This window comes from Mauremys mutica, chromosome 1 (genome assembly GCF_020497125.1).
Source record: "Mauremys mutica isolate MM-2020 ecotype Southern chromosome 1, ASM2049712v1, whole genome shotgun sequence".
Lineage (NCBI taxonomy): Eukaryota > Metazoa > Chordata > Testudines > Geoemydidae > Mauremys > Mauremys mutica.
In genome coordinates, this window is record NC_059072.1 from 230,211,248 (window position 1) to 230,355,426 (window position 144,179).

Below are 144,179 nucleotides of genomic sequence, written 5' to 3' on the forward strand. Positions count from 1 at the left end.
CCAGTCGTGGGATACTAACATTAACGTAATGGTTTATCCAGTTTTTGAAATCAACAGTTGCACAGGTGCATTCGAAAGGGTTTCCTTTTAAGTCCAAAAGCTCTAAATAAATTAAGTTATCATACTGACGAATTGACTGGTTTATGGAACGCAGCTCATTGTAACTTAAATCAAGATGTAGGAGGCTGCGGGCTTTGTTAAAAAATCCATCAGCAAGCTGAGAAATCTTGTTTTGTCGAAGCACTAGTCTCTGAAGGGAAGCTGTGCAGTTGGCAAGGTTATCAGTTACAAAAGACAGTTCGTTTGAGCTCAGATCCAATAATGTAAGGTTCTGAAATTGTTGCAGGGCCGGCCAATCAAAGTCCTTTAATTCATTGTTGGTTATGTGTAGCTCAATTAGACTTTGTGGCAGGCCACGAAATGCCTTGGTAGGAATTTTATTAAGTCTGTTGTGGGATATGTCAAGATGAGTCAGATTGAAGAGGTTTTTAAAAATATTTATGTATCTATTATCTCCATTTTTCCATAAAATATCAAGGCGGTTTCCTCTGAACACTAATTCTTTCAGGGAGCTGCTAGTTAGATTAGGCTCTGTGAGTGTAAAAATTGCATTGTAACTTAAGTTTAAAACTTTTAGATATGGAAGATTTTCAGTAAATCCCAATCTGTGTGTTATCCCTGACACAATAAAATAGTGTATGTTGTAGCTGAGGTCCAATACCTCTAGCTTAGGCAGTTCATAAAATGCATAGTGATAAGCCAAATCAAGTTTATTAAAAGACAGATCTAAATATTTGAGATTAGGTAGAAAGATAAATTCAGTGCCATTCAAAGCTTGTCCAATGCCATTTGAAGACAAATTCAAACAGGCTATAGCATGGAAACCTTTAAATTGCTGTTGGTCAATGAAGAAAATACTGTTTAAGCTTAGATCTAAGGATTTACCATACATGCTGCATTGAGGTTTGATTAAAGGAAAAGTGGGATTATACACACTGCTACTGGATTGGCCTTCTGCCGGTAGCATACTATTTACTGATGGCTCAAGATCAGTATCTGTTGAACGACTTCGAATTACATGATTTTGGACCGATTCTCCTCTAATAACACTGTTATTGCTGCCCTCTAATATGGGTGATATCCTGTTGTCAGACAAAGAAATTGTAGTCAGATTAGCAAAGAGCTGAAACACACTGAGATCAATTTGCTTGATAAAGTTGACTCCTAAATTGAGGGTGTATAGTTTAGTAAGATTCATGAGAGGCCGAAGGTGTTTGCTCTTAAGTTCCTTGAACACGTAACCTCTTAAGTGCAGTTGCTGGAGAGAGACCAGGTTGGAGAATTTATCTGAAATATTTATATACCTTGGGTATGATTTTCTTGCATAGTTAAAAGATAAATCAAGCACCTCCAAATAAGGCAGCTGGAGTAAGAACTCTCCAGAGGCTATTTCCTTTATTAAGTAGTTAAATTCAAGATGCAGCACCTTTAACTGAGTTGTGTTATAAAACCAGCTGGCAGGTAAGCTAATGAGAGAGGTGCTGGAGAGGTTTAAATTCTGCAAATTTTTCAGATGCTGGAAAGCAAGAGGATGTATTTGGATGGCGGAGTCCCCACTGCAAGGTTCACATGGGTAGGGGGCATTGTAGCACCTTGGACAGTTTCCACTTAAGTCAAGGACTTCTACATTAGGCAGTTCATTAAAATCATCTTGGTTGATGGTTTTGATCTTGTTGCTGTTGAGGTAAAGTTTCCTTAGAGACGAAGGCAGTTTGCTTGGAACTCGGGTCAGGTTGTTGAAGGCGAGTGACAGGATTGTCAAAATAGTGAGGTCTGAGAAAGCCCCATTGTCTGCGAGGAAAGCTTTTTCACAAGGATTGCCATAATAACAATTTCCATCCATATAGAGTTCTTTCAGTTGTGTGAGTTCTGAAAAATGTTGCCGACGGACAGAAAGCATGTTGTTATATCTCAAACTCAGTGAGGTTAAGGACAATGGCATCCCAACTGGTATTTTACATAGGTGGTTTTCATCAGCTAGTAGTTCCCTTAGCTTTGTTAAGTTAGCAAAAGCTCCGTTTTCAATTACCATTCCTTTTTTACACAAATCATGAGCCTCTTCCTCTGCCTTAGAGTACTGATTCCTGTTTAGATCTATTTTCATAAGATTATTCAGGCCCTGAAAAGCTTCTTTCAACACCTTCTTTATAAGGTTGTCTGAGAGCTTTAATTCTGTTACATTACCATGCATTTCAGCAGGTACACTTCTCAGTTGGCGGGCACTGCAGTCAAATATGACGGAGGAGTTATTCACGCTGACATCACATGGCAGGGTTCTAGGATACTTGGTCTCAGCAAGAATTTCTGAAGTACCATAAGCCAGAAGAAGTAGCCATATCAGATTTGAGATTGTGGGATTCATGTTTCCCTTAAAAAAGAGAGTGTGCTTTTAATAATAATAAATAGGTGGCATTGGTATAGCAGTTTTGAAAATAGCATCATCTGTTCATCAATTCATGGACCAAGATTTGCAAAACTGTATGCCTGAATTTCTGGTGCTTAATGTAAAACAAATTTAAAGGGCCTGATTTTTAAGGGATGGTGCTGAGCAGTTTCTGAAAAGCAGATCTTGTCAAGGTTATCTCAGCTTGAATACCCAAAAACACAGGCACCCAAAATCACTAGTCTCTTTTTGTACATTGTAGCTATGTTTTTTAAGACATTTTAGTTCTTCTTTATCCCTCCCATTACAAGTGCAACCAAAAAGTTTTTAGTTACAAGGTTGATAGGAAATTATATATAGTATAGAAATTAATTATAATGGCATTTTAGCATCATCCAGCCTGTGCACAGCATGAGGCAGGTGCCTTGTAGATAAAATAGCATGTGCTCATGTGATTAAAGATTGTATCATAATGCATATGCACAAGGGAACTCAATTAAGGTTGCACAGGCAAACTTAATTCTGGCATTTCCTAATCTTCGGTGATTGCCTTTGGAACCTTCATGTTCTTTTTAATGTAAGTTTTTTTCTGTCACTTTCTAACAAACAAACTGAAAAAACCCCAAACTCTTGCAGCTCATAGAATCATATTGACACCCACAAGGGTTGTCAGAAGGGTGAGACCTTTAGATCCACCACACAGTCCTCTACTGCTTGAGCTAGTGGAGTAACTAGCAGCATTAGTAGGCTGTTCTCCTTTGTGCTGCACCAACCACTACAGGCAGATGAGATATATTTTGTCAGTGCATTTCTCAGCTATTTGCTAGACAACAGAAGAATATTGGTATGCAGGAATCTAGACTCCAGTTGCTGGTTCTGGAGGGGAGTATTCTCCAGTGGTTACAGACCGTTTTTGCTTCTTTCCCTACCATCAGGCCCACCCCCTGCCCCACGCATACTTTTGCCTCTGTACCCTAGCATGTATCCCCAGCCTGTCCTCTCTCCTTCTGTCCTATCCAGGTTGCACCTCTTTCTCTCTGTTCCTCTACTCCCCACACAACCTGCTCCTAACGCTGCCCCTCCAACTCTGCCCTCACCCCTCTTCATTCATGTCAGGATGCTTCTCCCTTCTCTTCCATGCTGCCTGGGTATCATGGGGAGTGGAGATGGGGGAGCACTGATTGCACAGTAGAGGCAATCTCCTGCTCTCAGTTCCTGTGCCCGGTACCAAAATGGCTCTCACAATTACAGGGAAAGCCTTGCTCCAGCCCTGGAGCTGGACCCCATTCAGAAATGAACAGCCCCAGTCTTTTCGGTCTCTCCTCAGGTTGAAGTCTTTCTGGGCCATCTTTTTGCCAGTTAGATTTCTTTTTAGTGATTTAAAAAACATGGACAGCTAAACATCCTGATGCCATTTTTAAAAAGCTCTACCTAAAAACTGCATAACGGAATAAAGAGGGCAAGTATTTGTCAAAACAAAAGTAATATGGGAGAGAAAGTGGCGGGAAGAGCCTGGGAGGAGTACAAATAGGAAGGCACTGGCAACCAGTTCGAAAATGCTCACCCTGCCTCAGCCAGGCTACCAGTTAGGCATAGGGATCGGATTCAAACCAGTGCTCAGAGGCACAGGGTTCCTTATCATTGTACCAGTTCCCTTGAACTCTCCAATTCCTTCTCCCGTTTTCTAGTTTTAAAATACTGCATTGTAAAGTATTTGGGGCCACGCTCGTACATGGTGGAGATGAATACAACTTCCTTGGTTTCAGTGGAGTTGCACCAAGTTATGCCAAAGCTGCAGTAGAGCCCATGAGTGTCCATGTTTTGCCAAGAACCTAGTGTTGATTAGTGCTAATTTCATGTATAAAAAGCTAGGTGGGAGGCATGTGATTTCTCTATGTAATGAACTAGCTGGCTAAGCTCACATGCAGTTTATGTTAGCAGGACCCTGAAATGAAGACAGTAATCCTACACAATAGACACATCCATGTTTAGAAGCAATAATGTAGGGATATTAAAGAAGGTTTATATTAGACATGGTTTATATGAAAAATGACTTATTGTTAATTGATGCCTCATAACTAAAGGTTTATGTTAAAAGTAAATTTGTGATTCTAACCTGCAAGCCACCAGCTGTGTCTGTGTGAAGCCTGCTCAAAGAAATACTTTGTATAAAACTTGTTAAACATTAATTAACTCTAAGTAAGCCAAAACAGTGAAATAGATGTGATTAAGATAGAGAATGTATGTGACTGAATGGTTAGGGAGTTACCAGTCTGAAGAATTCAGTGTTGGCTGAAGAAGGTGTCAAGTGGGATCAACCAGATGACCCACCACACCTCAAAGGAAGGAAAAACAAGCATCTGACAGAATGGAGCCAGCCATCTGCTGATTGATTTAGCAACAGCAGAATGAGGCAACTCCTATGAACTAACATAGGGAAAAATCCCTATAAAACTGTACTCTAAAGATTGAGGACTTTGAGTCTATGGTTCTGATACCAACCTCCAGGAGCATCAGATGCATCTGACACAGACTCGGCTCCATCCTCATGACCAAGGTACCTGGCCAGTAACTTGGCATGAGCAACATCTAGGCTGGTAACTATAACATCTATACAGAACCTGAATGAATGATTGTGTGAATGAATATGTGTATGTGTGTGTGTGTGTGTGTGTATGTGTCTGTGTCTGTGTCTGTGTGTGTATAAGGAATAAGTAGTAATGGAAATAAGTAGGAAAACATTGTCTTTTGTTTTGTTATGGTATTTACAATAAATGTGGCATCTTTGCCTTATCCCTCTTAATAAGATCCTGCTGGTTTTTATTATATTGGTACAACATTTTGGTGGAGAATAGCGAAAGGGGGATTATGGTATTTTTGCCTCACTTATTGTAAACCAATCTGTGTGCACACAACCGGCTCTACAGAGCACGGTTCTATTCTTGGTTAACCAAAACTGCTGGCCCCCGTGTGGGTAGCAGGAAAATAAAGAGCTCATAAGATTGTTAACAAAAACTGCTGGCCCCCGGGTGGGTAGTAGGAAAATTGTTAACTAAATCTGTTGGCCTCCGTGAAGGTAGCAGAAAAAGAAATATATATATATATATATCAGGAGCAACAAGAGGGTCCCAGGGACCAGACAGTGCTGCTCGCTAAACAAAATTTAAAATGTTTAAAAAAAGGCAAGGGAAAACAGTCCCAGAGGAAGAAATGAAGTCAAAAGTAGCTTCTACCTCACCTTTTATTAAAGAGAGAACGTCTTTTCAACAAATCCTTCAAAGATATGGGCACAGTCCTTGGACTGAACAAGCCCTTGCAAATATCTGCACCATTTTGGACCTAGAGGATAGATTGGCCCAATATATCCTCATATGCAAACCCCCAAATGCAGTAAAAAGAGATGCTGCAGGGATCTGGCTGCTGTGGAAGGCTTGTAATGACAGCTACCTCCACCTAGCAGCCTGTAAAGAGGAGAAAATATCTCTAAAAGAAAAACTATCCCAATTGGAAAAAGGGGTAGAAAATTGGAAAGTAATGGCACATTGGGAAAAAGAGGCTTGGGACCCCCAAAAAACATGGGAAGAAAATATGTGAAACAACCATTGTAAGCTGCTCTTTTAGGAATTAAGGGTTATAGTGCTTAATATTTATCAGTTTGGTTTTTTTTGTTGTGGTTGGTTGTTGTTCACAACTGTTGGGAAAATGTAAAAACAAAAAACTGCATCAAGATTTAAAGCCTCTGCTGCAAAAGCAGAGAAATAAAAATGTATGTAGTACCCAAACCCAGTTAAATGCCCTTAAGGTTGGGTACAGAGAGTTAAAACAGCACTCTCACATCTTACAACAGCAGTAACATCAGAAGAAAAAACATTTGAGACCCCAGAAGGGGCAGGTTTTTGGGACCCCTCTGGAGAGTGGGAAGGGGGATATTTGGGTAGATTCCTCCTCCCAGGGCCAGAATGCCATGGCAAAGTGGCTGGGAATTCCTGCATCTGCCTCAGACCTCCAGGCCATGGCAAAGTGGCTGGGGATTTTAAAATAAAATATATTTTTTGCACCACTTAATTAGCATTTGTGCAGCCCCAAGTACCAAACACACTGTGGCAGAGACTAAGCAGGGTCTGCCATGTGGAAGCACTGTGCTAATTTATTTTTAAGCTTTTATCTTTCAGGCTCTAAAACCAAAACATCAGGAGAGCTGGTACCAGCTGAAGAGTTATAAAATACCATGGTTATAGTGTCGCGACAAAGTCTGTGTTCAGTGTTCTGTGTTGCATGTTCTCTGTTGCATGTTCTGTGTCTGTCTCTAGTGGTGTCCTGTGCTAGCATTGGGTCCAGAAAAAAATATACTACACTAGACAGAGCAAATGTCTCTCTACTTCCCCCATGTCCATCCAACTTATCAATCACCACTTGTGTCCAAAAGACTTTGGTCCCCAGTGCATCAGGTTTATTTTTTGTTAGGTTTTCCACACTTTTCTCTATACACTCTGGTTCTACTTCCCCAAGTCCTAAAGGGTAGTTCTTGGGTCCCCATAACCTGTAAGACCTTGGCCCATAATTGCAGGGCCCCATCTTTCAGGTCCCCAAAAACCTCTTAAGTACAACTGTTAAAAATAGGGAATTCTGCAACATTTTAGCAAATAAATGTTAAAGTCCAAATCAGCTTAACCCTGCATAACAACTGTGGTCCTCCTACAAAATCTTATTTCTTGTGTGTGCTTAAGAACCTCAGAAACTTTTATTGTTTGATGGCTATTGCAGCATCAAACTTAGACCTCATCTTATGTGTCAATGTACCCAATTATTGTAATGGTTATGGTTTTATTGTATTCCCAATTATTATAACTATAATTGTTTGGATTTGTGTTTAGGTTATATCTGGTCTTTAGTCAATTGTAATGGTTTTAGTTATATTCACCTGGTTATAATTGTTTGGTTCACCTGTGCCCTACCATGACAACAACTACTGTAATGATCATAGATCAAGGGGCACAGTGTTAGCAGCCCCCAGTACATAAATGTAAATGCAATGTCAGTACTGTTTTTACTAAACAAATAACTTATTACTGGTATAATATATTCTTTGGATGGTCCCCAACCACTACTGGCATCCTATCAGTAATGCTACATCCCTTGATAGTTGTCTTAGTATTAAATTGTATTTGTATTATTGAAATGTTTAGCATGTGCTTTTGGATAAAAACAATGTACAATAGATTGAAATCACAAACCCATGTTGCCTCACAGTACCTTCTTTTAAACAGGTTACATAGAAAGTGACACTAACGAGTATATGTATATCGTAGTGTCAAAAGGGGGATTATGTAGGGATATTAAAGAAGGTTTATATTAGACATGGTTTATATGAAAAATGACTTATTGTTAATTGATGCCTCATAACTAAAGGTTTATGTTAAAAGTAAATTTGTGATTCTAACCTGCAAGCCACCAGCTGTGTCTGTGTGAAGCCTGCTCAAAGAAATACTTTGTATAAAACTTGTTAAACATTAATTAACTCTAAGTAAGCCAAAACAGTGAAATAGATGTGATTAAGATAGAGAATGTATGTGACTGAATGGTTAGGGAGTTACCAGTCTGAAGAATTCAGTGTTGGCTGAAGAAGGTGTCAAGTGGGATCAACCAGATGACCCACCACACCTCAAAGGAAGGAAAAACAAGCATCTGACAGAATGGAGCCAGCCATCTGCTGATTGATTTAGCAACAGCAGAATGAGGCAACTCCTATGAACTAACATAGGGAAAAATCCCTATAAAACTGTACTCTAAAGATTGAGGACTTTGAGTCTATGGTTCTGATACCAACCTCCAGGAGCATCAGATGCATCTGACACAGACTCGGCTCCATCCTCATGACCAAGGTACCTGGCCAGTAACTTGGCATGAGCAACATCTAGGCTGGTAACTATAACATCTATACAGAACCTGAATGAAAGATTGTGTGAATGAATATGTGTATGTGTGTGTGTGTGTGTGTGTGTGTATGTGTCTGTGTCTGTGTCTGTGTGTGTATAAGGAATAAGTAGTAATGGAAATAAGTAGGAAAACATTGTCTTTTGTTTTGTTATGGTATTTACAATAAATGTGGCATCTTTGCCTTATCCCTCTTAATAAGATCCTGCTGGTTTTTATTATATTGGTACAACAATAATTCCATGCCACCTTTCCAACAGCATGTTACGTGCATTTATTATTTGTTGCCTGATTCTTTTCTAGGGCCTAATTACAGATGCTGAAATAAACGTATTAAAACAATTACTACAATGGCATCATTTGTTAGAAAAAACGTGATTATACACAAGTCATGCAATTCCGTTTGAATTCAGTGGAGGTTTTGCCTGAGCAATGAGTGCAGGACTTAACTGGGCTTTTACTGCTACTCTGCAGAAATCACGTGCCTCCCTGAATACATATAAACAACACCAGCAATTCCGGTTGTGAAATAGGAAATATGATTTTTCGCTAGCGGAACACACACAATTTGGAATAGCTTCTTTGACTTAGAAAAAGCTGATCAGAATTATTTACCAGGCAGCATTTTCCTTGGAATTCACTCTCCTACTTTTCCACTGCTTTACTTACCTTTCTCAGGATTATTGGATAAAAATTAGGGAATGTTCCAAAGCCCACTGAAGTCAATAGAAAGACGCCGATTGACTTCACTGGGCTTTGGATCAGGCCACGAAGGATTTTACGTGACTGTTATTGTCACAAAAAGACTCCTGCGTTATTTACTCTGCATTAACTGTCTCAATAGCAATGTTGGTTTGAAATCACTCCATGATAGCTGCTGGTGTCATGTTTAGAAATACCTGAAATTCTGAGGATCAGTTTGACCCCCTGCTCCTGCTCCCAATGAGGTCAGTGGTAACATTTCTATTGACTGAATTGGAAGCAGGAGCAGGCTCCTTGTCAGCAACTGTGGTTTACAAATGAGATGCCAGCAAAAACCTCAAAAGCCAAAAATATTTGAACCCTGTTTTGGAAACAGAGAATTGAACTTTAGGCAACAAGTCAATATAGGTTCTCATTACAATCTTAAGGGATGTCTACACCGCAATCTAAGGTGTGATTGCAGCTCAGCTAGACAAAGCTGCACTAGCCTGGCAAAAAATAGCAGTTTAGATGCAACAGTGTGAGCTGTACAAGTCTTCCTGGAACCCTGCATACCAACATGTGTTGCTACAGCCCACGCATCTACACTGTTATCTTTAGCCATATTAGCGCAGGCATGTAAAGCTGCTGTGCGCACATCAGTCTGAGCCATTTGTAATGTTGTTGTAGCCAGGCTGGTCCCAGGATATTAGAGAGACAAGGTGGGTGAGGTCATATCTTTAACTGGGCCAACTTTTGAAGTCAGACCTCAGATTGGAGTGTACATTTGGTTCTGATCCTGCAAACACATAGGCAAATGAGTAACAGTTGTACACATGAATAGTCTTATTGAGCTCAGTGGGAATACTCACAACCACGAATTTATTCACTTGTGTGTCTGTGGGATCAGAGACATAGTTTTATCCTTCAGATGTCTAATTTTTTAGATTAATGCTAAAGAGAGGAAAATGGATAGGAAGGAAACTCCTAACATGCTGAAGGCAAGATTCATAATGTAACAGATAAACATATAAACAGGAAGAATGAAGGAGTGAAAGAAGTGGAAAGAAGAAAGGCAAAGAAGCCAAGGAGACCATAGTCATACTTTTTAAAATTATTATTTTGTAAAAATTGTGTTCAAGTTATATATCAGATAAAACTAGGCACTGTATGATCAAAACACTTTACACTTTAACAAAATTACATTTAATTTAGAAAATGATGAATAAAAGCATCCAAGTTTTAGACTGATCTGCAAGAGATGGCAAATCTATATAACTTGATTGGTAAGCCACAGAAAAGTAAGACGATATTTAAACAAAATATAAAATTGTCTAATTAAACATTTTTTAAAAAAGATTGAAATGTTTCTATTCCTTTCGACATGATAGTTACCAGTGCCACTTCCTAACATAGAGCTTCAGCTTGCAGAATACTTAAAAGCACAAATTTCTTCCAAACTTCCTACTAGTTAGAGATTTTCTAACTAGATGCTGTGGTGCTGATTCTGATCTCATTTACTCTGACATAAATCAGGGAAAAAAATCAAAGTTTCCTTAAAATTCATGGCTGCATGTATGCACTTTTGTAAAATAAAAATACTTACTTTCTTTATTTTTCTGCTATAAAAGATGTCAGTCCAGTGAAGAGTTTTTAAAACAGACCAAAAGGGGTAGGCACCAGAAGCTGATCGCACAGATGGTAACTGAAGTACACTGATCAACTTCCCCAAATTGGCCACTACAGTGACAACAGAAGCTGGCTTGTGGTTTGCTATAGTCCAAGTGGGAAGAACAGAAGCCACACCTATTTTGGTAGTGTAATTTATTGACTCATTTGGCACAAGAATATGCTAATAAACTGAAATGACAAAACGTGGCCAGTTGAAGCATGGTTGAACAATAACTTTGTAAGCCAGGGAAAATCCATATCAGAGAACAGAAAGCTGGCAAACTATTCAAAAGATAAAACATAAATCAGAGACAAAAAATCACAAAGGCTGAGATTTTCTCTTGCATCATAACATTAGGATTATTCTTTGTTATGTCTTTTGCCCTTTACACAATGATAATTGTGAGAAGAAAGAAACCACATGGGCACAGTGGGATCCAGTTTACCATGTTTACTAATGATAAGCAACATACAAGGCCTAATTAACCTATACAGATTGCTGCTTTGGCTGGTTTGTAAAATGTAGAATACAGTGAGGCCACTAGATGGCTCCCCAACTACTTAAAAGCAGGGATGGGCAAACTTTTTGGTCCGAGGGCCACATCCGGGTTGTGCAATTGTATGGAGGGCTGGGTAGGGAAGGCTATGCCTCCCCAAACAGCCTGGCCCCGACCTCCTATCCGCCCCTCCCATTTCCCACCCCCTGACTGCCCTCCTCAGAACCCTCAACCCATCTAACCCGCCCCCCTGCTCCTTGTCCCCTGACCACCCCCTCCCGGGACTCTCCACCCCATATCCACATCCCCGCCCCCTGACAGCCCCCCTGGGACTCCCCCCCATCCAACTGCCCTCTGCTCCTTGTCACCTGACCACCCCCTCCCGGGACTCCCTACCCCTAACTGCCCCCCAGGATCCCACCCCCTTATCCAATCCCCCCACTCCCTGTCCCCTGACTGCCCTCCTGACCCCTATCCACATCCCCGCCCCCTGACAGGCCCCCCCGGGACTCCCACTCCCAACCCTCCCTGTTCTCCATCCCCTGACCGCCCCCGCCAGAACCTCTGCCCCATCCAACCACCCCCTCCTCCCTGACTGCTCCCCAGAACCCCCTGCTCCCTTACCCAACCCCCCCTCTCCCGGCCCCCTTACCAGCAGCCAGAGCTCGCAGACACGACACCCAGCCAGAGCCAGCTGTGCTCCCCACACTGCCCAGCGGGAGCGGTGGGCCAGAGCATGGCTGTGGGGGAGGAGGGACTGCGGGGAAGGGGCCGGGGACTAGGCTTCCTGGCCAGGAGCTCGGGGGCCAGGCAGGATGGTCCCGCAGGCCGGATGTGGCCCACAGGCTGTAGTTTGCCCACGTCTGACCTAAAGGGATATTATCCTCTTCAGGGGCAGCTTTGAAAATTTTACAGTGAAATACATGCTCAGCTGAAAAGCATAGCTTTCAAATAGTAAGGTGGCATACAGGGGTGAGCTGGAGCCGGTTCGCACCGGTTCGCGCGAACCCGTTGTTAAATTTAGAAGCGGTTTTAGAACCGCTTGTTAACTAGCTTCCCTGCCAGGGAAGCTTTGATGGGCTCTGCCTGGGAAGCCTGTAATTCCTCCTCCCGGCCGCCGGGGGGCGCTGCGCTGTGCTGCGAGAGGCATGTGGGCTGCCTCCTGGCCCTGTTGCTGCTCCTGCTCTTTGGACCTCTGGCCCTGGGGCTCCGGCTGCTGCTGCCTGGTGAGTCCCCGGCTGCCTCCTGCTGCTCCCCCCCCCGCGTGAGTGTCTGCGCCCCTCCCCCGCCTTCCCTGCCCCCAGCCACCCCCAGCCCCCACCCCCTGCCCGCAGCCGCCCCCTGCCCCACCCCCTGCCCCCAGCCGCCCCCTGCCCCCAGCCCCACCCCCTGCCCACAGCCAGCCCCCTGCCCCACCCCCTGCCCACAGCCCCTGCCCCCAGCCCCACCCCCTGCCCACAGCCCCTGCCCCCCCCTGCCCCAGCCAGCCCCTGCCACCCCCAGCCACCCCCTGCCCGCCCCAGCCACCCCCTGCCCCCAGCCGCCCCCAGCTGCCCCCAGCCACCCCCAGCCGCCCCCAGCCAGCCCCTGCCCCCAGCCACCCGCAGCCCCACCCTCTGCCACAGCCACCCCCTGCCCCACCCCCTGCCCACAGCCACCCGCAGCCAGCCCCTGCCCCCAGCCAGCCCCTGCTCCCAGCCTCCCCCAGCCAGCCCCTGCCCACAGGCGCCCCCTGCCCCACCCCCTGCCCACAGCCACCCGCAGCCAGTCCCTGCCCACAGCCGCCCTCTGCCCCCAGCCAGCCCCTGCCCCCAGCCGCCCGCAGCCCGCCCGTCTGCATCACCTGCCCACAGCCAGCCCGTGTCACTCCCTGCCTCCAGCTAGCCCTGCCCCACGCCCCTATCTGCAGCCAGCCCCACATCCACTGGTGCCCTGCAGTTCCCAGGGCAGTAACCCTGCACACCTGCTTTAATGAGGGGGGGGGGGCAGGGAGCAGCTGGGACCCACACATGTGCACACCCTAGAGTGACCAGACAGCAAGTGTGAAAAATCGGGACGGGGGTAAGGGGTAATAGGAGCCTATATAAGAAAAAGACCCAAAAATTGAGACTGTCCCTGATCACCACCCACACATGTGAAACGGAGCTCATTTCTAGTTCAGCCCCATCTTTTTAAAAAAGAACTTTAGGTAGGGTTAAAATACATCTGTATTTTCCTGGACATGTCAGGCTTTTCGGTTCTTAATCACCTCCTGGGAAAATATGGACGTATGGCAACCCTATTGGTACAAAAAATACATGCTGTCGCACATCCCTTAAATCAGAACTTTTTATAGGGAACCCGTTGTTAAGATTTTGGCAGCTCATCACTGGTGGCATGTGAGTGTTAAGTAAGATAGCTTTGCAAGGTATCATTTATCAGAGGGGTAGCCGTGTTAGTCTGGATCTGTAAAAGCAGCAAAGAGTCCTGTGGCACCGCATAGACTAACAGACGTATTGGAGCATGAGCTTTGCAACATAGTTGTAACATGCATACAACAATGTACACATATTCATATGTTACTGTCTTCATGGCTGGAAGTAATATGATTTGTGTTCCCACCAACTTCACATGATTGAGGACCCCAGCAGGTCCTTCTCTTCCCTCTCCCATACTGCCCCCTCCCCCCGCAATTTATCAAGGGAAGGAAGAGAGCTCAGAGACTTCAAAGTGACTAGGTTTTTTGGCTGAGCACCTGTGAGATCAGGATCATGTAATAAGCAAGGGACTGCCTGGTTTCAGTCTCAGCTCCTAGTCGGAGGCACACGGTGCATGTTATCTTGGGGATTGGACTGGATTTTGGAGAGGTGAAGATATGTTTTTCATGATCATGTCATCTCCTTCCCCATGCTGAAGTCAGGACCTATCATGGTGAAAGACCAGTTTTAATTATTAGTTGGGATGCCGATTCTGAGACATTATACTGCTCAGACACACTGTTACAGGCACAGTGGAATTATAAGGCTATGTGACATTGACAGACTGACACATAGATCCGCGCACCCCCCTCCCACTCTGTCACATCAATTTGCCAGGTCTCCAGGGTTCACAGATTACTTGTCACTGGTGAAGGGTTGTGGAAACAGGCTTGAGACCTAATGCTCCAAACCAGACCAACTGCAGCCCACAGAACTTTAACGTTCCCATGCTGTGGTTGTGGAAGCAGCAATACCTCCATTTATGGCCATTGGCACAGCTTCAGCAAAAGCTTGACCAGCTGAGTTCTTTAATATTGCTTACGCTTCCTTCCTGCCCCTGTTGAGGCAGCTTAAGCACCTTCTCTGCAGCTCAGTGCGCCAACTTGCCTCCTTAAATTCAGCTCCACCTTGTGCTGGATCCACTTTATTGTATGAAACATACCACTGCAAGTCGATCTCCCTCTGACTGAAGTTAATGGGAGTTTTGCTCATCAACCGGAGCATGACTGGGCCCTGCATTAACTAGAGAAGGAGATGATATGATAAATACAAAGTAGAGATCAGATCTTGCAGACATTTTGTGCATTGCTACTCATTGCCCTAACCCTCAGGTGCATCCAAGCTGCACTTTGGGCAGGACCAGAAGGAGTGAGAGGGCAAAGGCTCTGGGTGAGATGACATAGCACTATGCCACTTGGGGAGTCTCATAGGCCAAGGTGGGCCAAGTACCCAGCTTTACTGGGGCTGCGGCTTTGGCCCACTGATTAGTATGGGAGTCTCACATGTGGAGCAGCTGCAGGATAAGGCTAGAGGTGAACTTCAGTAACTAGTTATGAAATGAATACACTATAACGGCCTATCAGAGGAACAAACCTGGTCAAATCCTCACAATAATCACATGCATCCATGTGACAGATGTGACTCACCATTGTGGCACCTTCTGCTGGCTGTCCTGTGCATTAGCTCTTTTCACCAGTGTGCCTTTTTCTGGTGATGTCTTGCCACCATCACTTCTGCTCCTGGACCCAAGAAACTCCCAGGACTACAGCATCCTCTTCATGATATAGCCCTCTGGCTGTGCAACACTCTGTGCTTCCCCCCCCCCCTCGGGGCAACAGCAGTCCTCTGTCCAGCCACTTCCTTAGTGGTAGTGGGGGCAGGGGGTCCCCAGGCCTGCCCACTACTCTAGGTCCCAGCCCAGGGACCCTGTAGAGGGCAGCCACATGCTGCGTCCCCTCCAACCTCTCAGTCTACTTCCCTGGGCCACTTCCCCACAGCCCCAGGACCTTCTCTGCCCTTGTCTCAGGGCCTCAGCACGCTCGTCTTAGCAGTCAGCCAGGAGCTCGCGCTCACTCCCCTGACCCTGCCCAGCAGTGTTCTGTCCAAGGTGCTAGTTCTCTTCCTCCTGTAGGGCAGCCAGTCATAGAATATCAGGGTTGGAAGGGACCTCAGGAGGTTATCTAGTCCAACCCCCTGCTCAAAGCAGGACCAAACCCAACTAAATCATCCCAGCCAGGGCTTTGTCAAGCCTGACCTTAAAAACCTCTAAGGAAGGAGATTCCACCACCTCCCTAGGTAACCCATTCCAGTGCTTCACCACCCTACTAGTGAAAATGTTTTTCCTAATATCCAACCTAGACCTCCCCCACTGCAACTTGAGACCATTACTCCTTGTTCTGTCATTTGCTACCACTGAGAACAGTCTAGCTCCATCCTTTTTGGAACCCCCTTTCAGGTAGTTGAAAGCAGCTATCAAATCTCCCCTCATTCTTCTCTTCTGCAGACTAAACAATCCCAGTTCCCTCAGCCTCTCCTCATAAGTCATGTGCTCCAGCCCCCTAATCATTTTTGTTGACCTCCGCTGGACTCTTTCCAATTTCTCCACATCCTTCTTGTAGTATGGGGCCCAAAACTGGACACAGTACTCCAAATGAGGCCTCACCAGTGCTGAATAGAGGGGAATGATCACGTCCCTCGATCTGCTGGCAATACCCCTACTTATACAGCCCAAAATGCCGTTAGCCTTCTTGGCAACAAGGGCACACAGTTGACTCGTATTCAGCTTCTCATCCTAGGTCTTTTTCTGCAGAACTGCTTCCTAGCCATTTGGTCCCTAGTCTGTAACAGTGAATGGGATTCTTCCGTCTTAAGTGCAGGACTCTGCACTTGTCCTTGTTGAACCTCATCACGTTTCTTTTGGCCCAATCCTTTAATTTGTCTAGGTCCCTCTGTATCCTATCCCTACCCTCCAGCGTATCTACCACTCCTCCCAGTTTAGTGTAATCTGCAAACTTGCTGAGAGTGCGGTCCATGCCATCCTCCAGATCATTAATGAAGATATTGAACAAAACCAGCCCCAGGACCAACCCTTGGGGCACTCTGCTTGAAACCAGCTGCCAACTAGACATGGAGCCATTGATCACTACCCGTTAAGCCCGATGATCTAGCCAGCCTTCTATCCACTTTATAGTCCATTCATCCAGCCCATACTTCTTTAACTTGCCAGCAAGAATACTATGGGAGACCATATCAAAAGCTTTGCTAAAGTCAAGGAATAACACATCCACTGCTTTCTCCTCATCCACAAACCCAGTTATCTCCTCATAGAAGGCAATCAGGTTAGTCAGGCATGACTTGCCCTTGGTGAATCCATGCTGACTGTTCCTGATCACTTTCCTCTCCTCTAAGTGCTTCAGAATTGATTCCTTGAGGACCTGCTCCATGATTTTTCCAGGGACTGAGATGAGGCTGTCTGGTCTGTAGTTCCCTGGATCCTCCTTCTTCCCTTTTTTAAAGATGGGCACTACATTAGCCTTTTTCCAGTCATCCGGGACCTCCCCTGATCGCCATGATTTTTCAAAGAAAATGGCCAATGGCTCTGCAATCACATCCACCAACTCCTTTAGCACCCTTGGATGCATTGCATCCGACCCCATGGACTTGTGCTCATCCAGTTTTTCTAAATAGTCCCGAACCACTTCTTTCTCCACAGAGGGCTGGTCACCTCCTCCCCATACTGTGCTGCCCAGTGCAGTAGTCTGGGAGCTGACCTTGTTCGTGAAGACAGAGTCAAAAAAAGCATTGAGTACATTAGCTTTTTCCACATCCTCTGTCACTAGGTTGCCTCCCTCATTCAGTAAGGGGCCCACACTTTCCTTGACTTTCTTCTTGTTGCTAACATACCTGAAGAAACTCTTCTTGTTACTCTTAACATCTCTTGCTACCTTCTTGTCGCTCTTAACAAAGCCCTGGCTGGGATGATTTAGTTGGGTTTGGTCCTGCTTTGAGCAGGGGGTTGGACTAGATGACCTCCTGAGGTCCCTTCCAACCCTGAGATTCTATGATTTAACATGTCTTGAGCTCCAGGGAGCAACTGAAGCTGTTCTGCTCTGCAGCCCTTCTTATATGGGCAAGCCCGGCCCTGATTGGCTACCCCTTGCAGCCCCTCTCTAATTGACTGTCTCCTGCGCAGCCTCCCTAGGGCTCTATTAACCCCTAATGGGCCAGTGTGGGGCAGACACCCTATCACAATCTAGTACAGAAAGAGAGGAATCATTTGGACTGATTATCAACATTACCTTATTAATAACAATAATACCATGAATAAACACAGGGCCCAATCTTGAGCCTAATAAAATCTATGGCAAAACTCCCATTAGCAAGATCAGAGTCCTAGTGCCTTTGATAAGGGGACCTGTAACAGGGTGATGGCTCACCGCTGCGGCGCCTCCTGATGGTCATCCAGGGAATTAGCTCTTTCCACTCAGGAGTGTCCTCTGCAGGCTGGTGTCCCGCTTTCTGCTGGTCCCGGGGTCCCTGCAGTGCCCCTGCAGTGTCGCTGTGTCTCCCCTCCCCAGGGAACCCCCAACCTCCTATCCCCACCTCACCTCAGCCTTTGACTACTGCCGGTCACCATCTATCCCCCACTCACTGGGGCAGACTGCAGTATAATTGCCACTCATGACTGGCAAGGAGGGTTTGGACCTGCTCCCTTTGCCTACCCTTGAGCTGCACCTCTGCAACCCCATTACCTTTCTTGGCCTTTAACAAGGCCTGCAGCCTGAGGGTTTTCCAGGCCAGAGCTCCCCAGCACCTCTGGCCTTTCCCCAGCCCTGCTCCAGTCTCGGTGCCCTGCTCAGCTCCCAGCAACCAGGCCCATCCCTCTCAGCATCTAGAGAGAAACTCTCTCAGCGCCAGCTTAGCCGCCCCTTTATAGGGCCAGCTGTGGCCTGATTGGGGTGTGGCCTAGCTGTGGCTGCTTCCCCAATCAGCCCAGGCTAATGGTTCCCCACCACAGCCCTCTCCCAGGGCTGTTTTAAGCCCTTCAGGGCAGGAGCGGGGTTACTCCCCCGCTACAGGACCGCATAGCACTTTACAAACATGAATTTAGAAGTGAGTCTTACGGAAGTGTAAAGGGAGGTATGCAGAGGTAAAGTTAGTTGCCCAGGATCACACAATATTAAAGAATAAACTTCCTATACATGAACAGTAAATATTATTAAAAGCTGAAAATTCTGTGAGCATTAAGGTTATGCATTTCACAGAATAGTTTCATATTACGTGTTTTTAGCTAGAGGGCTTTAAAATATGCAAGGCAGAATCTTTGGGACATAAAGCTTTGTCACAGTTACATTAGATGAAAGGTGCTTCCCATAAAACATCCCCATTCAATCGGCAAGGAAAATGATGGGCTAACCCCTTTCTGTATACTGTACACCCCATCATCTCACATGCTGTTATCAGTTAGCACTTCACTTTTTAGTCTTTGCCAGAAAAGGCCTTCAGCATGTGGATTCTTAGGCCAGTCAAGAACAGAGCTCTTGCAGATCCTCCTTCTCAGCCTCAGGTACTGGGAATGCTGTAGCACCGGCTCCAGTAGAATAAACACAATCACGTCTGCATTCTCATCCATTAGCCTCTGCAGAGCGATATAAAAAGCAGTTTTAAAGTTCCCGTTTTTCACATATCTTTCGGTTAGAACAAATATTGTCTTTCTGCTGTGATGGATGCTCTGTGCAAGGTTGTCAATGACAGCCTTTCCCGGCTCCCAGTCCCTTTCCTCCAAACAAAGCAGAATGTGTTTATCTCCATTTTCCTCTAGACGAAATCGTAGCTCATTTATTACCCAGTCGGTTACTGTCGCATCCTGAGTATCACAGGCTATGTAAGCATCATAGAGAGCTTTGTCTGTGGCTGTAGATTTGTATCCTTTTAATTTTGCTACACAAATTTAGTAAGTATACCAGACATCCCAGTAAAAAAATGTTTTGTAACAGCTATCAACATAGTAACAGCGAAGAATGAAACATAAAATAATGTTGCAGCAACTTCCTCCAAAGTACAAGTATGCAGATTGCACAGTTGACTTTTGTTGCTAGCCGTGGTATATAAATATTAGTTGTCTGTATCCATTTTATGAAGTCACTATTTTGGCAAGTGTAATCAAAAAGGTTGCCCTTTAACTTTAAATATTTTACACCTTGTATATGAACCAGTGTTGACTGGTTCATATATTTTAGCTTGTTGTGACTCAAATCAAGGAACAGAAGGCTGCTATTTGTATTTGAAAAGTCCACAGCAATCTCTGAAATCCTGTTACCCCTCAACAGCAGAGACTGTTTGAATGAAATATGAACAGTTCTGAAATTATTTTGACTCAGGTCAAGCAGCTTCAAATATTTCAGTCTGGTGAGGTTTGCAAAGATAAACACTTGCAATCTGTTGTTGCTTAGGAATAGCTGTGTTAGGTTTGGTGGTAGGCTCAGGAATACTCTAGTAGGGATTTTTAAAGGTCTATTGTGGGACATATCAATGTATGTTAGACTACCAAGATTCTTAAAAAAATATATCTTTCATGTTTGTCGCCCCATAAAATATCAAGGCAGTTTCCTTTAAACACTAATTCTTCAGGGGATTTGCTGCTTAACTGTCTGTCTGTCAGTGTGGAAATAACATTCCAACTTAAGTTTAAAATCTTTAGCTGAGGAAGCTTTTCAATAAATGCTAGTCTAAGTGTGACTCCTGCCAGGCAAAAATAATGCTTGTTATGGGTCAGGTCTAACACTTCGAGAAGTTTCATATCATTAAATGCAAAACCATAAGCAAAATCCAATTTATTATTTGATGGGTCTAAATATTTGAGTTTGGTTAGGTTGAATTCAGTGCCATTGAAAGCTTGGCTAATACCATTTGAAGACAAGTTCAAGCAGGCTATATCCTTAAAACTTTTAAACTGATTTGGGTTAATGAAGATGAGGCTGTTTGAGCTCATACCAATGCTTTTCCATCTGAAGAACACTGGGGCCTAAGAATGTAATACAAGAAATGGTCTATTTTTTTATACTTTTGCATAACTGAAGGGCTCGGCTGGCCTTCTCGTTCCAGAGTTAGATGGCAATATTTTGGGAATGCCTTTTTTCCAACCTGTTCTAAAAGACAATTATTGTCCCCTACAAAAGGTGATATTCTCTTATCTGTTAAGTAGATTTCTGTCAGGTTACTAAAATTCTGGAATACAGCGAGATCAATTTGTTTAATAAAATGTATCCCAAGGTCAAGGATATTTAGCTTTTTTAGAGCTATTAGAGGTTTTAAGTGCTTTTCACACAGGTCTTGGAAAACATAACCTTTAAGATATAATCGTTTTAAAGAGACTAGAGAAGAAAAATGTTGTGAGAGGTTTAGATACAATAAGTATACTTCTTCCTCAAAGTTGAAAGATAAGTTAAGTTCCTCTAAAGAAGTCAACTCCCATAAGAACTCACCAGAAGCTATTTCATTTTGTAAATAGTTAAATGCCAGGTGCAGCGCCTTTAGCTGTGTCATGTTCTGCAACCAGATGGCTGGTACACTAGTAAGTGAGGTGCTGGTGAGAACCAAAATCTTTAATTTCTTAAGATTTTGGAAAGCAAATTGGTGTATTTGAATGGAAGAGTTTATAATGCACATGGAAAGGGGGCATTATAACAGCTTGGACAGTTCCTGTTTAGGTCAAGAAGGTGCAAATTAACCAATTCATTAAAATCACCCTGGCTGATTCTTGTTATCTTATTAAAGCCAAGATAAAGTTCCCTTAGAGATGAGGGCAAATTGAGGGGCTCTCGGGTCAGGTTGTTATAGGAAAGTGACAGCACAATCAAATTGGTGAGGGCCACAAAAGCCTCATCCTCTTTTTCAAAAGTTTTACCGCAGGGATTGCTATAGTAACAGTTCCGATCCATGTAGAGTTCCTTCAGATTTTTGAGTTCTGAGAAGGTGTTGTTCTTAATAGAAACTATTTTGTTGGCATTGTGGAAGCCAGTAAATAATTAACAAGGTTTTGAAGAGATCTTAATGAATGTTAGTTAGCAAGAGTCAGGCCATACTGTGACCCTTATGACGTGAGATTTGTAGAAGCAAGATAATGTAAGACAGAGTGAACTGTGTGAAAGTATTACGACCTTGCAATGTGCAGTCTTGCTTTTTCTAGTAAGATAGCAGAAAAGCTTATGTATAAACAAAATGTATTTGTTGCTTTTTACTGTCTCCATGATTGTCTAAGCTTGTCTGTAACAAAGATATAAAGGCTTGATGTAATTGTTTACCAGTTGAGAGACCTGTCCAGGACCCTGTGTCCTATGGCACTCTCTCCCTCCATGGTAATTACTGGAGAAATAATAAAGTATTTAATTTTGCTGCACCCAAACAAAAAGCGAGCACTAAGTTTTTCCTCGTCCGGGATGGCAACGCCCACGGACCCACAGACGGCTACTACGGATCATTCCCCTTCGAACCCCATGGCGCCACATGAGAGGTATGAGACCTTTTGAAATCTCTATTGGGGTATCGGAGGAGGACTGTCCCTGAGGACGTCTGTCTCTCTGTTGGGCTCACGCCATCTGAACTTATTGACTGTGCAGCAGGATCAGATGCAAAGTGGTATTGGGGAGAGGCCCCAATAAGGTTAGTTTATAGCAGTACTGGGAACTGCTGAGTTGGCCAAGGTAAATGCATAAGGTAATGCATAAGGTAATGCATAGGTAAATGCATTAGAATGCACCGGTGCTGAGGGGTTTTTACCGCCTCAAGAGGGGTTGTCATACCACCTCATAGTAATGGTCTGGACCAGGTAAAGATGCATCGTGGTTAAAAAAAATAAACAAAAAATTTTTTAAAAAGGTTAAAAATAAAAATAAGGGTACCCCAGCATATTACATGTACGTACATTATGGTCCTAAAACCTGCAGGTATTTAAATGATTGAAATCTGTACACGCGTGAAAATTCATTTAAACAATGCCCATTAGAAGGCACCTTCAATCTAGATAAGATCATATATCTAAGAGGAGCTTTTAATCACCAAAGAAAAGCCTCTGACACGGTGTGAGCAATTTGTCTAGGAACGGGTTAATTTGAAATTCGGCTTCACCCAGAGATAGGAGAAGTTGTTTTGTGTTCAAGGTCATGTATCAGTGCGGACTATGCTAAGTGCAAAGAAAACTGCTTTCAGCCCCAGCTACTTGTGGAAAATTGAAACTGAGGCAAACCAAACGCAGTACAAGTTACAGAATTGGAATTATATTTGCAAAGCTTAACTTCCCAGTGAGACATGTGTGAGTATTAAAGTGGTTTAAGGCTTGGGGCATTCATGTTTTTCCTGTGTGAGGTTGATGCCTGCAGTCAAAGATTATGGAGGAACTACTGTTTTCTACATGCACTTTACAAGGCACTTTCTTAGAAACCCAGGGATAATAGAAGATTCCAGACTCCACATGAATCGTGAAGAGTAAGCAAAGCAGTTTGTATGAGATGGCAGCCATTTTATCCTAAAAAAAAAAAAGGAAGAGGCAAAAAGGCATCCTTCAAAAAGTGGAAGTTAAATCCTATAGAGTAAAATAGAAAGGAGCATAAACTTTGGCAAATTAAATGTAAAAATATGATTAGGAAGGCCGAAAAGAATTTAAGAACAGCTAGCCAAAGATTCAGAAAATAATAAGAATATTTTAAAGTACATCAGAAGCAGGAAGCCTGCTAAACAACCAGTGAGGCCACTCTATGATTGAGATGATAAAGGAGCACTCAAGGATGATTCGGCCATTTCAGAGAAACTAAATGAATTCTTTGCATCGGTCTTCACATCTGAGGATGTGAGGGAGATTCCCAAACCTGAACAATTCTTTTTAGGTAACAAATCTGAGGAACTGTCCCAGATTGAGGTGTCATTAAAGGAGATTTTGGAACAAATTGATAAAGATACAATAATAAATCACCAGGATGAGATGGTATTCACCCAAGAGTTCTGAAGGAATTCAGATGTGAAATTGCAGAACTGCTAACTGTGGTATGTAACCTATCATTTAAATCAGCTTCTGTACCAGATGACTGAAGGATAGCTAATGTGATGCCAATTTTTTAAAAAGATTCCAGAGGCGATCACGGCAATTATAGGCCGGTAAGCTTAACTTCAGTACTGGGCAAACTGGTTGAAACTATAGTAAAGAGCAAAATTGTCAGACATATAGATGAACATGATTTGTTGTGGAAGAGTCAACATGTTTTTTTGTAAAGGGAAATCATGCCTCACCAATCTACTAGAATTCTTTGAGGGGGTCAACAAGCATGTGGACAAGGGGGATCCAGTGGATATAGTGTACCTAGATTTTCAGAAATCCTTTGACAAGGTCTCTCACCAAAGGCTCTTAATCAAAGTAAGCTGTCATGGGATAAGAGGGAAGGTCCTCTCATGGATCGGTGACTGGTTAAAAGATAAGAAACAAAGGGTAGGAATAAATGGTCAGTTTTCAGAATGGAGAGAAGTAAATAGTGGTGTCCCCCAGGCAGGGCCGTCCCTAGACATTGTGGTGCCCTACACAGCCCCACTCCACCACAGGGGGAAGGGGAGGCTGGCCCCAAGCCTCCGTGGGGGGGGGGCAGGAGCAGGCTTGGGGGCCAGGGTGGAAACCACCCCCCAGCATGAACCAGCAGAGCAGAGCAGGTTGGGGACGGGTTGCTTCACTTCCTACCACCCAGTGATTGGAGGGCAGGACCTACCCCGCACTCATGGGGCAGTGGGAAGTGAAGCGACCTGGCCCCAGCCTGCTGCGCTCTGCTCCCCTGGCTCCCAGCAGTTCCTGGGGAGGAGGGGAACTGTCCCCCAGCAGTCACTGGCTGCACAGCTGGGAGCCGACGGAGTGGAGCGGGCTGGGGCTGGGTTGCTCCACTTTCAGCCACCCAATGAGTGCAGGGCGCACCCAACCCCTGCTGCAGTTCCCCAGGATGTAGCTCAGGGGAAGAAGTACAGTGGGGGGGCAGGGCTGGGGAGGAGCAGGAGTGGGGGCTTTGGGGAAGGGGTGGAGTGAGGGCGGGGCTGCGGCAGAGCAGGCGTGGGAAGAGGCGGAGCAGGGCCGGGGGCAGCTTTCCTGGCCAGCTCAGCCAGCCAGGGGATCGGGCTGGCTGCTGGAACAGCAAGCAGCTGTGTAGGGCACCAGGAAATTTGGGGCAATTTGGTGTCCCAAATTTCCTGGTGCTCTATGGAGCTGCGTAGTTTTGCATATGGGTAAGGACGGCCCTGCCCCCAAGGGTCTGTACTAGGACCAGTCCTATTTAACATATTCATAAATGATCTGGAAAAAGGGGTAAACAGTGAAGTGACAAAATTTGCAGATGATACAAAACTATTCAAGATAGTTAAATCCAAAGCTGACTGCGAAGAGTTACAAAGGGATCTCACAAACCTGGCTGACTGGGCAACAAAATGGCAGATGAAATTCAGTGTTGGTAAATGCAAAGTAATGCCACTGAAAAATGTAATCCCAACTATACATATGAAATGATGGGGTCTAAATTATCTGTTACCACTCAAGAAAAAGATCTTGGAGTCATTGTGGATAGATCTCTGAAAACATCCACTCAATGTGCAGCAGCAGTCAATAATGCTAACAGAATGTTGCGAATCATTAAGAGAGGGATAGGTAATAAGACAGAAAATATCATATTGCCTCTTTATAAACCCATGGTATGCCCACATCTTGAATACTGTGTGCAGATGTGGTCGCCCCACCTCAGAACAGATATATTGGAATTGGAAAAGGTTCAGAAAATAGCAACAAAAATGATTAGGGGTATGGAACAGCTTCCGTATGAAGAGAGATTAATAAGACTGGGACTTTTCATCTTGGAAAAGAGACAACTAAGGGGGGATATGATAGAGGTCTATAAAATCATGACTGGTGTGGAGAAAGTAAACAAGGAAGTGTTATTTACTCTTTCTCATACACAAGAACTAGGGATCATCAAATTAAATTAATAGGCAGCAAGTTTAAAACAAACAAAAGGAAGTATTTCTTCACACAGCGCAAGTCAACCTGTGGAACTCCTTACCAGAGGATGTGGTGAAGGCCTAGACTATAGCAGGGTTTAAAAAAGAACTAGATAAATTCATGGAGGATAGGTCCATCAATGACTATTAGCCAGAATGGGCAGAGATGGTGTCCTTAGCCTCTGTTTGCCAGAAGTTGGGAATGGGCAACAGGGGATGGATCACTTGATGATGACCTGTTCTGTTCATTCCCTCTGGGGCACCTGGCATTGGCCAATGTCAGAAGACAGGATACTCGGCAAGATGGACCTTTGGTCTGTCCCAGTATGGCCGTTCTTATGTTCTTAGATGAATGACTCATTAATAACAGTAGTGGCATCTGATGAAGCATTTATGCTTCATTTTACCGTATGCTAATTAGTGCACAAACCTACATTAATAACATAATTAAAACATAACCAAGTATTTCATAAATATCATGACCTGAACATCATGGATTGAAGTTGTTTGTTACTTTATCAACTTTTGCCACCCACAGTTAAAAAGTGTCCAGAGGGTGATGAATGTTGTTTTGGATGATTTTGGTGTGGAATGATAAATATTGTCTATATCAAGTATCCTATATTAATATGAAAGCATCTCAGGTATTATTTCATACTTCAAAAGCAATCATAAGGTTACATCAGAAGCAGAACCAACTACTGTTATACATATTACAATGACTGGAAATTAAATGACCACAGTCCTCAGCTACACCCAGTATCCACTGGCTACAGCTGAGGGAAGTGGATGTATTTGCAGCTCCCCGATCCTGGAAGTGGCTAGGGATCAGTTTGCTTTCAATACAGTTTACAGCAGCCCCGCTCTAAACCAAAGTTTCCCAACCCATGAGTCTCTACCCAACATTGGGACACCAGAATGTGTCAAAGGGTTGTGTGGGAGTCCTGGAGCGGCGTTGAAAGGCAGCTCTTTGTGGCTTTGGTCCTGTGGGGCTGGCTGGGTTCAGCTCCTCTCTCCAGGTGGGTTGTGACCTGGTGCACAGGGCTGCAGTGCTGCTCAGGTTTGACCTGGACTCCCGTCCATCGTGATCACAGGGGGCAGGACAAACCTGAGCAGCACTGCAACCCTGCAGGTCACAATGACTAGAGTGGGGAGCTGAACCCAGACAGTCCCACAGGTCTGGAGCCACCACTCTGGTACGTTTGGTGTCTTTATTTAGTACTCATTACATGGGAGTTCAGGCCTAACTTGGAGGATCTGGGGCCTAGTTATGTCAGTGAACTTCAGGCCTGGTCCAATGTGCATGTGCAGCACATGATCCTGTATATGTACAACTATCTTAGCCTTTGCAAACATTGTCAGTTGTAGCTGGGTGTTTATTAAAGTTGTGAGTGAGTTGAGGCCCTAGGGATCATTGCATTAATAGCTCTGGCATGGGCCATGTATAGTGCAGATACTGGGGAAATTTCTCCATTCAGCTCAGCCACTGTTCACTCAAACTTCTGCTATACTGCCCCTACCTCTCTTGAGCAAAGACTGTTAGTCATAGCAAGTAGACTGAATTATATGGTGGCTATGCCTTGTTCAGAAATAGGAGCTAGATTAAGATCAGTAAATGTAGGGCTTGATCGCACATCCAGTAAAGTTAACCGAGTCTTTCTATTGAATCAGTGAGCATGGGATCAGGCCCACACACTAAAGTTGCTATATTAGCCGACTTTACCACTAAGCTCTTTTATTTGAGTATTGCTGACTAACACCCCCAAATTACACCTTTGGTTATAAACATTCAGAAACTTCACATTCACCTCCAATAGATACCAAAAAGCAATGCGCAGCGCAACGTTATCTAATTAGCACTCTAGTACAAAGTCTTCATACTGCTTGGGTGCCCCTGTGTCAACAGATCAACTCATCTCAGTCACGCATTCAGAAAATTATTCTGCTTTAACAATACTGAGGTCACTGTTAATGTTTTGAGTGTGAGTTTGATAAGTTGGTGTATGCACTGCTTTTCGGTATCTATCTGCTGGAGGTGGATGTGAAAGCCTTATGGAGAGTGGTAGTGTGTTACCAACCTTGCTTTGGGCAATACAAAAGTGCCCAGCAATGTAGGAGACTTTTCCCCTAACATGTTTCCATACTTTTCACATTTTCATTTGGTTGGGAGTATCCTGATGCAACTTTAGCTATCATTATGTGAAGTTTTTGTGTGTTTCTTTCCTACCTTTTATATATTTGTAAAATGAGAAGGCAACTCATACCAGATTGCCTGGTAGTCTTGATGAATAATAAGGCTGGTGAGGTACATGGGAATATAAACTACAGTCAGTAGAGATGAAATTTGAACTCATTGTCTCTTTCCTAATTCAGGGAGCATTCAACTAGACTACAGGAATATTGGGGCGTGGCAGGCTTGCATATGTGTGTGTGTGTCAGTCCCTGGCATCACTGAATTAATCACACAGCAAGCACAGATTAGCACATTTCTTTTTGGTTATATAGGAAATTACAAATCATGACACAGATAAAACTCCCTTATGTATAACTGCTTGTGTATTAATCACTAAATCAGGAGCAAAAGAAGAAGGAAACACAGATCCCAGAGTGTTTTTGTTTTCTTTCAAAGAGTATCCAGAAAAAAGATGAAACAATAAGATGAAAAACTTCAAAAAAAGAGGGATCATTTTGGAGCTTTTATTATTCTTTCTGTATCACACCAGTTTCAATCAAATCACCAGGAAAAATACGAATAGTTCAGAAAGTTTATGTTCTATGTTTTGCGTGGCGCTATTTTATTGAGAATTTAACCAAATTGTTTTAATGCTCCTGTTACACTGAACACTCAGTCTTAACTAAGGATTTGCAATCTACAACTCCATCATAAAATGTTTGCCCAGTAACTTTTTCCCAATCTGCCTGCAAAAGTTAAAATTTAAACAATGATGCATCTCTAACTCCTTGATCAGGCAATTCACCAACGACCAACCCAGGACTCTGATAAGAAAGAGTTAGGGCCTGATTTTTAAACGTATTTAGGCATCTAAAGATACAGATAGTTGCCTATTGTGATTTTCAAAAGCACCAAAGTGCCTAACTTCCAGTTTCCAGCCTAAGTGCTTTTGAAGATCCCATTAGGTGTCTAAGCGCTAGCTTTATAACGTAGATAGAGTCTGATTCAAAATCCATTGAAGTCAATGGAGAGGTTCCCACTGACCTCAGTGAGCTTTGGATCAGAGCAATATAGCGCTGGTCCTTTGCTTTCCTTGTGAGCTCCATTCCTGTAACCTGAAATCAGCAGCATATCTGCCCTCTCTTTGTGTTGCAGATTAAAGAAAAAAGGATAGAAATTGTAGTAAGATGGAGTAGGAAATCAAATGTTGGAGCTGACAGCCTTGAGAATGTCTGTTCAATAAAGAATGAAAGATTAGCAGCAAAAATTATTAGCAGTGATAAAATTAGAACCAAATGTTAATTTTAATACAATGGATATAGTAGAATTTTTTCTAAAATCCCCAAAAATTACTAGATATTTACTAACTTTAAAATATATATATATGAGAAAATGGAAAGTTCTCAACTTGTTCAAATAGAAATAGACAGTCTTATAACTGTACCACTTACTTACAGAAATGAAGAATTCTCACTCGTAGGAAGCAATACATCGATAATAATGTGTTCTTGCGGTAAAGAGCATGCCCATGGAAATCAGTTGCAGAAGCCTGACTTGTACATCGTTGGAGAGTAGCATAAAGTCTGCCTTCAAAAAATCCTTTTCTCCAGCATATCAAAAATCACTGCTGGCAAGAAATTAAATGTGAAATTCTCCATCTCCATCTGTGTCCGGGTGTGGAAATAAACAGTTAATTTGAGCAGATAGTGCATGCTGCGTTTTTTCTATAAATAACAGGACTGTTTCAGCATTAATAGAGACATACTTCTTACAAGTTTGCACAAAGAGCAGGAGTAGGAAGCCTTCAGAATTGGGAAGTGAAGAAGAGACAAAAGGGAAGTCTCATGTTTTCAATGGAATCAAGAACTAAGAAACAGGAATAAGATGTTTTACAGTTTTATAATAAAGGTGAAACAGAAGTGTAAAGATATTCTGTACATCAAAAGTGTGAATAATGTCACACTAATAAGTTAGCTAATAATTTTATTTAAATAGAAGTCAGTGGGACTATTCATGTGAGGAACTGTGAACCCCTTCCTCACAATGGTAAGCAAGGTGACTTTTAGATATTTCTGTATCCAGGTGGCTCACTTGATCACAATAAACACTCCTACAATGCTGTTCATTCAAGGACCTTTCAGTTATGACACTTCTTAGAGTAACATTGTACGGGCACTGAAAAAAATCAGCCTATTTTCTATATCAAACATAAATAACACCCCCCCAAAGCTAGTAGACATCCTTAATATCTTTGAGAAAAGCCTATTTGGGGCTAAAATAACCAGCTTTTCCTCCTCCTTCTGAAAATAAAAGGAAAAGAACAAAATATAAGTCTCACATTTTGTTTTTCTTGAAATGAACTAATTTGTTGGTGGATCTGGAGTTAACCCAGAGTATCCACCAGTAAAAGTTGCTTTGTTTAAATAAAAGCAAGTTGATTTCATTTTATTTTTTTCTTTATAAGTTACTGAAAATGTTGGGCCTTAGTCTCTTATTTACACCATTTTTACACCAATGTAACACCCTTGTCTTCAGTGGAATGATACCTGCATTATCCCATCCAAATACATGTTAACGATACTAGCTTGGGTGCAACTGCTCAAATTAAGCCCCTTCCTTCTAATCCTGTGTCAGACCTTTCATTTCAATAAACTTATAGCTTCTGTTATTTACAATTACAGTATCATTATCATGGAAACTTGCTAGATCCATGGAATTAATGGTCCTAGGTATCGGTATGTAGCAGGAATGGATTCCAACAGGGAGAAAATCCAGGAAAACCAAGATATTCTTGAAAACTGATAAGATCTGAAATGGCAACAAAAAGGCCGAAGGAAATCTAAGTTTAAACCTAAAGCTTAAAAAGACATGTTGTTACTCTCTATGCAGCTCTCAGCAGGTGAGTCACAGCATACACACATAGCACAGAAATCAGAATTTCAGGAGAATGATAAAATGGCATGTGATCAGACATTTTCAAAATACCCAAAGCACCACTCTTCTCACCCCCCCGGAGAAAATTCTAATGGCAACTAGTGACAGGCCGCTTTTAGCTCCCAGTGCTGACCAGCAAAATGAATTTGAATAGCTCCAACCTCTGCTGGACAGGACAGGGGCAACTCAATCCCCACACAAATTTCTGGGCCTGGTCACCCATTCACAAATATTTACCGAAAGCCTTTGACATAAACCGTGTTAAAAACTAGACCTGTTTCTATATCCCGGTGGGCCTTTTCATGAACTTTTATAGCAGTTTCATAACAGACAATACTCATTCAAAATATTAGCAACTACAAGAAAATGCTTAAATGCAAGAAAATATTCTGGCTCATGAAGGAAAGTGCTACAAATGAGATGTGGCTAAAGAAACTAAAAGAAATATGAGAGATGGAATAGATCACAGCTGGAATTGGGAGTTGTTTCAATGCTGTGTTAGTCCAAGATATAACTCAAATGTTGCCCCTAACCAGGGGCGGCTCTAGACATTTTGCTGCCCCAAGCACGGCGTCATGCCGCGGGGGGCTCTGCCGCTCGCCGGTCCCGCAGCTCCCGTGGACCTCCCGCAGGCGTTGCTACGGAGTGTCCGCTGGTCCCGCGGCTCCGGTGGACCTCCCATAGGCGTGCCTGCGGAGGGTCCGCTGAAGCCGCAGCTCCGGTGGAGCCGCGGGACCAGCGGACGCTCTGCAGGCATGCCGCCGAAGGCACCCTGCCTGCCACCCTCACGGCGACCGGCAGAGCGCCCCCCGTGGCATGCCGTCCCAAGCACACACTTGGCATGCTGGGGCCTGGAGCCGCCCCTGCCCCTAACCCAACTCTTGTCCATGCACAAAAGTCTCTAGCTCGAGTTAGGTGGTGCTTCAGACTCGAGCTAGCTGGCCACCGGGGAGTATGGGTTAAAGCCCAAGTGCTGCTGATGCTTGAGGTAGTGATGTAGTAGAAAGTAGCTGTGTCGCTGATGCTAAATCAATCATTTTGTGTGGCTTGAGCATTGTTTTGTAGTATAGCTGCTTTCACTCGAGCTAGGCTAACTCAAGAGGCGTAACAGGGTACGTCTACACTACTGGATTATTCCGAATTTACATAAACCGGTTTAGTAAAACAGATTGTATAAAATCGAGTGCACGTGGCCACACTAAGCACATTAATTCGGCCGTGTGCGTCCACGGTCCGAGGCTAGCATCAATTTCTGGAGCATTGCACTGTGGGTAGCTATTCCGTAGCTATCCCATAATTCCCGCAGTCTCCCCCGCCCCTTGGAATTCTGGGTTGAGATCCCAGTGCCTGATGGGGCAAAAATCATTGTCGCAGGTGGTTCTGGGTAAATGTCGTCAATCATTCCTTCCTCCGGGAAAGCAACGGCAGACAATCATTTTGCGCCCTTTTTCCCTGGATTGCCCTGGCAGACACCATAGCATGGCAACCATGGAGCCTGTTTTGCCTTTTGTCACTGTCACCGTATGTGTACTAGATGCCGCTGACAGAGGCGCTTCAGCAGTGCTACACAGCAGCATTCATTTGCTTTTGCATGATAGCAGAGATGGTTATCAGCCGTTCTGTACCATCTACCATGCCATTGTAAATTGGCTATGAGATGACAGTTACCAGTCCTTTTGTGCTGTACCCTGTGCTGCTGTCATAGGTGCCCCTGGCTGAGATCAGTCGGGAGCGCAAAAGACAAGCAGAGATGGTTACCAGTCATATTGCACCATCTGCTGCTATCATGGGTGTCCCTGGCTGAGATCGGCCAGGGGTGCAAAAGACAAAAATGGGAATGACTCCCCGAGTCAATTCCTCCTTTATGGTATCTAAAAATAGAATCAGTCCTGCCTAGAATATGGGGCAAGTGTACTAGAGAACCAGTGTATCAGAGAACCAGAGAGCACAGCCACTCCGTGTCAGATCCCGCAGAAATGATGAGCTGTATGCTATTCACAGGGGGTGCTCCTGCAACAACCCCACCTGTTGATTCCCTCCTCCCCCAGCCTTCCTGGGCTACCGTTGCAGTGTCCCCCCATTTGTGTGATGAAGTAATAAAGAATGCAGGAATAAGAAACAGTGACTTGTTAGTGAGATAAAATGAGGGGAAGGCAGCCTCCAGCTGCTATGATAGTCCAGACAGGACATTAAGCAGTGTGGGGGAGAGGAGCCCAGCATCCCACTGCTATGATAGTCCAGGCAGTACAGAATCTTTTCTTTACACATGAAGGGCGGGGGCTGATGGAGCTCAGCCCCCTATTGCTATGATGAAGATGGTTACCAGCCGTTCTGTACCATCTACTGGGAATGATCAGGAGTTTTTTACCCAGGTGCCCCCGGCCGACCTCACCTGAGGCCAGCCAGGAGCACTCACGGGCTGATGATGAGGACGGGTACCAGTCTTATTGTGCTGCACCATCTGCCACAAGGCTGATGATGAGGACGGTTACCAGTCATATTGCACCATCTGCCACCAGTGAGGGGGAAAGAGGATACTGCAAGTGAGTGCCGCAGCATCGTGTCTACCAGCAGCATTCAGTACACATAGGGTGACATTTAAAAGAGCCAAGAGACAATTTTTTTCCCTTTTAATTCTGGTGGTGGGTGGGTGGAAATTGATGAGCTATGCCCTGAACCACCGTGGACAATGTGTTTGACCCTACAGGCATTTGGAGCTCAGCCAAGAATGCAAATGCTTTTCGGAGACTGCAGGAACTGTGGGATAGCTTGTGTCCTCAGTCCCCCCTCCCTCCCTCTATGAGCATCCATTTGATTCTTTGGCTTTCCATTACGCTTGTCACACAGCAGTGCGCTGAGTCCCTGCTATGGCGTCTGTCTGGAGATTTTTCAAAAATGCTTTGGAATTTCGTCTTCTGTAACGGAGCGCTGATAGAACAGATTTGCCTGCCCTTACAGCGATCACATCCGTATGGTCCATGCTGGAGCTCTTTTTGGATTTTGATTTCGGACTGCATCGCCACCCGTGGTGATCGGAGCTCCACGCTGGGCAAACAGGAAATGATATTCAAAAGTTCGCGGGGCTTTTCCTGTCTACTTGGCCACTGCATCCGAGTTCAGATTGCTGTCCAGAGCGGTCAGTGGTGCACTGTGGGATACCGCCCGGAGGCCAATACCGTCGATTTGCGGCCACACTAACCCTAATCCGATATGGTAATACCGATATTAGCGCTACTCCTCTCATTAGGGAGGAGTACAGAAACCGGTTTAAAGAGCCCTTTATATCGATATAAAGGGCCTCTTAGTGTGGATGGGTGTGGCATTAAATTGGTTTAACGCTCCTAAAACCGGTTTAAACGCGTAGTGTAGACCAGGCCAGAGTGTAAATAACTTGAGCTAAGGCTGCAGTGAAGACATAACCTTAGACAGTCCCAAGAGCAGTATATACACTGTTGGGCTTTACCTCACACTCTGTGGAAACCATACATGAAACAAAAAGAAATGATGGCCCCAACTTAAAACCAGCCAATAATATGTCCGCTTATCATCCATATAATGATCCCCAAACTGAACAAACCCAGTTACCCACACATCTTCCTACCACAAGCAATTTGTAAAACAGCCGCTTGCGTACTTCTCCATGTATAACATTGCTACAACAAACACCTGTATAAATCTATGCTTTGCCAAATCCTACTTTTCTGAACCAAATGATAGTTATAACCACCCACGAAAGCTCATGCTGCAAAACGTCTGTTAGTCTATAAGGTGCCACAGGATTCTTTGCTGCTTCTACAGTTATAACGCTGTATCAATGACACATGCACATTCCTATTTATACGTTTACCTAGATATTTATTCTTACCTCTGCATATGTATATTAACCTTTATGCCCAATTTTGAATTTACTTTCAAAATCACTAGTGAACAGTTTCTAAAGAAAATACAGTTGACAATGTAGAAAAAGGAAGATTGGTTATTAGGCAGCATAGGCCAGTGGCCAGAATCAGTCTATCTGTTCCTTTACATGAGGTGGTGTAACATATACAAATTAATACTCATACATATATAAAAAGACATCTTAATACTCATACATATATAAAAAGACATCTTAATAACAGTGTAACAGAAAAAATATGAAGCAATGGTAGATGGCTGAATGACATTATGACACAAAGAAGCCATCAACTCCATAAAAATTTCTAGTGTCATTATTAATATAGCATCATAAATGTGCCACAACGGATTAAACCTGCCGTACACGCAGCAGAGCCCAGGCTCAAAGTATTTGCAGTTCTGAAGGCAATTATTATGTAATCATAAATTTTATCATAGAATTTTGTATCTACTTATAATTACAAATTTATATACATTTCAAGAAATAAAGTTGTAATAAATACATAGCCTATAAATATAAAGATACAGAAAAAAGTGAATATCTGAGCAAACTTTGCCTTGTTAGAGAATAAACTTTCTTCCACTACAGAAAAATGTAGCACAGGAATAATAAGAAAAAAATACTGTTTATATGCAGCAAGTTTGTGCATGTTATTAATTCTGTCTCTGTGATTTTATATTAGCTATTTTACTTTAATCTTGTAAAGCAGACTCTCTTCAGTACAATATAGCAGTATAATAGGTACATTAAACTGCAAGTACTTACCATAGAGTACACCCCATAAAACTTTAAGAAAACCACCCAAAGTTTTCAAAGGTGACAAGTGATGTTGGTTGTCCAGCAAGAGATAACTTGGAGCAGCCTGATTTTCAGAAAATGCTGAACAACACCCCTCCCCAAATTAGGACTCTTTTTAATGCATTTAAAATTTGGCACCCAAATACTGAGACACTGAAAATCACAAGTTACTTTTTGAGAACTAAAGCTAGCTGTTGTAATCCCTTTCTATATACTGTACACCCCATCATCTCGAATGCTGTTATCAGTTAGCACTGCACTTTTTAGTCTTTGCCAGAAAAGGCCTTCAGCGTGCGGATTCTTAGGCCAGTCAAGAATAGAGCTCTTGCAGATCCTCCTTCTCAGCCTCAGGTACTGGGAATGCTGTAGCACCGGCTCCAGTAGAATAAACACAATCACATCTGCATTCTCATCCATTAGCCTCTGCAGAGCGATATAAAAAGCGGTTTTAAAGTTCCAGTTTTTCACATATCTTTCGGTTAGAACAAATATCGTCTTTCTGCTGTAATGGATGCTCTGTGCAAGGTTGTCAATGACAGCCTTTCCCGGCTCCCAGTCCCTTTCCTCCAAACAAAGCAGAACGTGCCTGTCTCCATTTTCCTCTAGACGAAATCGTAGCTCATTTATTACCCAGTCAGTTACTGTCGCATCCTGAGTATCATAGGCTATGTAAGCATCATAGAGAGCTTTGTCTGTGGCTATATTCTTGTATCCTTTTATTTTTGCCATACAAGAACGATAAGTATACCAGATATCCCAATAAAATAAATGTTTAGTAACTGCTATTATCATAATGCTAATAATAGTGAAGAAAGAAATATAAAATAATATTGCTGCAACACTATCCAGAATGCAAGCATGCAGGTCAATCAAGAGAATGCTGTGCTGTCTTTGGTCCTCAGGGTTCATGCAAATGACATTTCTTGCTACTTGTGAGATCGGAGTTTTGGTTTTCTGAATCCACCTTATGAAGTTGTTGTTTTTGCAGGTGCAATCAAACGGGTTCCCTTTTAATTTTAAAACCTTCAAATGTTGTATAAGTCCTGATAAGAAAGTTGACTGATTTAAGACTTGCAGTTGGTTGTAACTCAAATCCAGGTACAGGAGGCTGCTGACTCTCTCAGACAACCCAACAACAATACTGGAAATCTTGTTCTCCCTCAGCAGCAGAGTCTGGAGGGACTGTGTGTAGTTGTACTGAATATCAACAGCCTTCAGTTTGTTCTGACTTAAGTCAAGCAACTTCAGAGATTTAAAGTATCTAAGATTTTCCCAGCTAAGGGTATGTAGTTTGTTGTTATTTATATACAATTTAGTTAAGCTCTGAGGCAGATTTTGGAAAGCCTTAGTGGGGATATTTCGAAGTCTGTTGTATGAGATGTCAAGATGTGTCAGCTTTTTTAGATGCTTAAACAATTGTATGTGATTCGTTTCTCCATTTTTCCATAAGTTGTCAAGGTGGTTTCCTTTGAAGTCTAGTTTTTGAAGGGAGTCGCTCCTTAGTTCAAATGTTGTTAGTGCAGAAATGTCATTCCAGTTTAAGTTTAAAATTTTTAAGTTAGGAAGGTTTTCAGTAAATAGTAGCTGATGTGCAAAACCTGTCACTAGAAAATAGTGCTTGTTATAGCTAAGGTCCAATACCTCTAGGTTAGGTAGTTCTTTAAATGCAGAGTAACTGGTCAAATCCAGTTTATTACGTGAGAGATCTAAATATTTGAGATTAGGTAAATAGATTAATTCAGTGCCATTGAAAGCCTGGCCCAGGGCATTTGAAGACAAATTCAAACAAGCTATATCGCCAAAGCCTTTAAACTGATATGGGTTAATGAAGAAAATATTGTTTAAACTCAAATCCAAGGCTGTACCATATGAGGTACAAAGCTGTTTAAGGAAGTAATATGATTGCTTTTTTTTATCAGAATATATGGCAGGAGGGTTCAACTTCTGTTTCCACACGAAGGTCCGATGATAATTGATCAAATAATCCTCTTTCTTAAATGATTTTAAAAAACCAGGCCTTTCTGTTGTTTGTGGGAATATTTTGTTTTCATTCAAGTATATTTCAGTGAGGTTCCTAAAAGCCTGAAAGACAGACATATCAACTCTTTTAATAACATTTAACCCAAGGTCCAGGACATTTAGCTTTCTCAGAGGAAACAAAGGTTCCAAGTGGAGTTTATCTAATTCTTTGAAGACATAACCTTTAATATATAATCGTTTTAGAGATACTAAGGAGGAAAAGTACGGTGAGAGGGTTAGATAGCGTGAGTATATTTGTTGCTGGTAGTTGAACGATAGGTCAAGTTCCTCTAAAGAAGATAAATTCCGTAAGAATTCTCCAGTAGCTATTGCGCTCATTAAGAAGTTAGATGCAAGGTGCAGCACCTCTAGCTCTGGCATGTTTTGAAACCAAATAGCGGGTACACTAGTGAGTGACGTGCTGGATAGAACCAAAGTCTTTAATTTCTTAAGATTCTGGAAAGCCAGAGGATGTATTTGAATGGCGGCGTTTCCAGTGCAAGGTTCACATGGAAAAGGTGTATTGAAGCATTTTGGACAGTTCCCACTTAAATCAAGAACTTCTAGATGAACTAGTTTCTTAAAATCATCTTGACTGATGTTCTTTATCTTGTTATGACTCAAATAAAGTTCCTGTAGTGACACAGGCAGTTTGGGTGGCACCCGGGTCAAGTTGTTGTAGGAAAGTGACAGCACAGTCAAACTGGTGAGGGCTGAAAAAGCCCCTTCTTCCATGTTGAAAGGTTTTTCACAGACATTACCATAGTAACAGTTCTGGTCCATATAGAGTTCCTTCAATTTTGTGAGTTCTTTGAAGGTGTTCTTGCTAATAGTAACAATGTTATTGGACGTTAGACTTAGTGAAGTAATGCTAGGTGAAATCCCTGCAGGCACTCTGATTAGCTGATTGCCATTAAGATGTAATTCCTTTAAATGTCTTAAGTTCGAAAAAGTTGCATCTAGTATTTGTAAAGGTTTTGGAGACAAATCAAAATTAGATTCTTTTGGCTTAACATGCCAGTTCCAGTTTAATTTAAAAAATATAAGGTCCTTAAAGTTCTGAAAATCCTCTTTAGAAATCTCTTCAATCCAGTTGAAAGACAAAATCAAGCCAGTAACATTTGTATATATTTCCTGAGGGACTGCTCTCAGCTTTTGTTTACTACAATCAAGGAGAATCGAGGAGCTGTTCTGTTTTGCTTTTATTTTACAAGGTAGGTCCTTCGAAACCCATTGATGACGAGTGGAGAGACCAAACTCAGGTTGAATCAGGAGGAGTAAGAAGAACAGGTTTTGGGGCATGGTAGCCATATTTACCTAATTAAAAAGAAACAGGCAGATTAATGGTTTTGGTATATTGTTGATGACAAGTGTTGTTCATATGCATATAATATTTCACATTCTAATCTTAGTAATTTTTAAATATGTGTGTCCAAACCACAAAAATACAAACAAAACATACTACTAGTATAGTGTACAGGCAATTTGTGATTATTATCAAAATTGACCAGCAACATAATTTCAGTTATTTTATTACTGTTGATACATACACTATATGCTGCCCAAAATGGAATAAATTAATTTTTAACAGAAAGCACGATTTCTGAGGGAAATTTCTGTTAAGTTCTTTGAGCGAGAAGGACATTGTAAGATTTTGACCAATTGTACCCATTACCCTGTCAAATAGCAGAGGGGTAGCCATGTTAGTCTGGATCTGTAAAAGCAACAAAGAGTCCTGTGGCACCTTATAGACTAACAGACATATTGGAGCATGAGCTTTCATCCGACGAAGTGAGTTTTCACCCACGAAAGCTCATGCTCCAATACGTCTGTTAGTCTATAAGGTGCCACAGGACCCATTACCCTGGTTTTGTTTAATCTCTACTATACTTTTAGTACTTTAACGAAAAGGGTTAGAGTGTGGAATATTTAACAAATGCTTCATTTATCCAAAAGGCCAATTAATCGTTGATGTTAAATAGGTGTTTACAAAAACAAACAGAGGGTTTTAAACAGTCTAACTAAAATCCCTTCAGCTTTCACTCTCTTGGCTCTTGTGATGTCGCCATTGCACTACTTTTCCTGTCATCATGAGACTTGCTTTTGAGGGTCTTAGCTAGCACATATTAGCTAGCATGTGTTAACAGCCTCGTATAGACATGGCAGTGTGCCTTTAACATGTGTTAAGTGGTCAAATTAAAGTTCAACTGTACTCTAGAGATCAACTTGTGCAGTGTCTTTGAATTAATGAGGTGAGAAATGCCAAGGTGATCCTGGCAGGCAACCCACACTCCATGCTGCAGAGGAAGGCAAAACAAAAAAACCAAACTATCTGATATTTTCCCCTGTGTGAGTGCCTAGATGGAGTGATCAAGCCACCTCTCAATCTTCTCTTCAATAAGCTGAAAAAGTTTATCTCTTTAAGCCTCACATCATAAGCCTTGTTTTCTAGCCCCTGTATCATTTCTGTGGCCTCTATTGAACTCTCTCTAGTAATTTTTCATCCCTCTTGAAGGGCAGACACCACGAGCATACATGTAATCTAGTAACAATCTTACCAACGCTGCGTACAGAGGCAAGATCACTTCCCTACTTCTACCTGAATTTCACCTATTTATACATCCCTGGATCACAGTACCCCTTGTTGCCGCAGCATAGTCCTGAGAGCTCCTGTTGAAGTGATTCTCTGTGATGATCCCTGAGTCTCTTCTTAGTAACTGCTTTCCTCTGTCTTGGAAATGCTTGGGGGAAAGTAGGTTCATTAATTAATGAGAAGGGGAATAAAATGATGCCTCAGCAATGGCTGAGGTGCTGAATTTTTTCTTTAACAAGAAAAATATACTAAAAAAATCATATCACACAGTACACTCTCACACACAAATATATTCATACATGAGATTTTAACTCATTTTTATTGAGTTTTTGTTTAGTTCTTAGTAACTCCCATGGGAGCCACACAAACAGGGAGCCGGGACCTGAAGTGAGTATAGAGGCTCAAGGCAATGATGTCCAAAATAGGTGCTTAAAGTTGAGCTCCTAAATCCATATTTGCACTCATTAAAAAATGGCTTGATTTTCAAAAGCACTAATCATTTAACAACTGCCTTCAGTGAGAGGTGCTGGAAGCTCAGCACTTTTGAAAATCAGGCCATTTATTGAGAAGCCTAGCTTTAGGCACACATTTCTGAAAACATTGTCCACGTCCTTCAAGTGGATGGTTCAGCATCTCCAGCAGATCCCTTCTGCCAGTCACAGATTTGGAGGATGAACCACTCTCTATTCTCTGGAGTCCAGATCTGTCACCTTCCTTTGATGGCAGAATTTGGAGGAAATTCCTTGAGCGGAGTCTCATGGAGTTTAATTGCCATTGTAGAATAGAAGAATCACATACATACACTACTCAATTGATAGTAAAATATCTCCTGATTTCAGGTTCACTATGGGTGTATGTAAGTGAGTGTACACACACACACACACTGAACAGGAGATTAGGAGATATTTTGAATATCAATTGAGTATTGTTAAGAAAGGATAGATACTATGCTACAAATCATATGCATTAAAAACTTGATGAGAGCATATCCTAAGAAATAACAAGAAGATTGGCACATATGTAATACTCCTGTATAAACATGTCTAGCTATCACTCTGTCACACACATGCAAACTGGCACAAGCTCACAAAAAAGAAAGAGAGAGAAATAGTCAAATACATTTGTGTTAAAGAATTGTTGAACTGTGAGTTTCAGCAGAGGGATTTAATCACTTACTTGCAGAAATGAAGAATCAACACTAGCAACTAAGTAGATGCTTCTCGTGTAGTGATGCAGTTAAGAGAATGTGCACTTTCCTAAGTGGTCTTCTACATTGTAGACGGGCACAAAATCTGCCTTCAGGACATTCTTTTAAGCCATATAGATAAAACGTCTCCTACTGAGTGGTTGGCATGAAATACTTCTCCATCGGAAAGTAAATCCAAAAAAAGTATTATGATGATTACAGAGACTATTCCAATGTTAAGGTTGCGGCACATGGTTATCTTTACACAAGCCCCTACAAAACAGGAAGTGAAGGTGCATAAAGAGGAAGATCACGAGTAAGTAGAATAAAAAATTAGGAAATATGAACTACATGTCTTCATGATGAGGGGGGAAATGAAGGCTCAGACCATTTATAGTAAATTAAACATCAGATGGAATTATTCCACAAGACTAGGAGTATGTTCATGTGGCCTGACTGAATTCCAGTTTTGATCATTACATTCTGCCTACATAAATTCCCCATTTAGTTTTACTAGAAGTTATTCTTCATTCCTCTCCTGTGACACTGTTGTGTAATGTTGCTAAGATAGAATAGCTACCATACTTGTGAAATTCTTTAAAGCACTTTGGGATCCTTCAGAATAGCAGTTAACCATATTTACAAAATGCTATTTGTTATCAGGAACTTATGAAAGCAAAAGAGTATGACTAAAGAGCAATAGTAGAAAAGACAAAACAACATTAGACGTAAAAATGAGAATAACACATCAAAACTAACTATAAAGGAGACAGAATGACCTGGAAGTAAAAGAGAGAGGTATTAAAATTAATGATTTAGTAAGGAAGTGAAGATTTAAGTGCTTATTTCATCTGAAGTCAAACCTAAATGTTTGTCATAGTGTGATCCTGTGGGTTTTGTTCTGTTTTTTGCTGGGAGAGATTCTTTGGGGGTGCCAGCATTCTATGCATTACTTAATTTGCCTTCTCTACTTATCCATCAGCCTATATTATGGCAATCCTTCCTCTAGCCACGGGAGACAGACATGGCTATGTTCAAGGCCCATCAGCATTATCTGGCCAAGAGTCATTCGACAGAGCTGGAATGCAATGTATTCCCTTTTAAACAAGAGGCTGAGCACTCTGCCTCCACAGCAGCTCAGTTTACCTAAAGATATACAATTTGATTGTAAACTCTGATCACAAGCCCTGTTTATTATTTGTATCACGGTGGTTCCCAGAGGCCCCATTCAGGCTGAGGACCCATTGTGGAAGACACCGTACAGGCAGAGAGGAAGACATTCTTAATGGAAATTGTGTACAATGCTGGGCACTGTGATGAAAATTTTACCAGACCTGTTAACCATACTTAGGTGTGCTCTTCAGTAGAGCTAGACAACAATTCAGGATAAATCATATAGTTGGTAAATGTAGTTCCCTTTACCGTTGTCTTCTATAAACGTAGACATTATTCATAATTGTTTGCCAAATAGCTTAAGCAAACTGATTTCAACCTATGGATTCTTTATGATTATGATTATTTGGTATTTGAGTTAACTTTACTAGTCTCCTAATATGGCATTGTTTCTGTTCCCTGACTGGCAACCAAAGCTTAATAAATAAGAGCAATGCCTAATTCACACCCCTGAGCAACATGAGCTGTAATATAGCCATCGCTGAAGTCAGGAGTAGTAAGGACTGTGGAATTTGGCACATAGACTCAGTTGCTGCACTAATGCGCTTACTTGAGGTCTGGAAATTCTGCATTATGGTGAGAGAGCCTTATGAAGCTCAAGCTATGTATTTTATTCAAGTGAAGGTTAGGACACTCTCTCTCGTGCAAAAGATTTTAAATATTGGAACAACCTACGTAGGGATGTGGTGAATGTTCCATCACTTGAAGTCTTTAAATCGAGTTTGGATGTCTTCCTAAAAAATATACTCTAGCACCAGAAGCTGTGGACTTTATGCAGGAATTACTGGATGAAAATCAATGGCCTGTGTTATGGAGGAAGTCAGATTAGGTTAGATGATCACACTGATCCCTTCTGGCACTAAAATCTATTAATTGTTTCTGTTGCTCCTCTGCCTGGCTGGTATTGCCCTGATCATAGCTTTTTATGCCAGAGGAGGAAAGTATGAACTGCCAAAAGATTAACAGGCCTAAAACATTGTATATATGATATTTAAAATCTTTTGCACGAGAGAGAGAGTGCTTGGATTGAATCCACAGATCTTTATGTTATGTCACATTAACATGTACCAACCACACACCCCTTATATACAATATATTCATGTACCTTTGTTAGTCTCAATGTATTAGCTCTCTTTATGGTAGATATATGGTCTATGACTGGCAGGAAACACGATCTAACTGCTTTTGTGAAGTTGCCACCACAAACACAACCATATTTCAGTCAAGTGTATGGATTAAAATTAACCAGTCTCCATTTTGTGTCATACAATTATTCACTAGTGCTGTTTTCACAGAGTGCATCCACTTATCTTCACAGCTCTCATTTGATTGCCGGAACTCTGGCCAGGTGAGTTTGGAGAACTACCATGTAATATCAAGTGTCAGTTGTTCATTCCAGACTAGATTGTATACAACATTATTTCATATATTTGCCAAGTGCATGATTGAATTTACTGTTCTCCTTTTTTCAGCTGTTCTTTTCACTACAGTCACTGTAAATCACAGTAACAATGTAGTAACGGAATGTGTTCCCAGTGTAAGTAATTAATGACTGTAGAATGCTGTGACTATGTAAAGTGCAGAATAAATGTTGTTGTTATCAGCAAAGGAAACAGTCATCAATTTTGTGCATCAAAGATAACAGCCAGTTATGTGAAGTTTCACACATATGTTTGCGTTTGGCACATATTGCTAATTTTGTAGCCCATATTTTTTCATGCCATTTTCAAATTCAGTCAGTACATGCTTTAATTATAGATACTTTTGTGTAATATTTGGTTTTACTGTTTCTAATCTGGGAAGAGATAAAGCCAATTAATATCCATTTGGATTGTTGAATATCTGAGTATTGGGAATACTTTGTTGAATTTTGCAATATTTCTCGTAACATAAAATACATTATATAATGATAATTTAAACACAGAATCCCAAAATATGTTCAAGTATTTAAAATACATGCATATGAAATTTACAACAAAAGCTACAGATTTCATTTTCACTATACATTAATAAAATTATTTATTTGTCAAATTACTAATATCAGAAATAACTTAGGGAACTTAGAGGAACAAAAACCAGTTTGTGCAACCATTGTAGTCCAAGAACTGACTATATTTCTTCGCTCTCACATTTTTGTTTTGTAATCTTACATTTCTTGTCTCTTTTGAACCATTTAAATACCTTTAGTTTGTCTTTATTTTAAAAAAAAGATATCTAACATGTCACTCTTTCTAATATTCTTATTCTAAAAATAACATTTATTGGATATTTCTCTCTCTTCTGGTTTAAAAGTTCTTGTGATGAGTTCAGGCATTGTTTTGTGTACAAGAAATAATTATTTTGTTTATTGTATAAGTAGTGAAATATTTGGGGTAAGATTGTAAATGTAGCACATTCAAAGTGCCTCAGTGACTTAGGTGTCTAAGTCCCATTGACTTTCAAAGTCACTTTTGAAAATAGGATTTTGCTTATTAAGTCCCTTCAGTGCTTTTGAAAATGTTACCCTTGTTGAATCACACTTTTCTTGCAGCTCAATGTCTGCATTAAGGAATTTGTGTCATTCTAGTAGGATTGTTTACTAAAATCATGAAATTTCCACACAGAAGAAAATGAGTATTTTTCTTTGTAAAGGTTAAAACAAGAATGGTGTGATGCGTATGGGTTATCTGCTGCCAGGTGTGATCCCTGCAACACATAAGAAATATTATTTCCACAGTATTTGGGCTTTGGGGTACCGAAAGCAACAACAAAACTGTCTGTATATGTTGATCTGAAATTAACAAGAAGCCTGATTGTTCCCCATATTTCCTGTGTGGAGGGTAACTTCTACAGGAGCAGATGGTCAGCTACTTCTGTGGCCCTGGCCATCCCTGCTCCCATTAGCCTCTGCAGTGTTCCATGGCTGGGGATGGGACTAGAGCAGGGGTAGACAAAATTTGAGTATGGAAATTGTATGGTGGGCCATGAATGCTCATGAAATTGGGGGTTGGGGTGAGGGCTCTGGCTGGGGGAATGGGCTCTGGGGTGGGGCCAGAAATGAGGAGTTCAGGATGTGGGAGGGGGCTCCGGGCTGGGGTAGGGGCATGAGGGGAGGGGTGAGGGCTCCTGCTGGGGGTGCGGGCTCTGGGGTGGGGCTGGGGATGAGAAGTTGGGGTGCAGGAGCTTCCTCCGGGCTGGGATGGAGGGGTTCAGTGGGAGGGAGGGGGATCAGGGCTGGGGCAGGAGGTTGGGGCGCAGGAGAGGGTCAGGGGTGCAGGCTCCACATGGCGCTTACCTCAAGCAGTTTCCAGAAGAAGCGGCATGTCCCCCCTGCAGCTTCTATGCGGCAGCACAGCCAGGCAGCTCTGCATGCTGCCCCGTCCACAGGCACTGCCCCTGCAGCTCCCACTGGCCGCATGTGGAGCCCCCTGGCTGCCCCTACGTACAGAGCCAGTGGAGGGACATGCCGCAGCTTCCAGGAGCCGAGCGGGGCAAGCCCCAGTTCCCGCTCCCCGGTGGGAGCTCAAGGGCAGGATTAAAACCTCTGGAGGTTTGAGACCCCCAGGCCATAGTTTGCCCACCCCTGGACTAGAGAGAAGTGCAGTGTCTTACCACCACCATGACATACACACCAGTCCCAAAGCAAAGCAATGGAAAAAATTAATGCAGCCTGTGTCATTAACTTTTGTGCAGGCTTTCTTCCATGCTCGAATATCTCCTTTAAAGCGGAAGTTGAGGCATTGCCTGCGCCTGCAATGAAGCAGCAGTGTGCGGAAGTCTTTACTCAATGTCTTTGACGTATTTATTTATTTATTTGTAGCAACTATAGTGTGCTAGTTGCCTTACAGACCATGTAGACTGACACATTCTCCCTCCACCCCACCCCTGGTCCCCCTAAAGAGCATGCAGTCTAACAATAAACATAACCCATGCAGCAGCCTCTACTTTTACTCCTTTGCTTGAATGGTATTACCCAACAAGACATTTTTACAAGCAACGGCTGGCGAAATAGGGGGATGGGCTGATGAGGATTACAAAAATAAGGTCACAAGGTTACTTACTTGTTATGCACATCTTGTTCCACAATATTTACAAAAATTGAGGGTGTGGAGTCCTAACCCACTAAAATTCCCATCGAGGGTCCAGTGTGCCTTCCTCAGCCACCTTCCTTCTCCCTCCTACCACCTTCTATCCTCACTCCATATGGCAACTGTACACATGCCATTTTGTGAACATTCCTCCTCTCCCACAACCAGAAAGCTGGCACCATCATTCATTAGAGGCCAGGAGAGGAGCTTTGCCTGTTTCCTTTTCTGTCTGAGGGAGAAGGGCTCCTGTCAAGAGTTTTGCCGCAGGTGTCTGGGGCCAACAGCAAGGTCCAGGATTGTCATGGGCCAGTGACTGACAAGCCCCACATGGATGTCTCAGTTCCTATGGGATAGGGATAGATTGGGCCAAACTACCTCTGCCTGCTCTTGCAGGAGCTCTAACTGCTGATTCAATACCAAAGATGGTTAGCTCTGCCCCTGGGAGTTCTTCAGTCAGCCTCCATGACTGGCATATAAGGCAATTGGAAACCTCATGTGACTGGGGTGGGTGGGGGGCTTCCTCCTGCTCATGTCTGGCTTGCCGGTGCTGGAGGGGGGCCTCACCTGAGCCACTGTTTTCTCCTCTCCTCCTCCCCACCTGCGAGAAGCTATTCCTCCCCAGCATATCTGGCTTGAGGAGGTGTGTGTGTGTGTGGAATGACTGCACGTAGACTGTTGCCAGCACAAAGCTTAGGCAAGAGCTGTAGAATTTAGCTCATCATTATATATACAGGCCTCTCTGCCTGGATGGCGTTGCCATACTTACGGGTTTCCATGCCAGTTACAGGAGAGCATAGCGAACAATCAAAAGCCTACATAGCACTGCATATATCACTTTTGCACAGTGCCCCTTGTCCATGTTAGTGCAAATACTAGTGTCATCTACCTCTTTATGCCTGTTCGCATCTCCTGTACATGAATAACATTAACTAATCATGAAGGTGTGGAGAAAGACATGGGGATTTGGGACATTTGACTTTCTATGGTAGTGGGAGCCCGGGAAAATGTACTACGACTATATGAGAGGAGAAAACATATGACACCTGTATGTGCTGTGTGAGAGATTTTTATTACATGTTGGCCAAAAGGAAAACAACAACAACAAAGCTTTGTGGTTGTTGCTTCCTCATCACATCACCACCTTCACATAGCATGACCTGCTTCTCTAAGGCAGACAAAAGCACAGAAAAAGAAGTCAAAGGTTAGATTTGGTGTGGTGATGCTGCATGACACCAAGAATAATCACTGGGATTCACAACGCCTGATTTAGGCTCCCTAGACAACGAATGGGGAGAGATTAGGCACCTTAGCATAGGATTGACAAAAGCCAGCAGGCTCGGCAGCTCCATGGCTAAGCTTGTCAGTGGGAGCTGCAAAGAAATGGGGATGTCCTAATCCCTGCTCCTCTCATGGAGATAGGAGCCAGAGTCAGGCTGAAGGGAGGCACCTAGCCTTGCTTGAGAGTCTCAGCTTTGACTCCTCTCGTGGCAGTAGACGCCTATACTGTTAGCAAACAGAGAGGGGAGAGGAGGACTGTCCTTGCAACTTTTAGCCCCAAGGTTGGAGTACTCACCTGGGATGTAGGAGACTCCTCCCTCGCTCCCCAGTTCAAATACCACCTCTGCTCAAGGGGAGAAAGGGCTTGAAGAAGGCTCTGCCACATCTCAGGTGAGTGCCCAAACCACTGGGCTATGCCAGGCTCTCCTGGAGGGCTCTCTCAGTCTTTCCTGCTGAAGATGTTCCGCAGTGGGTGACTAATGAAAACATTATCAGAGCAAGGGGACTGAAGCCTGGCTCGATCACCTCTCAGATGAATGCTATAACCACAGGCTACAGAGTCATTCTCCAACTTGTGCGCTCTTTCTTGCTCTCTCTCCGGCCCAATGACTCTTTCACTATTTCATAGTGGAACAGCTTCAATAGGAGAGAATGAGACTCACTTGCACCAAAATAGTCTTTACCCCAGGGGTTAGGGCATGCCCCTGAGAGGTAACAGAACTGTGTTTAAAGCCCATCTCACCAGAGGCAGCTTTTACTGCAAAAACTTAGATGCCAGTTGTGTTTAGGCACCTACAGCATTAGGCAGCAGCAACTGAGCAGGAGTTTTATGAATCCCGTGGGGCCTGATGCTGGGATTTAGGTGCCTAAGGTGACAGGCACCTAATTCCTTTCTGTGAATCTACCCCTCCCCCCCCAAGCTTCTCTTAGCCAACAATGACAATATGGAGATAATTATAGTCACACATTTTATTTTGAACTTTTGCTTCCTCATATGCAGAGCTTGTTTTGAGAGGCTTTTGCAAAGCAAGGCTCAGCAGGCATGGAGGCAGGAGGCAGGAAATGCAGAGGACAAGGCAAGACGTACATTTTCTATTTTTGGTGTGCAATGTTGCTTAACGTTTCCGCTGGCAGCTCACACACAGCCAGCCTCCCACCCTCCTTTTGTTTTTAGCTCTCAAATACTATTGTGATGTTCCCTCATAAAACACCCTGCAAGATAATATGCCTGCTTTCTATTTACAGTGTATCTGTTACCTGAGGGATTCCCACATGTTAGTGCTGAAGAACAAAAAGCAAGATGATCTGGGTTTTCTAAGCATAGTACCAGCTGTACAACAGGACCTCTTATGTAGTTTACAACCTGCCCCTTAGTTCTGCTCATGTTAGCATGGCACCAGCTAAGGAAGGATGGGTCCGGTAACTAATCAGCTGTAATCAAAGCTGTATTTCCAATCAATATGATCATAGTATTATGATGGTCACATTATAATTAAGGTATAGAGGGGCACATCCCTACAGCACATGTAACTGCTATTAAACTATTGCTAATTCTGTCAATACCATCCCATTAGATGGTATGATCTTGCCATAGGCTAAGAAGTGTTGTGTAGTTAGGGTGACCAGTCAGCAAATGTGAAAAATTGAGATGGGGTGCATGTGTGGGGGGGTAATAGGAGCCTATATAAGAGAAAAAATCGGGACTGTCCCTATAAAATCAGGACATCTGGTCACCCTAAGTGTAGTCAGTCCACAGAAATAACATATTTGTGAAACATGTGGGGGCTTTGTTCACCAAAATGTTGCTAATAGGCTTCCAGATTTGCGCCATTCTGTTTGTTAATATAGGACCAAGTTGTCATTCCTCCCACATTGAGGCCCACTGACTTCAAAGGATCGAAATCTGTACCATAATTAACTATCTATGAACAGAGACAAGCGTTGCAGTGTGACCTAAAAGTAAATAAAGTCAGACACTGGGAGCCAGATTCAGAAAGGGTCTGAAGCATTGTGTTGCAACACCTAATTTTTATGTGCTTAGAAAATCACTGGGATCCACAATGCCTGCGTTAGGCCCTATACAGTGAACGGGGAGAGATGGGCAGCTCAGAGTGGGCTCTACAAAAGTCAGCATGTGAGGCAGCTCCTGGCCTAAACTAGCCAAATGAAGATGTTGACAAGAGGGTGGGTCCTCCTAGCCCACACCCCCTCAGGGAATTCAGTGCATCAGCTCACAACCGTGAACCCTCTCCGAGAGGCAGGTGCCTAAACTGTTTTGTGCAAGAAATGCCCAGTAATTAGAGCACTCATCCACCCTGCAGGAGACTGAGGTTCAATGCCCCTGGCCCCCGTGTCTGACAGGGAGAAAGGACTCAGATAGGGTTCACCCACATTCCACAAGTGTGCCCATTCGACTGAGCACTGGGATAGTTTGGTATGCAGCTCCTTCCACTCGGGCTAAGTACTGGAATAGCATTTGGAGCAAAGGGACAAAGAAAATGACTCGATTGCTTGGTGATGAAGGCATTGACATGAGGAGGTGGGATACACTGCCCTTGCTCCAGTGAGTTAGTTATCTATAATGCAACAGCTTCAACACGAGAGACTGAGGGAATCTCCCATCAGAATACCCCATAGGTCAGTGGTTAGAGCACTCTCCTGAGATAGGGGAGAGCTCTGTTCACCCCCTTGGGCAGAAGGAGGAAGTGAACCTGAGTCTCCTACAGTCTGGCTAAGTGCTCTAACCCTTGGCTGAAAGTTATAAGGTGGCTGTCAGAGTTTCAGTGTAACTGCACATGTATCCCCCCTCCACTTAAAGTTTCCTGTTCCCAGCCCTTACCTCTCTGGGGATGGAGTGGGGGGCGGAGGGGTGGACTTAGAGGTGACACATGGGGGGAAAGGGGTCACTTGCCCTCCCCCCAATTTTCTGCTTGGCTTCTACTGAGCATGCTCACACAAACTGAGCATGCTCAGGAACACCTGCTGAAGCTGTTGCCCTCATTCTGTCCCCCACTATCGGCAGGTATGGGTCATTGCTGGATGGAGCCACTTCTCTCTGCCTTCTAACCAGGCGTTTTTAAGGCTACACCACCCCCTGCCTTACGGCATGTCTATAGTACAGACTTAAGTCAATCTATGTTAGGTGGCTGATGGTCGCTGACAGGACTGTGATGGCCTACATCCACACTACCCTCCTTCTGTTGGTGGTGGGCGTCCTCACTAGCAGTGCTTCCACCGACTGAAGAGGTGCAGTGTGGGGGACTGAGAGCCAGGGCTCTCATCCCTGTGCAGCTTCTCACAGGGAGCCCAGCTGCCCCCTGGGCTCTCAGCTCTCACTGCCGGGAGCAGGGGCCAGCCACCCTGTGCTTCTCACCTCCCTGTTCCCTGCTGGGAGTGGGTGTCAGCTGCCTGGGCTTCTTGGCTCACTGAGTGGGGAACCTCCGGGCAGCAGCCGATGTAAGTAAGGCAGTGTCTACACAGAGACTGTGTCGCCTGGTCCTAACCATACTGACACAAATGCTACGCCTCTCATGGAGGTGGAGTTATTATGTCCGTGTAGTAGGGTGCTTACATCAGTGGGACAAGTGTACACCCTGACATAATTAGGTCGACGTAAGCGGCCTCACATGGACTTAACTGTGGAGTGTAGACCAGGCCTTACACTGTAATATCCCCAACAAGCGAGTCTGCCTAATGGCCAGCACCTGTGCTTTGCTTTCTCTCCAAGGGCTATGACCAGTCAGCGGCAGTTCCAGGCACCAGCGCTCCAAGTACATTCCTGGGGCAACAAGCTGCAGGAGGTGCCCTGCTGGTCCCCGCGAGGGTGGCAGTCAGGCATCCTTCGGCAGCGCGCCTGTGGGAGGTCCACCGGTCCCGCGGATTTGGCGGCAATTCAGCCGCGGGTACGCCAAAGCCACGGGACCGGGGACCTCCTGCAGGCAAGCCGCCGAAGGCTGCCTGACTGCCATGCTTGGGGCGGCATAAAGGCTAGAGCTGCCCCTGTGACCAGTGTATTGCCAGCAGTTCCCAGTAACCACACAGCTCTTTCTACGCAAGCACATTTATTCTTACGGTTACAAGTTTTTCAAAGAAAACATACATTAAAAACAATAAAAGTTCATGTAGACATGCTGAGACTTACCAGTAGTGACCCATCCGTCTTATGGAGTCCTAGTAGGCCAAAGTCTTTCCAATCCTTCTGCAAGGTTTGCCCCTCACACCCCCTTCTCCCATCATCCCCACGTGGACAAAAGGTCCTGTCCCTTTGCTGGGTCACAGAAAAGGCTCCGAGTTAATCTAAACCCAGACTGTTTATTCTTTGTCTGAGGGTCTCTGGAAAACCCAAGTTGAACTGGTATAGGCCAACCTCCCCAGGGAGTGGTACCTCTCTGGAGGTTATTCATTTTAATTACCACATACTGTTTCTAGTTCCTGGTGGAACTGCAGCAACCCTTCCCCCTGAAGTAACACACAATCCCCGGCCCACAGTGTTACGTAAACCATTCATATGTTTACCACCAAATGGTTCCCACAGCTATTGCATACAATTGCAATGTGTGTGTCACAGCAGGGGAGGGGGATTGAATCTGGATCTCCCACAGCCTGGGTAAATTCTCTAACCGCTGCGGATAAAAGTTATAAAATGGGCACTTCCTTCTCATGGATTCCGAAGGGGCCCCAATCGGGTAGCCATGCCCTGACCACACCTATCAGCTCAGGCACTGCAGGTGGGGTTGCCGGAGGAATGCCTAGCTTTCCCTGGATTGTTGCACTGCACCTTTGGCATGCGGACAACCAATGTGAGGCAGCAGTGCGCATGCCCAGAGGCAGACACATAGGTGCCTAAGAAACTTTTACAGTGAAAATTTAGCCATGGCGTTAGTTTACACACCTACAAGATTAGGCAGCAGCCAAGCAGGTGTTTTGTGAATGCCAGTGGCATCTAAATGTTGATTTAGGGGCCTAAAGTGGCAGTTAGGTGCCTAAGTCCATTTGTGAATTTGGCTCTGGTAGACCAACAGGGTAAGCAAGTTCATGCTCAGCTCCTCTCACAGTTAAGGCAGAGGGCTCAAGCCCCTCAATTGATCTTCACTGTCATTCTCTTCTCTGAGGTATCCAAGCTCTAAACAATTTAGGGCATTTACTAACAATCTGCTGTATATGTTTATTTCATTTTTTTTTCTTACAAGCAGGGGTTAGATTGGGCTGAGATCCACCAGGAGAGTGACCAGTGCCCAGATCCTCAAAGTTACTTAGGTGCTTAACTCCCATTGAAATCAATGGGTGTTAGACTCCTAAATACCTTGGAGGATCTGGGCCCAGGTACTTTTCTGGTACTTGCTATTTTGTACTTTAACTATACATTTTTTTAAAAGTCTTTAGATCTTACGCTTGCAATGATCATCTTCAAAATGTGACCCAAGTGTAAACCAATGCAGAGTCTGTGTTTTAGTCCATGAGCAGTCTGAAGCAATAGTTCAGAGAAAACCATGAATAAATAAGACAGACTTTTCAGCTTGGAAAAGAGACACCTAAGAGGGGACATGATAGAGGTCTATAAAATCATGACTGGTGTGGAGAAAGTAAATAAGGAAATAAGGAAATGTTATTTACTCCTTCTCATAACTCCTTCTCATAAGAACTAGGGACCACAAAATGAAATTAATAGGCAGCAGGTTTAAAACAAACAAAAAGAAGTATTTCTTCACACAACACAGTCAACCGGTGAAACTCTTTGCCAGAGGGTGTTGTGAAGGCCAGGACTATAACAGAGTTTAAAAAAGAACTAGATAAATTCATGGAGGATAGGTCCATCAACGGCTATTAGCCAGGATGGGCAGGGATGGTGTCCCTAGCCTCTGTTTGCCAAAAGCTGGGAATGGGTGACAGGGGATGGATCACTTGATAATTATCTGTTCTGTTCATTCCCTCTGGGGCACCTGGCATTGGCCACAGTCGGAAGACAAGATACTGGGCTAGATGGACCTTTGGTCTGACCCAGGATGGCCGTTCTTATGTTCTTTTAAGCTTACACAGAGCTCTTCTTCAGGTCTAGGAAACATACTCAGGCCTTGGCTAAACTTGCAAATTTGCAGCGCTGCAGCAGGGTGTGAAAACACACCCTCTCCAGCGCTGCAAATTGCGGTGCTGCAAAGCGCCAGTGTGGTCAAAGCCGCAGCGCTGGGAGCGCGGCTCCAAGCGCTGTACGTTATTCCCCACAGGGAGGTGGAGTACGGACAGCGCTGGGAGAGCTCTCTCCCAGTGCTGGCGCTTTGACTACACTTAGCGCTTCAAAGCGCTGCCGCGGTAGTGTAGCCATAGCGCTTTGAAGTGCAAGTGTAGCCATAGCCTCAGTGTCACAGTTAAATACAAGGTGGAACAGATTGTTTAGCATAAGTAGTTAACACATATTTCAAGGGACTATTCAAGATGAAGTGCCCCATTAACACTCCTTCAGTCACTGGGGAGGAGGGAGGTGAGAAGGAAGGGAGGGGAAAAAAGGCATCCAGGAGCAAGAGAAGGGGGTTGTTAGTGGCTTATAGATTGTTGTAATAAGCCATAAATACAGTGTTTTATTGAGTCCATGATTTTTAGTGTCTAGAGAAGTTATGAATTTAAGCTCGCAGGCTTGTCTTTTGAAGATGTTGGGCAGGTTTCCTTTGAGAATGAGGACTGAGAGGTCAGATGTAGAGTGATTATTCTGTGAAAAGTGTTCACCCACAGGTGATATGGTGTTTTTGTCATTTTTCAGTGAGAGTTCATCTGAGAGCATAGTGATTGTCTGGTTTCACCCACATAGTTGTTATTGAAGCATCTCGTGCACTGGATGAGGTACACCACATCTTGTGATAGGCACGTGTGGAATTCTTGGGCCCTGAAAGGTGTGTTGTGGGGGGTATTGATCATTGTAGCAGTGGAAATATGTCTACAGGTTTTGCATCTGTTGTTCTGGCAGCATCTGGTGCTGCTTTGAGTTGGTGACCTACAGTTGTATATAAGAATACTATTTAATCTAACAATGATCCAAAGAGCAGCAGTTTCAGGCACAGCTAAACTCCTAGTAGTCCATGTAATACAGTAACACAAGTAAGTGGTCTCAGAGGTATTTGAGCCAACCTACATGAGATGCTCTTAGCCTCCACTGAACTGAAAACTGGAAGCTATGATTCTGTTCCAAACCTGAGTCTTCCAGCTAGTAGTGCATTTTATTTCTATGTGTAGCAGTAAGTGCCAGGTAAGGTGCACGTCATTGAAACAGCTTGGTTGGCAACTGGTGGTGGTTAAATGTAAGGCAATCATGTTGCAGGGAGACAAGTAAAATATTGTCTTTGCAATATTAGTTGTGGCATATAACTTTTGATATAATGTCAGGCTTAAATTATGTCCCATGCTTTGAAACCTTCTTCAAATAAAATTTGAGTTTCATTGTCACCCAGTCTACTCAGTATCATACTAAGATTTTACAGGGTGTGGGAGAGCTACACAGTTTCTCGGAACAGTTTGTTGTAGGTCATGTCATTGTTTGTCGCTAGTGCATTTTTCAGACACTGCCAGAAGTAACACTGGGACCGAGGATTGGTTGGCCACTCTAGGACAGAGCTACTGCACAGCCTCTTCCTCAGCCGGAGGTACCTGGACTTCTTCAGAACTCTCTCAAGAAATATCAAGATAATCACATCCACTTTTTCATCCATAAGTCTCTGGTGTGCCATGTAAAATGCTGTCTTAAAGATGCCACTTGTTGTGTACTTGTTAGTCAGCACAAATATGGTTTTTCGGCTCAGTTGTATGCTCTGGGAAAGGTTGTCCAAAACTGGATGCCCCGGCAGCCAATCTCTTTCTTCCAAACATAAATTGAACTGTTTATCTTTTTGATCTTCCAGGTTTTCAACTAGTTCTTTCAAGATCCATTCAGTTACAGCTGGATCTTCGTTATCGTAGGAAATAAAAGCATCATAGCAAGTTTCTGGTGAATGTAAACGCCGATAGCCCTTTATCTTGGCAGTGCAGAAATGGTAACTATACCACACATCCCAGAAATAGAGGTGACTTGTAACTGTGAACACCATCAGACACAGGATAGCTGATGCCGACACAGAGTACAGGATCACATGAGAGGAGTCCAATTCGCAGGAATACAGATCCAATAAAATCACACTCTTACCTTTTTGTGCTCCTGGGCCTGCACAGGTCACATCTGTGGCCAGCAGGGGAATCGTAACCTCAGTCTGGTTGATCCACCAAACAAACCACACAGCATCACAAATGCACTTGAAAGGGTTGCCATGTAAAAGCAACATCTCCAGATTGCTGATAACATTCTCTGGGAAGCTAGATTTCTTAATTATTTGGATTTTGTTTGAGCTGAGGTCCAAGTATTTTAACTGGAAAGCATCTCTGAGAAAGTACTTAGTCAGCCGTCGGATCTTATTGTTCTTTAGTATCAGTTTGTGGAGGGTTGCAGAGCAATTGGACAGCTCCAGAGGGACAGTACTCAACAGATTGTTGCTGAGATCTAAGGTTTCCAGTTTTTCCAAAAAGGAGAGTTTCCCCCAGTTGAAAGACTTCAGCATATTATTGGCTAAGCTGAGTACCTTGAGCCGTGGAGGCATGCCTTCAAAAGCACCAGGAGGCAAAAAACTCAGAGAGTTGTAGGAAATGTCCAGTTGCTCTAGGTTAGTCAGATTCTTGAAAAATGACAAGTATCTAGTATCCCCATCCCTCCATAAAACATCTAAGCGATTTCCTTTGAATTCCAAAGTCTGAAGAGAATGACTTTCCATCTCCATATTAGTAGAAGTGGAAATTTCATTCCCATTCATCATCAGTTTCTTCAGAAAGGTCAAATTCTTTGTAAAATCAAGCTTGTGAGTAATACCTTCTGCCAGAAAATAATGTTTGTTATCGCTCAGGTCTAGAATTTCCAGATCTTTTAGTTCCTGGAAGGCAGTCGAGTACAGCAAATCAATCCGATTGTTAGAAAAATCAAGATATTTCAGTCCAGACAGAGGGTAGAACTCACTTCCATTCAAAGTCTGGCTGATAGCATTACCTGACAAGTTGAGGCATTTGAGGAAAGTGAGGTGCTGGAAGTCAGAGGGGTTGATAAAAAATATGTTGTTTCTGCTTAGATCCAGAGTTTCCCCATAACTGAGGCAGTCCTCATTGACAGAAGGTTGGAAGGAAGCAGCCTCTTTGTCTTTGGATTTACAACTTCGTCCATACTCATCATACCTGAAATAATGCATTTCCTGCACCATTCGGCTTTTGTATTGATCTACTGAAGCCATGGGGATAGAACAAAAACCATGATTATTGAATTCACCTGAAGAAGGAGATATTTTATTTACTGAGAGGTCTATCATTTTAAGAGATGGGAATTTTTTAAACATACTCAAGTTAGCGAGTTTGATAAAATTAGTTCCCAGGTCCAAGACTGTCAAATTTCTAAGATGAAGCAATGGACGTAGGTTTTCTTGACTCAATTCTCTGAAAACATAACCCTTAACCCTCAAGATTTCCAGGTGTGAGAGGGAGGAAAATGTCTTAGACAGGTTCAAAAATGAAGAATAGACCTGAAGTTCAAAATTAAAGGAGAGATCCAGCTCTACGAGGTTGGGGATAAAGTTCAAAAACCAAGCTTCTCCAATTTCTTTGGCCAGGAAATTTTGGGAAAGGTCGAGCACTTTGAGATTCTTGGTGTTCTGAAACCAGCTACTGGGTACATTATGAAGGGAGTTACTGTGAAGGCGCAGAATTTTTAATTGTTTTAAGGCATCAAAGGCTTTGTGATGGATCCAAATTGGGGCATTATTAGGGCATGGAGTACATGGAAATGGGGCATTGTAACAGCGAGGGCAGTTGCCACTTAAATCAAGAATTTCCAAATTGTAAAGGTCATTTAAATCATGTTCCCAAACTTTTTGAATCATGTTATTGTAAAGGTACAGTTCCTTTAAAGTGGATGACAAATTGTGTGGAATGCAGGTTAAATTATTGGATTTCAGGGACAATACGGTTAAATTTCTCAAGTCCTGGAAGGCTGCTGCTTCAATTTCAAATGAAACATTGCATGGATTACGGTAATAGCAGTTCTGTCCCAGGTACAACATTTCTATGTTTCCAAGTTCTGACAAATTCTCTTTTGTAATGGAAAAAATGCTGTTTGCTTCAAGGCTCAGCAGGCGTAAATTAGGAGGAAGACCCCGAGGTATTTCTGATAGCTGATTTCCATCCAAGTACAATGACTCTAACTTTGTGAGAGTGGCAAAGCTGCTGTTCTGGATCTGCAGTTTCCTGGTGCACACGTGATCCTTCGGCCCCAGTCGAACAGGCACACAGTTGCACCTGAAATCAATCTCCACAAGGTTATCAAGATGGACAAAGGATGTTGGGTAAATGTTTGGAATATGGTTAATGGTGAGAGTCAGGTTGGTGGTGTTACGAGGAATCCCATGTGGGATTTCGGTCAGGCGACGATCACTGCAGTCCACTACCACATTGGCTTTTGAGGCTTCTACTTTTACATCACAGGGTAAGCTTTTAGGAAACCATCTGGCTGACAGCAGCTTGGAAAACAGGAAGAGCAAGAGGAAGAGCAATCTGTTTGAGGGCCATGTGTGAAAGGCCTGAAAAGAAGGAAAGAAACGCACATTGATTTAGTACAGCTGCAATATAGATCTACAATTATTTTTCCCTTTTAACTATTAACTATTAGATCCCAAAGTTCTCTATTCAATAAAGTACTAAAGAACATTAAAGAACTTACTCAAAAGTGTTGTGAAAGACAAATTAAATTCATATACCTGGGAATTCTCTTTGGGTAATCTCCATTTCCACGCACAGCTACATTATACTCATGTAGGCCCAGAGAAATCCATCTGAAAACTTGTGTGGAATTAGGTAGCTCAATTTAAAAGGATTAAATAAACCCCACATAGAAATCTATCAAAACAGTCCAGCTGCATATGTTAACTCAGCAAGGAGAGATCTAACATTTGTTTCTTTTCACACTCAGGATTTTCCCCTATTTTGTACTTCTGTATATCTTTGAGAATGTAGTAATATTATATTTAAAGGTACAGGAGAAATGTTTCAAAGAGTTCATTTTAAATACACAATAAGTTGTAGCTGTACAAAAGGAAGCAGTGAAATGACTATTGCACAAATTGCTGTCAAATGCACAAAATAAACAAATGGAAAAAATAGGGTGTTTTTGTTTTTAAGATACTCAGGTTCAGTTCACAGTGGAGTAAGGGCTGGTCTATATGGACCCTTAGTATGTGGCAAGTTGGAGTGTACATCTACTGCAGAAAAGCCTGCTGTGCACTAACTGGCCATGCGGACCGCTTGCCACGCACTAAACGTTCCGTAGAGCGCTTCGATCTACTGCTGTGCACTATAGAACTTTCAGTGTGTGGTAGTGGGTCCACTCAAAAACTTTGTGTGCAGCAGTCTAGGCTAGTGTGTGCTACACATTCACACCCTGGCTTGATCTCCATGTGGTCTAACTGTAAATTTTCAAAAAGTGACTAGTGACTTGGGTGCCCAACTTGAGACACATTAAAGGGGCCTGATTTTCAGCAGGTAGGTGCTCAGCACCCTTTAAATCAAAACAAAATATACTATCACTATTTAACAAAATCACTATATACTTTTGAAAATTCAGGCCAGTAAACTAAGGTGTTGATGTAACAATGATAGGTTAAAAGGAATCAAGCAGAGGTGTACTTTTATATTGGCTGTGTCCCTTTAACAAATAATAATAGCTAAATAAGAGAGCCAAAACCCACAGACATTCCAGTTCACAGAATCTCCCCAAATGAGCTCTCTTTTCACACCTATCTTTGTGATTTTGGCCACTCTTTTTATTCATATTTGTATTTGTATGGGGGGACAGGAATGGGGACATAACCTTACCCAGTATTCTAGTGGACATTTCCTTCTTTCATGTGCAGTGCATTTTTTGTTCAAGTAATATTATTCACTGAAGTTGTCAAAAAATTTCAATACAATTGTAACAATCCTTATTTACTGTGTTATTTTGGGACTGGCTTTTATCTGGATCTTTTTTTGATTGGTGAATACATTCAATGAAAACTTTAAAAAAATTCATAATTAAAATTTCTCCCTCAGTAATTTGATGTGTAAGGACTGGAGAACAAAACATTACACACTGCTCTTTAATGAAATGAGGGAATGTATTGACTAAATGTAGATGTTCAATTAAGCAGCTAATTACATTGAAAATCAGATGTTTTACCAGATGCCACGAGGTATGCCCAAGTGTTTCTTCAGTCCTGTGTGAACATCTTTTTGTTATTACAAGCCACCCGTTAAACTGAAAGTCTGGGAAAATGCTGTTGAACACTAATTCAGACACACTTGGTTGGTAACATAGGCATTTTGAATATTTAGGTTTTCATGTTATATATGTTCTGAGCACTTAAGTTGCTCCCCTGCTGCTCCTCCACCCCAGCCATTTTGTATTTATTTGTAACCTAAAATAGCCAGCCCCAGAGATATACAAAGGAGTTAACAAGAATTGAAAGAGACCAACCATGAGAAATAGATGGAAAGGCTCCCATGTGACACTGCATTTCTGTTCTCTAGGGTCAACAGTTGGTTTAAGAACTTCAGGAGATTTATTCTATCAATTTTCCAATATAAAGCTTCAGTACTAAAGTATGGACATAAAAAGTCATTTACCTAGGGTGACCAGATGTCCCGATTTTATAGGGACAGTCCTGATATTTGGGGCTTTGTCTTATATAGGCACCTATTACCTCCTACCCCCATCCCGATTTTTCACACTTGCAGTCTGATCATCCTACCTGATCCTCTTCCAATTGAAGTCAATGGGAGTTTTTCCATTGACTTCAATGGCATCTGGATTGTGTCCTAGGAGATGTTTTATGTCAATGAGACAAATTTAATTTATTTTCATCTAAAGTTCAGATCAGTTCTCTAAATTCCTAAGGAACTTCAACCTTTCCCATACTGTGACTCCATTTGACAACACCAAAAGGTGCCAGAACCCTCCTACACTTCCATGTAGCCATAGAGTAAGAGAAATTGGCTGCAACCTCCAGGTTGAGAACTCATGATTTAGATGAGATCAGTGAATAACAGGATTATAAGGGTAGACAAATTAGGTAATATGCAGAGGAGCAATTTAAAAAATCACCCCCGCAACTCAATATTTTTCATTAATAAGCAATGGAGGTGGTGAAGGAGGAGGGAAAAAAGGGAGATAAAGAGGGAAAATATTTTTTTAAAATTAACTGAAAACCAAATTAACTGGGGAAAAAAACCTGAAAAAATTAACTGAGAACTTTGAACAAGATGAAAAATTACCCATTGAAATCTTCATTTGGTTGGAAAATGAATTATTTTTGTTAAAAAAGTTGCAAGAGAAAAATTTTGACAATATTATACATCACTTCATTTTAAGGAGCACATTTAGTAAACTCAGTAACAGCACATATGCGAACAGTAACTTTTATATGGGATAAGTAAATACATAAATGATTATTAGAATAATGAAAATTGTTACCAAAAGGGTGACCTACAAACAGCTGCTCCTCTACCAACAGCAGGGTCTTCTCCAGAACCATGAGCTGGATACTTGAGGCTATACACCAATCATGAGAGCTGGAACAGATGTTCACAATCTCTAGCACAAGGTTGCTAAGGAAGCCTCAGGCTCCCTAGCTCCTCTCCAGAATTATGGGGTGTGTCTGCCACGGAGGTCAGTGGGAGTTTCTCCACAAGCACTATTATAGGGGAAGACGTCTAATGACAACCCATTGTGGGTAGCTCAAAGAGCCTGCTGGGAGTGGGAGCAGTGTGTTTCAAGGGGCTTACCTAGCAGAAGACCAGAGAGGCACCATCACATGTCAGGATGAAGAGAAGAAAAGGACATAAGGATGCCAGTCCTTCTCCCATCCCCAAACAAAGACCAGTGTATGTTTGTTGAACTCGAACTTTCAAGTTCAGGTTTGTACAGGTCTTGCTGTAACAGAAATGCTGTTGGATTCTTCACTATGATGGTTTGCTGTGGACAATTTAGACATTTTATTCAAACCTGTGCTTTGACACTTTTTAGATACATTCCTTAGAGAAAAAGGATGGTGCTGTGATTAAGGTATTGGACTGGTACTTGGGAAACCTGGGCTCAATTCTTAGCTCTGGCACAGGCACTGACTTTTGGTTTTGCTGGTGGGTGATTTTGAAGAGGGGTGTGTGTTGGGGAGGGGGAAAGCTCTGCCAGTTTGGGGCGGGGGGGATATTTTCAGCATATTTATACACTTCTTTTATATTCTAGTTATTGAGTATGTGTCTATCACTGGTATCTTCATTTAATCATTATTAAGATAGTAATGAACTACATAATCATATTATGAATTACAGTATATTAAAATCATTGCACTCATCTACAAGCTGTCTTTATTAGTGACCCAGTCTAAAGACATTACATCTCACTGTAGCTTTCTGGATGAAACTGTCGGCAACACTGTGGCTCGTGAGGGCAGTACTGGGTTTACAACGGCACCCTGGCACCGGGCCCACATGCAGGAGGGCCCATTCCCACTCAGCCTCTTCCCCCTGAGGTCCCACCAACAACCCGCTCCTCTCCATCCCCTCCTCACATGTTTCTGCTTGATTAACCTTTGATCAAGTGATCTATCCTCTGGGAAATGCCAGCATTCCATTGTTTCATGTAAATCAACGTATTTTTATAATCTGACCGTGTGGCTGTCCATGACAATGTAAGGACCAATTATGACTTGTATAAACCCTATCAAATCCACATCTGACGTACAGTATTCATCAAATATTCAGAAACAATGCACTGGGGATATTTTCTACATGGACTTTTATCATCCCTCTTTGTTTTATACAGATTTTAAAGGCAAAATATAATTGGAGCAGAGAGAGAAAATAGCATCCCAAGGGATATGAACATTTTGGAAGATATTGTTATTAACATGCTATAATACTAAACTTGCAATAAAATAGTAGGAGCAAATGTTATCTGTCCCCTGATCCATCTTATTGTGTAATGCCAACTATAATCATTATGACAAATTATGAAATTGGTGTTGGGATGGAAAGGGAAGAGAATACAGTCTGAAAAATCCCCCTCTCACCCACCTTGCAGTTCCCGTTCCACCGAGCTCTAAGAATATGCTTAAATTGGAAGCTGAACCTACCATTTTCTGTGTTCTTCCAAGACTTAGAGGTGACTTTTCCCCAGCGAAAACTGCAAATCAAAGGGGAGACACAACAGCTTGAAAGGGGTGCCCACTGCTTCAGCTCAGGTACAGAAGAAAGCAGAAAATGGCATAACTCGCTGAGACAACAGAATAATGTTAGGATACTATTGTTTCTTCAGTCAAGATGAAACTTGAGAAATCAATTACATGTTAAACAGCTGCTGCTACTCACTTCCTCAAAGCTATATATTTAAAGTAAGCCTTTGGGACCTCACTTATTCCAGCCTACCCTCTACCCCGATAAAAACAGCTCAGGGTTTTACCTGTACTTAATTCCCCTTTTCCCAGAGTCCACATTTGCTCATGAAGAAGAGGTGCACTGTCACAGATTCTATATAAGAATTCACTATCAAGTTTGCCATGTTTTTGCATAGCTTCCTTTTCAAATGGCCTATTTTAGCCAAATACAATCTCTCGCTCTCTCTCTCATACCTTCAGCAGCCAGATTGGCTATGGTGACTCCTACTCCAAGAATCTCCTGAGAAGCCCAGCTGAGGCAACATGGGTGACCACAGTGGGTGCACAATGCCAAAATATTTAAAGAGGAGAATTAAAAAAAAATGAACTGAGTAAGGAGAAGAGGGTTGCTAGAAAGGAATAACATCCACTCAGATGACCCAAGATTCGCACAAGTTCAACTTCCTCTTTCTAAGATGACAATGTTATTAGAAGCAGTGTAAATAGAGAGAGGATTCTGACATTAAAATAGTTTAGAACTGGAAATTTAACTATGATTAGGTAGGGTTCAATCCCATTGCTATCAAAATCAATGATCAGGTCTCTTTTTGAACACCACCAGTATACCTGAAGTTGTATAATAAACAGACATGTTCTCTAGCCTAAGAGGCTTACAGTTTAAATAAAAAAGGTAATAGGAATCAGATGCAAAATATCCTAGTTCACAGCTATGGATTATTTTGGATATTTAATATCTTGTCCTGGTGGATTAATGGTGAAAGACTTTGTAGAAGCAATATCTTTTAAGGGTGGGGGCATTGAAGGAAGGTAACTAAGATGTGGGACACTGTAGTAGCTGATGTAGTTACACTGGTGCAAGCATCTAACAGATCAATCTAGGGTACTAACATGGCTCCCATTACCATAGTATCTGAGTGCTTCACAGTTGTTTAATGCATTTAAACTCACAGTTTTACAGATTGAGAACTGAGGCATAGAGAGACTAAGGCCCAGATCATCGAAGGGAGACATCAATAGGAGTTAGGAGCCCAAATACTTTGGAGGATCTGGGCCTAAGTGACTTGCCCGTGGTCACACAGGAAGTCTGTGGCAGAGCAGGGAATTAAACCCTCGTCTTCCAAGTCCAAGGCTAGCCCCTAACTACTGGACCATCCTACCTCTGTAGTGCTTTTCCCCCACTCCCAAGACACAAAGAGGCATAATGTTATTTTGTTCTGAGCATTCAGTGGCCACAATCAGGCCTATAGTTGCCTACATTGTGTACTTAATTCCTAAAGATATGTTATCAATACAGTAACATTTGGTTTTGCTGATAGACTCAGGCAGCTAGACATTTCTTTTCATAGATGATACTTTTAGTCTTTCACTTTCAGGTATTATAAATAATGCATCAGCTTTGCTAAAACTCTGCTTAGTTCTGTGAGACCTGCAAACACATTTTTATAGAAGGAAAAATACTTTATAAGTGGTTCTACTTAATTTATGTAGGCAGTCCAGTTAGAATACTTAACAGACTATCAGTCCTGAGGGCCTGCATATGTCTAATTCTTCTCTAAACCTCATTGCATGCCTTTAGTGCAGGGGTTCTCAAACTGGGGGTCGGCCGCCACCCCAAACCCCGCTTTTCCTCCAGCATTTATAATGGTGTTAAACACATTTTTATATACTTTTAATTTATATGGGGGGGTCGCACTCAGAGGCTTGCTATGTGAAAGGGGTCACCAGTACAAAAGGTTGAGAACTACTGCTTTAGTGCTATGGAAATAATTTGTTTGATGCGTTTAATATTACAAAATGGATGTTCATTAAGAGACTGGTCCAAAACCAACTGAAGTTCAATGGGAGACTGTCCATTAAACCTGCAAGGTGTGTGTCACGCTGTCTGGAGTGGCTCAACTGTGAGTGCCAACTTCAGGGCAGACTGCCAAGAAGCAGAGCAGAGACCCCCAAACTGGCTGTTCTTGTGACCGAATGCACCCCATAATCACACCCTCCACATGATTGTAATAATCTTTGTACTAAGTATGCCTTGTGAGGTATCGTTTGAAAACTCATAACTTGCTGATCAGTCGTATTATGGTAAAGTCCACGTAGCAACATTATGTATAAAATCAATGAACTTATGAACGTTATGAACATAAACTGAAAGCATGACACAACTGTTTCCCAAATAAGTCTTGGGAGTGGCTAAACCGATTTCTCAAAGATAAAGGGAAAGCTTATACTCCAGCCAGGTGTTAACAAAACTGATGGGCCTTCATCTGTCAAGAGGCCATTCTATGGCAAGAAAAGGGGGCGTGGACAAAGACCTGCATTTTAGCAAAGAAACAGCATGAGGTCTCCTTCCTCCACATTCTCAGCTGGAAATGCTTTTCAAAGAGGGATTGAAACTACACAAAGGAGGGGCAAACACCCCAAGACTGTTCACAGTTCACCCTTCTCTTTCTCCCTGGCCCATCTTATTCTCCACATTTGAGAAGACAAAGGAGACAGCCATTGGACTCTGGGGGAGAGGTCCTGACCTGAAGAGTTTGCTCAGTAATGCTGTTGGAAGCATACAGTGAGAAACTTTGCTTTAAATCGAATATACACCTCTACCTCGATATAACGCTGTCCTTGGGAGCCAAAAAAATCTTACCACGTTATAGGTGAAACCGTGTTATATTGAACTTGCTTTGATCCACCCGAGTGCACAGCCCTGCCCCCCCCAGAGCACTGCTTTACCGCGTTATATCCAAATTTGTGTTTTATCGGGTGGCGTTATAGCGAGGTAGCGGTGTACTTTGTTAAACTGGGCACTAGAAAACATTTTCTCTTTATTTGGTAACCATTTCTTACTTAAAATCTGTCTCTTTGTAGTTAATAAACTTGTTTACATTCAAGTGTCTGAGTAACTCCTTTTAGAGTGGCAAGTTGTGTGTATATTATTCCCTTAACGGAATAACAGACTTAATATATTTGGACTGTCCAAGAGCGGGCTGGGCAGTATAGGACACACATTTCTGGGGGAAAATTCAGAACAGGGGTTTGTTGGGTCACCCTGCAGTATAATAAAGCTGATGAGAGCCCGGGTGTGACTAGCAGGCTGCAGTTAAACACACACATCTGGTAGTGACCTGCACGCTGGTAAAGTGTTTGTGAGTGGTGCAGGCTTGGAGCTACAACAGTAAGGCAGTGCAAGGCACCCTAAGTTGAAAGGCAACGGTGACACAGGTCTGGATTTCACTGTTCTATAATTAGATTTCACCAATCCAGTAATAAGTGTGAACGCCTAAAGCATTATAACAGCCTTAACATTGAGTCACTTGGGCATTCCACTCTATCTTGCCACCCAGGCAAGGTGGATTTAGTGATAGATGGTCGCTATACACCAAAGATCACAAAACACTCGGGTTACTCCCAGTCCCAAAGGACCAGAGGTCCAAAGGACCCGTCATTTCCCTAGGTCAATTTGTACTTTATATCTCACACCAAAGAGAACACTTGTAGTCAATCCTATAGTAAACTCCTAAGGATTTATTAACTAAGGAAAGAAATGAGAGCGTTATTACAAGGCTAAAGCAGGCAAGCCTATAGATACAAATAAGTTACAGTCTATGGCTTCAAAAGGTGACCGTTGTAGTAATCTGTCTGCTCTGAATATCTTTTAAGACTAACCCAGGTTGACCCTGGAGATCTCTGCTTCTGTTTTGTAGGTCTGGTCCTGTGAGAATCCAAACAGCAAAAGAAGTAAACATTTTTCACCAGCTATTTTTAGTTCCTTCTTCCAGAATTCAAAGGATGAGCCCTTTTGCCCAGAGCCTCTTCATGGGTGTAAGGGGGCAATTAACAGACTTTGTATTGTGAAGTCTCACAATGGCTCATTTAGTTTTGACATGCCTTCTTGGTGGGCAGGAGATGATCCTCCGGACTGGGTTCACAGTTTCAGAGCAAACATTTTTACAGTTACAAAACAAAAAAACCCAACCCCTTAAATATTACCTTATAGCATGTGATAAAGATATTATAAGTGAGATTAATGCATGCAGCATCTTGCAAGCATTTCATAAAGTCTAAACACATTATTATAAGTCCAATACCCATTTTAACCATATTATCACACAGGGGAATGAGACTAGTTTCCAGCAATGAATTTGTCAGTGCTCAGCTTAGTCCTAAAGCTTTGGCAACAGCTGGCATCTGGTCTGTCAGTGTCACAGTGTTAACCACCTCTGAAGAGTTACATGCTTGTTTAAAAAAAGCTGTGTGCCACCTATTGAGTTAGGGGATATTTTTAAAGGCATAAATGGTGGCTAAGTACCCAACGCTCAATGACTTTCAAAGATGCTCCCTTTGAAAACATCCCCTTTAGTGCATAGCCACCAATACACTAGTTTTAACTATTGTATAAACAAAGTTTCCTTTTGGAAACCATAGTTATGCTGATTTTATTTCTCTATTTTTTTTTCTAAATTGAATTTGGCAGTTACCCACCATGTAGCATTTAAGTTTCAATTCACTGTAAACTGAAACTGCCTGGTGACTGGAAAGGCACATTAGTGAAACAAAAAGTCCCCCCACCCCACCGGGTGAGAAATGTTTCAAACCTCACACAACATAGAGAATGATATTGCCCTTTAGAAAGAGAGAACGAGATTACAAGATAGCTCAGTGGTCTGAAACTTCAGACCTATGGCATGCTTCTCAGAGGCACTGAATCATTATATTCAATGGGAATTGGGAATGCGCAGAATCTCTGAAAATAAGGCTGCTAGCGCTTCTGGGAATCACAGTTTCAATCACACAAGAGCTACACAACCTTTCAGCCATCTGAGGTAGACAAATTAAATTCCATGCAATGTGTCGTGTGAAGAGAGGAGATAAACCCTAAGGCCCCGACTGCTCTGTGTTGACAAAGAATCCATAGCGCTAGTCATAAAAGTAAGCATTTTCCCCTATGTCTGGCCAATTCTCCCTTCTCTATTGTGAAGGTGAAAGTTGCTCAGTAGAAAAGTACCCCCCTTGTACAGTGAGAATATCTTTTCCCTCCATGGAAGTGGGCACAACCAAGGAAGGAGACACAGAAAACATATTTACACACACACACACAAACGACTGCTGACCAATCCACAGGAGGCCCAAGACCTAAATGGTTTATGCAGCATTAACTGCATTAACTCTGCAGTCACAGAGTAGCTGATGAATCCGAGCAACTGGCAGTTGTTTCAGGGGTGCCCATCTACAAAGCCACCTGCATCTGTTGGAGTGGAGACCAGGGGTTCGCCCTCAACCTGGATTTCTGATTTCATCATGCTATTACTTAGCCATTTACTGTAGTAATGTCACATTGGGTACAATCTTCAAAGTCTGATACTTACCAGGTGATTTAACAGGTAGTGACCAAATTCTTAGAAAAAAATCTTACTTGTTTTTTGATGAATATACAGTACAATAAAGCTTTACTCCAAAATAGACAGATGCACAATGTGAACCCCAAAGAGAAATGGATAGGAAAATGGAGAAAAAACAACAACAAATGATCATGGCAAATAACTGTGGAACTGTAGGATCCTGGCTGATAACAGTTACAGAAATTGTGGTGGTAAGAACTAAAAATACTCAAGACAGTACACAAAAGAGGAAACACAGTAGGCCAGATCAGACTACTGAAGCCTCACTTCCAACTGGGTAGAAACACAAACTGAGCTACATAATTAATTCAGTGCTTGCTTCTGCAAACCAGAATTAAATAATATTGCACTATAAATAAAAAGGATTGATGGTCCAAATTCAGCTGTTTGAGGCCCATGGCAACAAGAACTTAACCCACTTGGTTTTGTGTTGTACAATTGATACCTGTTTCCTAAAACATAAATTTGTCTAAGTACATGCCAAAAAAAATCTGTTTGCACTGGAATATTTCAATTAAAAAGTGACCTACAGAATCACTGTTCCACTGTCCCATTAAAATGCAGAGAGGCACTCTCACAATATAGATTTAGACAATGGCAGCTCTTTGTCTATTTACTAGAGCTGGCTTTCCTATTGTCTAGACTTGACTGGGGTTTGAATGAGGTCTACTTAAGTGCAACATAGGTAGGAGACAGGTATCACTGGTTGTCTGGAGGGGAAGGAAAGCTGAAGGAATAGCAAAGGAGCATTACTTCTTTGGCTGAAGAGGCATTCCCATCTGCTGTTACTGTAAGGGTATGTCTACATTACAAAATTAGGTCGAATTTATAGAAGTCAATTTTTTAAGAAGCGATTTTATACAGTCGATTGTGTGTGTCTTCACTAAGTGCATTAAGTCGGTGGAGTGCATCCACAGTACCGTGGCTAGTGTTGACTTTCAGAGCATTGCACTGTGGGTAACTATCCCACAGTTCCTGCAGTCTCCACCGCCCATTGGAATTCTGGGTTGAGCTCCCAATGCCTGATGGGGCAAAAACATTGACACAGGTGGTTTTGAGTACATGTCGTCGGTCACCCCTCCCACCGTGAAAGCAATGGCAGACAATCGTTTCACGCCTTTTTTCCGTGCGGGCGCCATACTGCTTTCAGCAGATTGTGCAATAGGACTGCTAACCGTCGTCATCGAACAACCGCTTCTGCTGCCACTCTGCTCTCCTGGTGCCATGAATCCACCTCGCAGGTCCCGTCATTCTGAATAAACATCTATTCTCGTGGAATCCACTGCAACTCTATTCTCCTGCTCTTATCTCGCCATATCACAGCAAGCGTGCAGCCCGCTTAGCTCAGCTAAGGGACACCACCTCTGTTGTGTCCTGGTACTGCTGGCAGCAAACGGTGAAATAGGTTGGCAAAACTAGCCATCCAACCACCTCCTCTGCTGCCACGAATCCACCTCACAGGTCCTCTATATGACCGTTGTCATCCACCACTTCCACTGCAACTCTGCTCTCCTGCTCTTGTCTCAATCGATAGCAAATTTCTCTATGTTGGCTGTCATGGGCTCCCACTTCCACTGCAACTCTGCTTTCCTGCTCTCATGAATCCACCTCGCAGGTCCGCTCACTGTTCTCTATAAATATCTATTCTTGTGGCTTCTCTCTATAAATATCTATTTCATCATCCACCGCTTCCGCTGAAACTCTGCTCTCCTGCAGACACCATACCACGGCAAGCATGGAGCTCGCTCAGACGACTGTGGCAGTGATAAGCATTGTAAACACCTCACACGTTATCCTGAAGTATGTGCAGAACCAGAACCTGCAAAAGCAGGCGAGGAGGCGACCGCAGCACGGTGACGAGAGTGATGAGGACATGGACAGACTTCTCTCAAAGTACGGGTCCCGGCAATTTGGACATCCTGGTGTCAATGGGGCAGGCTCATGTCGTGGAACGCCAATTCTGGGCCTGGGAAACAAGCACAGACTGGTGGGACCGCATAGTGTTGCGGGTCTGGGATGATTCCCAGTAGCATGCATAAGAGCACTTTCACGGAACTTTGTGACTTGCTTTCCCCTGCCCTGAAGCGCAAGAATACCAAGATGAGAGCAGTCCTCACAGTTCACAAGTGAGTGGCGATAGCCCTCTGGAAGCTTGCAATGCCAGACAGCTACCAGTCACTCAGGAATCAATTTGAACTGGGCAAATCTACTGTGGAGACTGCTGTGATCCGAGTAGCCAATGCAATCACTGAGCTTCTGCTTTCAAGAGTATTGACTCTGGGAAATGTGCAGGTCATAGTGGATGGCTTTGCTGCAATCGGATTCCCTAACTGTGGTGGGGTGATAGACTGAACCTATATCCCTATCTTGGGATCCAGTACATAAACCGAAAGGGGTATGTTTCAATGGTGCTGCAAGCACTGGTGGATCACAAGGGATGTTTCACCAACATCAACGTGAGATGGCTGGGAAAGGTACATGACGCTCGCATCTTCAGGAACTCTAGTTTGTCTGAACAGCTGCAGGAAGGGACTTACTTTCCAGACCAGAAAATAACTGTTGGGGATATTGAAATGCCTATAGTTATCCTTGGGGACCCAGCCTACCCCTTAATGCCCTGGGTCATGAAGCCATACACAGGCAGCCTGGACAGTAGTCAGGAGCTGTTCAACTATAGGCTGAGCAAGTGCAGAATGGTGGTAGAATGTGCATTTGGACGTTTAAAAGCATGCTGGAGCAGTTTACTGACTCGCTTAGACCTCAGCGAAACCAATATCCCCATTGTTATTACTGCTTGCTGTGTGCTCCACAATCTCTGTGAGAGTAAGGGGGAGATGTTTATGGTGGGGTGGGAGGTTGAGGTAAATCGCCTGACTGCTGATTACGCGCAGCCAGACTAGGGCTGCCCAGAGGATTCAGGGGGCCTGGGGCAAAGCAATTTTGGGGGCCCCTTTCATAAAAAGAGTTGCAATACTATAGAATACTGTATTCTCATGGGGGCCCCTATGGGGCCCAGGGAAAATTGCCCCACTCCCCCCCCCCACAGGTGGCCCTGGGAAAAATAAACATTTAAAAACCTTCCGCATCGCAGCGCAAACCTAGTTTTGAGAAAATTTCTTTTCAAGTCACCTTTACAAGGTATCACTTGTTATCAGCATCAGCATCAGCTAGTGCTAAAAGGCACTAAAGCTCATTAAAAAGGTTGGACAAATACTTTCTGTCAAAACTTTTTTTGGATCGAAAACTAGGGGTTTTTAAAAAGCAGAAAAAAGTCATGGACAGTGTCTGCTTTCCTTCAAAATTTGTTGTGTTTTTTTTTTTAAATTGAAAAGCTGAAATAAGTCTGCCAAAACCTGAACATGGTTTGAGGTTTCAGAAGTGTGTGGCCAAATATTTGCTGCTTGCTGTGTTTGATTGTTTAAAGAAACAATAAAAAAATTCTGCTTAAAAAAAATCCAAAACTTTTGAATTTTAATGGAGTTAGATGGCTGCCTCCTTGATCTTCTCTGGCAAAAGCACACACAACAGCAGCCAGACAAAGACTTTCCTCCCTCCCAGATTTGAAAGTATCTTGTCTCCTTATTGGTCCTGTTGGTCAGGTGTCAGCTAGGCTATGTGATCTTCTTAACCCTTTACAGGCAAAAGAGGAATTAACCCTTAACTGTATGTTTATGACACTCTCTAAAAGCTTATCAGATGTCACTGCTTCTCTGACGGGCACCCTAGTAAGCCAAAGTCCTTCCAGCCCTTCTGGCAGGGTTTTGTCTTTGTTCAGAAGGACTTGTCTGCCTGCTGAATCAAAAGAAGGCCCTGAGTCAGTTTAAATGCAAACTTTTTATGCCAAACATCCTTTGTTAGTCAGCTGGTCTCTGGAAAACTTAGTTTGAACCGATTTATGCAAGCGTCTCCAGGCATGGTACCTCTCCGGAGGTCTTTACAACCTGAGTGATTCACCTTAAATCACCATCCACTGCTTTTAGTTCCTGGAGGAGCTGTGGTATCATTCCCCCTCACTCTCCTCCACTGCCCCAAGTTGCATACAGTCCCTGGCCCACAGTGATACATACACCATTCATAAGCTTAATACAGTATGTATCCACAGAGATACTGCACAAGGTTGCAACATATGTCATAACAACCTAGTATGATATTAGTCTCTTTTGTAGCTGCATCATATTGTTGACACATTCACTTTGTGATTCACTATAATCCCCAGATCCTTTTCCAGCAGTACTATTGCCTAGCTAGTTATTCCCCATTTTGTGGTTATGCATTTGATTTTTCATTCCTAAGTGTAGTACTTTGCACTTGTTTTTATTGAATTTCATCTCCCAGCCTGGTGTCATCTGCAAATTGCCTAGGTGAACTTTTGACTCCATTATCCAATTGATTTATGAAAATATTGACTAGTGCTGGACCCCTGTGGGACCTGCTGGACACATTTCCCCACTTTGGATGTGTATCATTGATAACCATTCCTTGATTACTGTCCTCCAACCAGTTTTTCACCCACTATTTCACCTACCTGCACGTGACTGAGCCATAGAAGGCAGGCCAAGCACATACTTGGCTAAAATAATGTAGAAATATCTTGTGGTTAATCTGAAGAGCAGAAATACACTATTTTTCTTCTTTGCCCAAGGAGTGACTCAGTTATAGGTCAGAAGGAGGAATGTGCTCATGCTATCCAGCAAAAGTAACAGTTTCAGCCAGATATCTAGGCACTGGGACAGAGGCTGGGTGAGAAGCTGAGGGTTAAGGTAAGCAAGCCATATTTAGCAGGTGCCCCCTATGAGACTGAACTCAGGCCAGTGGGCCATTCAGGCTAGGCACAAGGAGCATACAGAAGCCTGTGCGGTTACAACTAAAGCTGGGTGATTTTTTTGTTCAATCAAAACAACATTTAAGAAAAAATGTGTAGAAAAATGTTGTTTCATTCAACTTTTGTTTTCCACTTAAATTAAAGTCTTTAAAAATGGTTTTCATTGAGCTTTTCCTCTCTTGGGCTTTCCTTCTCCTCGCCTCCTTTTCCCTCTCGGGGCGGGGAGAGAAAAAGGTAAAGAGGGAGAGAAAGGAGGCGGGGTAGAGGGGTAACAACAAATTGAAAACCTTGGAGGCTTTTTTGGTTCTTGTTTCACCAAGAAGCAGAAAAACAAAAACAAACAAACAAATAAAAACCCTGCTAAACATTTCAAATGAAATGAGAATTTTTTAGAATCCCTGACCCATCCTGCTCCTTGTCCCCTGACCACCCTCTCAAAATGCCCCTAATCCAACCACCCCCTTCTCTGTCCCCTGACCTCCCCCCCCCCGAATCTCAGCCCCATCCAACCCCGCCTCCCTGTCCCCGGGACTCCCTTTACACATGTCTCAGAGTAGGGGGCTGGACTTGATGACTTCTCAAGGTCCCTTCCAGCCCTACATTTCTATGATTCTATAAACGTAGATGTCTTTGATCACCTATCCTTCAGAAATTTTGCACTTAATTTTCAAGTTTACGTATCATGGCCTCCTATGAATGGCTAGCTCTAAACAAAGCTAATTGGAACACCAATTACAACCAAAACACTGTAATTACATTACTAATTCTGATGAGTTATGCAGTGGCAAATAAGTGATCTGCATAAATTACAAGAATTTCTCTGTCTCATGACTTTTTCCATGAAGAACCAGAGCTGTTTTATTTTCTAATTAAGATAGAGGCAACTACAGAGGATAGTCTGCCACTGCATAGAATGAAGCTGCGTCGTCGTCATCGTCATCATCATCTTGTAAACTGCACAATGAGGGTTAAGTTTTCATTGCGCTTATGCTCCCTGCCCCTTATCCAACCCTCCCGCCCCCTTGGCGCCTCAGCACTGCAGGGTGGCTCGGGGGGTGGGCCTGAGCTTCTCCCCGCTCAGAGCCATGCGGTAAGGGGAGGAGCCACTTGGCCCGGAGCTTGCAGCCCCACCCCCTTGCCACACGGCTCTGAGCGGGGCGGAGCTCAGGCCCCCTCCCAGCCACGCGGCTGCAGCGCTGTCCAGGACACGCTGAGGGGATGGCGGGGGCGAGCCTCAGCCATTCTCATGGGAGCCCCTGCGGGGCCTGGGGCCTGAGGCAAATTGCCCCACTTGCCCGCCCCCCTGGGCAGCCCTGAGCCAGACACCAGGGCAGTTAGAGTACAGGAGGGCACGGTGCGCATCAGAGAAGCTTTGAAAACCAGTTTCATGACTGGCCAGGCTACGGTGTGAAAGTTCTGTTTGTTTTTCCTTGATGAACCCCCCCAACCCCCATTGGTTCACTCTACTTCCCTGTAAGCCAACCGAGACCTCCCCTCTTCGATCACCGCTTGCAGAGGCAATAAAGTCATTGTTGTTTAAAATTCATGCATTCTTTATTAATTGGTCATACAAATAGGGGGATAACTGCCAAGGTAGCCCAGGAGGGGTTGGGGAGGAGGGAAGGACAAGGCCACACTGCACTTCAAAACTTATTGAATGCCAGCCTTCTGTTGCTTGGGCAGTCTTGGGTGGAGGAGAATATGGAGGGTGAGGCAGTCTTTTGGCAGTGGTTGGGTGCCCGGATGTCCATCTCTCCCTGTCCCCCGTCCGGCGTTCTTGGGTGTCTTGGGTGAAGAGGATATGGAACGTGGGGACGAGGGCAGTCAGTTACACAGGGGCTACAGTGGTGGTTTGTGCTCCTGCTGCCTTTCCTGCAGCTCAACCATACGTCAGAGCATATCAGTTTGATCTTCCAGTAGCCTCAGCATTGCATCCTGCCTCCTCTCATAACGCTGCCACCACCTATCATCTTGCTCCTGCCACCTGTCCTCGCGTTCATTTTATGCTTTCCTGGACTCTGACATTGTCTGCCTCCACTCATTTTGCTGAGCTCTTTCAGTGTGGGAGGACTGCATGAGCTCAGAGAACATTTCATCGTGAGTGCGTTTTTTTCGCCTTCTTATCTGCACTAGCTTCTGGGATGGAGATGATAGGGAGAGCATTGAAACATTTGCAGCTGCAGGAGGAAAAAAAAAGGGAGAGTAGTATTTAAAAAGACATTTTTAGAGAACAATAGGTAGACTCTTTCCCGGTGAACCAAGCTGTTAACATTACATAGCACATGTTCTTTCAGTACAAGGTCATATTTTGCCTCTGAATGTCCCCTTAATAAAATTCCCCTATTTCAACCAGGTGCCCATGAATGATATCACTCTTCTGAGGATAACACAGAGATAAAGAACAGATGTTGCCTGAATGCATTCCAGTAGCTATATTGGCTGCAAATGCATCCCAAGTCTTCAGGGCAAGTTAATCATTAAACACACTTGCTTCTAGACCATATATTATATTTACAAAAGGTACACTCACCAGAAGCACCTTCTCTGCCTTCAAGGTCCAAGAGCCCACCTTGGGAGGGTATGGTCTCCAGGGTGATAAACAGTTCCTGGTTGTGGGGGAGAACTCTTTCTCCGCTTGCCTGCTGTGTGCTACCCTCCTCCTCCTCCTCTTCCTCATCCCCAAAATCCTCATTCCTGTTGCGTGAGACTCCCCCCAAACAGGGGTGGGGTAGTGGTGAGGCACCCCCTAGAACTGCATGCAGCTCACAATAGAAGCAGCATGTCTGGGGGTCTGATCTGGAACAGCCATTTGCCTCTTTGGTAGGCTTACCTGAGCTCCTTAAGTTTCAAGCAGCACTGCTGCAGGTCCCTGTTATAGCCTCTGTCCTTCATGCCCTTGGAGATTTTTTCAAATATTTTGGCATTTTGTCTTTTGGAACAGAGTTCTGATAGCACGGATTCATCTCTCCATACAGCAATCAGATCCAGTACCTCCCGTTCGGTCCATGCTGGAGTTCTTTTGCGAATCTGGGACTGCATGGTCACCTGTGCTGATAAGCAGCCCAGGTGACCAAGCAGAGATCAGCTCGCCACGCTGGCCAAACAGGAAATGAAATTCAAAAGTTCGTGGGGCTTTTTCTGTCTACCTGGCCAGCGCATCTGAGTTGAGAGTGCTGTCCAGAGCAGTCACAATGGAGCACTCTGGGATAGCCCCCGGAGACCAATACCATAGAATTGCATCCACACTACCCCAAATCGGACCTGGCGATGTCGATTTCAGCACTAATCCCCTCATCAGGGAGGATTACAGAAATCGATTTTAAGAGCCCTTTAAGTTGACAAAAATGGCTTAGTCGTGTGGACGGGTGCAGGGTTAAATCGATCTAATGCTTCTAAATTTGACCTAAACTTGCAGTGTAGACCAGGGCTCAGTTGATATCTGGGGAGCCTAGGAGAAAAATTTCCCCTGCACCCTGTGTGTAAGGAGGGTGCAACCTCTTGTTTCAGATGTGGATCTTACTACATTTTATTTATAGCATCGATCCCAGGTGCTAAGCATATTGCACATTTTTATTGATTCTTTTTATATAAGGGTCCCTGCTAGCCTTTAAATAGATGGATATTTTGTTTGTGGTATTGGTTTAGGTGATTGTTTTTACTATAACTTCATGTACATATTCAAAGTAGGAAAAAAAAACAGAGTCTTTACCACAAGAATGCAGAAATAGTTTTTCATGTCTGCAACCTAAGCACTGAAAAGCAGGGGCCCTTTGGGGGAAAAAAGTACATAATCATGTAATCGAAGACACTGGCATAAAGCATACACAAAACTTAACATTCCACATAAATCTTAATTTTGGTGTTTTCAAACATGTATTTTATTAAAAATTACACAAGAATGCTTTAAAACACAGGGCGGTTTTGTATAGTAGTTCCCAGGGCCGGCTTTAGGCACCAGCGGGCCAAGCACCCGCTTGGGGCGGCATCCTGGGGAGGGCGGCAGAGGGCCCCAGTGGACCTCCTGCAGGCATGCCTGCGGGAGGTCCACCGGAGCCGCCGACCCGCAACCGCCAGAGCGCCGCCCCCGCCCCAGCAAATCCTAGCCGCGGCTGGGAGTTAAAAGGCTCTGGGCTCCCTGCCGCAGCGGGCAGCCCGGAGCCTTCTGATTCCCGGCCGCGGCTCGGATTTAAAAGGCTCTGGGCTCCACGCAGCGGGGAGCCCAGAGCCCTTTAGACACGCCTGCCGCCCTAAGGGCGCACGGACTGCCCCCCCCCCCCCAGCCCAGGGCGGCAATTCAGTGCGCTGCTTGGGGCGGCAAAAACTCTAGAGCCGGCCCTGATGACAGAACTTGTATTCTTAAACAACCCTCTGGTAGGAAAGCCCAGAGCCTTGGGAATCAGAAGCTGCCCGCTGCGGCAGGGAGCCCAGAGCCTTTTAACTCCCAGCCGCGGCTAGGAATCAGAGGGCTCCCGGCTCCCCGCCGCGGCAGGCAGCCCGGAGCCTTTTAACTCCCAGCCGCGGCTAGGATTTGCTGGGGCGGGGGCGGCGCTCTGGCGGTTGCGGGTCGGCAGCTCCGGTGGACCTCCCCCCGGCCGGCCAGCGGGCGGGCCACCGGGGCCCTCTGCCGCCCTCCCCAGGATGCCGCCCCAAGCGGGTGCTTGGCCCGCTGGTGCCTAAAGCCGGCCCTGTCTGTCATGTACAATTTTAACACTACACCACATAGCTAAGGTGACTAGACATCCTGTTTTTAACGGGACAGTCAATGTATTTAGCAAAAAATCAGGCATCTGACAAAGGGCTTAAATACAGGCATATTGTCCCGTATTTTCTGCCTCCCCCTGATTTCAGTACCAACAGGTCCTTCTGGTGGCTGGATCCCTGCTTGCCAGCCGCTCACCCACCAATGGTGAGGGATGGGAGTTGACAGTGGGGATGGGTGCACAAGGCTGGTGACAGGAAGATGCAGCATGTGGTGCCAGGTGACTCCTACTGCCAAATCCATAAGCACAGCCCCTGCTGTGTGCCAGTTGTCGGCCAGCAGGGTCCCACTCCCAATCCTGTTTCCTGGTGGCTGTGCGATGCAGCAGCTGGTCAGTGGGAGCAGGCAGTGACCTCAGGCTGGGAAGATGCAACATGAGGTAGCAGATGCGGGCCTGTCCCAGGGACCCAGCAGGGCTAAGAGGGCTGAAAGCGCCAGGCAGGGAGGGTTTGGTTAGTCGGTCCCCAGGTGTGAGAGAGGGTAGGGGTGGTTGTAGGGTTGCCAGGTGTCCTTTTCGACCAAAAAGTCCAGTCAGAAATGCTGTCCAGACACTTGAAGTCCAGTTGTCATCCATGCCAGAGTCTCCCTTGCCACCTCCCACAATGTCAGCATCATGGGCACTGGCAACAGCAGCATCAGGGATGGGCAGTGAGAGTGCTCCACCCCCAACTCCCACTGCTGCTCCTGCCCTGCTGCACCCCACACCCTCCAGCCAGCACCCCTACCTTGCACAGGTGAGTAGCTGGAGCACAGCACACTCCCCCTGTGCCACACACCTGCTGTGGCCCCTGCCCAGCGCCTGGGGCAGCCCTGGGGAAGGAGGTCCCTACTCAGCCCCTGTGGGAGGATCTCTGACATGCTGTTTGCTAAAAAACGTGAGAATAGCAACCTGTATTTGTATGCAGACCTCTTCAACCATCCACCAGTTGGCGTGTCTTCTAGATGCATTTTACACCACCATAGGACATGATGGTGGAATCTGCTTGGTGCAACGAGTGGTCAGTAACAATTGTTCTTAATCACTCTCTTGTCATTGACCCAACCATCTGTCCACTGGGTTTTCATATGCCAAGGCAACCGTGATCATCTCTGAACCAGTTTCAAACAGGATAGGGAAACTGTGCTGCCAATCTCTTTAAAATGTGATTTTTCTAATGATCTGCAATGCAGCTGTGGTCAACTTCAGACTATGTTTCGTATCCTTGATGAGTGCCCACTGACTTATTTCGAGGGTGGGCTACCAGCTATCCACCTGATGCCATCAAACGTCTGGGCATGTTGTACATACACTGATTTGGTAGAGTTAGAATTGCTCAATAATAAGGTTGGTGTTATTCATTTCATACATTTCAATCAGAAGCAGCCAGAACTGAACTCTGGATTTACTAGCTTGCAACCCAGTTCTTTCTTTCTTTCTTTAGGCCAAATGGTATTTGGTATTTTGATGGGAGGAGGGGTTCATTTGGTCTATATGGCTGACTCAAAATGATAGGACTGTGTCTGGGGGATAGGAAGCATGCACAATTCACATGAAATTATCAGAAAATAGAGGAGCAAGCTTACAACAAAATCTACTGAACACATAATAAAGCCACTTCCTGTGGCTTATAACTTTATCAAGACTAGCTGGATATTCACAGGGTCATCAAAAGGCACTTCACCTACTCTGACCCTCATGACCATCCTCCTAAATTGTTTTAAGTGAACCATTTTTGCTGAAAAACTTCAAAATGCATAACCTGAGAAGCAAGAACTGCCCCTGTTCATATAGGTTTAATCAGATGCCCAATAGTAATAATTTAAACATTACTGTAACTATTTCAGTGCTTGTCAGAGCATTTGAAGAGGGAGAAGGATGAACCTATTACGAAGATCTGCACAAATGGAGGGGCAGCTTGTTTTGGTGTCTGGGATGGCTGGGCACAGTTTGTAAGCAGGGCTTGGAAGAATACCACAGGCTATGCTTCCCACCCCTCCTCCATCCTCAGCTCAATACTTGTAATAAGCGGTCTCAATAAACCAATGCAACAAGAGAATAAAGGAAAACAACAACTTGTAAACACAAGTAGTTTTAAGATTTATTAAAAATATGTGAGCATAGTAGTGGCAAAGTTGAACATTTCATTTGTAACAGAGCCCTGACTGCAGAGCAAGACAACAGATATGGTCCATGGTACTAAATATACTAGCAAAAGAACAGGTAATTTAAAAGAAAGTTTGGTATGATCATGGCTAATCAGCCATAGTTTTGGGGTAGACTTAACTGCAATGTGATAAAGCTAGACATCTCTAAAATTAAGACTACAAGAGGTAAAATAATTCAATATAAAATCTCTTCTGCAGCAGGTAGGCAACAGATTCGTCCTGTCATGTTATATTACAAGATTTGAAAATTAAACCAGGGCTAGAAGTTCTCAGACAGACACCTGAATTGCATTTTTTTTGGATTATTGACATGGATATGCTCACCACCACTATTTCTCTCCTTACTGATAAAAACAGTACAAGTGGATTTTTTAAAAATCCCTGGAAAGAGCTGGCATACCCAACTAAAGCAGTTTTAGAATTATATTAGGTAGACACTGGCATAGAACATTAAGCTGCCTAAAATGCCACAGAAAAATAAGCATATTTAAAGTTATACCATACCATAATACAGAAAGATTGGCAGAAATCAGGGTTTTTTGGGGGGATCCCCACAACAATTAAAAAAGAGACTCATTTCTAAGATATGGAAAATGAAATTGTAATTAACTACATCAGGTGGAAACCTGGATATCCTCTCATGATCTGTGTGTGTGAATTTTATCTTAGCTCAACTGAAGCCTCAACATCTTTAGTGTGCTGTGTTTGAGTGCTATCCATGCTTTTAGGTCGCCAAGTCCCTTCAGAACTTGGAATTGTAATCTCCAAGAGTAAAGATTTTGACTTAGTCATAAACCCTTACAATTACTAAAGGAATTTACCACCAGTACTTAAGGGTCTCAACATTTCAACTGAAAATTTATTTTCACAATGGTTTTTGCTCCTTTGTTATGGAGTACCTGCAACTGTTGAGAAACCAGACCACTCAGCTGGCTGCACAACAATAAAGATCTCACCTAACAGAATGGTCAAGCTCCACTGTCTGTAAGGAGGTGGGATAGCTTTAAGAAATATTTTACTGTACCACTAATACTAGTGACCATTAGAATTTACATGTTAACAGATGTATTAACATGTATGGCTGACATGTCAGATACTGAACTATGAACAGGAAAACTGAAAACTGCAGCTGAGCAACAGAGCAGAACAGAATGATATAGTGCAATGAGCTTTCTAGAGGGGGAAAAAAAGATAACTCATTTTACACACATACAATCACTGCTTGAACTTTGGAATTTCATATACTCCAAAATGTAGCACACTGAATACTGTGTCAATAGTTCACTTTAACTTTGTTATGGAAGTCTCAAATTTTGTTGAAAAGACCTATAAAGTGACAGACTCATGGTTAAAACTGAAGATGTAAATAAAGTTCAAACTTTAGTAGGTTACTTGAAAGACTAATGTATAGATACAAGATGCCTATAATTGAGACATTTAGTTCTAAATGAAGCATAATGTTTTGAAAGTACAAATTCTATTAACTATCATATGCAGAGAAGTGGCGGCTGTGGTCCCAGCTTTAGATATTAGACATTTGAGGCAGTAGTTTAGTAGGAAGAGAACACAAGCAACTAATCTCCAATCTACAGTTATGCTGACCCCACAAAAAGTCAATTTGCCCAGCAATTTTTAATCTTGAGGTATATGAAGTAGGTGGGCATCAAGGTACCACAGAATTTCTGCCAAGTAAAAAAATATTTAACTGTTAAGGGAATACACATTTGATCCCTTATTCTAATGTTTAGTTAACAGCCTAGACAAGGTTCAATATTACACAGCAGGAGAACTACCTCATTGCCCATCCAATTTATTATTAAATATAAACTAAATGAAATATTTTAAAATTGGGCTACCTTTGGCAGCCCCACAAATATAAAAAGTTTTGAAATGGTATTGACCCTCTTGCTATAGACAAATACAGAATCAAAAAGTTACCTGTGACTATTCCTACAGGTAAGTACTGAAGCCGCCCCTTCAAAATCCTCAAGTGTATTCATAAGAGATTTTGCAAAATGGAGCTGTATTACCCATTTACAATAAACAAAGATTTATTAGAAAACAAAAACATCTTTAAGTATGCAAGAGCTGAAGCTTTTTACCAAGAGAGTCATCTCATTGTTGAGTCGCATTATTTAAAAAGGGTGACAGTGCTGGTGGACACAGCCAACAGGAAAACACTAATCTCTTGCAGTTATAGTGGAACATGGCTGAACAGGTAGGACACAGATTCGCCATTGTGTGTTCTTCGGATTGCCTCAGCCAGAATCATGGAAATGTCAATAACCTAAAAGCAATCAAGAAAATACAATTATACCACTAACACTAGTGACCATTAGAATTTACAGCATCTTTCTTCTAAGGAACTCAAAGTGCTTTACAAACATTAACTAGATAAACCTCACCTCTGAGGACTGCTTACTATATCTATTTTACAAATTGATAAACTGAGCATTAAGAGATTAATCCAAAACTACACAGCAAGGAATACATCAAGTTTCTTAACAATTTTATCCACTAGATGGCAATGTCTCCCTGAAGTAAGTTTACAGAACTACAGATCTTTACCACAAGTCTTGTTTCTGTTAATACCAAATTGGCTTTAGTTTATTCACTTGACTACTGTATTATATCAGAACTTTATGTGCCTTTTGGTGCTCTCAAACTGAAGTAGCTTTAAAATAAATAAATAAATAAATAAAACCATCACAACAACAAAATTTTGTTTTCCCCAGAAGAAACTCCCAAGGGAACACCAGGCTTTTTGTGAGGTTGTCCCGAGATGCATTCAAACTTTTTTTGGTACGATATAACTTCTGCTGTCTGGTATTTCATAAAAAAAAGTTATTTTTAAACTAACACCTCAATCAATACAAGGAACAAATCAGGTTTCAGAGTAGTAGCCGTGTTAGTCTGTAACTGCAAAAAGAACAGGAGTACTTGTGGCACCTTAGAGACTAACAAATTTATTTCAGCATAACCTTTCGTGGGCTACAGCCCACTTATTCGGATGCATAGAATGGAACACACAGACAGAAGATATTTATACATACAGAGAATATGAAAAGGTGGAAGTACCCATATCAACTAAGAGGCCAATCAATTGAGATGAGCTATCAGCAGCAGGAGAAAAAAACCTTTGAAGTGATAATCGAGATGACCCATAGATGGTGTGAGGAGAACTTAACATGGGGAAATAGATTCAATTTGTGTAATGAGCCAACCATTCCCAGTTCTGTTTAAACCTAAGTTAATTGTATCTAATTTGCATATTAATTCAAGTTCAGGAGTCTGTTTTTGAAGTTTTTTTGTTGCAAAATTGCCACCTTCAACTCTGTCACTGAGTGGTTAGAGAGGTTGAAGTGTTCTCCCACTGGTTTTTTAATGTTATGATTCCTGATGTCAAAATCAAATCAAAGACTTCAATATAATTATATTAATTTCTCATATGCAAACATAACATGATGTACATTGTCAGGAAAAAAAGGGGGACTTCTTAGTTTGACACACCAGTTAAACCCCCCACCCCCCAACTCCCTGAAATCAACAGAGGTATCAGGAGAAGCTGCAGTATATGAAGTCTTTTTTAAAACGGACTAGATTTCACAATAGTATTTTAAAGGGACAGTCAAATTCTTCAATGTCATTTAGGAATAAGTTCAACAAACAAGACAACTGTCCAGTGAATTTGTGAACAGTATCTTATGTCAGTGGCATGGGATCCTAGCATCAAGAACTGAATTCTAGATTTGCATTTTATCAAGCAGATGAAAAGCTACACCAAACACACACAGTACCTGAATCTTGGGACAATTTTTCATTTTCTCATCCTGTGGGATTGTGTTAGTTACTACAACAGCCTCAAATGCAGCATTATTGATCCGAGAAATAGCAGGGCCAGAGAAGATCCCATGTGTCAGAATAGCATAAACTTTAGTGGCTCCAGCAGACACTAACCTAAAAAATATGGGGAAAAACAGGTAAGTTTGCAATGTATGTTTGAGCACATAATTTTAGTGTTACTTAGGAAATAACAAAACCAGATAATCTCTTGGTTTAAGATCTAGTTTATGTACTGATTCCTTCAATAGACTACATAAAGGTAATAACCCCTGTAAAATCATGTAGTACAGTTTTGAGCATCTGCTAGCTTATATGCATGATAAATAAAGCAATACCCTTGGATAAACCTTATTAAGTTTAACACTTTTGACATCCAGTGTATTAAAAATGTACTTTTTTTTTTTTAGTGTTATGAGATTATATGTAACTTTATGGGGATGCTACTATAATTCCTCCAGTCATCAGCTCTTTGAAGCTTAACCCTGGGGAAGAGATCCATTGTCTAGCTGATTACTCATTCATGGTCCCTTCAGTGGTTCAAACTGGATACTGGAGACCAGCAGACCAAAAAAAGAACATTGGAATAAATAATCTGGTAGTAAACTGACTCTCAGCTTGGAAATTCTATGGTCAGGAGGGAGGGAGATACGTGGGTCTCCACCCAAGCGGTGATGGCTGGGAGCCAGAACCCTAGAGTGGGTGCCCGAACCCTAGAGTGGGTGCCCTTGCTGGACCACAGAGGGGAAAACGCAGGTGCAGTTGCCCTGAACTCTGACAGTATGGATATTAGGAAAGGCTGACCAAAAGTACATCCCAGTGAGCTCCCAACACTACACTTGTTGGTGAATAATTGTGAACTAAGTCAATGGGTGTCAGTAGCTATTGTGATGATCTAAAATAGTTACACTTTAACCAAGGTTAGTCTACAATCTGAATTCCAATACCTTTTTTTTTTTTTAAAGTCCAAATCAAGTAGATTGCTTGAGATCCAACTTACTTGAACTGCATGTATAAACTATTTAGAAATGGACATTTTCAAACATCTGTGGCGATTACTTGGGATACGGGCTACATCTTTATTGTCCCCTGTGACTCAGTTATGTTTGGAAACAATGAAGAAAGGACATAAGGCTTCTTTCCAAGCTTCAGATTTGGGAATGGAAAAGGGAAAAAAAAAGTCACAGGATAAAAGTATTGCTTTACTGAACTCCTCAATCAGCTAATGGAGCCATCTATTTGTGCAGGTCAGGATCTTCCTCTTGTTAATGCATTATGGTTCTCTTCACTCTATGGAACTTTTGACAATTAGGCCCCATCTCTCTACAGGAGAGGACATAGTAAACAAGACATACAGTTTTTAGCATCCATAAAGGGATAAAGCAGTGTCTCCTGGTTATCTAGATGCAGTCTGGGATGGAAGACAGGCAAATGAATGAGTAATAGGCCTCCCCCGGGTCCCAATATGGCCGAGGAGGTGCATAAGGCACAGGAGGAGGCATCCAGGGGTGCTCATGCCAGCCACGTGTTGGTGGCAATTGTGGGCCACAAGTAGTTGCAGCTTTGCCAGAGGCTTCTGGAAAGGGGCCTCTATAGAAGTGAAGAGAGAATCCTGAATTGACACTTGAGACTCCAAGGCAAGGTCTTCACCAGAATCCTCTTCCTCAAGCTCAGTCTGGAATGGTGAAGCATCAGGAGAGATCCATCAGTACCAAGTAAACTTTAGGTGATCTCCATGTCCTCTGTGTCAACAGCACATTTACACTGAGGAGCAGAGAATCGGACATCTCAGATACAGCCAGGTCCTGGGGAAAACAGAACTCCTGTGGTACCAAGAGTGTTATTGGTACAGAGCCTGCAGTCTGCACCAAGGTGATTGTGGCCAAGGGCGCTGACGGTACCATGAGTCTCAGGGTGCTCAAATGGAAGCAGTGTCAGAACTCCACCACACTTCTTCAGTACTGAGAAAGCTCTTCTTGGTGCCTCGATCCGTTAATGGTACCAATGATCTCTCCAGGCCCAAGGCTTTCCCATCTTTCAGTCTAGCCATGCCCTGGGTCACAGAGGAACCACTAACCTCACTGGTACATGACTGGAGAGCCAATGGCACCAAAGTAGCTGAAGATACTGATGACCTTGCCTTTTAGAGATAGATTCTCTACCTATTGTGCTAGGGGAACGTTCCTTTGACAGAAGTCTTGTCTTCCTCTTGGGAGACCTGGAGGTTTGGGCCTCATGGAGGCAGCGGACTTGCTCAGAAATGGGAGGTGCCCTGGACTGGGTCAGAAGCCAGGCATAGAGAGCTCTCCATCATCAGGAGATGAAGCCTTCTCTGTTTTTTTCTGGCTCTTGACTTTAGTGCCAAACAAAACTTGCACTTCTGGGCAACATGCGATTCCCCGAGGCAACGATGCAGTGGGAGTGCCTGTCACCAACCAAGATCTCCTCCAGGCATGACAAACATTTGAAGTCAGCCAAACATTTAACCTTCCAGTAAAGCAGAAGTACTAACTAAATACAATAAGAGAAAATTATATATTTTTCCTTTTTAATAAGAAGCTATACTATTACTACTTACTAACTAATGAAACTCATACTAACTATTAATAAGAACAAAGGCTAAAGTTGAGGAAATCTCAACAGGACAACTGCCAGACCTCTATCTCAAGCCGAGGCAGTTGAGAAGGAACTGAGGGTGGTGCACAGGCCAAACGGACACTGCTAGAAGTCTCTGATCAAAGGCATAGGGGGCACTAGTGCACCAGAGTGGAACACCCTAGGGATGCTACTCAAAGAAGAACTGGATCAGACAGAACCATTTAGCTACCTGATTCAAGTTTTTGGAATTGCAGATGGTATTTTTGTAAGTTTGATGGGTGGGAGATAGTAAGAGGAAAGAGGGCTCTGACTCCTCTACACTTCATCTACACTGTTAGAGACCAACACCACATCTGAGACTAGTAGCCATAATCTTGCTAAGTGATTCTTGCTTCAGTCAATTAATTAGAACAACCATAATCATAGGACTGTAAGGGACCTCGAGAGGCCATCTAATCCAGTCCCCTGCACTTATGGCAAGACTAAGTATTACCTGGACCATCTTTGACAGGTATTTGTCTAATACATACTGAAGTGCAGTCCACTGGCCTGGCCCCTCCCAACTGCTCCTTATGGAGTTGAGACATTATTGACATGAACTGTGACCATATAGATCATTGTTGCAACCAAGGTCCTATAGTTGCACCAAATCTTGTACAAAGAGGTTGAGTAAGGGGTCTAAGAAAAGGTTGTAATTTGCTGGGTATGATTATGCTATCTGTATGTGTGTATCATGTATGTGTGTATTTGAAGTTATAAATATTGGCTATGTACTTGTATCTCAATGTGTTTGATTCTAAGTAGCATCAGTGAAGCATTTGGTCAGCTTCTTGAGAATTGGCACTTAAGTGTTTCTTGATAGGACTATTCTGAGTAACTGACAGTGGATCTGGGGAGACTCCAATCCACATCTGAGGAGCTTTCCTGGGAATGTTCATGTGAGCAATGGCTGCCACCTGCAAACTGAGTCATGCATGGACATGGGACTTGCCCATGTGACTCCAAACTCCATCTTGCTGCTGTGATTTTCCACAGTAAGAACTAAGGGGTTTACTTCTACATGGCAGAGAATATAAAAGGCTCTGGAAACCCCTCCATTTGGTCTTCATTCCTGTTTCTGACCTCTGGAGGAACTGTGCTTAAAACTGAAGCTCTGAATAAGGATTGAATGACACATCCAAGCTGGGATGTTTGTACTGCAGAGACTTAATTGGTTTAAATCAGCAGTAATCCCATCAAGCCTGAAACAACCTGAACTAAGAACTTTGCAATTGTTGTGTGTATTTGATTCCATTTAACCAATTTTAACTCATCTGTATTTCTTTCTTTTAATGACTAAACCCTTAGATTTTAGATTCTAACGGATTGGCAACAGCATGATTTGTGGGTAAGATCTGACTTCTATTTTGACCTGGGCCTGGGGCTTCGTCCTCTGGGATCAAGAGAACCGTTTTTCCCCCCGGGGTATTGACCTCTTTCATAAATTTAATTTACATTTAAGTTAAATTAGCTTTGTTTTTAGCTGTTTATATCACAGAGTATCCAAAGTGAGCTAGAAAATGCAGAATAAACCTTTGCATTACATACCATATTGAAAAGAATTATGGTTTTGCACGTTACTTCTTCCAAATTCACAAGATTTTTCTGAAGACTATTATGAATAAAGATATGGAACTTTAGAGTTTACAGCTGATTTACTCAGCCTAAAAAGAATGGCGGCTATGTATATAAGGAGAGCACCTCTTTGAGCTGTAACTCTAAACTAGAGCAGAGATCTTTTCCCAGAATTGTTGCATTAGATGAAGCAGGATTTCTAACAGTTAAAACAAAATTAAATTATTTTTCCTATTTTTCTTTGAGAATTCTTCTAAGTGTTTTTCACACCACACTATCATTTATTATTTGTACTATAAGAACATAAGAACGGCCATACTGTGTCAGACCAATGGTTCATCTAGTCCGATAACCTGTCTTCGGGCAGCGGCCAATTCTTCAGAGGGAATGAACAGAACAGTAATCACCCTGTCGCCCATTCCTAGCATCTGGCATACAGAGGCTAGGGACACTTCAGAGCATGGTTTTGCATCAGTGCCCATCCTGGCAAATAGCCAGGACCTGATAGACCTATCCTCCGTCAACTTAGCTAGTTCTTTTTTTCAACCCAGTTATAGTTTTGGCCTTCACAACATCCGCTGGCAAAGAGTTCCACAGGTTGACTGTGCATTGTGTGAAAAAATACTTTCTTGTGTGTGTTTTAAACCTATTCCCTATTAATTTCATTTGATGACCTCTAATTCTTGTGTTATGAGGGAGTAAATAACACTTCCTTATTTACTTTCTCCATACAAGTCATGATTTTATAGACCTCTATCATATCCCTCTTAGTTGTCTCTTTTCTAAGCTAATAAGTCCCAGTCTTATTAATCTCTCCTCATAGAGAAGCCGTTCCATTCCCCTAATAATTTTTCTTGCCCTTTGCTGTACCTTTTCAAATTCCAATACATCTTTTTTGAGATGGGGTGACCAGATATGTACATGGTATTCAAGATGTGGGTATATCATGGATTTATATCAGGGGTTCTGACACTGGGGGTCATTACCCTCAGGGGGTTGTGAGGTTATTACATGGGAGGTCGTGAGCCATCAGCCTCCACCCTCAAAACCCTGCTTCTCCTCCAGCATTTATAACAGTGTTAAATATAAAAAATGTACACCTCTACCCTGATAAAACACGAATTCGGATATAACACGGTAAAGCAGAGCTCGGGGGGAGGGGAAAGGGACTGCGCGCTCCAGCAGATCAAAGCAAGTTCAATATAATGTGGTTTCACCTATAACGTGGTAAGTCAGCATTATATAGGGGTAGAAGTGTATTTTTAATTGTGGGGGAGGGGCACACTCAGAGGTTTACTGTGTGAAAGGGGTCACCAATGCAAAAGTTTGAGAACCACTGATTTATATGGAGGCAATATGATATTTTTTGTCCGATTATCTATCCCTTTCTTAAAGATTCCCAACATTCTGTTAGCCTTTTTGACTGCCTCTGCACATTAAGTGGATGTTTTCAGAGATCTATCCACAATGACTCCAAGATCTCTTTGAGTGGTAACAGCTAATTTAGACCCCATCATTTTATACATATAGTAATAACAAGGCCCCCCAAGAGGGGTCTGTCTTGCTAGGTGTCCTATAAACACACAAAAAAAGCTGCCCTGCTCTGCTGAATTTACAGCCTGAGGTCCCAATCCTGCAAATGTTTAAGCACAAGTAACTTTACGCACGTGAGCTGACTTATGCTATGCATGGAAGTATTGGGTATTGTGACTGCACAAGCCTCGACATGCCCAAGAATATACTATTTTACTGCATTCCAGACTGCTGCCCTGCTCAGGGAGAGTGTTTGACACCTCACTGAAGAGCATTAAAAGCCACAACAAAGCAACCTAGGGCCACTGACTCTTTCCCATGTACTGGCCTACCACCACAGAACAACGGTTTCTCTATACAGGAGCCCACAAGAAGGGGCAACAACTACTCGTGGGACAGGAGCAGATAGCACCATGAGGCTCTATTTAAGAGTGAAGTTGCTGTCGTGGGGGGAGGGGTGTGGGGGAGGTTTGATCCTCACCAATGTGACTTGCCAGAAGGACTCTGCCTAATCTGAAATGCTGACAGACTTTAGATTCCCGGAAGTGGTCAGATCAGACTAGGGCAGAGTGTATTCCAGAACTTCTATTTTCAAAAAGTTCTATAATTCTCATGTATTTAAATGTAAAGTCACTCTGGTTAAGAAATTTCTTTGCTAAGGCTATGTTCCTTGCTTTTCTGCTACGTTGTCTCTGAAGGGGTCAAACTGGAAACTCAAACCACAGCATAGGGGGAGCTCTAAGGGAGCATGTATAAGCAACTAGGGAGCTTGGTAGGTCTCAGTCACTGATTTCAAGGGTGATGGCACTCCGGGTCCCAAGGAAGAAGTCAGACATGGGGTCTGAGGCTAGGAGTGTGCCCTACAGACCTAGAAAAAAACCTAACAACTAGACACTATCCAGACCCAGCTGAAATGGAAGCAGTAGGGGGAGGGACCAAGCAATTTGGCCAACTTGCAACAGACTGGTGACTGTACAGTGGGGTACTGGGTCAATCTGGAACAATACTTACTTGTCTGCTGCATGACACACTGTGCCACATGTGTCAGCCATGTCATCGACAAGAATAGCTATCCTATCTTTCACATCACCAACCAAGACCATTCTGTCCACTTCGTTAGCTTTCTTTCTTTCCTTGTGAATCAGAGCAAATTCAACATTCAGTCTATCTGCGATTGAAGTAACCCTAAGTTGTAAGAAAGACACAAACATGTTTTTGAAATACACTTTTCAGAAACAAGAGGAAAAGAAACTGCATGTGCCTGCTGTAGAAACAATTGTCTTTATATTTTAAGAAATAAGTTACAATACACCAAAACAACATTTTCAAATATCACAACATATTGATGTGGGTAGTAGCACCAATGCTGCTCTTCTGTTAAGCAATGGGGCTTACAGCCACAGTAGCATAAGACACCCAAAAATCATTCTTCAGACGTACGGTTGTTTGGGTTTTTTTGGACTGACTTTTTAGTTTTCAGGCACTGAACTCCTTCCTTACAAAAGGCCACTATTCAAATATATTTAATAAGAACAGGAATGTTTAACCATATTTGGGGCACATAGCAGAATTAATAATCCACTAGTGCTTTTATGTGGATGGAGAAGAGTATTCATCACTTCCCCAGTGTAAAGAGTCCATGTCAGAAAACACATTTTGATCCGGAAAAAATACAGATCAGTTATTACTTCTCACTACCTAACCTCCTCCCCACTTAGTCACCCCAAACAGAATTTAAGTCAGTAGTTCAGTTATAATATATTAAGTTTATGATTTAACATGGTCTACTCATATTTGCATTATAAAGATACATGTTTAAGGGTTTACTACAAAGCATTGTAAATCAGAAAACTTTCCTTGAACACAGCCCAAGCAACTATAGCTCAGTGGTTTGAGCATTGGCCTGCTAAACCCATGGTTGTGAGTTCAATCCCTGAGGGGGCCATTTAGGGATCTGAGGCAAAAAATCTGTCAGGGACAGTACTTGGTCCTGCTGTGAAGGCAGGGGACTGGACTTGATGACCTTTCAAGGTCCCTTCCAGCTCTATCAGATAGGCATATCTCCATATAACTAGCTGTTTAAAGCCTAGTGCTACAAGCACACTTTGCAATACATGAAGCCTTGATGTCCCGCTAATATGAAGAAAAGATAGGCCTCTGCTGCCTGATCTCTTTCAGCACTACAAGAGACAAAGACATATTGTGGGGTAGTGAAAACAGATGGCATTCCCAAAAGAAAGGCTACTGTCTAGGGCAGGGGTCTCAAACTCAAATGACCATGGAGGACTAGTACATTGGCCCGAGGGCCACATTACTGACACCTCGGCCCCCACTGCACCCCTTCCATGAGGACCTGCCCCCATTCCTACCCCTTCCCCAAAATCCCCACTCCAGCTCCGCCCCTGGCCCGGCATGCACCGGGGGCAGGGCAGGCTCGCTACTCCACGGAAGCGGAAAGAACATGGGGGAAGAGAGGCGCATGTTGCTGTTGCTTCAGGCACCACCCCCAGCAGCTCCCATTGGCCGCAGTTTCCCATTCCCGGCCAATGGGAGCTGCTGGGGGTGGTGCCTGAAGCAACAGCAACACACACCCCTGTGCCTCTCTTCCCCCACATTCATTCCACTTCCCAGAGCGGCGTGGGGCAAGGAGCCTGTCCTGCCCCTCAGTGTGCGCCGGGTCAGAGCTGCTCTAGGTAAATGCTGGGGGATGGCGGGCAGGGGGGTTGGGAGGGCTGTGAGGAGCTTGTGGGCCGTGTGTTTGAGACCCCTGGTCTAGGGGGATATCAGGGCTTGTCATATTGCAAGAAGATGGAAAGAACAGGTTATGTTTTGTTTTAATTAGGAAGTAAACTAGAAAAGCTACATGTAGTTAAGAAACCCAACTCATTAGCATTTAATATTAAGTTGGATGTTTAGCTAAAGTTATATAGACTACTGACTTAAATATTTTAGTTATTTTTAAAATCTTTTCTTGAAGTTTGAAACAAATATTGCATATCAGACAAACGCAGGCAAGTCAAAGTTTAGGTCTGTTAGTATCTTGTTGGCAAGTGCTATGCATACACAATACATGCCAACTATTCATAAACTTCTAGTACAGTGGTTCTCAACCATAGGTCCGGGGCCACCCTGGGGGTCTGCGAGCAGGTTTCAGGGGGTCTGCAAAAATAAACCAGAGAACAGGGCTAGTAGACTTGCTGGGGCCTGGGGCTGAAGCTGAAGCCTGAGCAACTTAGCTTCATGTAAGCCCCTGTGGTGTGGTACCCTGGGCAATTGCCCTGCTTGCTAGGCCCTAATGCTGGCCCTGGCTTTTAATCTACTAGAGATGCATAAAAACAGTTGTTGTGGCACAGGTGGGCCGTGGAGTTTTTATAGCATGTTAGGGGGGCCTCAGAAAGAAAAAAGTTGAGAGCCCTCTGTTCTAATAGATTATTGCAATATTTAAACACAACTAGATTAGTTAGAAAGAAGTAAATTCAGAATTGGGGCTATTTATAAAAAATGGTATTGTACTGATAACATTAGAAAAGCCTTAATATATAAAAGATCTTCACATTTAAAAATCGTATTTCAGCTGAAATGGATAGTACCATGGTTGGGTTTTTTAAATTAACAACCTTATAGCCACTTGTAAACTGGAGTAAATGAGGAGGACTTGACTAATTTCATTCTCCATATCTCTTTTCTGATGTTCAGCACTTGGTTAGTAATTCACAACATTCATCTACAAGCTACTTTTAATTACTGAAGATTTCATAGGATGCTAAGAGTGACCTCTTGTGAACATACTGATCTCTACAGAAATATTAAATTCTAGCCACTGCATAACAAATTTTTGACAAGATTGATACCTTTTCATATTAAGATTGTAAAAAAAAATTAAACTGCACTTTCCTTTAAAAGTTACTGTTTCAAGTATTCCCCACACCAATATTCAATTAATCTTTAAAATAAATAATCAGTCACTCTTATGTATTAATAAAGACTGCCTTCTATCTGCTGGCTATCTCAATCTTTCTGAAATAGGGACTATTCTTGTATACCACCCAAAACCACAGCTGAACCAGTATCAGAATTTAGTTTCCAGAGGGTGTCATCTTTTAAATATAATCTCAAAATGACCTCTATTTGACTACAATGGGATAAGTCAAAGTATTTTTACATTTTCGTACACTAGAGCACATATTTTCACAACAGGTCCTGACAATACAGGAGCACAAATAATCAACAGTAGTTTTATGCCTAACTTCAATCATAAAATACCTTTAATAGGCTGGCTAACAGGACAATGGATAGGGTTGTAAGAGGAAGTGACAGAATCCAGATATTCCAAATCTTCACAATCATATACATGTAAGCAGTGTTGCAGAAGCCTTGGTCCTTCCCTGGATATTAGAGAGACAAGCTGGGTGAGGCAATATTGAACCAACTTCTGTTGGTGAGAGACTCAAACTTTCAAGCTTACATAGAGCTCTTTTTCAGATCTGACCAACAGAAGTTGGTCCAATAACCGATATTACCTCACCCAGCTTGTCTCTAATATATACAGCAGAACTCCATTTATCCAGACTAATTGGGACTAAGTCCAGCTCCAGATAAACCGGAGAAAAATGAGACGCTGCAGCATCATCTAGTGGCCACATGAGAGATCACCCAAGTCTGGCCCTGGAGTCCTGGTTGTTTGGTAAATGCAGAGAGCCAGTTAATGGAGGGTCTACTGTATGCAAATCCTCCTATCCCGTAAATATTTCCAGATCTAGGTCAAGATCATTCATTAAAAAAAAAAACCCCAACATGCTGCTCTTCCAGTAACTTGTGTTACTGCTAATTATTTTTAGAAATCCAGAGTTAATTGTGGAGCTTGTTTAGGTAGTCCTCTCTCTCACACACAGAATATACACCTCTACCTCGATACAACGCGGCCCACGGGAGCCAAAAAACATTTTACTGCGTTATAGGTGAAACTCCGTTGTATCAAACTTGATTTGATCCGCCGGAGTGCACAGCCCCACTCCCCGGAGCGCTGCTTTACCGCATTATATCCGAATTCGTGTTATATCAAGTGGTGTTATAACGGGGTAGAGGTATAGTAATTAGCTGGGTAACATACATAAATGTTTCCGTCTTTTTATGTTAAAGAATATTTTCCCCCACTTCAAGAGGCAGTGTCAGATTACTTTCAACATGAAGATATGCTAAATACAGTCATGCTAAATACAAGCAAATGTTTCTTGTAAAGCAATTAATTTGATAAAATATATAAAGAAGTTTACCGGACAGCTTGTCTCTGCCACTTGGTGAATTCTACCACAAGACTGAATTGTTTCAGCTCCGGGGAGGGGGTGGGGGGAAATAAACAACATCATATTGGACTGAAAAAGGAAGTCGCTGAATTTACTAGATTATCTTTGGAATGCTTTATACAGTCTCTCTCCAAATCTGTAACATCATTCTTCAAAATAGATTATGTACATTAAGTAGCCAAGTAATCCCTTTCCCTTCTCTTTTTTGGCTGTTAATCATCTAAACTTGTGACAAACATGAGGCTTTGGTCAAATCCACTTTATGGCAGTTCTTCACCGGCAATGAGAGGGACTAGACCAGACGTGGGCAAACTACAGCCTACAGGCCACATCCGGCCCACAGGACCGTCCTGCCCGGCCCCTGAGCTCCCGGCTGGGGAGCCTAGTTCCCAGTCCTTCCCCGCTGCCCCTCTTCCCCCGCCGCCACGCTGGCCCCACTCTGGCCCACCATTCCCACTGGGCAGTGTGGGAAGCACAGCTGGCTCTGGCTGTGAGCTCCTGCTGCTGGTAAGAGGGCGGGGAGCGGGAGGTAAGGGAGCAGGGTATCCTGGGAGGGCAGTCAGGGAGGAGGGGGCGGTTGAACGGGGCAGAGGTTCTGAGGGGGGTGGGGATGTGGATAGGGGTCAGGAGGGCAGTCAGGGGACAGGGAGCGGGGGTGGGAGGTGGATAAGGGGGTGGAATCCCAGGGGGCAGTTGCAGTGGGGGTCCTGGAAGAGCGTGGTCAGGGGACAAGGCGCAGAGGGCAGTTGGATAGGGGGTGGGAGTCTTGGGGGGGCTGTCGGGGATGGGGATGTGGATAGGGGTCAGGGCAGTCAGGGGACAGGAAGCAGGGGGGTTGGATGGGTTAGGGGTTCTGAGAGGGGGAATTAGGAGGCGGGAAGTGGAAGGGGGAAGATAGGGTGTAGGGGCCAGGCTGTTTGGGGAGGCATAGCCTTCCCTACCCGGCCCTCCATACAGTTGTGCAACCCCAATGTGGCCCTCGGGCCAAAAAGTTTGCCCATTCCTGGACTAGATGACCTAACTGTTCTCCCCCTCTCTGCCACAATCTCCAAGTTTCCAGTTGACAGGCAGGGATTTCTTATCAGCAGGATGACCAACAATCTCTGCTTGAGAAGTGTTCCATCTATATGGAGTACTTTGTCACTTCACAGATGTCAGAATTCTGAATCAGGCTATCAATTCATATTTGACCAGAACCAAACAAAAGATGATCTGCTGAATGAGTACTAATGGATGCCATGATTGAAGTAATATGCCATTAATCTAACACCTCCAACATTTCTTCCCCGCTCTCCAAGCTTGTTTAATATTTCCACCAAATTATTTTTCTGATTACACATCACTAAACTTGAGTCAATAGCTTTTCAGCCAGGAATGCAACAACTCTTTTAAAATTATTAATTATTAATTATTATTATTATTATTAAAGAAACATGACTCAAGTACACTCTTACCTAAACTCCAGCAGGTACAGTGAGAGTAGGCCACATGCTTGAATAGAGAAGGGAAATGTATGTAGCTCCAGAGAGAAGCAGGAAGAGGTGCAGTAACTGTGCTAAAGAAGCATGCAGCAGGAAAAGCCTCTTTCCTCCTGTACAGGGACTCAGGTAATGAGGCCATATTCAGGGAGAGAGAGAAAATATTTTCTTTAGAATACAGAAAATTCCTACGTATAACCAAGCATGAACTACATTGGAAGGACTATTGTTTCATTACAATGGAACTGGAGCCATCAGCCTTTACAGCTACTGCCTCATACTATTTTCAGCAATAAACAAATAAATCAACCAAGAAGTATGAGCAAACCATTCCTTTCTCTGAAACAGACTGTATAGTAATAGTTGAACTCTATGGACAAGCTGTAGTTTGCACACTACCTTTTTGCTCCACCTGCATCAGGTGAGACTATGATACAGTTTCTCCATTCCAAAATATTCTCTTTAATCCATTGCAACACTGCAGGTTCTGCATACAAGTTATCCACTGGAATATCAAAGAAACCCTGAGTACAAACAGAAAAACAGTTCTTAACATATATTAGCTTTCCACTTTGTTTAGAATAAAATTATTAGAAAAAAATAAAAAACAATCAATCACTTGGTCAACTTAAACACGTAGGGTAGGCTTTTCAAAACAGTTTTCTACACTGGCCTAATTCTGCTCTCACTGAAGTCAATAGTAAAATTCCCACTTACTTCAATGTGAGTATAGTTAGGCCAACACAAGCACTTTTAAAATCCCACTCATTAGCAATAAAGGGAAGGGAAAGCATCACTAATGACTTTACACTGTAAAACCAGAGGGTAAATTTTGGGGGGTAGGGGGGAAGGGGAGAAGAAGCCTTAAGTACATGGCTGAGTAAACTCATTCTCATGAAAGCTTTACCTAAAAAGGAACTTAAGCTAAAAGTAATGTCTATTATAAATTATTTTCTTATTCTTTTAATATTAAAAGAATAACTGCTAGAAATGAACACTGGTATTTCAAGACCGGGAAGATCCAAGTTAGCATCAGCAGAATAATGAACAAGTATTTTTTTCCCTTATAATTCTTGTACAAGATTGCAATACAATAGTCTCCCACTCCTGAAAAACAGGTTAGATTACAAGTAAAAAGGACTTTGGTCCACACTTTAAAAATTACTGTGACTGGTAGTTCTGGTTAAATAGAACCTCAAGACTGGAAAAAGCAGGTATTTGCTAGTAAGAAATAAGACAGCTTGATAGTGCTGTGTGCAGGGACCCTGTGTGCATGTCTGGTTCTACCTAAAGCTATCAACTCTTCACTTTCATTAACACATAATTCACAAAAAAAGAAGTGAAGAAAGCTTCATATCTTACTGTTACATTCAATTAACACTCATCAATTAGTATACAGGATTAGAAACCCCCATTATATTAGCAAAATACTTTAGTTGTACTAAATACTTATGAAATACTATAAATAGAAGCCTGCCTGTGTACTGTATGTGCTGGGGGTTCTAGTACACTTTGAACTTTTACCCAATTCTATCAAACCCCTTAGATTTAGAAATATGAATGATATTAATATTAGCAAGTCAGCTACTTAAGTAAGGCCTGGTCTCTGTCCAGAAGCAAGGTTTGTTTCTCTTAAATTCTGCGTTAAAACTATGTATATTTAAATAATCTTTGGGACAGTTTTCCTTCTCCCTGGAGCATCAGAATAGCCTCTCTCTCACAGCTGTGAGAAAAAGCACAAAAAGGAATGTGGTCTGGCAAGGAGTTAACCTATCACATTAACACAATAGGGAAACTCCTAGCTGCAGTCAACAAGAGCTTGTAATTACCTGTATCTGAGAAGCATGCAAATCCATGGTGATGATGTGGTCAGCCCCAGCAACAGACAGCATATTGGCAACAAGTTTTGCAGAGATTGGAGCACGACTCTGAGGAACAAGCCATGTTTTACAAAATTGTAAAAAGAGAGAGTCAAATTAAATTTAAAAGACATATTATTAGATACAGAAGATGTAAATTGAAATCTCTAAATGTGTAATATCCCAACCTGATATTGTTTCTTAATCTCAGATAGAGCAAAACAAAAACATATTGATGTTATGGAAAAACAAAGTAGATAAATGGAATCAAGAAATGGGACAAATGACAAAATGGGTACCGAAAAATGAAAATATGGGTTTTTTCTATTTGAAGAATTCCTCATATCCAAGAAATGTATCTGAGATGGCCATGAGACCCAGATAGATCATATTACTTCTGAATGTTGTTTAAATTAATTAGGTTTGCTCATTCTACTTATTTCCTGGTAAATCAGGGAAAGGGAAGGGGATGGGGGAAGAACTATAAATCAGCAATGTAAGGCGGAGAACACATTCATTATTTAACCTGAAGAGAAAGCTCTACTTCAGGGGTCGGCAACCTTTTAGAAGTGCTGTGCCAAATCTTCAGTTATTCACTCTGATTTAAGGTTTCGTGTGCCAGTAATACACTTTAATGTTTTTAGAAGGTCTCTTTCTAGAAGTTTATAATATATAACTAAACTATTGTTGTATGTAAAGTAAATAAGGCTTTTAAAATGTTTAAGAAGCTTCACTTAAAATTAAATTAAAATGCAGAGCCCCCCAGACTGGTGGCCAGGACCCGGGCAGTGTGAGTGCCACTGAAAATCAGCTTGTGTGCCGCCTTCGGCACCCGTGCCATAGGTTGCTTACCCCGATCTACTTCTTGCTCGCTGCTTATTTCAAGTTTCAATGCATCTAAAGTCATTGTTAGCTTTTCTTCCAATGCTAAATTTTATTTTAAGCTGCAATATTTAATACATTTGCCATTACTTAACTTCCCAATTTCTTCCTTACATAATCAAAATATTTCAAGTTTTAAAAAAAAGTTTTTACATGCATTACTATTGGCAAAATTATTTAGAAACTTTTTTTTGAAATGTTAAGCATGGCATTTAATACTTTCTGAAACATTGCACTGGCATTAGGAAGCACTCAAGATGGTACACAAAGTCTTAAACCAAACCTAAATACACTCTTTAGTTACATGATCACAATACTTAACATTATTTATTTTACTAATTTACATGCCTATATAGAAGAATTATATCTTACTTAGGGGTGATATTAAAAAGGGAAAATTCAGCCTCTCCCTCCCACCCACCCCAAATAAAAAAAAATTAGCCACAACTTCTCACCCTCAAAACTTTGTCTACCTCTATAGCAAGTAGAGGAAAAGGAGACAAAACGGCAAGTATTCCCAACTGTTTTAATTACAAAGTTGATTAAAATTTCAAAAAATTAACCCAGTTCTGATTATTTTCTCTTTTATATACTAGTACCACTGTCATACAGGTTTGTTTTTTTAGTGACATTGCACTAAATTCTGAGGACTGGTAAACACCTGCAACACCAATACCTTGTGGGATTTGATTCTTAGACTATGGGCTTGGCTACACTTACAAATTTGCAGCGCTGCAGCAGGGTGTGAAAACACACCCTCTGCAGCGCTGCAAATTGCGGCGCTACAAAGCGCCAGTGTAGTCAAAGCCCCAGCGCTGGGAGCCGCGCTCCCAGCGCTGTCCGTTATTCCCCACAGGGAGGTGGAGTACGGACAGTGCTGGGAGAGCTTTCTCCCAGCGCTGGTGCTTTGACTACACTTAGCGGCAGCGCTTTGAAGTGTAAGTTTAGCCAAAGCCTTAGTATACAACTTCTCTCCAACGTAAGAAGAATGTAGGCATCCATGGGAAGGAAGGGGGAAGAAGAGGTAGTTGCCATAGGGGAGGTGGAGTGGGTGCTAACAGTTCTGGGTGCTAACTTTAGTAAACATGTGGACAAACTGGAGAGAGAATCCACAGGAGAGCACAATAACAACCTTGATTTAGATTTAGAAACCTTGACCAATGAGGAAAAGGTTAAAAACTATGCATTTTTAGTCTGGAGAAAAGAAGACTGAGGGGGGACCTGATCACAGTCTTCAAACAAATTGAGGACTTTTATAAAGAGGTCGGTGATCAATTGTTCTCCATGCCCAGTGAAGGTAGAACTAATAGTAATGGGCTTAATTTGCAACAAGGAAGATTTAAGTTAGATATTAGGGAGCGCAGATCCAGAACATCCAAGTACGTGTTTAACTTGAAAATATCAGTTTACTTTTAACAAATTATCTTACAGGATTAATACCATGTCCTACACAAAATAAATAACTAAATATCTAACAACATGACTGAAGAGTTTTCCAGACAAACAGTTTAGTTAACCTAGCATAACCAATGACTGTTCCTTCCCCTGCAAGGATGTTAATGGAATGTTTTACTATTAGATTATACAGAAAAAGGGGTAGCTATCTATCTGAGGCTCCCATTCCCACCTCCACCAGCTGCCTGAAGAATGGTTAGAGCACTTCAGTTTTCTCACTCTAGTGGTTGTTCTTCACTTCTATTAACTTCTCTTTTCCTACATCTCTATGACCTCTATTTCATGTTTAATAAAATATAGACTATGTTTAAGTATTTATTAAATGTAACAACTGAATTAGTTTAGAAAGGGTGTACCCTTCTCTTTTAATGTACAGAAGTGTTGAATTATAGACAGACACTCTCCAAAACAATATAGCCCTCAAAACTGAAGTTAACTTATTGTAGGAGTTTTCCAAAACAGAAGACTGAAAACACACACAAAACCTGCACCTGTGAACAGACTGCTAGCTGAAATTGTCTATCAAAATATAAATAACTGAATAGCTTGTCTTATTCATTTTGGTTACCAACAGTCCTTCAAGGATTATATAATAATTTTTGAGAAAGGCAAATATTGGTAATGTAAACAAGTCTTGTCAGTCTCCTAGAAGCATTTACAAAAGTGTATTGATTATCTTAAAAAATTTTGATTGGGACAAATGGGAAAGAAATTCGAGTGTAGTTTGATATTGGCTTTGTAATTCAACACACCTCACCTACCTTGTCTTTCTTATCTTGCCTGGCATATGGAAAACATGGAATTACTGCAGTCACTCTGGACGATGATGCAATCTTGCAAGCATTGATCATTATTAGAAGTTCCATCAAGTTATCATTGATTTCTCCACAGCCACTCTGGATGATGTACACATCTTCCCCTCTCACACTTTCACCAATCTCTACACTGAAAAAGAGTAAGGTTAGGCCAATGAATTATTTAAAGTACTTAAACAGAAGAAATAATTATAGGATCAAACAATTCTGAGTTCATGAAATGGATTTTTAAAAAGAAAACTAATAACAGTTCTCAGTAGTTCTAATAGTCCAGTATGTGTAGATATGATTGTTCATTTAGCGCACACAGTACATTTTACTATGTATATTGCAAAAAAATCAAAAAACTTTGCTATTTTACTCTAAATGCACCACCTGAAAGGTTTATACCAAGCTGCATAAAATTATTGTTGATAAAGAACAGAAGCCACTCTCATTCAGTCTAACACTGAGGCTATGGCTACACTAGAGAGTTTATAGTGGCACAGCAGCACCGATGCAGCTGCACCGCTATAAGCTCTCTAGTGTAGCTGCTCTAAGACAACAAGATAGAGCTCTACCATTGACTTAATTAAGCCAACCCCAACGAGCAGCAGTAGCTATGTCAGCGGGAGAAGTTCTTCATCTGACATAGCACTGTTCACACTGGCACTTAGGGGTATGAATAAGCCACCCCCCTGAGCGACAGAAGTTACACCAACCTAAGTGACATAAATTATGCCGACATAACTGGTAATGTAGACACTGAAAAGAAAATCTTAACTTGTTTTACATGGTCTCCTTGCTATCTCCAAAGGAGGCTTGGAGCATCAAAAGATCACAAGCCATTAAAACATCAACAATATAGATTAGCGTTATTTCATCACTCGACTCCGTTATTTGTTTCTTTAGTTAGAGAAAATATTTGTTTTTATGAAGCTGTCTAGAGGCAATGAATTTTTTCCTCCACACTAAAAAACATTATTCAGATCAAGAAACTGACACTATTTTCAAATGCACGTGAAAAGCAGTTTTTACTTCAGCTCATAATTCAAAATACTTAAACAGCCTGCTTTTTTTTTTTTAAACTGAGTTTGCTTCCTTTGTTTCTCTACACTGGAATGTAAGAGGTTCCCTTTATTTTACTCTCCCTTCTTCCACAGATTTACAATGTTCAGTTTTGCCACAAAATTAATGCCTCATGCTTCCCAAGAAACTGCAGCATGCAATGTACTGACATCCCCTACCACAGAATGTAAAGCTAAAACTGATTTAAAAGGGCAAAGCAAATTTAAAAAAATGCAATAGGCTGAGCATGGAGCACTACAATATTTTTGCTCCCTACAGGCCTAAAGGGCAAGAAATCAAACTCTTGAACCAAACCGAGACCTTCTGCATGGTACTAATCACAGACATTAAACTAACTTAATACAGTGTTAGTGTAGTCATGTCAATCCCAGGATATGAGAGAAAAGGTGGGTGAGGTAATATTTTTTATTGGATCAACTTCTGTTGGAGAGAGAGAGAAAGAGAGAGAAGCTGTAGAGCTTACACAGAGCTCTTCCTCAGTGTGACTGAGGGTATGGCTACACTTGCAGCTGTACAGTGCTTTGAAGTGCAAGTGTGGTCGCTGCACCAGCGCTGGGAGAGAGCTCTCCCAGCACTGCAGGTACTCCACCTCCCCGTGGAGATTAGCTCCCAGCGCTGGGGCACTGTTTACACTGGTGCTTTACAGCTCTGTAACTTGCTGCGCTCAGGGGGGTGTTTTTTCACACCCCTGAGCAAGAAAGTTGCAGCGCTGTAAAGTGTGACTGAGTATATTTCCTAAACCTGAAGAGCAGCTCTGTGGAAGCTCGAAAGTTTGTGTCTCATTTACAGAAGATGGTCTAATTTAAAAATAAAAAAAAATAAAAAAATTTGCTCAACACCTTGTCTCTTTCTCTTCCTTAAGCATACACAACATACTATTCTTGTCTTAGAAAAAGTACTTCCTGCATGGTAATACTATCAGCCCATTTAAATCCATGTCTATATTTGGGTTCATAACCCAATCAGACAGTCAGATTTATAAAGCTTCAAATGTCCTAGCCACATTGCCACAATGCAATCAGCAGGAGCTGGAGCCCTGCTCAGAAGAGACTAGAGGGAGCAGGCATGGTTTCATGAGAGTCCCATAGCTTGGGAACTCACCCTAGTCCTAGTTCACCACCCTTCAGGCTGGCCCTGTAGCTGCAAGGAACAAGGATGACCCTCATGGGAGACCATAAAATCATAACTATAATTTTCAGATGCATTATAATTATGAGGATTGTAGAGGATACACCTCACCATATCATAATTCATAATTACAAATCCTATTCTATAACAAACCTGTACCTGGATCCCAACTACAGTACAGTACAGGATGTTGAACATGCATGCACAACTGGAAAACGACAACAATGACTAACTTCTGTTGGATGTCTGGATGCTTTCATTTGCTGGATGGAGTAGAGCAGTGGCTCTCAACTTTTCCAGACTACTGAACCCCTTTCTGGACTGATTTGTCTTGCATACCCCAAGTTTCCACCTCACTTAAACTTCTTGCTTACAAAATCAGAAATAAAAGTACAAAATTGTCACAGCACACTATTACTGAAAAATTGCTTACTTTATCATAAGAAATCAATTGCCATATAAATATTACACTTGCATTTCAGTGTATAGTATATAGAGCACTATAAGCAAGTAACTGTATGAAATTTTAGTTTGTACTGACTTCACTAGTGCTTTTTATGTAGCCTGTTGTAAAACTAGACAAATATCTAAATGAGTTGATGTCCCTCTGGAAGACCCCTGTGTACTCCCAGAGGTACACGTACTCCTGGTTCAGAGCCACTGGAGTAGAGGATCCTGAAGCTGTAGTGAATGGCTTCATGTAGATAAGTGTGCAGTGATCACCATGCTGACAGATGAAGACATCATTGCAAAGTGTTAAAGATGTCAAATGCCCAGGAAAATCAAATTAAGGAAACAGATGAATCAGCACTCCCTGCCCCATTTGCATCTGAGTACAGGGGTTACAGACTGCTATTGCATGGATGGAAATAAAGGATGTTGAGGCAATAAACATCTTACAACTCTTGTCAAATGCTGATGTTGGCTCATAGAGCTTCCATGCAACCAGCATGGCAAAATTGATGAAATATTCTCTTTTAGAACAGACTTTATGTTTAGAATTTTTATTTTTTTAATTAAACTGAAAACGTGGTGATGCGCTTTTAAATTTTTCATGTTCAACTGGTTTTGAATGTTCCGTTTCAATTTGGGATTTGTAGTTTTTTGTACTGTGTTCTTCAATAAATTAACACAGTACAGGATTCGTGTCACAAGTAGTTATTTTATTAATTAATTTAGCTAACACCTTTATCCAAAGTGATTTCATTAACTTACTCTAGCAGTTTATTGTTCTCGTTTTGACGGTCCCTTTGCTATAACGACCCCCTGGCAATAATGGACAAAAGGCTTGGCTCTCAACAGGTTTATTATAGTGAGAGTATACTGTAGTTATTTTTTTTACATGTGTCATGAAGCACTTATAGGAAGGATAGGTACACCTTGTATTGCATGTATACACACCTGAACAAACATTACAAACGGAATGGACTATGCTCACTTAATGAGTATCTATTGAATATTTTGTTTTCTCCTCACTGTTCAGTGTGTGACCCCATTCTGCACACTAAAAGAAGCAAGCGTCCTGTGGAAAAAATAGCAAGTGATCATGTAATTAAAGACTGCAGCATAATGCATAGGCACTTCAGGTCTGAAATAGGAATGCACAGGAAACCTTAATTCTTGAATTTTCTAACTTGTGTGTGCTTGACTCTGCAAACTTAATGTTCTTTTAACATTGCTGTTTGGTGTGCCATTTCCTAAGTTTTTAAAAGAGGCAAAATGGTAAAATGGAAATCCCATCAGGGGCCATCATACTGATGTCCAGATTGGACTACAACATTTAGATCCACTACAGGCCTCTGTCACTTGAGTTAACAGACTAACTGATAGCAATGGTAGGTTGTCATCTTCTATGCGGACCAGCATTAGAGGCAGATGAGTCAGTGGGTTTCACAGATATTTGGTGACAGCTGAGGACCAGTGTGACTGCAGAATCTTGGGTTCTATTCTAGACTCGTCAGCCTGTTCCCTCCCCCACAAAGCTTGACTAGTTCCACCCATCCCCTCCATCTGTCCCTGTGTCTTGTCTCTTCTTCACCCCTGACTCCTCATCCCAGTCCCATTCTCCTTGCCTACCCAATCCCAGTCTCCACAATTCAGGTTTCCCAACCCAGTCCCAGACTCCCCCATACCCCAAGATCTTCCCCCCCACTCTCCAGTCCCAGTCTCACCAGACTCCTTTCCCTAAACTACTCCTTTCTCTCCCTTCTGGTCCAGCTTTTGTCCCCTTTGCATTTGATTGATTACGTCCTCCTCCAGGCTACCTGGGCACCAGCAGGTGGGAGGGGTGATTGACAGTAAAGGAGACAGACGCTTTCTGCTGTCAATTCCAGTCCCCGGTCCCAACCCAGAGCACCCATTACAGGGAAGGTCTGGCTTCACTCCTGTAGCCCTGAGGAAGTAGGTTCATGCAATTCCACTCTGCAGGCATGACCCATGAACTCTGGTCAACACTAATAGCTATGAGAAGCTTAAACACACTCAGTGAAGATGGAATCTTTGGAGATTAGCTGTTAAGCTCTACCAAGTCTCTATTGATCATATGCAAACTGAGAATTTTCAAAGGCTTATAACGTGGTCAAATATTTGGGAGAATTTTCATAGGGATGGGTAAGGCACATCCCTGAGAGAGGCCAGTGCAAATTTCAAGTGCCTGTGCCAAAACATGGGGGCACCAGAACTGTTCAAAGAAAAAGTTGCCAGAATTTTATAACAGACAAAACAATATTTTTTTCCTAGCCTAATTCTCAAAACCGTTCGTTTTGATTGAAATTTAAAAACAAAAACAAAACAAAAAAAAAGTTCACCCGAAGGCAGACACCCAATTTCAGCCCAAATGGTTGAAGTCTGACAAAGTTATAAGCAACTGAAGACCACGCCTTATAATGGGACGTGTCAAGTAACCTTAATGATAGGTGATGCTACCGGCCCCACCTATAATAAAAATTAATTTCATGTTAGCACATGGGGGCATCAGTTTAGGCAGGGACAGTGACACACTTGCATCAAATATTCGAATATCCAAGCGCAATTAAAATCAAAACAAACATTATTTGTGCTGACCCTACTAATCTAACCCTAAAGTGGACTTCTCTCAACCTCTCAGTAAACACATGTTGCCCTAGCACGCAAGAACTTTGGGATAGGTCTGAAGGAGATTAGGAAAATGGTTCATAATATCACCATGTGCAAGAGCCCTGTAACATTTCTTCTGAACAAAATCTTTAAAGTTAAAGACTTTTTATACCCATCAGGAGAACTATTACACAAGGGAAAGAGAAGGAATAAGTGAAATGTAAAAAGGAGATACTGTCAAAGCTGAGAAATAGCCTCAGAATGACAGAGAGAAAGGTTTAGTGGAAGAAAGAAATAAAAGATTGTAGTACTTACAACAAGTAATCAATAATTTGTGAATAGTTATGTAGTTGGGGAAAGTTTGTTAAATGAAGTGTATTCATTTTTACTACATGTAGAAGACAGTTCGTTGTAACATTTTTAACTTTCTTTATAGCCATTACTAAAATACTTAATTAAAATAGAACCAATAATGTAGCTTATGCATTCTGTATGTATATACCTTTGGGAGAAGTATATTCTAGTGATTAGAGCAGTGGTTCTCAAACTGCGGGTCAGGACCCAAAGTGAGTTGTAACCCCATTTTAATAGGGTCACCAGGACTGGCTTAGATTTGCTGGGGCCCAGGGCAGAAGCCTGAGCCCCTCCATGCAGGGCCAAAGCCCGAAGGCTTCAGCCCTAGGCAGTGGGGCTCAGATTACAGGCCCTCTGCCTGAGGCTGAAGCTCTTGGGCTTTGTCCCAGCCTGCCTGCGGAGCTGGGGAGCGGGCGGGCTCAGGCTTCAGTCCCCCCTCCTGAGGTGATGATGTAATTTTGTTGTCAGAAAGGGGTCATGGCGCAACGAAAGTTTGAGAACCCCTGGATTAGAGCATAGCACTGGGAGCCACTTTGCCTGCATTCTCTTTTTCAATATACCAATGACTGTTGCTTACTAATGTCCTTGAGCTAGCCACAACCTTTAAGCCTACTAACCTGGAAAAGGAGAATAATGTTCCCTTCACTCTCAGCGTATAGAGATTTGAGGCCATGTTTTTCACCTCAGAACTACACACCTATTTTGTAGGCACAAGTGTGAGCTGTTAGGTCATGTGTTTGCAAATCTCTGCAGCAATGTGCACACAAAGATATTAGGCTGAAATCAGGCTGAAATTAATGTTTTCATAGCACTTAGTGATCATCTAATTCAGAGGTGGCCAAACTGGCTCACGAGCCACATATATACTCAATCATAATCGTGTTCGTTTATAAGCCGACCCCCACAAAGGATGGACACCCCCTACAAGACCCCACCCCTAGCCTGGGACCCCCACACTCTCCCCATCACATCTCTTCCCACCTTATCCTCCCGTGGCTCTCCCCAGATGTCTCTGACCTGGCTGGAACTGCTCCGGCAGGCTGGGCAGTGCGGCCACAGCCTGCTCCAGTGGGCTGGGCCGGGTGGCACAGCCGCAGCGTCCTCCAGCAGGCCAGGTGGTGCAGCCACAGCCTGCTCTGGGGGGCAGGTCCAAGCGGCATGACTGCAGCCTGCCAGCCCTTCGGAAGCTGGGGGGAGAGCAGCATGGCCATAAGTGGAGAGACACTGGCACCGGGTCTTCCCTTCTGCCTCTGCTGGCTTTGCTGCCTCTCCTTGCCCCCTCTGTTGGGGGGGGTAGGGGGACGGACTGTGTCCCACCTCTATACCAGTTCATAAGCCGACCCACTTCTCTGGTGCTTCTCTTTTTTACTAAAAAAATTTGGTTTATGAACGAGTATATACGGTAATCTATTTTGGATTGTTTATGTTTACACAATGTAATTTAGTGAGGATGTAGAGAAGGGGTAAGATCCATGCCTTTGCACTAACATTACAACTATGTTTGTTTTGCGTAGTTTAATCAAATTCAACTATTTGGTAATGCTCAGTTTACCTAAACTACTCACAAAGAGATTCTGTTGACTCTCACTGAGTAGTAATTTTACCTTAGTGATCTTTTATAGTAGGTTTAAAAACAAAAACCCCACTAACCAACCAAACTGCTAGATGCAGCTTTATGCTTCACCCATTTGCTTAGAAATTGTAGCACTTGTGGCACTTTAGATTATTACTCCTGGTCAATTTCTGCACCAAAAAATTATATTGCATTATTTTGACAAAGTACGCAGAATTTTTAATCACACCAGATTCAATTATTTTGATAGTTTATTTAATCTACAATACAGAAAAAAGCCACAATAACTATTCAGCATTTCCTAAGCACATGAAAATTAAGTTACAAATACTTGGTAACCAATAGCCTGCATTCCAGTGATAATCCTGTATTTTCATTTAAATTATAGTACAGAAAACTAAGCTTTCAAGTTTTTCCTCACTTAGTAATTTCCTTCTGGCAGAAAGGATCAATTTGTACAGTGAAAAACTTCTCTCTGCATCTGCAGAGTTTGAGACAGCATTTTCACAAGTCAAGGCCAGTTTGGCAATATTTAGAAGTAATATAGATAAGGTAAGTAAAATAGATCCTGAGCTGTAATCTAACGCCACTGTCCCACTGTGGCACAGGACAAAAGCGAGAAAGCACACAGATCTTACTAGCTGAGGACTCCCTTACTGTCATTTACAATAAGGCTCCTTTACATCACTCTGGCAATGTAAAGAAGCCTTAAAAATTTTACATGTGTTTTATGCTCCTGGAGGAACTGACTAAGAATGGGAACAATTCACTAGCAATAGAAACATTAACAAATATGCAGGCAGGCTGCTACATTTTCTGATATGAGGGGACAAAGCCTGCATCGCGCTTACCTCCGAACAACCTGAAGCCCTATCCCTCCACATCCAGCACGCCACAATAGCCAGCAAAAGGGACGTCTGATGTCTCCTCCATGCTGATTTACATCTCCGCCAGCTGCTCCAAGTGCTCGAACAGATGCACTCGGGCTGCTGGGGAAGATGTATGTGTGCCCCACAGATTTCTTTACTTCCCCATTTTTCTGTGGGGAAGCAAAGAAATTGTGGGGACATGAATTCTGTGTGCATGCATGGCACAGTGTTTCCCCAGGAGTAGAGTATGCAATTTTCTACAACTACTTGTAACAAGTAGGCACAAGAATAAATTTTCAGTGTTCTCCTAGACCACAATACTGCAAAGACTTGTGCCATGTTTAACTTTACTCACTGCAAACTTCACCATAACTTCAATGGAACTACAAGTTAAGGCTTGTGGACCATCCTTACACACATCTCTTGTATTAGTCCAGGCCTGCACAACTCAAAGCTGCAAGGGCCATATTACTCCAAAGAAAACAGCTGAGGGCCAACCCCCCACTCCAAAACACCCCCCCCCCCAGCGCTGCGCAGTCCCCCGGAAACACCCCCGTGCACTGCCCCGCCAAAACAGCACTATTGAACCTTGGTAATACATTATAGCGGGCCCCTACAATAGTATAATTAAGGTAAAAGAAAAATGTCTTTTTGCTAGAAGTAGAATAAGATCTTCCCCCCACTTTGTAATCAATTGCCCTGTTGAATGAATGAGGTGTGAATGAGGAAGGCGTGGAAGGCAGCACCTCAAGACAGCTGCAACCCTTGGAGAGGGGATGGGAGCCAGACCAAGGAAAATCAAACTCATCAAGTGGGATGACTAGAGAAGAGCAGACATACTGATGGCCTTGGGGGTTAGAAGCAAGCAGCTTCCTTTGGGAAACACTCTCCTTGCAGCATTGGGACAACCCACAGCCCATAGAAAAGCAGCAAAAAGAACCAATTTTTATGAGACACAAGATCAGTAGAACAGGTCAGCCACCGAATAGCTTCCCCCGCCGCCGGCCTCTTACCTTCTGCCGCTGCCCCCTGCCGCTGCCTCACCCTCACTCCCCAGCCCACCACTGGCCTCTTCACTACCCCGGTCGGCCAGACAGCCATTGGCTTGTCCCACTCTGCCGCTTGCCTACTCACCCCCCGCGGGCCACACAGTGAGCCCACGTGGGCCACATGTGGCCTGAGGGCTGTATGTTGTGCAGGGCCGTATTAGTCGAAGGGCTCAAGCATGCAATCATTACTCAAGGAAACTCAAAATCAGGGAGCCATCTGAAATATTCTGACACACTGTATGTTCCAAGAAGCATTAACATTGATGGGGAATTTTAATCAAAATGTTAAAATGTAGAAGAAGCCTGTGGTAGAACAGGAAAAAAAATGGGAGATGGAAATATTTGAAGACAGATTGAAGTACAGGCCTTATAGGTCCAATCATAGGATCCACCTTAAGTCACATAATTAAAAAGTTTTTAATTACCGGTAAAAACAAAACTAAGGTAACATTTTCAGAAGTGTTTAGGTTCTACTTCAAGAGTGACTTAGGCAATCTGGAGTCCAAATCCCCAATGAGAATCAGGCTCTTAAGTGCCTAGTTCACTTTTGAAAATGGCACAGAGTACAAAGTCATTCAAGGCAAGTAGGTGCCTTACTCCCATTTAAATTAATGGGAGTTAGGCACCTTAGGTGCTTTTGAAAAAAATCTCACAAGGCACCTAATACCTTTAAAATCTTGCCTTTTGTATCCTTCTGAGAATCTTACTCATTTTACAAATGATAATATTTTGATATACCCACAATTTATTATTTTAGTTCAATTTTCCAGATGAGTAATTTCAGGCACAAATGTTCAGACATTTGGTGCAGATTCAGAAATAGAAGCTTTTGACTTGTGCTCCAATCCAGTGTTTCCCAAAGTATGGGGCATGCCTTCATGGGAAATTAGTTGGCTTGGGGGAGGGGAAAGCAGAGAGACCTCATCTGTTCTTCACTTTTTAAAAAAAAATAAAGTCTCTAGCCATTACAACTGCAAAGAAAGCCCTCAAAAATGGAGTGCTCATATTTCACTACACACTTCTTTTCCATATGCAAGGCTTCTGTTTCATCACCACTCCAAGTATTCTTACATATTTACAGGCCCAAATTAAGGCAATCCAGGATTTTAGGCACATTTTGACACTGGACCTTCCTGTGGCCAAGCCCCACACTTAGTGGCAGGGGTGCCCTCCTCCAGCTTTCATGATTGTACAGCCTTAAAAATCTGTCCCCTTGTGCATTATGATACAGTCATTAATTACATGATTGCATGAGCCAGGCAACCTTAATTATGGCATTTCCTAACTGCTGAATGCTTAACTCTGAAATCTTAATCTTCTTTAAATAATTCTGTGTGTATCTATAGGATCTTCAAAACCAGATAGTCTTATCACCTATATTTTAATATGGAATATGTATGTATAAATTTAAAATCATTTTATGAATGCAATATATTAATGTTTTGGTTACCCACAGCACACTTACCACTCTTACAGAACCCACAACTCAACTCCCAGACCCAACCATCACCTGATCAAGTTCAATTATTGATGTAGTGTTTTTTGCCAGTGATTTTTTTTTTAAATAGTCCTTACTGGTTTTTGAGAGGGTAGGTGATGTGATGAAACAATTCTACATTTTAAAATAAATGTGTAGCTCATTTTCTACATTTTGAATAGTTATTTTTTGAAAATGAGGTTGTTAATTCAAAACAACCCTGGCAATGGAGAACAAACACTAAAATCCCAAATTAAGTACACAGTATCATTATCATAGAGGTCTGTCATCCAGATCTCATTCGATAACACTTTTTCATTTCAATACCTGATATCTTCATATGTGGGGATAAGAGGTGCAGCATAGAAACTAAAAGTTTAACATTACAAAAATCTCAAAGCTCAGTTTAGGTCAGGAGCTGTTCTTGTACCTCCTGTTGTCTTGGAATTCAGATTTAACAACAAGCTGATCAAGAACCACAGAGCATTCACCTTCAAAGATGTTTGATCCTTACACCTAAACAGAATAGGTAACCTCAAAGGAGCTTGTGTCACCTATATCTATAGCATAGATATTAACCAAATTCAGGTTATTTATCTTCTAAATCATTATATTCACTTCTGAACCTTACTTGATTATGTCATCGAAATTAGGCTGAAGATCCCTTTTCACTTTCACAGGAGTTTCCTAAAGAAACACTGTGCCCACTTTTTTCTAGTATGTGAAAATGCTTCCTTTGGTTTTTAGATTAAAATTTCAGTTCAACACACTGATGTTCTCCACAGAAGTTGAATGTGTATGTTTCAACTATAAACAGTCTTTTTACCACACATCTTCCCAACTACCCACCTCTCCTTTAGTCCTCTTTGTAGTCACCTCTGTATTGAACTATTACAATGTACTCTACTTGGGAGCTATACATTCAGACCTTTTAGAAATTTCATGGAGTACATAATGTGATTGCCACACAGTGTCTCCTTCAGCGCTCAGATAATATTAATTTCTGGATACAATCCAAATTGTTAGCATTGAAATACAAAACTCTAAAGACTGGGTTTTGGCTACCTTGTGTGTATTTTCTATTAAGATATCTAAAAAAAATTAGTGTGCCTGTGTACCCATATTCTATCCTGCAAGCAGAGCTCTAACAGTGGTTCTCAGCAAGACCAAATATTTGGGGGCCATTTTTTTCAGATTGTATAGGCAGTATGATTTTCATATGCTTGTAGGTGCATACATTGCAAGTCAGGGGTTACATATGCATATCAGTTGACCTGCACACAAAAGCATGTATGCACATATTTTTTAGAAGACTGTCAACTAAACAGCAGCAATAAGTTTATAGTTAAGGTCTTTCTTCCCTGGGACTTTCTCCCATAGCTGAACACCAGTTAGTTGACCTTGAGAGCAAGGCTTATCTATTTACACAGGTTTTTGTCTAAGTGTTGTGTGAAAAGAGTCTGAGGTTCTTTTATGGGAGACGATTGAGTACTTTAATATTGAGTCAATTGGTTAATTATTGACTTCTGTGTAATGTGTTCCGTAACAATGCACATTTACTTAGTTACACATTTTAGCAATCTTAAAAAAAAAACCTGATACAGAAAGAGGATTACAGTTATATACAATAAGTCTCAGAGATATGCTTCTGGTACAATTTAGGTTTTGTTTATACAAAATGAGAAAGCAGTGTTCCCTTTTCCCCATGATCATTTTAGAAAGGGAACCTTCTGGTTTATACAAAGCAGACTCAGAACTGGTAGGTAAGGTCTCATGGGAAGAAAATCTAAGCGAAGAAGGAGTTCAGGAGAGCTGGCAGTTTCTCAGAATGACAATATTAAAGGAACAACTGAAAACTATCTTGTTGCAAAGGAAAAAAGAATAATAGTAAGTGGCCAATATTGTTACAACAGGAGCTCTAACTATCTGAAAATCAAAAAGCAATCCTACAAAAAGTGAAAACATGGACAAATTGCCAAGGAGTACAAAGGCATGTATGGACAAAATCAGAAAGGCTAAGGCACAAAATGAGTTAGTCTCTGCAAGGAACAAAAAAGGCAATAAAAAAAAGCTTATTAAATAAATTAGGAGCAAGAGAAAGATGAATGAAAATGTAGGCCCCCTTATTAGCAGCGGAGGAGAGTTAACCGATGACATCAAGAAAATTGATGAGTTTAATGCCTATTTTGCTTCAAACTTTACTAGAAAAGGTGAATAGTGGCCAGATACTCAACACAATATTAACAACAAGGGGGGAAGGAATGCAAGCCAAAATAGTGAAAGAACAGGTTAAAGAATATTTAGGTAAGTTAGATATATTAAAGTCAGCAGGGCCTGATGACATTCATCCTGCAGTACCTAAGGAACTAACAAAAGCAATCTTGGAACTGTTACCCATTATCTCCCAGAACTCAGAGGACAGGTAAGGTACTAGAGAACTGGAAAAGGGCAAATAGTACCTATCTTTAAAAAGGGGAACAGAGGACCAAGGGAATTATAGACAAGTCAGTCAAACTTCAACACCAGAAAAGATACTGGAACAAGTAATCAAGCAATCAGATTGTAAGAACCTAGAAGATAATACACTTAGAAGGAACAGCCAGTCTGGATTTGTCAGGAACTAAATATGCCAAACCAACCTAATTTCTTTCTTAGACAGCGTCTGATGCAGTGGAAGTAGATGTGATTTTAGTAAGGCTTTTGACACAGCCCCACACAATATTAGCATAAGCAAAGTAGGGAAGTGTGGTCTAGATTAAGTTAGAGTAGAACCTCAGAGTTATGAACACCTTGGGAATGGAGGCTGTTGGTAAATCTGAACAAAACGTTATGGTTGTTTTTCAAAAGTTTACAACTGAACATTGACTTTGAAACTTTAATATGCAGAAGAAAAATGCTGCTTTTAAACATCTTAATTTAAATGAAACAAGCACAGAAACAGTTTCCTTACCATGTCAAATCTTTAAAAAAACAACCCCCCCACACACACAATAAAACCTTTCCCTTTATTGTTTTAGCAGTTTATGTTTAAAACAGTACCAATTTCTGGGCTGTCTGATTGCGTACTTCTGGTTCCAAAAGAGCTGTGTGGTTGACCAGTCCCCAGTTCGTAACCAAATGTTCCTCCATGCTCCCCCCAGGACAGTATGACCCATAGTTTGGGGACCACTAGGCTAGGCAGATGTACTGCTGAAAAGGATCTAGGGGTTATAGTGGATCACAAATTAAATACAAGTCAACAGTATGATGCAAGACAGCTATTCTGGGGTGTATTAACAGAAGCGATTTATTTAAGAGGTGAGAGATAACTGTCCCACTCTAGTTGGCACTGGTGAGGCTACAGCTGGAGTACTATGTCCAATTGCAGGCACCACCCTTTAGGAAAGATGTGTACAAATCAGAGAGTCCAAAGGAGAGCAACAAAAATGATTAAAGGTTTAGAAAACCCGATCTATGACAAAAGATCTGGCCATTTTTAGTCTTGAGAAAAGAAGACCGAGGGGGAACCTGATCACAGTCTTCAAATACATTAAGAGGTGTTGTACAAAGGAGGGTGATCAATTGTTCTCCATGCCCACTGAAGGTAGGACAAAAAGAAACATGCTTAATCCGCCACAAGGAAGATTTAGGTTAGGTATACAAGAAAAAACAAAAAACAAAAAAACCCACTTAACGATGCATGTAGTTAAGCTCTGGAATAGGCTTCCAAGGGAGGTTGTGGAATCCCCATCACTGAACCTTTTAAGACTAGATTGGACAAGTATCTGTCAGGTATTCTCTAGGTTTACTTGGTCCTGCCTCAGAGAACGGGGCTGGACTAGATGACCTTTTGAGGTCCCTCATAGAATTCTATACTATGCAAACTCATAGCTATAGTCACAAAATCCACTATTACATATACAATCAATCAACAGGACTTTACAGCATGAGTCTAAGGACATGGCTACACTTGTAGATGTAGAGCGCTGGGAGTTAAAACCAGCCTTCGGAGAACGCAGCAAGGAAAACGCTGCCATGTGTTTACACTGTCAGCTGCAAATGCACTGGTGTGGCCACATGAGCAGTTCTTGCAATGTCACAAAGAGCAGTGCATTGTGGTTGCTATCCCAGTGTGCAAGTGGCTGCAATGTTCTTCTCAAATGGGGGAGTGGGGGTGGAGGGTGACAGGGAGTGCGTTGTGTGTATGTGGGGGGAGAGAGAGGGAGGGTTTTTGGGGAACTGAGAGCACGTCAGCATGCTGTCTTGTAAGTTAAGACAGCAGCAGACCCCCCTCCCCTCTCTTACACACACTCACAGTAAGCAACATTCCACACTAATGGCTTGCCTTGTCTCGGAGCAGATAAGCAGCTAGCTGTCAGAAATAGAGCTTTGAAAGGGCATATCCACATTCCTACAGCCGGTTCCAAAACAATGACAAAAGTGGCCACTTGACTTAAGGGTATTATGGGACATTTCTGGAGGCCGACCATTGCGCAGTAATCCAACACTTCATTCACGCTGACGCTAGGGTGTTTCAGCAGAGGCACAGCAAGCTTTATGCTTCTCGTGGAGATGGATTACCAGGAGCACTCCTGCTGCAGAGTCCAGGCACTCTAAGTGCCTTGCCAGTGTGGACAGGTCATGAGTTAGGGCGTCTGGGACTGCTTTAATGCGCTCTAACTTGCAAGTGTAGCCAAGCCCTACAGGTATGTCTTTACTAGCAATGTTAAAGCGCTTTAACATGGCTGTGCAGTTGCGGCACCAGCACTGGGAGAGATATAAAAAACCCACCCCCACAAAGGGAATGGCTACCAGTGCTGAGAACGCGGCTACCTGTGCAGGTAGCCGCGTTCTCAGCACTTGTGCACTGTCTACACTAGCACTTTTCAGCACTGAAATTTGCAGTGCTCAGGGGGGTGTTTTTTCCACACCCCTGAGCGAGAAAGTTGCAGCACTGTCAAGTGGCAATGTAGACAAGGCCTAAAATGATGTTCTCCAGTGAGGGCATTCTCTGCCATATACTCTCAACTGTTAATTTAACAGCTGTGGATAATTTACCTACTAGTTGACAGCAGGATGATTCTTACACCTTCCCTCTAAAAAGAGAGGATAGAGAAAGGCCAGCAGCATCCTTCTTGGAGACAAAGTTAAGAATGGGGCAAAACAAAACAGCAGCCAATAACGAAAAATACTAGGCTCTTTTGGGGAGGAACAGATGTTCGTTTAGGTGACACCCACATACCACAGCAACGTGGGGGAGGGAGGGTGTCATCAAAACAGCATCACACACAACTCTTAAGCTTAGTGCTTAAAACACACAACTCTTAAATACAAGGGCTTCTCCTCCCTGCCTCCCCTCCCCCAAATATCACGATGCTGTAACAGATCTAAGCCACGGTGCGATTTTGGTCAGCGCACCGGTGCCTTCCCAGCCAGAAGGCTTTTTTGTTCATCCTTCTAGGCGGTAGTTTTTAAGTGCCCCAACTCAGGGGGTGCCGGGTGGGGGGGGGGGGATAACGCGCTTGTCGGGTGGGCACAGAAACACATGGAGGCTCGAGGCGAGAGACGGTGCCCGCCCCCCGCGTGGGGTGGGGCGGGGTGGGGGGGAGGGGCAGCGAACTGTCACTGCTCAGGTGGCGGCACCCAGGCAGGGTCCGGCTCAGCGGGGCGGGGGACGCCGGGGTCAGTCTGCCCGGGGCCGAGGTGGGGGCGGGGGCCGGACACCGCTCTGGGGAGCTGGCCTGGAACCCGGACGCGGGGGCGGGACCAGGGACGCAGGGGGGAGCAGGTAACGCGGGCCCTGCCCCCACCCCCCGAGCGGCCCCGCTTCATTAACCCCCGCGCGCGCCTCACCTGGTTTCCTGGTTGCTGAATTTCTTGGTCACCACCTTGCCCAGCTCCAGGCCCAGCCGCTCGGCCACGCGCTGGGACAGGTCCTGGTGCGAGCTGCCGCTGAAGAGCACGATGTTGGGCATGGCCGCGCCGGAGGAGGAGGAGGAGGCGGCGGCGGCGGCGGCAGAGCTCGAGCCGAGGTTCCCCAGCGGAGGCGGAAAGAGCGAGAGCGCGGGAGCGCGCGCGCGCGGGCTCCGGGTCAAATAACAGGCGGCCCCCGGGCCCGCCCCCTGCCTGCGCGCGGGGAGGAGGGGGCGGGGCGGGGCGGGAGAAGCGAGCGGGAGAGCGGGGCGGGGGCCCAGCCCATGGGGGCACGTGACTGGGAGCTTGGGCATGGTGACCGTTGGAATGAGCGTGACGGTTGGGGGAAGGCTGTTGTGGGGGGGGGGAGGGGCTGGCCAGGTTGGCTGACAGTCAGGGGGGCTTGGGGCCCAGGAGAGCCCCTGGGGGCAGCAGAGGGGAGCTGGGAGGATGCAAACCCAAGATCTCAGCATCAGCCCGCTTATGTCGGCACATGGCCCAGCCTTTGCCCTGGCACTGGAGTGCACCGTAATCCCATGCAAAGGCTGGGCAAGAGATGAGGCGCGCTAGAGAGCAGCAGCCTAATGCCAGCAATGTACAGGCCTGGCAAGGGACATTTGGGGCCCCAGGGGTCATTATAATCACTGGGGCCCAACCCTTCCGCTGTAGTTACACAGACAGTTTGGGGTCCATGGTGCAATCATTCCCCTTCTTGTCATCTCTGAACAGAGGAGCTGTTATTTATCTGCATTGGTGATGCAAGGGGACAGGGCCATCACTCCCTCATCCACATGCATCTCTTTCACACGCAGATGAGAGAGGTCCACTTGCGCGATGACATCTCCCACACTTGTAGCTTTGTGTTTTGAGTGATGCCATCAACTCAAAAGCTAGTCATTAAAAGTTTGAAGTAGTCTGAGGTGCTGCACCTGCCCTGACCACTCTGCCAGTTTTTCTAGGCTTGTAATCGGATTTTCTGTTTTTTAAAAAGTATTTCTCTCTCCCCTTCTGCTGTGTGTCCATGCTGCCAGAGGGATTATACGCACAAAATGCAGAGAGTAAACAAGAGAAAAAAGTGTGTTTGCCTATCTTTCAGTTACAGTATTACTTGTAACAACAATATGTAAAAAAAAATCCAGGTATAGTATAATTTAATCTGGTAGTGTCAGTTTCCTGGGAGTTTGAATAACCTACAATTTTATTCAATTATACATCGATTTTGGTAGTTTTAAAAACATATTAGGCTTTGTTATCTAATGCATCTTTGCTTTCCCTTTCACTCAGCACTTTCTACTTTCTTTCCCCTTACATTTACTACTTTCAATTCCACACAGCCAAAAGCCTTTGGAATAAAGTCCCAGGAACACCTCAGTTTCCTCCAATGTAATCTGAGAAAATTGAGGCTCCAATGCTGCAAACACTTGAATGTTTAACTTCACTATCCATGATTTCAATGGATAGTAATGTTAAGCTCCTGTAAAAGTGCTTGCAGGAGCAAGATAAACTGTAATAGTCCATATTTATGAAGTGTCAATATTAGGGCTGGTCAAAAATTTTCCATCATAATTGTTTCTGAGCAGAAAATTGGATTTTTTTGACAGCAGGGCTTATAGCTGTCATCTGCCCTTGTCTCCAAGCTGACAGCCCAAGGTGTGAACTGAGTGCTGGGCAAACAGCTTGGGCTTTTGGCACTGGAGCAGATAAAAGGTAATAATTGGAGATATGCCAATTTCCTAGAACAGCTTGAAAAGTCATTGAGTCCTGCCCCCTGCCTTCACTAGCAGGACCAATTTTTGCCCCAGATCCCTAAGTGGCCCCCTCAAGGATTGAACTCATAATGCTGGGTTTAGCAGGCCAATGCTCAAACCACTGAGTTATCCCTCCCCCAGATAGAGGGCCAGTTGTGAGGGCTTTGGGACTCCAACTATCAGTACGCCATATGCTCCACTTCAGTCCATAGGAGCACTCCTGGTGAGGACACACACCACCAACAGAAGGAGCGTAGTGTGGACGTGAACAACTGCTTTAATTACTGTGATGGCTTTATGTTAATTTAAGTTGACTTAATTTTGTAGAAGCCCTCAGATGGATATAGGAAGAGAAACTGTCTTTCAATGAAAAAAGTTTTATTTTAGGTAGTTCCTCCTTTCTCCCAACCCCTGAAAGCAGAGAGATTCTTACCTGATGTGGGACATAAGAATTTTTCTCTTTCCTTGATCAAAAGAGATTCCTATTTCCTGATAATTACCTGGTAGTAGACCCCAGTCAGTTCAGCTGTGGCTAATTTAAGGAACCACAGTTATAGCAATTACCAGCTAGCAGAACTGGGGCAATATAGGTAATTCTGTTGTGGAAAAGTATTGGTGCAGAAACCTGTTGCTGTCTTCAAGACAGAGTTCTAGTAATGTAGGGTAGTGAAGATAAGTTTCTCCTAAGAATTCAGAAGCTGAAGTCAGAATCCTGATGTAATCTGATTTCTAGGAAACTGTGAACTATTTTTGTTTTTCTATTGCTTTTTTCCCATTTCACCCATTTTACCGCCACTTGCTGTGAACAAACATTTTGCAAACCTTTCCTGGTAAGTCAGCACTGACATTCCTCTTTCCAATTTCCTCAAAATAAAACTGTTATACTCTGAGAAATGACTCATATATACATAGGTGTGTGTGTGTGTGTGTGTGTGTATATGTATGTGTATATATATATATATATATATCATAGAACTGGAAGGGATCCCAAAAGGTCATCAAGTCTAGCCCCCTGCCTTCACTAACAGGACTGATTTTGCCCTAGATCCCTAAGTGGCCCCCTCAAGGATTGAACTCACAACCCTGGGTTTAGCAGGCCAATGCTCAAACTACAAAATGTCCCTGTAGGTTTCCACATTTATTGTCGCACAATGAATTCTGGTAAAAATTTCCACTTATTGTAAATAACAATTTTTAATTTTTTTAAACTCAGCCTTTTCAGTGAGGCCTGGGAACTAAATGTCAAGTTGGTTCTTTCCTGCCTTTCACAGTTATCTCTTGTAAAAGATTCTGTGGGCCAAATTCTGCCCTCATTTACAGAATTGCCAACCCCAAATATTCATAAATCATGAGTCATGCCACAGATAGAGTTATGAAATTGATTTAAAATTTGTGAGATTTAAAATAAATAATTAGGATCATTTTTAGTTGCATTGAGTTACCAGGGTACGCTTGGGTCACATTTTCAATCTTTTCTCTCCAACCTTGAAGCTAGAAACTTCTTTTTTTTTTAATGAAAGCAGAGATTTTCACCTAATCACTTTTCTCTTGAAACTGAAGCTTTTAAAGATAAACATCAAACATTGTGAGATTTGTGGAAAAAAATAGCAAGAACTGGCAACACCACAATTATACCTGTGTAACCCTACTGTCCTCATATTCTGGCACTGCAGTTTCATTGTTTTCAAACAATGATCCAATTCTTCCAGAGCTGTACTGGTTTTTAAGTACAAATAATAAATAATACAAATAAAATAATTTTAAAAGGAATAAGAGCTTCAGGGTGGTTTCACCAAATTCTCAGTACCTTGTTCTCAATTTCTTGCCTTAACGGCTTAACAATGTTATCTTGTGAGTTATTTTAGCAATATTTCCAACTGCAAATGTTCAAAAACATGTCAGGCCCCCCAGGCTCATGACACAAAAATAATACATTTTAGGTTCTTTTTATTTGCTTTCTGAGCCTTTAGGGTACACTCACTTCATGTTCTCAACACTTTCTCTGTAATTAGGAGGGATAGAAACTTTCTTTTCTTTTTCCATGGAAGGTAATATTCTCATGCAATTTCTTGATTCTAGGAGTTGGGCTTTAAGAAACACACCAGTTATCACCAGACTTGCAATAAAATCTTCAGAGCTGGCAACAAGATGACTTTTGAAGATTTTTTATTTTTTTATTTTGTAAACTGCTGCATCCATTTACGGTGCTTTATAAGTGATTAGTAATTTAAAGGAAAACTGTCAGATTAAAAGTTCTATTTAAAACATTAAAAACATTATTTCTGCAAATATAATTAAAACTGAAAAAAAATCTAATTTACTTTTCACCATTTGTGATATTGCTTAGTTCTTTTGGTTTGGAGAATGAAAATAAACTAACCTGTTTCACTTGTTTTTAGAGAGAAAAGGTGGGCGAGGTAATATATTTTATTGCACCATCTTCTGTTTTAGTCAGTTTCTAGTCCATTTCAGTTTGCCACATGCTGGCACAATCCTGCATTGTTTGGGTTGCAAATACCAACAGAAGGAAATTGAAAACATTAAAAAAAAAACCTTCCCTTTTCCATTAGATCAGAGAACAACAAGGCCCAGCAGCGCTGCTTCTTCCCCACCACACAGATATACATTAGGGACTTGACTACATTGGGAATTAGCCCCAATTTTGGTCTTTGGTATAGCTACAGTTGCAAATCCTTAGTGTAGACAAGGAAAGCAGGGATTTACACAGGTGGAGTTTACCCCTGCTTGAGCTGGATATAGGGTTAATTGGAACAAAAACATTATGAAAAATTCCATTTCAAGAGAACCAAAATGGATTTTTTCCGCTCGTTCCCCAAATTCCCATACAGTCTAACTCCCCAGGCAACTAGCTCTCTGGGCTCCTTGACTACCCTGGGGAGTCACAGAACCCAGGAAGGCAGTTGCACAGGGAGTAAGGAGCCTTGGAAGCCAGGAAGTTGGACTACTCTGGGAGGCTGGCAAATGGGCTGCTTGGAGAGGCAGCTGCCTGGGGAATCAGGTAGCCCTGGGAGGCAAATACCTTTGGATTCGGGCAGTCCAGGACCCAGCTGCCAAGAGATCCCAGGTGGGCAGAAAACCAACCTGCCAGGTTTCTGTTGAAATTTTGACAGAATCGACACATTCCTCAGGATTCTGTCAGATCACCATTTTCCAGTGGAAAACTGTTTCATCAGAAAATTTGTGACCAGCTTTAGGAAAGACACCAAAATGTTAAAATAATCTGAGACTGCACTCACTTTTCTATGTCTTCTTTTACATTGTTGAAAAGTCTTTTCAGTGTTGCCAGGAAGCCTGTGCAGAGGCAGAAGGCCACAGAGCTTGTCTGAAGGCATTGAGCCTCATTGTAGATGGCCCTGCTACCTGTGAATCTGAAGGACTCTGTGTTGGTAGAATACTACCCATTGTCCAGGAGTTGAGGAAGAGAATCTAACCACCCACAGAGTTTTCTTCCTTCCATTAGACTCTCTGCAGGCGTCTCAGAGTCCAGGCTACAGCCTGAGCCCAAATGTCTACACTGCAATTTTTATCCCCATGAGCCCGAGTTAGTTGACCTGGGCCAGCTGCAGGTCTTTTATTGAAGTGTAGACATACCCTAAGGGTCTGATTTTTATCCTGTGCGGGAGGTGATCAAGCCTTCATTCTCTTATCTGAAGAAGGTTGGTGGGAAAGCGTATTATATGTTTTACAGGTTTTGGTTGGAGATGTTTACTCTGAATTTTGTTTAACTGGAGCAGTTGTAAAACTTGGATGCAAATAGTTGTTAGCAGTATAGCTGCCATCTCCATTGGTGCTCCACTGGCAGCTCTGCCAATCAGCTCCTCTCCCTTTCCCCCCTGCTCCCAGTGCCTCCTGCCGCCATGGATCAGCTGTTTGGTGGCATGCAGGAGGCACTGGAGGGAAGGCGGGAGGAGTGGGGCGCTCGGGGAATGGGGCAGGAAGAGACGGGGCAGGAGTGGAGCGGAGGTGGGAAGAGATGGGGCGGGGGGGCAGGAAGAGGTGGAGCAGGGTTGGGGAAGGGGGTGGAGTGGGGGAATCAAGCACCCCCTGGCAAATCACAAAGTCGGTGCCTCTGGTTAGCAGTATGTTACATTTTTTATATAATTATTATAAATGTTGCCGGTGATTTAGGTAACGGGCAAACAGTTCTCATATAAGTACAATACTAAACAAAAACATAAAAAGTAAATGACTTCAGCATGAGTACAAAACAAGTCCAAGCTTGAAGCAAATGCAGAAATGATACCAGAATTAAATCAGGGGATGTTAATAATTGATATTGCTAAAGGCAAAGTTTCCAAATCAGTTTACATTCTGATCCATTCCTTGTTGTAATAAATTGTAAGAAAAAGCTGGAGGAAGTTAGCCAACTGCAACATTGTTTATACTCATTTTACACTATAAAGGTTTTCTCCATGACCAGAAGGGCAAAAAACTTTTAAATAAATTAAAATAAGAGTGGATTGTTGATAGTAAAGTTAATACATTTGTCATCATCACCAAAGAAAAAGTCCTATTTAGCTCAGGTGAGAGGATGAATGGAATTCTGCAAGGCTCTTTTATGCAGCTCAGATTATCAAAAAGTGGTGATTTTGCTGAATGTTACAGAAATGAATGAAAAAAATTTCCCCTATTTTACATCAGCACGAGCTGAGCAGTTGCCTATAATGTTCACTTTTAGTGTGAGGCTAAGGGAAGAAGTCTTTTAAAAGTTGAATAAGAAAGCATGTACTTTTAAACATAATTATTTAAGAACTTTATAGCATACTCAGTGGTCTTTGTTTTTACTATGGGTTGTCACATTTCAGACCTTTTGAAAAGAACTACCTAAGTTTGCTTTCTGGTATTGTAGCCTGATCCCAAATTAGACACAGCTCTAATACACCTTCAGATACTTTGACAAAAATATCAGTGTATAAAATAGCTTGTAAATAAGACACACTAATAAATCAGCTGAGGAGCTTTATTATTTTATAAAGACTTCAAAACCTTTATATATAAAGTTATTGCCTTGTATTCAAGGTCCCACTTCATAGAAATCTCTAGTCATGTTCTCCAGGATTCATTTATTATTTATACAGAAAGACATATTTTTCATCACTCCTCAAAATTTAGTCTGGTTTGTGATTTATTAGCCTCATTTCTTTTTTTCTTCTTCATTCATCCCTATGGAATCATTCCCTAATCATCTACCACACAGATGTAGGGTACCCAAAGGAAAAGCAATACAAGAAACATTCACTGTGACGAAAGAAAAGCTAATTAAAAAAATACTTCATACAAAAAGTGTCTACATAAGTGGAAATTCTCTGAGCAATTCAAGCAGAGTCTCAGGATCTTCAAATAGGGAAAGAGGGAAAGATCTTCTGTCCCTACCCCATTCCTGGCATACCCCCAAATCTCCCATGAGCAGCCGTGCACAGAATTCCCACTGAGCTGGGCTCCACACCCCTGCCTCTATTTTTGTCAATTGGAACTACACCAGGTCTGCTGCCTTTACACCAGAGGTCGGCAACCTTCGACATGTGACCCATCAGGGTAATCCACTGGCGGGCCGTGTGACATTTTGTTTACATTGACCGTCCACAGGCACGGCCCCCCCCACAGCTCCCAGTGGCCACGGTTTGCTCTTCAAGCTTGCCCCACTTATATACAGGGGGGCTCCAGGCCCCAGCACGCCAAGCGCATGCTTGGGGCAGCATGCCGCGGGGGGCGCTCTGCCGGTCGCCGGGAGGGCGGCAGGTGGCTCCGGTGGACCTCCCGCAGGCATGCCTGCGGAGGGTCCACTGGTCCCGCGGCTTCGATGGAGCATCCGCAGGCACGCCTGCGGGAGGTCTCCACAGGAGCCGCAGGACCAGCGGACCCTCTGCAGGCACATCTGCGGGAGGTCCACCGGAGCCGCGGGACTGGCGACCACCAGAGCGTCCCCCGCAGCATGCCCGCCGTGCTTGGGGCGGTGAAATGGCTAGAGCCGCCCCTGCTTATATACATTCACAATGCAACTGCAAAGAGCATTCTTTTGGCCTGTCACTTTGACCATGTCACAGGGTGACTGGCCCCTTTGAGAGGGAATAGGGTCCAGTGCACCTGTATGAATATTCCCAAAGATGAGCAGCAGCGTGAATGCAACCTTGGAGGGAAAAACTCAAGCTAATTCTCAGAACAAACAGAGAAGTATAACACAGATATATTTTTATTCCTTCCTCAATTATCATTCTGCCTCTCCTTGTCCCAGTAGATCTGACTCACAGTTGGGAGCGATAGGAGTTGGACTCAGTTTTCAGTGCTCATGAGTCTAGCCGTTGAATTTCCTCCTGGCCTGGCCACTTGCTCTACTCTGCATCAGGGACAGAACTATAGTCACAGCCTAGGCAGGCAGCCTTCAGGAGAGAAGAATCCCCGCTACTGCAGACATGGAGATATCAGCCTCTGGTGACAGTGAGAAGACCACTACAGGAAGCCGGGAGGATGGAGCTGAGGCTGGTGAGCTGAAAGTTGGGGGAATTTCTTGCTCACTTGCAGATGCTTATGACCTTTCTGAGTCCAGACTTGCAACTCAATAGACTTTTCAACTTCCTGTGGATCTACAAAGAAAATCCGTAGTCTATAGAGAAATCCCCATCTGATTGGCTGCCTTTCCCTATTAGAGTTGCCAGCTTTGGTTGGATGAATTCCTGGATATTTCATCACATGCCATAATCTTTCATTAAAGAGTAATCTTTAATTCCTGGAGACTCCAGGGAAATCCTGGAGGGTTGGCAACCCCATTCCCTATCCTCTTACATTCTAGGGCAAAGCAGCCAAACAGAGCTGCTACAGTTGCTGAGGGCAGAACCTGGTTCCCTGGTACATGAAGTAGCCAGTGCTTTTCTCCTCTTGCCCTGCAAACAGTGGGGAACAACAGCTTCCTACTGTTCTGCCAACCACCCAGCGAGGATAGGGAGAGGACAAACCTGAAATTGTGACAGCTGCTGGGGTCCCAAAAGCAAGAGGGGAGGAGCTGAAGAACCAGTCTGGTAGGCCCTTACTCCTACATCACAGCAGCTGAAGGCATTGCTCTTTTCATAGGACAGGAGGGGGAGCAAAGACCAGATCCCCGTAGGAGAGGCAGAGCTGTGACTGAGCACAGGGCAAAAGCTGCAGTGGGACAATCGACACGAAGGCAGATGCAGAATTAAATGTGTGTGTATGTCTGGGATGTTTGTGCATGTTGGGGAGAAGAGGCAAAATGAGATGTGGTGGAGGTAAAGGGTGTTTTTGAAGGGGGGAAGAATAAATTGTGGAGTTTAGAATTAAATGATCTGCATTTCTGAATTATGCACATTTATGCAAATTAAAATTCTATTTGTTTTGGTCTGTCAGTGTTGGCAAGTGTGCTGAGGCCCCCTTGTGACACCACTGCATCCTACAAACAACTAAACAGCAAGCAAGCACATGGCACAGTAGCTCACTACTGAGCATGTGGCAGTGGCTGAAGCACAGGAGTGGTTGAAGTAGGAGAGAGAGGGTGTATTGGCAGGACACCGCTGGCTCTACATCCCTGCCCTTACCCTCACAAGAGCTCCTAGTGCTGGAGGCATAGCTGAGGTGAGGAATAACTGGTGGGAGGAAGGTGTGCTGTGGCAGGAAACATCATGGCTAGGGCACTTTAATATCCTGGCTATTCCCCACAGAGGGGTCATGGCAGCCAAGGTGCAATTTAGGGCAGCCCTAACCTCCACCTGGGGCCAAACAGACCTCTTCAGTAACTTCAGGATATGGGACACCCAACCTGCCTCCCATTGAAGAGGGATGAGTCTGGGCCTAAGACTGTCCATTGGAGTTTCTCTGACATTGTTTTTACAATTCATTATGAATCTTTGCCGTGTGTGTGTGTGTGTCGTTTTTCTGAAGAGTTAGAACTGATCTATTAATCCAAATTTAGGACTCATTATTGAATTAATTTATGTTAAACACCTAAGTACTTTTTGAGTGACAGGCAATATAAAAAGTATTTAACTAACTGATGAATGTGTATTGTATAAACTACATTTTAGAAACATGCATAGAGGTTTATCTATTCTGTACAAATATTCACAATATACCAAATCAGAAGACTCTCCTCACACTCACCAGCAAAACTAAATGGTATTAGTGAGGGTACAAAAATCCTTTTGCTGTGTCCAATCTGTTTTCTGCTGATATGAAGCTGTTGAACTTCCCAGTGAGGAAAGGTACAGTAATTCCATAGAGAAAGATATCAAATATTATTCTGTCTTATATAGACCTGGAGCTAGTTGTTGTACTGCAGGACTTTGCTGCTGGCCAACAAAGTGATCTCTTACAGTTTCAGTAGATGTAATCGATCCCTGTTTTATTTTCAGCAATTGTGTTTATCTTATGTTCTAGCCATTAAAAACAACTTTAAACAGCTTAATTCAAGACAATTTTATACCTGTGTGATTTAATATAATCAATTAGATACTACAGACAGTGCTTTTAAATAACTAGCTGTAAGGTGACCATATTTCCCTATGCTGAATACGGGACACCTGGTAAAATTACTCATATTCAAGCGAGTTCAATGGCAATCAGTCAGAACTATGCAGTACAAACATTCAAATTAACATCAAGTTGACTGAGCCCTTGTTAAAAAGAAATAATGCGTAGTTGAATTCTTTTTATTTACCTTCTTATCTTTAAGACTTTAGGGTTCACATGGGGAAGGGGTGACACAGACACCCCTATTTCCCCCCCACACACACACACACACTCACGGGGAGAGGTGACACAGACACACTTCCATACACCTCTCTCACACGGGGAGAGGGTGGGGGTGGTAATCGACCAACCCGACCCTCCCTGCCCAGTGCTCTCTGCCCTCCATGCCTGGCTGGGCCCCTGGGACAGACCCACCTCTCCTGGTACCTGGCACCAGGTCTTCCCGAGGCACGCAGGGTCACATCCTCCTCCCCACCCCTCCCTAGATTTCTGCCAGGGTTCACACCAGAATGTGGCCAGCAGCAGCCTTTTGGCACTGTGTGGGAGGGAAGGGATGACCTGGCCCATGTCTTTGCAGAGTTTCTCTCTTTCCCCTCACCACCCCTCCCACAGTGTGGCTGGAAGCAGCTTGTTCCTTCCTGCCCATGCAGTGGTGAAAGGTAGCTAACACCTCCAGGCTGCTGCTGGCTATCAACATAAGCCAGCTGCCTCTGGCTACAGCGCAGGCAGGAACGGGGTAAGCCCTAAGGATGCATTGTGCAGGGGCTTCAGCGAATCCGCCCAGAGAGGTGACTCAATAGGGGAGGGTGCCTAGGGGACAGAGCAGCCCTGCGCTCCCTGGGGGGCAGGACCCAGGGTGGATTGGGGGCGGGGAGAGGTTTGAAGAGGGTTATTAAGCCCCGGGGACTGCTATGGAGCCTGCAGGTTCATGGTGGGAATAGACTGGAAATCGCTCCCACCACCACCACCACCACTCCATAGCTTAGCTGAGGGGCGGAGAGGCTTCCCCGTGCCAGTGCTGTGCGGGGCTTTGGCACATGCAGGGCTCGGCTCCTCCTGGCCAGCACCCCAGGCCGTAGGGTCTTTGGAATGGGATGTGGGAGCGCTGGGAGTGGGATGTGCCCTGCCATGGGGGTTATGGGGGAGCAGCAGAGCTTAGGAGGGGGAAGGGACAAAGCAGGGAGAGGACAGCGAGATGGGGAGCACATAAAGGGCCGCTGGGTGGGCAGCAGAGGTGACATGTAACCGGTGGCTGCCTGGCATCTGCTCACACTCACCAGCCACCGCAGCTCACAGCGCACAGCCAGTGCCAGTGAAAACGGGACGGGGGGGGGGGGTGCAGCACTGCTGGCTGAGAGCCAGCATGCAGCAGGGGCTGCACTGACAGACCAGCAAGGGGAGCGGCTGGTCCCATGCGCTGCATCTTCACCCTGCCACCAGCCTGCACACCCACCCCCATCGTCAGCCACTGGACCTCCTGCCCCCACACTCACCGCTGGTGGGCGGGCAGCTGGCAAGAGGGATCCAGCCAGCAGCAGGACCTGCCAGTACTGATGTGGGAGGGAAACAGAGAATTCGGGACAATTTGCCTATTTTTAAGAAAAAGTCGGGACAGCTGCAGGACAGCTTAAAGACGGGACTATCCCTTTAAAAACGGGATGTCTGGTCACTCTAACTAGATGGCAACGTTGCTCAAGAAACAAACACATTTTACCATCCTATAATATATATTGTCTTCTTATTCGTAACATTGGTTCTCAGAAGGGACAGAATGCTGAGTGCACAGTGGCATGACCAGGACAATATATTTGACTGGTCCACAGCATATTGATGCTTCCTTCCAGCCTGATGTCCTGACTCTTTATTGTGCCTGACCATGGCACTCCACTCCCCCTTCCAAGCCTCACTCACTCCCTCCTCCTCTAGTACCTTTCCTTCCAAGGCCAAATGGATGGTTGTAAGATGTCCAGGTGATATATTTTGTGCAGCTCCCAAAACTTTGCCCAAGTCCCCTCAGTTTATCAGACCTATATGCACAAAAACATGCAGAAATAGATTATACATTAAGGGCCAGGTTTTGATCTCCCTACTCACCTTGTATAGTACTTACTCTATGAAGAGTTCAGTTGAAATCTTCAAGGTTGTTTGTGAAGTAAGTTACTACAGTATTTGGTATGTGTAAGGGTATCAGAATCTGGCCCTAGATGACTCTGGTAAGTTGAAAGGAGTTATAGAAAAAAAATTACAGGGCACTCATAAGGTTTTGGCCCAGATCCTCAAAAGTACTTAAGTGCCTAACTCCCATTGATTTCAATGGGAGTTGGGCACTTACATACCTTTGAAGATCTGGGCCTCTCTGTAGATCTTCTTTTCCAGTTATTCTTCACCTCCATTGTATGTTGTTTCTCTTTTCCTCCATTGTTGCAATGCCTGTTTTCTGATGGTATAATAGCACAGTTGCTCAGTATCCTAGTCAGGGCCTGCTCTCAGCTATGTGACTATCACATTAACACTGCAATGGTTGGAACTCACAAAGGCCAGCTCCAGGCACCAGCAAAGGAAGCAAGTACTTGGGGCGGCCAATGGAAAGGGGCGGCACGTACAGGTCTTTGGCAGCAATTTGGTAGTGGGTCCCTCAGTCCCTCTCTTCCTCTTTGAGCTGCTGCCGAAGTGCCACCAAAGAGGAAGAGAGGGAGCAAAGGACCCGCTGCCGAATTGCCACAGAAGAATGAAGAGGCACAACTGAGCTGCTGCTGATTGACTTTATCTTTTTTTTTTTTTTTCCCCCCCACTTCGCCGCTTGGGGCGGCAAAAAAGCTGGAGCCGGCCCTGGAACTCACTCAGTCATCAAACAATCTTATTTTTTGTAATCCTGTTCAACCCCTAAGCCTCTCCCTTTATTTGTCCCTCCTTAACTCATTGTGTCATGGCTAAATTCTGAGTTGTGAGCCCTTCAGCACAGGGACAGTGTCTTCCTGTATGTGTGGATCATAAATTGCACATTGTGGGCACTACCGGAATATCAATACTAATTTCTTAAACTGAAAGAGACTACTTAAATAAAGCGATGTGTACGTTTCATTACAGAACCACACAAATTTGCTTGGATTCTGATATGAACAAGGAAAGAAAAACTAGCTAGGTTTCATGCAAAAATTTTTGACGCCCATAAATCCTTCACAGAAATTGGAAGCAAAGCACTTTGTGATTTCTGGACAGTTGGACACATATTTCAAAACTCAATTTCATGCTGTTATTTTGGAGTACATGTAAAACTTCCTGCTAAATGTCATGTGTTATAGGTGACATGATTTACAACATCCATGAGCGAGGGAGAGACTGGGCCTACCTCACATAATCCCAAGGGTCAGCCATATGATTTGCTCTCTCAGCAAACAGCTTTATTTAACTGATCTCTATAATTCCAAAACCGCCCCAAAAGAATGTCAAATGTACTATTTTTGGATATTGAAGCACACAGAATTATTACAGGTCAGATCTTGCCCACTGTGGTAAATCTCAACAGGGGGCTGCTGAGTGGTTCCAGAGAAGAAAACTCCATGAGGATCTTCACATGCAGTTTTTTCCCTAATAGTTTAGTTGGGGGTGGAATTTGAGCTCACCCCGCCGCCGCCAGCCCTACACAGTATAGGCTGTGGGACCTATGTCCAAACTTTGTGAGAGAGGATAGGGAGGCCAGGGCCTCTCTACAGCTTTGCGCCAGGGCAGCTCTGTCCCAATCTTTGACCTGCCCAGGGCATGGCTGCCCTGGGATATTGCAGAACAGATAATGCACCCCAGACTGTGTTACCTTTCTTGTCCAATCTCCATGGCACTGGAGAGGATGATGTGTCCCTTCCCTTCCCCTTTTTCTCCCCATGTTTCTCCAGTAAGCCTGTCTACTTTTTTACCAGTCCACAGACCAGCAGGGAGGCTACTGAGGGTTGCCAGGGAGGTGGGGGATGCTGCTGGGGAGATGGTTGATCAGCCTTTTGTATAGATATGGGGAGAGATCCATGCATGGAGGCACATGCATGACTTGGGGATACAATCTCCTCTCCATTTTTATGTAGATAAAGAACCTAGCAGGAAAAGGAGGGGAACCTTTTGTTTCTCTTTTGCCTTGGCATAAAGGTTTATATAGCCCCCTGAAGAGCCTCTGAAGATAGATATTTTATATGTACAAAGTATTAACTGTTGTCATTAGTGTTAGGCAGGCCTCTGGCCTGTGCACAGAACACAGTAATTTAAATATACAAAATTTTAATGCAGCATTAAGGTTGGGAGTAACTTAATTTAGTTTGTTGGGAAGCCCAGAGAAGCTTCTTGTCATACTTACTAGCAATAGTGTCAGTTACTATATTCAGTCTCTCGCTCAACTATTTTTTATTTTATTTTGTGCAAAAATTATATATATAAAATATAGTATTTGTAAAATTCATCTCCAGGCAAGATGAAGTGGTCCCATTATTTTCCTTTGTGTCACAGTGTCATATTATGTGCTGGCATGGTAACTCCCTGTAGTCTAAAATAATTGTGGATTTGGGACTCTGGAAGATAAAACCTCGGGCTATCTTTAAGAAAGGGAGAGCCCATTGTGACATTCCATACCTTGGGGGAGTATGCTGTAACCCTCATTTTCATATAATCGTGGTCTTATGTATAAAGCATGCCTTGTAAGGTATCGGGGAAAGGTTATGATCCGCTGAAAGTCATTTCTCTCTCCATAGAGTATATGTATATCATTAATGCATATGAAGTTATGAGACTTGTGTAGTATGGTTGTCACTAAAACATGCTGTAAGTTGGGGGAATCAGCCAGATATTAGCTCCCCAGAGGCAACAGCAAGGAAAGTAACCAATGCCCAGACGGGGTGTCAAACAACCCATCAACAGCCATTGTCCAGCAAGGGGGCTACAATGCAATGACTCACCTGCATGAGGCCACACCAGGGGAATTGCTCAACCTCGCTTGAAGAGACTCAGTAATGCTCACCTGACTCGGGGGGGGGGCAAAGCCAAGAGGGAGAAACGGACATGATAAAAGGAAGATACATTTGCCATGCTCTTCCTCTCTCTTCCACCTCCATCTACAGTCACCACACCAAGCGACTGAAGCACTGATCAAAGGGGAGAGCCTGGCTGAAGAGCAACCAGCCAGCCTGTGGTGAGAAGTATCTAAGTTTGTAAGGGCACTGAAAGTGTTAAGATCAGCTTAGAATGCATTTTGCTTTTATTTCATTTGACCAAATCTGACTTGTTATCCTTTGACTTAGAATCACTTAAAATCTATCTTTATAGTTAATAAGTTTATTTGTTTATTCTATCTGAAACAGTGCATTTGGTTTGAAGTGTGTCAGAGACTCTCCTTGGGATAACAAGCCTGGTACATATCAATTTCTTTGTTAAATTGGCAAACTCATATAAACTTGCAGCATCCAGCAGGCATAACTGGACACTGCAAGGCGAAGATTCCTACGGTTGTGTCTGGGACTGGAGTATTGGCTAGTGTAATTCGATTTCACAATCCAAAGAGCATCTTCCAGAGGTTGTGCGTGAACAGCCCAGGAGTGAGGATTCTTGCGGTACAGCAGGGTAAGGCTGGCTCCCAGAGTCAAGACTTGGAGTGACTTAGCAGATCACCAGTCCAGATAACACCACAGGGGAAGGTCACACCCATGTAATCTAAACTTTCTTGAACATCATGGGTTTGAAAGTTCAGCTCAGACTTAAGCAGTACTAGGGGTTCACATTCAGTTTAGACAAAAGAGACCAGAAAGAAAAAAAATTCAATTTAAAACAGTGAAAAATAAAGCAGACAGTGGGAAAGAGTGGAAAACAAATAGAAAGAGATTGTATTAGAGAGAGAGAGAGAGAGAGAGAGAGAGAGGCAAAAAGGGAAAGAAAAACTCTACTGAAACATTTGCCGTAAGCTACCCAGCCACCCTCCCACCCTTAGTTTTCAGGGAAAGTTTTTTTATCTCTAATTCGCAGCAATGACTTGCAGATCACATACTCAAATTACAATTTCTATCTGCAAGTCCTGAAAACGCAACCCACTGAATGTAGAGTCTTTCTTTCTCACATGCCATCCCCAGTAACAGAGATTTTGCAAGTCAAATTATGCTGCTTTCTATGGGGTTACAGAGATATCACTGACGGCAAAATTTTATCTGCAGGTTCATTTATTACTGAGATGAAGCACAAACACAAAAAAAACATTTTGATGTTTACTTCCCATGTTGAATTTGCAGGGCCAACTGTGGGGTGGGGAAGAGGTGAATGTGACGGGTTGGATCACAGAAACCCCCCTGAGAGCTGCCAACTGATGTGCCAGGACTACCTCTGCTCCTCTTTTCCCTGACAGCTCAGGTGTCCAGCACCCTGTCTTGCTGAGCCAGCCACTCCCATCTGCTCCAACAAAGACCCAGGGTCTGAATTACTTGCCCCAAAGCTGCAGGTTTACCTGAAAACAACTCACAGAAGTGTGCTTGTCTTTAGCACTCAGATGCCCAACTCCCAATGGGGTCTAAACCCAAATATATCCGCTTTACCCTGTATAAAGCTTATGCAGGGTAAACTCATAAATTGTTTGTCCTCTATAACACTGATAGAGAGATATGGACAGTTGTTTGCTCCCCCAGGTATTAATACATACTCTGAGTTAATTAATAAGTAAAACGTGATTTTATTAAATACAGAAAGTAGGATTTAAATGGTTCCAAGTAGTAACAGACAGAACAAAGTAAGTCATCAAGCAAATAAAATAACATGCGCAAATCTATGTCTATCAAACTGAATACAGATAAGATCCTCACTAGTTCCAGAATGCTCCCTTTTACAGACTAATCTCCTGTTAGCCTGGGTCCAGCAATCATTCACACCGCTTTGTTCCAGTTTCTTCCAAGTATCCGGGGCGGGGGGGGGGGAGGGAGAAAGAGGGAGATGCTCCCTCTTTAACCAGCTGAAGATCAAATGGAGGGGTCTCCCAGGGGTTTAAATGGACTCTCTCTTGTGGGTGGAGACCCCCCTCCTCACTTCTATGCAAAGTCCAGCTCCAAGATGGAGTTTAGGAGTCATCTGGGCAAGTCACATGTCCATGCATGACTCACAGTCTTTACAGGCAGAAGCCATTGTCCACATGATATCTTGTATGTCTCCAGGAAGACTTCTTATGTGGATTGGAGTATTCCAAGATCCATTGTTTCCCAAGTGCTTCCTGATCGGGTATTCAACCTTGCAAATTCTTTCCTAAAGAAGCTGACCAAATGCCTCACAAAGCTTGCTTGATTTCTAAGTAACTACACAGACAATATTCTTAACCTCCAGTACAAAATGATATATGTGTACAAATAAGATGAATAGATATAGTAGACCATAACTTTTACAGAGATATGTTACATGGCACAGGCAGCACAAAATATATTCCAGTTATGTCATATTCCCATAAAGCATTATGGGGTACAGTGTCACAGTGAAGAAAAGACAATTTTACTTGAAAATTGTTCCAAGTTGATACAGAACCAATGAGACACAAACATGGAATCCACAATGCTGTTTTTAGATATGTATTTCTAAGTAATAAGGGCATTTTGAGGTTCCATATTGATAGTGTCTCACTAATTTCGATATTTTGATTTATTTCTAATTTCTAGTCCAGGGATCGACAACCTTTGGCATGCTGCCTACCAGGGTAAGCACCCTGGTGGGCTGGGCCAGTTTGTTTACCTGCCGCGTCCGCAGGTCCGGCCGATCGCGGCTCTCAGTGGCTGCGGTTCGCTGCAGCAGGCCAATGGGGGCGGCAGGAAGCGGCAGCCAGCACATCCCTCAGCCCGTGTCACTTCCCATAGCCCCCATTGGCCTGCAGCGGTGAACTGCGGCCACTGGGAGCCGCGATCAGCCGAACCTGCGGACATGACAGGTAAACAAACCGGCCTGGCCCACCAGGGTGCTTACCCTAGCGGGTCACATGCCAAAGGTTACCGATCCCTGTTCTAGTCCAACAAACTCCCCCTGGACTCTGACAGTCAAGCTGGTTTCTTTCCATCTCTTATAACACAGTTTGTGCAGGCAAGATTATACACTCAGATAATCTGATAACTATACAGGTGTATGTCATCAGTGACACTTCTGTGACCTCTCTTAAAGCCAGTGTACAGCTATCCCAGAGTTCAATTTGTCCTTTAGAACTTTTATTATGTGTGCAGATCCAGAAGTCAGAAAGAGGCCAGCATGACTGCCAAATCCCATGGTGAGTTTGTGGGGGCCAATGCCATAATTCTGAGAAAAAAAAATTAACTTGCAAAGTGAGCAAATTTGCCATGGAAATAAATGCCTATAGAACCCTACGTCATTATTCACTTTTTAAGGTAGAACCTCATTTAAAGTGAAACTTAAAGGGTGCACAAACGTACACACAAACCAGAATAACATATTTTTATCTAAACTCTTCTGAACCCAAACTGGTAAATTTTTGATAGCACCAATGACAAATATCACCAGATTTTGCACCTTACAGGGTTTTAAAGCCTGTGGCAGCTTTTAAAGTTCTGGCTAGTTTAAATCAAGTTTCACTGATTGATGGCTAAGAACCTGAAATTCATTAAGCTTAAAGATTTACCAGTTCCTCAGCTTTGCCAACTCTCTCAGTGACAGGAAAAATAGTTAGAGGAGAAACACATGAAGAGTTCTACTTCAGTGAGCTATGAGGGAGTGAGAGGGACTGAGCTGTAAGTATGTGTGTGTGCTTCAGCTTGGAACGTACATGTACCAGAGACGGACAGAAAGAGTATGCATTTCCCTGAATTATCAAATTAGAAAACAGACCCTCTCTCCCAAAGTCATGGGAATTAAATAAAGCTCATGAGTTTTATACCAGCCTCATGCTTTTTTAATGTCTGTCTCCTGATTTGTACATTTTCCTGGTTGGCAGTAACACAGGAAGTTCATACAGGAAAACACCTCAGAACCTCATGGGGAGGGAGTCATTTCCTAAGCTTAGAATAAAGTGGCTTCCAGAAGATGGTACTTTTGGAAGTGACAACAGAAAATTAACTTGCATTAAACAAACATCACGTGCTAGGAAATAACATAGTACAAGGGACCTAGCTGTGCTTCCTTCTCCACCACCTCCACCATGATTAGGCAAATTGTGGTGCGACTACTAAAACTGTTTGCACTCCCTAGGTTCAGTGACACTGTATCTGAGTGAATGCAAAGAATAACGGCTTTACTTCTTAGTCTCCCACACTTTGTTACTGTAATAAATGACCATGGACAGCTTTTACTTCTGTACAGATTTTACAGAAGATTGAAATCTTTAATGAAAAACACATAAATCACAGAAAACAATTTCAATCTAATTTGCCTCCAGGCAATTCAGGCAGTAATTCTTATTGACCTTAAAGATTTTTTTTAAAAAGGTGTTAAGCTAATGGCATTAATAAAGCGTTATCATCATTAATGTTTCCTTGTAATTCTGCAGGGCAAATAGCTAGTAGCTCATTGACATTAAAAGTCTCTGTGATTTGATTCGGTCTCCCAGACTGGAAGGATATGATTAAATTAGTTTCTACAGAATAGATGGCTACTGTGTTCCCCTGGTTCCTTTCCTCCCCCTGACAACTAGACTCAATGCCAGCATTGAGTCTTATGCATCTCATGTGAACTCCATTGTGCAAAGTTTCAAAAGTCAGTAGTGTCAGAGAGAACCTCATGCGCTTATAAATAAATTCACAGATTAATTTGCTATCAGTTTTGAAGAATTAGGGTTTCTGAGCTCAGTCATTCTTCTAAAAATATTTATTGAAAAATGAAATCTGACTAGAAGAAAGGGTTAAACATCCTGCAGAATGAATAAACCACAGAAGAAGTATGGGGAGATAATGTTTGTGGTTTTGTGTATTTACATATGTATAGTAGGGCGGACAATGTAATCAACAGTCCCTGTCTATGCTGTATTCTGATAATTCAGAGGTCAAAAGAACATCTTGTCATGTAAATGATTTGTAAACACGGGATATTTCAGTATTCATCTCTCTTTGAAATGTACTGTGAATGGTGGAGGAACAAGCAAATGGCATTATGTTATTTTGTATAGCTAAGTACCAGTGATGGATCTCTTCAAAGTCATCCTAAGTATCTTTCCTTCCCTGAAGAATTCCAACTTGTCAAAAGACATGAAATTGTATAAAAGATCCTTGGGTCCTGATTCTGTCATCTCAGATCTGCTTAGACTTCATCAGGAGAAGTTTGAGTCACAAGACTGAGGTCTAAGTTATGCTGATTTGCATAGGTGCTGACTCCGGGGCTGGAGCACCCACAGGGAAAAATTAGTGGGTGTTCTGCACCCACTGGCAGCCAAGCTCCCATCACCCCCCATCACATTTCCCCTACTCCCCACCCCAAGCACGCCGCATCCCCGCTCCTCCACCTACCTCCCAGCGCTTCCATCCGGCCACTGCCAAACAGCTGTTTGGCGACATGCTGGGAGGGAGAAGAGAAGCGGAAATGTGACACGCTCAGGGGAGGAGGCGGGGCAGGGACGGGGAATTGGGGAAGGGGGTGGAATAGGGGCAGGGACTTTGGGGAAGGGATGGAATGGGTGCAGGGAGGGTGGTGCAGGGGCAGGTCAGGAGGGTAGAGCACCCACTGGGAACAGTGGAAGTTGGCAACTATGCTGGTACGCCCTGAATATGAGATTTGGACATTGGACTATAACCTATGAACTGAATTCTAAAGGAACTCTTTGCAACTACGAAGCTCTCTGCTATGAATCTGCACTTCAGTGAGTTGAACTCATGTCTGTATGTATAATGATCTTTTATCCATACTCTCTCTCTTTTGCTTTTTTAATACATTTTAGTTTAGTTAATAAGAATTGACTGTAGCATATATTTGAGTAAGATCTGAAACATTCATTAACCTTGGAGGTAATGTGTCCAATCCTTTGGGATTGGTAGAACCTTTTCTTTTATATAATGAAATAAGATTTACAGACATTTCATCATATTTGACGTGGGTACCTGGATGGAGGCCTGAGGCTGGATCACTTTAAGGAAACTGTGTTGTTTGGACTTCTGAATAACCAGTAAGGTAATAAAGAAGCTGTTTTATGCTGGCTTGGTGAATCTAAGGCCTGGTCTACACTGGGGGGTGTGTCGAACTAAGGTACGCAAGTTCAGCTACGCGAATAGCGTAGCTGAACTCGAAGTACCTTAGTTCGAACTACTTACCCGTCCAGACGCCGCGGGATCGAAGTCCGCGGCTCCCCCGTCGACTCCGCCACCACCGTTCGCGGTGGTGGAGTTCCGGAGTCGGCGGGAGCACGTTTGGAGTTCGATATATCGCGTCTAGATGAGACACGATATATCGAATTCCGAGAAGTCGATCGCTACCTGCCGACCCGGGCGGGTAGTATGGACGTACCCTAAGTATTGGAATATCAACCAGCTTTATGGGGATTATCTGCCCCATTCTTTGCAGTTCACCCTAATTGAGTGACCATAAGTGGCTCCCCACTAGGACCACTAGGACCATGGTCACAGCAGATATTATTTTCTTTACCTCAGATTTTAAATCACTTTTATAATAAATAAAAATGTTACATTAGCTACAGTACCTTTTGTCGTAAAAGATCCCCAAACTCTTTATAAATGCTAAATCATGGAGTAATTGAAACCACTAAATTTGTTGATATCACTAAAGTCCTTACCTAGCATTGCTGATGATCGCATATATTTTCAGAAGTCCTTGATTAGACTATTTTCATTTATGTGCCTAAGTACCAATAGACAAGCATAAGCCCACAAAAGCTTATGCTCCAATAAATTTGTTAGTCTCTAAGGTGCCACAAGTACTCCTGTTCTTATTGCAGAATAGCTGGTCTAGAAAAAAAATAATTGTTTTAAAAAGTAATGAACACTTGAAAGTCATGTACTGAGAATTCATAGCAGCGTTTTGCAGAGATGGAATGGCATTTTCTTTGTTGATAGATGATCTCATCTTATGTTCAGATAAAGATCAAGGGTGAATTCCTGACACAACTGAAGTTAATGGCAAAGCTCCTATTTACTTCAATGGGGCCAGGGTTTCATCTGTTGATATTCTAAGATCCATCATCTGCCTTTGATACCACTGATGATGAGATGTTGCTGACTTGCCTGTAGCCCATAGTGGGTGTAGATAGGCTGCACTTTGGATCTCTCCCTTTTTTGCTGAGTATTTCTGCTCATTATCCCCAAAGGTGATGCCATAGGTCTATCACATGGGGCCATTGGGAAGTTATTTCTTTAGTTTGTTTCTTAATTTCTCAATTTGTGACCTTAGCTGCTGTGAAATGAGCATTTGAGCTGCAGTGACCAGGACAATTTTCTTTCATGGCCAGGAGGTTGCAACTTTTCTTTTATATGTAACTCGTCTGCCAGGTGGAGTTGGCAGCAACCAAGGTCAGGTTCAATATCTAATTGTTCCTTTTCAACAATACAACACAGAACCAGTTTGAGCTTCCACCAATAACGTGGGAAAATTACACACCATCCCTGACCGCATCTAAGAGGCAATACTTCCCCTCTCACAAGCACAGAGTCTGAGTGTTGAAAAGAAACTTTTAATGGATGGTGGGAAGTCACCTGGCGTTAATTAGGGAAAATGCCACTAGCAGGATTCATGATCTGCACTGGCTGCCTATTTGTTTCCAGATGAAATTTAAAATGTTTGGTTTTTGACTTGTGTATCCATTTATAGCTTGGGATGAGTCTACATGAGAGCCACCTCCTTTTCCTTTTTCCACACAGCCACCTTTGAAATTAGCAGAGGGCTTCAAGCTTTAACTGAGGGGGTTCCAATGAGAGGAGGCCTCTGCTGTAGAATTCATGCCCAACTTCACTTGTTCCAAAATCTGTCTTTGTGTTTTGTTTTTTTAAGATCATGCTATTTGTAGGTAGGTGGGATACTGTTTGGCCTTCAAATTTATTTTTGGTTGGTTATTTTCTTTCTCCATAGAGGAGAATAAGCTATTGTTTCTATGAGTCCTTTAACATATGTTTAAAAAAAAAAAGTGTAGCATATTGGATGAGGTGATTGGTCACCCCAAGGAGCTAGATTCTGAATAGTATTGCAGCTATTTGATTGGAGGAGCTGAGAGATTTTTCAGTGTTGGATATATATTTTCAAAGAGTAAAATATTAGTGTAGAATGAATTCTAAGCCTACCAGCATTGATGAGTAAGGCTGCGAGTTTGTCACAGAAGTCATGGATTCTGTGACTTTCCAGGACCTCCGTGACTTCTGCAGTGGCCAGTGTGGCTGACCAGGGGCCACCAGAGCAGCTCAGGCAGCCCCTGGGCCAACCACACCAGCTGCTGCTGGGGCAGTCTCGGGCCACTGCTCCCCCAGCAGCAGAAGTTTGGGTGCATGTGGGAGGGGGCTCAGGGCTGGGGCACAGGAGAGGGTGAGGGCTCTGGGCAGTGCTTACCTTGAGGGGTGCATGCCAGCCCTGCCAAATCCCCTCCCCAGCACCAGTGGGAGTCCTAGCCCACCCCCCGAGCACCCGCAGCGCCCCCCAGACAACCACCCCCAAGCATCTGTGGTGCTCCCTGGGTGCCATCCCCCCACAAGCACTCCCCACCCAAGATTTAGTCAGCGGTATATAGTACAAGTCACGGACAGGTCGCAGGCCGTGAATTTTTGTTTAGTGCCCGTGACCTGTCCATGACTTTTACTAAAAATACTGTGATTAAAACATAGCCTTATTGATGAGGTATAACACAACTGCTCTTGTTAAACAAAAACAGTTTGTATGTCCTTAACCTACCTTATCTTGCCAATGCACTTTTGTTTGTGCATCAGCATCATTGACTGAGGCCAGCACAACTGTTACAGAGCCAGAAGGGGGAGCACAAGTACAGCACATTGAGCCAAATTCTACCTTCCTCTACCTACATCTCTCACTGAAGTCAGTATAAATTATATCCCTGTTTCCAAAGCCAGAATTTGCCCCATTTTGTTTATGTGCAGGAAGGTCTGCCAAACTAGTGGCTATACACTTATATTTTAGCATCTCTTTGTCATGAAGTTGTAGATTACAATCAAAGAAAGATTTTTTTTCTGATTACATTGTAACAGCTTTAATGTAATGTTTGGACCTAAAATGTTCACATTGTCATGTCATGTGATGCTGACTCCATGGGTGCTCCAGCTTATGCCCAAATAAATCGGTTAGTCTTTAAGGTGCCACCGGACTTCTCATTGTTTATTTGAAGGTACGAATAAAAGACTCATGGCACGGCCACAGTTGGCCCAGGTCAGCTGACTCAGGCTCATAGGGCTTGGGCTGTGGGGCTAGAAAATTGCCGTGTAGATGTTCTGGCTTGGGCTGGAGCCCGGGGCTCTGAGACCCAGCAAGGGGGTAGGGTCTCAGAGCCCAGGCTCAGGCCACAGCTTGAATGGCTACACAGCAATTTTTAGCCCGCAGCCCTAGTCTGAGTCAGCTGACCTGGGCTCTGAGACTTGGTACCATGGGATTTTTCCTGCAAGCTAGACATACTCTGAGAGAAAGGGTCTGGAAGGTTAGAGTTCAAATGATGGACAAGAAAAAAGCCCAGGAAAGTAGAGGTAACCTGACCAATAAAGAAAGTCTTCAGTAAAATGCCCATCCTTGGGAATAGTATGAGAGGGGGGAAGCCACTCTGAGAGAGTGTCTGGAGCCAGCCACTGAAAAGGTAGGAGCTGCTGTTCGGTGAGCTTGGAAGTCCCAGGCCTGCATGCAGGATTCCCTGAGAACAGGCTTCTGGATACCTGGAAGCAATCTCTCTAATGCTAAACTGTATTATACAGTTCAGCCACTAGGTGACACTGTTTGTAAAATACCTTATTTAAACAAACCTCAGCCATACCTGGCAGAGCATTAAAGGATCTTATGACGAACCCATCTTGTATGTATAAGTAAGCTCTACAGCCAGTCCATATCTGGTACAGGAACATGACATGATGTCAGGAGTAATCTAAGAACAGAAACAGAAGGAACAAAGCAACAGAGGTTGGAGGATCTTATGAACATCCCACACTTCAGTGCCCCAGAGAATTTCAGCTTTGACAAACCTTCACAGTAGACAGACTGGAAGCAGTATTTTGGAAGACTTTGAATTGCAAACAAACTCCACAAAGAAACTAATGATATACAGGTTTATTTAATTTATGCTATGGGGAAGCAAGCAGAGCATATCTTTAAATTCTTTGAATTTACGGAAGACAGTCGCAAAGATGACAAGTAAGGATTCTGGTTGTGTTTGATGCATACTTTATACCTCAGAGAAATGCCATTTATGAGAGAGCATGTTTCCACCAGAGAATTCAAGAACCAGGGGGAAATGTTGAATGTTTTATATGAGATTTGCATTTATTGGCTGAAAAATCTGATTTTGGGAATGCAAAAAATGAAAATATCAGATAAAAATCTATCACAGCTGTCATCATGCCTCAGTGGGTCCCAGCTGAGAATGTCAAATTCAGGACAGACTGCTGAGAAATAGAGCAGACTCACCCCAAACTGGTGGTTATTCTATCATTAGATTATACCATGCCAGTAACAAAAGTGAACTTCTGGTTAACAAGTAGTAAAAAATGTAGTCTCCTTAGGCATTCCAGCCCTTGGCTCATCACTCAGACACTGGACTTTATGATGAGTAGTTACTGAAAACCAATTTAATCAGATATAGGGTCCTTCTAATCCCAAGGGATCAGCCATTTAGCCAGTCAATATATAACTCAGATTTTACCCAAGAAAAAGATGCCAATCTTTTAATAACTAAAAATTAAAGGTTTAATAATATAAAAAAGAAGAGAGTTATAAATGTTTAAGATATCATATAAAGACTTTGCAAT

General features: G+C 43.1%; 5 protein-coding genes and 1 pseudogene across 6 annotated transcripts in view; all 6 read right to left on the reverse strand.

Annotated features, from left to right (window-relative positions):
• TLR8 (toll like receptor 8) overlaps window positions 1-2,422 on the reverse strand; it is a 4,012-nt gene extending 1,590 nt beyond the window's left edge. Inside the window, exon 1 of the mRNA XM_044980570.1 lies at window positions 1-2,422. This exon is cut by the window's left edge and continues 1,590 nt beyond it. Coding sequence (XP_044836505.1) covers window positions 1-2,422 — 2,422 coding nt within the window.
• Window positions 2,423-13,604: 11,182 nt separating this feature from the next.
• On the reverse strand, window positions 13,605-19,469 carry LOC123344494 (toll-like receptor 8). The gene is given in 3 exon segments (XM_044980824.1): window positions 13,605-14,705; window positions 18,914-19,445; window positions 19,448-19,469. Coding segments are annotated over 3 exon segments (558 nt in total). The 3' UTR covers window positions 13,605-14,701.
• A 127-nt stretch (window positions 19,470-19,596) lies between these two features.
• LOC123356095 lies at window positions 19,597-21,487 on the reverse strand (annotated as a pseudogene).
• A 13,077-nt stretch (window positions 21,488-34,564) lies between these two features.
• LOC123344436 (toll-like receptor 8) lies at window positions 34,565-38,611 on the reverse strand. Its single transcript, XM_044980697.1, has one exon. The coding sequence runs from the start codon at window positions 38,609-38,611 to the stop codon at window positions 35,489-35,491; it is 3,123 nt and encodes a 1,040-aa protein (XP_044836632.1). The 3' UTR covers window positions 34,565-35,488.
• Window positions 38,612-55,075: 16,464 nt separating this feature from the next.
• LOC123356193 (toll-like receptor 7) lies at window positions 55,076-69,647 on the reverse strand. Its single transcript, XM_044999207.1, has 3 exons — window positions 69,549-69,647; window positions 56,905-58,225; window positions 55,076-56,874 (listed from the first exon to the last, which is right to left on the reverse strand). The coding sequence occupies exons 1-3, from the start codon at window positions 69,645-69,647 to the stop codon at window positions 55,076-55,078; spliced, it is 3,219 nt and encodes a 1,072-aa protein (XP_044855142.1).
• A 10,461-nt stretch (window positions 69,648-80,108) lies between these two features.
• Window positions 80,109-118,206, reverse strand: PRPS2 (phosphoribosyl pyrophosphate synthetase 2). 2 transcript variants are annotated; one of them, XM_044981548.1, is made up of 7 exons: window positions 117,992-118,201; window positions 101,513-101,696; window positions 98,385-98,483; window positions 96,955-97,079; window positions 90,786-90,959; window positions 83,987-84,146; window positions 80,109-82,476 (listed from the first exon to the last, which is right to left on the reverse strand). In XM_044981548.1, the coding sequence occupies exons 1-7, from the start codon at window positions 118,111-118,113 to the stop codon at window positions 82,384-82,386; spliced, it is 957 nt and encodes a 318-aa protein (XP_044837483.1). In that variant the 5' UTR covers window positions 118,114-118,201; the 3' UTR covers window positions 80,109-82,383. The 2 variants fall into 2 exon arrangements, with proteins under 2 accessions (XP_044837483.1, XP_044837563.1); XM_044981628.1 differs by lacking the exons at window positions 80,109-82,476; window positions 83,987-84,146; window positions 90,786-90,959 and adding exons at window positions 94,970-95,103; window positions 96,532-96,668 and having other exon boundaries at window positions 117,992-118,206.
• Between the last annotated feature and the right edge of the window lie 25,973 nt (window positions 118,207-144,179).

Bases quoted from the DNA above. Each gene is read 5' to 3' on its own strand.
- PRPS2 (XM_044981548.1), bottom strand. From the start codon at position 118,113: ATGCCCAACATCGTGCTCTTCAGCGGCAGCTCGCACCAGGACCTGTCC. The intron at 98,484-101,512 runs GTAGGTGAGGTG...CTTGTTCCTCAG, and splicing joins GGCAAGATAAGAAAGACAAG to AGTCGTGCTCCAATCTCTGC. The intron at 97,080-98,384 runs GTAATTACAAGC...GTTTGTACTCAG, and splicing joins TGCATGCTTCTCAGATACAG to GGTTTCTTTGATATTCCAGT.
- LOC123344436 (XM_044980697.1), bottom strand. From the start codon at position 38,611: ATGGCTACCATGCCCCAAAACCTGTTCTTCTTACTCCTCCTGATTCAA.
- LOC123356193 (XM_044999207.1), bottom strand. From the start codon at position 69,647: ATGACGACGGTTAGCAGTCCTATTGCACAATCTGCTGAAAGCAGTATG. The intron at 58,226-69,548 runs GTGGGAGGGGTG...CCTTCTTTTCAG, and splicing joins TGTCTGCCATTGCTTTCACG to GCCTTTCACACATGGCCCTC. The intron at 56,875-56,904 runs GTTTTTGTTCTA...TGGCTTCAGTAG, and splicing joins AGGTGAATTCAATAATCATG to ATCAATACAAAAGCCGAATG.